This window comes from Saccostrea echinata, unplaced genomic scaffold, assembly GCF_033153115.1.
Source record: "Saccostrea echinata isolate AGI-Se365-2 ecotype Australia unplaced genomic scaffold, CSIRO_AGI_Sech_v1 ptg000002l, whole genome shotgun sequence".
Lineage (NCBI taxonomy): Eukaryota > Metazoa > Mollusca > Bivalvia > Ostreida > Ostreidae > Saccostrea > Saccostrea echinata.
In genome coordinates, this window is record NW_026889751.1 from 21477070 (window position 1) to 21578057 (window position 100988).

At 32.6% G+C, this 100988-nt stretch overlaps 5 protein-coding genes across 6 annotated transcripts; 1 reads left to right on the forward strand and 4 right to left on the reverse strand.

The window, feature by feature from the left end:
- Positions 1-6676: 6676 nt before the first annotated feature.
- On the forward strand, positions 6677-14911 carry LOC133201449 (uncharacterized). Its single transcript, XM_061337255.1, has 2 exons — positions 6677-6680; positions 13846-14911. The coding sequence occupies exon 2, from the start codon at positions 13853-13855 to the stop codon at positions 14741-14743; it is 891 nt and encodes a 296-aa protein (XP_061193239.1). The 5' UTR covers positions 6677-6680; positions 13846-13852; the 3' UTR covers positions 14744-14911.
- Positions 14912-15525: 614 nt separating this feature from the next.
- On the reverse strand, positions 15526-26991 carry LOC133201460 (ras-like protein family member 12). The gene is made up of 6 exons (XM_061337266.1): positions 26785-26991; positions 25276-25538; positions 17154-17210; positions 16818-16891; positions 16412-16599; positions 15526-16195 (listed from the first exon to the last, which is right to left on the reverse strand). The coding sequence occupies exons 2-6, from the start codon at positions 25355-25357 to the stop codon at positions 15877-15879; spliced, it is 720 nt and encodes a 239-aa protein (XP_061193250.1). The 5' UTR covers positions 25358-25538; positions 26785-26991; the 3' UTR covers positions 15526-15876.
- An 889-nt stretch (positions 26992-27880) lies between these two features.
- LOC133174477 (sodium/glucose cotransporter 4-like) lies at positions 27881-55603 on the reverse strand. Its single transcript, XM_061309603.1, has 15 exons — positions 55361-55603; positions 54839-54910; positions 54466-54570; positions 48544-48603; positions 44479-44583; positions 44027-44132; positions 43652-43732; positions 43217-43422; positions 42339-42474; positions 41781-41888; positions 38418-38568; positions 35151-35319; positions 34242-34457; positions 28333-28456; positions 27881-28203 (listed from the first exon to the last, which is right to left on the reverse strand). The coding sequence occupies exons 1-15, from the start codon at positions 55463-55465 to the stop codon at positions 27998-28000; spliced, it is 1950 nt and encodes a 649-aa protein (XP_061165587.1). The 5' UTR covers positions 55466-55603; the 3' UTR covers positions 27881-27997.
- Positions 55604-62185: 6582 nt separating this feature from the next.
- LOC133174550 (G kinase-anchoring protein 1-like) lies at positions 62186-70607 on the reverse strand. The gene is made up of 10 exons (XM_061309665.1): positions 70405-70607; positions 69693-69812; positions 68062-68139; positions 66902-67058; positions 64759-64892; positions 64163-64264; positions 63745-63808; positions 63020-63090; positions 62803-62880; positions 62186-62435 (listed from the first exon to the last, which is right to left on the reverse strand). Exons 1-10 carry the CDS (start codon positions 70549-70551, stop codon positions 62412-62414), a joined length of 975 nt encoding a protein of 324 aa, XP_061165649.1. The 5' UTR covers positions 70552-70607; the 3' UTR covers positions 62186-62411.
- Positions 70608-76607: 6000 nt separating this feature from the next.
- Positions 76608-80922, reverse strand: LOC133201470 (mitochondrial substrate carrier family protein ucpB-like). Of its 2 annotated transcripts, none has more exons than XM_061337276.1 (6): positions 80690-80922; positions 79887-80046; positions 79517-79656; positions 78981-79186; positions 78593-78758; positions 76608-77117 (listed from the first exon to the last, which is right to left on the reverse strand). In XM_061337276.1, exons 1-6 carry the CDS (start codon positions 80883-80885, stop codon positions 76933-76935), a joined length of 1053 nt encoding a protein of 350 aa, XP_061193260.1. In that variant the 5' UTR covers positions 80886-80922; the 3' UTR covers positions 76608-76932. The 2 variants fall into 2 exon arrangements, with proteins under 2 accessions (XP_061193260.1, XP_061193266.1); XM_061337282.1 differs by lacking the exon at positions 80690-80922 and adding an exon at positions 80359-80425.
- Positions 80923-100988: the final 20066 nt, after the last annotated feature.

A 100988-nucleotide genomic window follows, 5' to 3' on the forward strand; every position in this document is an offset into this window, starting at 1 on the left:
AATGAAAGAATGTCAGAAGATAAATTGAAATCTTATGTTAAAAACTGTCTCATTTTACAAAATTCTATTGTGAGAAAATGTGGCAAAATAGGAAATAACTTATATAGTGATGTAGCAAATTGTTTGTAGAAAAAAAAATCTTATGTTACGCTAATTATGGAGTAGACATTTGTATATCCAACACATGAGGAAAACAGTCCTCATGTGTGGTAGCTAGGGGTCCTCATTATGGACAGTGCTGGTGTTGAATAAGACCCCTTTAGCTACCCGGATTCAATACTTTTTTTTCCTATATATATATACATTGTATATCCTTTAAATCAATTTATACGTGTTTTAAAAAAAAAAAAGTTTGCTGAAAAAAACCCACACTGTTTTGATTAAAGAAAATGCTGTAAAAGTAGTAGAATGCTTATTAGACAGGTATGATGCATATTTTTTTTTCTCTCTCTCTCTGCAGAAGTACATGTATTATAATTCTGATATGTCATAAAAATACTAATTGTAATGTATAATATAATCTTTGCCCAATATGTTGTATGTTGCATATATTTTTAATAAAAGAAAAAAAAAAAAAAAAAACATTTTAACATTTTCAGTTTCTTCTCTGAAACCGCTCAACCAATTTCAACCAAATTTGGTATATAGTATCTATGGGTAAAGGGGAACAAAAATTGTGAATTTCATGGTCCCTGCCCCCTGGGGCCTGAGGGGTAGGGCTAAAACCACTAAAAGTAATGCAATCTTTAAAAATCTTCTTTACTCCTGGACATCAAGCAGTCAAACTGTTGGCATGATTGTAATAAGAATTGAGCCCTCTACCAAAATTGTGAAATTCATGGCCCCAGGGTCAGGGGTTCTGGTGCTAGGGTGGGGCTATATAGATCATACAGTGAAAGTGCATTATTTCTTTGAAAATCTTCTCTGCTCCTGGGTATTAGATAAACTAACTAAGTACATAGTTATGTTGAGCATAGCTGCTTCTTTCAAAATTGTGAATTTCATGGCCCCAGGGTCATTGGTTCTGGTGTTAGGGCGGGACTCTATTGATTATATTGTGAAAATGCATTATATTTTTGAAAATCTTCTCTGCTCATGGGAATTAACTAAATTAACTTGGTACATAGTTATGATGAGCATAGGTGCTTCTTTCAAAATTGTGAATTTCATGGCCCCTGGTTCAGGGGTTCTGGTATTAGGGCAGGGCTCTATTGATTATATAGTGAAAATGCATTAAATCTTTGAAAATCTTCTCCTCTGCTCCTGGGTATGAAATAAACTAAGTTCATGGCCCCTGGGTCAGGGGTTCTGATGAAGGGGGTGGGGGGCTCTATTGATTATATAGTGAAAATTAATAATTTCTTTCAAAATATTTTTTCTACTCCTGGTTATAAAGCAAAGAAACAAGTGTATAGTTATGATGAGCAAGAATGCTTTTACAAAATTTTTTGAAATTGTGGTCCCAGGAGTTCTGATGTTTCTCTAAAGGGGGGGGGGGGGTATTTGATTATAAGGTGGAAAATGTGTGAATTCTTTGAAAATCTTCAACTAATTGCATAGTTATGATGATGAGAGTACCTCTTCCAAATCTGTAAATTTTCATGACCCAAGGTCATGGGTTCTGGTGTTAGGGTAGGGCTGTGTTAAATAGTGAAAATGCATTATTTGTTCGAAACTCTCCTCTGCTCCTGGGCATATTGGAAGCAAAAAGAGTAAAAGTTTTATTGAGCAAGGGTATTTTTACCAGAATTTTGAACATCTGGACCATTAAGTCAAGTGTTCTGGTCCTGGCCAGGGCTCTATTAATTTATATTCTATTGAGTGAAGTTATTCCCCTCTGCCATTCACTTTTGATAATCAATCACTGTAGAAAATGTATTTGAAAGGTTAATAGAATAAGATAATTATGCAAGAACTTTTGTTGTATAATACAAAAAGTACTTTCAATAGTATTAATAATCAGGTGCATGGCCGTAGGAACCGGGGAGAGGGGGGGGCACGGGGGGCCGTGCCCCTCCCCCCTATAATTTTGCCGATATATAGATTACTATAGTAAAGATACATGTAGATACTATGTGCCTGTGCCCCCTCAATAAAAACGTTTGATGACTTTTTTTTTTTTTTTTTTTTTTTTTTTTTTTTTTTTTTTTGCTTGTCATGAAATTTTTGGTAGTTGATGACCTTTTGTTTTTGTTTTTTTTTTTTTGCTTGTCAGGAAATTTTTTTGGTAGTGGCCCCTCAAAATGTATGGCTGTGCCCCCCCCCCCCCCCCCCCCTCCCAAAACTGAAATTGCTTCCTACGGGCCTGAGGTAGACTTGGAAATTTATCTTCTTAAATGTTCTTCAAAAGGCAAGTGAGGCCAATGTGAGAGGTAATAATATTGACATTTTATTAAAAGTCTGCATGGTAATAGTGATAAATGGGGGACAGATAGAAAGATACTAGACCAATTATTTTGTTGATCATAATCATAGTATTTTTCTTGCTATTTGGCAACAAAGCTTCATTTATCAGTTTATGGATCCTCTAAATTGTTGTACTCAGGTGACCGATAAGGCCCTTGGGCCTCTTGTTAGTTCAAGTGATCTAGATTGGGTCCAACTTTGACCTGTTTACTTTTAATTGACAGGAAGCTGTACCTAAAACAAGCAGTGGAGCACAGATCAACAGCTTTTTAAAACTTGTATTTGTTAGTTATTAATGACAGCTTTACATCTATTTTTTTAAATTATATACTGCTATTGCTTTACTATGTATATAGATGTGGCATCTTAATCAAACTTGCAGTTTTGTTGTTGTTGTTGTTTTTATTGTTTACAGTTATTTCTTATTGTCGTGACTATCAAAACGTCTATATCAAGCTTGCCCTCATGTTGATTTTTCTTTATTTTTTATATTATTTTTCTCAGTAGTACTAGTGGTAGCTAAACCGAGTTTACACTTATGTTGTTAAAGTGTCTGTTTATAATTGTTTGTTATTGTTACAATATTTACAAAACTTGCTTTTATTATTTTCCATTTCTTGTTTTAATTTTTGTTGAAATTTTTTTTACTATTTGTTGAAATTGTGCTTATTATTGTTTACAATAATTGTTTTCTTTTTATCAGTGTTATTAGTTGCAACTTAACCAAACTTGCATCTCTGTACCTATTTTGTACTTTAATATAGGTCTTTGTTGTGGTTTTGAGTATTATAAGTGGCAGCTAAACAAAACGCACACTTAATAAACTTGTAATTGTGGTGTTTTTATTTTAACTTATCTGTTGTTGTTATGGATATTCTATCGTATGTCGAATCTAGACCAAACTTGCACTATTATTATTTATTTTTTGCATGTGGGTATTTGTTGTTCTTATGAGTATTATTAGTTACAACAAAAATTGCACTTACGAATATGTTGTTTTTTACTGTATATACGTATACGATATTGTTACCTGTATTAATAGTTGCACGAAACCAAAACTTACATTTACCAAACTTGTATTTATGTTGTTTGTACTGTATAGAAGAAGGGTTTGTTCATCAAACTTGCATTTGTATTGTTTTTGTTTACTGTATTTAGTTCTTGTTATTGAGAGCAGTGTTTATACATGTTGGAGTCAAATGATAAACAAACTTGGCATTGCACTTATGTTTTTATTTTTACTCTTTTAAGTTATTTGCTATTGTTATAGGTATTTATTGTTAAGTTGTATCTAATTCAAATTTACTTGCATTACCAAACTTGCATTTACACATGTAAATTGCTTATTTACTTTACAAAGTTATTCGTCACTGTTATGACTATTATAGTGGCAATTAAAACCAAACTTGGAATTACCAAACTTGTAATTATTTGTAATTATTATGACTATCATAAGTGGCAGCCAATCCAAGCTAGCATTAATTAACAAACTTGCTCTTCTATCGTTAATTTGTTTATTACTGAGTATATTAATTTTTTCTTGTTTTAAGAATATATATGTGGCATCCAAAGGTGGTAACTTATTACCAAACGTGCATAACCATACTTGCACTTTTATTTACAATATATATTTGCTTATTATTGTTTTAAGTATTATTAGTAGGAGCTCACTCAAACTTGCATTAAGCAACCTTTCCTGTATGTATTGTTTATATATATTTCATAGTTATTTGTTATTGTTCTGATAATTTGTTCATGTGGAACGTAAACCAAACTTGCATTTACTGAACTTGCACTTTATATATTTTATTTACGTTATATAGTTATTTGGTATTGTTATACGTATAATTAGTTGCACTTGAACCAGACTTCGACTTACAAAACTTGCAGTTATGTTGTTTTTGCTAACATTTTGAAATTGATATTAATATTTATACATATGGTGTCTACGCTGAACCTGCAATTTTCAAAACTTGCATGACACATATATTTTTATACTATACTAAGGTATTTTGCTATTGGTATTTATACTATGGTATCTAATCCAAACTTGCATTACCAAATTTGGACATATTGTGTATTAACTGTATATATTAATTATTTTTTGTCATAAAAGACTTGCGGCATTTAAAAACTTCCGCTTATATAGTTTATCTATTGTCTAAAGTTAGTGCTATGGCTATTATAAGAGGAAGCTAAACCAAACTTGCTTTTACCAAACTTGCTCTTAACTTGCTTATTTGCTGTGTATATATAGTTACTTATTATAGAATTTACACATGTGGCATCTTAAACAAACTTACATTTTCCAAACTTGCATTTACCAAACTTGCACCTATGTATTGTTTGTTTACAGTATATAGTTATTTGCTATAGTTATGAGACTTTATATGTATGGCATTTTAAACAATCTTGCAGTTACCAAACATACAGCTTTGTATTTATTTACTGTATATGGTTATTTTTTAAAGATATGAGACTTAATACATTTGATATTTTAAACAAACTTGCACCTTTGTATTGTTTATTTAGAATATACAGTTATTTGCTATCTTTCAGTTAAAACTGAAAAGCGGCATTCACTTTCTTTTCAGTTGCCAGTCAGTGACTGAAGGGCAGAAACATTTCACTGACCTTTTAGTCACCTTTCAGCCAAACTTCAGGCACATTTCAGCCATCATTCATCAGTTGCCTTAAAACATCTTAAACTTTACCAAACATGCAGCTAAATATTGTTTACTTACTGTAGATAGTTATTTGTTTTAGTTATGGTACTTAATACATGTGGTTTTCAAAACAAACTTACATTTACTAAACTTGCACCTTTGTGTTATTTACCGTACTAAGTTACTTGTTTTAGCTATGAGACTTAATACTTGTGACATCTTAAACAAACTTGCATTTACCAAACTGACACCTATTTAGTGTTTGTTTACAGTATATAGTTTTTTTATAGTAACGAGACTTTATTTATGTGGCATTTTAAACAAACTTGCATTTATCAAACTTGCAGCTTTGTATTGTTTATTTACTTTATATAGTTATTTGTTGAAGATATAAGACTTTATACGTGTGACATTTTAAACTTGCAGCTTTGTATTGTTTATTTACTGTATTGTTTATTTACCTTACATAATTATTTTTATAGTTAGGAGAATTGTTCATATGGAATCTGAAACAAACTTGCATATGCCAAACTTGCACCTATGTATTGTTTATTTATTGTATATAGTATTTTTTTTTATATAAATATGAAACTTTATATATTTGACATCTGAAACAAAGTTTCATTTACCAAACTTGCACCTAGTATAATCATTTATTTACTGTATATAGTTATCTATCATTGTTATGAGACTTTTTCCATGTGGAATCTTAAACTTGAATTTACCAAACTTGCACTTATTTATTGTTTGTTTACAGTGTATAGTTATTTTTTTTTTTTATAGTAACGAGACTTTATTTATGTGGCATTTTAAACAAACTTGCATTTATCAAACTTGCAGCTTTGTATTGTTTATTTACTTTATATGGTTATTTGTTGAAGATATAAGACTTTATACGTGTGACATTTTAAACAAACTTACACCTTTGTATTGTTTATTTACAGTATCTTATTATTTTTATCATAGGAAGAAATAAGACCTTTCAGTTAAAACTGAAAAGCGGCATTCACTGTCTTTTCAGTTGCCATTCAGTGACTGAAGGGCAGAAACATTTCACTGACCTTTTAGTCACCTCTCAGCCAAACTTCATGCACATTTCATTCAACATTTATCAGTTGCCTTAAAACATCTTAAAGAAACTTGCATTTACCAAACATGCAGCTAAATATTGTTTACTTACTGTGGATAGTTATTTGTTTTAGTTATGGTACTTAATACATGTGACATCTTAAACAAACTTGCATTTACCAAACTGACACCTATTTATTGTTTGTTTACAGTACATTATTTTTTGTTATAGCTATGAGTCTTTATACTTGTGGAATCTGAAACAAACTTGCATTTACCAAACTTGCATCCATGTAGAATTTATTTATTGTATATAGTTATTTATCATTGTTATGAGGCATTATCCATGTAACATCTTTAACAAACTTGCATTTACCAAATTTATGCATAGGTAATGTTTATAAGCAGTATATAGCTATTTGTAATTATTAGACTTATGCATGTAACATCCTAAATTAACATGCATTTACCAAACTTGCACCCTTGTATTGTTAATGTATTGTATATAGTTACTTGCTATCGTTATAACACTTTACATATGTGACATCTTAAACTTGCATTTGCCAAACTTGCGTCTATGTTGTTTTTATTTACAGTATATAGTTATTTGTGATTATTAAACTTTGTACATGTAACATCAGAAATTAACTTGCATTTACCAAAGTTGCACTTTCGTATTGTTTATGTATTGTATATAGGTATTTGATATCGTTATGAAACTTTATATATGTGGTATCTTTATGATAATTGATATATGAAGCATTTAAGCCAAACTTGCACGTATATAGCTTATTTACCTAATATAGTCAAGTTATTTGGTATTGATATGAGTATTATAAGTTACAGATAAAAGAAAGAATAATAATAAAGTCTATGATTATTGGTGTAATGTTGAGCATTTATACAAATGACCTCTAATCCAAACTTGTATGTACCAAGCTTGCGCTTTTATTGTTTATTTACTGTCCATAGAAATTTGATGTAGTGTTGCGTATTTTTACAAATGACATCTAAACAAAACTTAAATTTACCAAACTTGCACTCATTGTTTATTTACTGTCTATAGAAATTAAGTATTGTGTTAAGTATTTATACAAATAACATCTAATCCAAACTTGCATGTACCAAACTTGCCCTTTTATTGTTTATTTATTTTCTATATGGTTATATGTATTTGACATTGTGTTGAGTATTTATACAAATGACAAATATACATATAGTACAAGCTTGCACTTATTATAGCAATAAACTGCATATATAGTATTGCGTAATTGTTACAGTGTATGAGTATAATTATTTGCAGAAAAAGGCAAAATTGCACTTACCAAACTTTCACTTATGCCGTTTCTGTGTACTGCATATAGGCAATGAACCCACACTTTTAATTTTCCAAATAGATTTAAATTTAGTTTTGTTGCATTAAGGAAGCTCTAAACACTAATGAAGAATGCTTTTTGGACTTTGAGAAAATTGTTTCATATAATACTGAGTTTATCTAGTTCATTTTCAACATAGAGTACCTGTCATATTTCTCCGGGAAAAATCTCCAAAGACAAAAAAAGTATTAGTGAATAGAAATCACTGTTGTTTATTCACATTAGAGGAATACTTGAGAATAATGTTTTCAATTACTTTATCCTACTATAATATAATGTTAAAAAAATCAATCTATTTCAAATTCAGTCATTTACTCTTATTTCCGCTCTTTTCCATTTTACATCAAAGGGCAGATCACTCTAACTGCATAAAACTCTTCAGTGAGCAGTGTTTCCTCAAGTTATGAGTATGTTGAAATGTGGCATATAATTGTAATGTTACTTGTTGAAGCTTAACCAAACTTGCACTTTCAAAGTTATTTGGTATTAATTTATTAAAATGCATTTACCAAACTTGCATGCATGTTGTTTTTACTTACTGTATTTAGTTCTTTGTTTTTGTTATAGGTATACTTATTCATGTGGTAGCTAAACCAAACCTGCACAATGTTTTACAAACTTTCACTTATTGCTTGCTTTTTTCAATGTATTAAGTTATTTGTCTTAACCAAACTTGCATCATGTTTTCCAAACTTTCACTCACGTTGGCTTTTTTTTCATTGTATTAAGATATTTGTCTCTGTTACGAGTCCCATTATATCTGGCAACTAAAGCAAACTTGCATCATGTTTTTCCTTGAATGTAGTTTTATTTTTGTTATAATTATTAGTATTATTAATTGAGGCAAAACTTCAAAAAACACATTTGTTTTTTAAAGAACATTTTGTTATTTATTCTAGAAGTGATCCCAACTTGCGTCTTTTTGACAGTTATTTGATATTGTGTAGGGTATTTCTGCATGTGGCATGTATATGAAAAGGTGAGGATAACAAACAGTAATCGATCTCAAAAACCAAATTTGCAATTAGAAATTAAAAGTTACAACTATGTTTTTTCATTTATTGTGTAAAGTTTTTCTCGTTAATGTTACGCAACTGTACGTGTAACATCTAACTCAAAGTTACACTTACCAGACATGTACCTATATATATATATATATATATATATATATATATATATATATATATATATATATATATATATATATATTACAGAATATAGTTATTTGGGATTGTTATAAGTACTTGTGAATGTATTTATGCATAGGTGACTATACTGAACTTGTACTTTTTTAAAACTGTTTAGAAGTGTTTTGTATGGTATTCCGGTCTTATATTATGTTTTAAAACAATGATATTTAATGTTTATGCTTTACTAACTTGCATATTTCTTGTTATTTATTTTTTGGTTTTGACCATTTATTATCTAGCAAATGCTTTTTGAGTAAATAAGATTCTTCACATTTCATATGTTAAAGTAAGGTTTGTGAGAATGAGGATCCGCCATTCCTGACGTTTACCTTGCATTTGCCCTGACAAACAGGTTCAATAGCTATAGCAAAGATATAAGTAACAGTTTTGCCTTACTAAGCAATTAATATCTATAAATGTTTCCGTCCACTTTTGAAGATGACTGGCCCGTAGGAAGCAATTTAGTGGGGGGGGGGGGGCACAACCATACATTTTTCATTTGGGGAGGGGGGGGGGCACTATCAACAACCAAAATTCCTTGTCAAGCAAAAAAAAAAAAAAAAGGTCGTCAGACGTTATTATGAGAGCGAACAAGCATATAGTAGCTATGTTTTCTATACTATTCTAAATACCGGCAAAATTATTGGGGGGAGGGGGCACGCCCCTCCCCCCGTTCCTACCGCCATGATTGTGGGTTGGGTGGGGGTGTCGTAATATTTCATTACCTTGAATTTTACGACTTTATACAAAACATCATGATTGTTTTATCTTAACTTCTTCGCATCTCATCAGAAGGATGGAAATTATTGAAAAGTGAACATTTAGGTAAAGATATTTATTTATCTCAAATATCAGGAATACCAGTGGAATGAAAATGCATATGGATAACATTTGAAAGAATTTAATATTGCATGATATTGAAGATTCTTTAAATGGTTTCAAATTAAAATGATGTAAGTAAAGAAAACAAAATATTGACTGATTTGTGCTTGGAAACTGTGTAAAGATTACATGAATTAATTTCAAAAGCATAGGAGATCAGAAATGCCGAAAGACAGCTGAAAATATGATGGCTACTCATAAAACCAATTGAAATAATTTAAAATGAATTTCTGTATGGAGACTAAATTGTAGCGTGGACTTTAATGCATAATTATTTAACGGATAATATTAATCTCAGGACTTTTTTTCATAAACTTAATATAACAGTCCTATGGCAACGTTTTTCAAGGAAGGGGGTGCCCCCCCCCCAATTGATAAACCAAAGAAATAAACTGCCTAACTCGAAAATCCTCTGTCATGGTGTAGGGGGACCATTCTGTAACTCTTACTTTTCGGCACATTTTTTAAATGCTGAAATTTGCCTGTGTTCAACCGTACAGCAACTAAAAGTGTGGGGGGGAGGGGGGCAAACAGCTTCAAAGTGACAATTTACAGAGTAAAAATATATCAAAAAGTCTATTCTCAGAAGAAGAAAAAAAAGGCAGTCCTCCTCCCCTCCGCTGCGTACTACGGGCCTGTATAAAAAGTAGGGACATATATGGACGTGCATGATGAAATTTCCACAATGTTAGATGCATGCAGGTCAAAATGTATCAATCCAGTTAACCAAATATTGACAAAAGATTATCATTATAAAGTAAAGCTGCAGACAATTTCCCTTGTTGATGTGGAGTATGTCGAAAAAAAAAATATCGTAAATATATGTCTGAAGACCAAAGATTGATCAATTGATTTTATATTGTTTAACGTCCTATTGGAGAATTTTTCACTCAGACGTTTAGTTTTGTTATGATGTCAATGAATAAAGATAAAATTTGAAGTTAAAAAATCTGAACGTTAAGAATGATGCTAAAAGAACAAACTTTAATTATTTCCATGGAAGTTATCATGACGCCCGCGTGGCGCAGTGGTTAGAGCGTCTGCTATAGAGTCGTGGAGTAAGGAGTTGATCCTTACGTAGCGGGTTCGAATTTACTGTGGGACGTAGAGACCGGTCCTTTGGATGAGACCGTATTAACCGAGGTCCCGTGTCGCAGTAGGTGTTATCACGAAAAAGATCCCTCACTGCTCAATGACCCTAATTGCCGAGTACAGGTATAAATTTGCAGCCCTCCACCGTCTCCATATGAGTGAAAAATTCTCGTGAGGGACGTTAAACAACAAACAAACAAAACAATGGAAGTTGTCACACCCATTCAATATAACGATCCAAGAAAAAAGCCCGAAGATAATTGTGTCACCCCAATAAACTAATCCAATAGTTTAGAAACGCAGAAAAACTGTTACACGGATATGTCCGTATAGGGAATCGCAATGAATAAGCAGGTGCATGGAAAAAAAACTGAAGGAAATCAATATTTTGCTCCAGTAGTACTTCTTCTGCAAGCTGTTTTTGTTAAAATGCAGGTAACAAATTCCGATGTATATCAGCTTGCACAAAGTCTAGCTCACTAACTATGATCTTGATCTTAGTTTCGGACCATGGAACAAATTGATCCTTACACTTCCTGACGCTCGGAGCGTCAGTCAATGATTTTTTCTATCTAGGTTATTTTTCTGGGCGGGGGGGGGGGGGGGGGCATAGAAATAGGTAATAATTTTGTGAATTTATTAAACATTTAATTATAGGTGTTGCTGTGTTTTCATGTAGTTGATATAAGATTTTCCAGCGATATAAAAGCCTACTTTTGAATCTTTATTATTTAGGTGGAAATTCGGATTGGTGACAAATATGGACACTGTTTATTTGAGTTTTACTGATGTCATGTTTTATTGTATTTCATAAGTTGTGTATAAGAAACGACAGGACAGCTCAGCTTATTTGAGCTACGGCCACTGCTTTATCTATAGGGGATATAGTTTGTTTCAACTGAATAGAATTTGCGTATAAAAACCAAACTTGCACATATTTTTTCATATATGAAGCTATGATTAATGCCTATAAACTACATTTTATTCTTAAGTGACTATCATTAAACATAGTTTCTTTTACCAGAAGTAGATTTGGACTTTTAAAAACCACTTTTTTGGAATGTTTGGCTTGGTGCTGATATAAATATCGTTATTTAGAAACAGATTTTGAACGGCTTCTTTAATAAGTTCTGTGTACACCAAAACCCCATAAATGGAAGCTTGATCAGTAAGTGCTTTGTAGTTTGTATGCGGCGTCTGCCGAACATTTTGATCCGTTTACCGTCTGAGCATCTCACGATTTCTACCTTGCTTTGGATTGGGTCTAATTTTGTAATTTTGTCAATTATCCGAATTTTAAGATTATTTAGGCATAAATAATGATCACATGTGAAATTTCAATCTTTAGTCAAGACGCTTTCCAATTTTCATGGATTTCACTCAGTCCAGTACGTTGAAAATAGGTCGTTTTGTGGTCAAGATATCTTATTTTAGAGGAAATCTGCATTAATTTTCCAAACGCCATTAAAATCAAACAATTAGAAAGTAAAATACTGAAGCGATTTAAAGATACTTTAAAATATTATGTAATTTTTTTATGTATGCAAAACTTTGGGCAGGCTGTATTAATTCAAAGCAAACTGAAATGTGTTTGTGTGTGTGGGGGTGGGGGGTGGGGGGTCTTTTTCAACCTTGTAACTATGGTAAATGACACAATTGAGAGTTTTAACTGTAGGTTTTACAGATACATTTGTATGTTTACAAAAAATACAAACCAAACATGTTCAAATACATACTCTTTCTTGAAAGCAGCAGTTCGAATATGCAGCGTACTTTTTGAATTTGGAAAATGATGATTTGCAATTTCAAATGATTCGTTATTTCAAAGCAATAATTTGTAATTTTGAATTTATAATTTGTTATATTCTCCCTCACTATAAACAATTATATTCTAAGTATGAGAGTAATGAAAAGAACTCATATGTTAGGAATGGTACTCGCTATTATAACCTTTTATTTTGCATTGCCTTATATAATTATAATATTGATTCAGTCTATTATAAATAATTGTTTCATTAATCAATACATTCAGAAGCGTAAACATACATAAAATATCAAATACATAATGTTTATTTCATTTTTAAATATACGTGTATACCCGTAGGTTATAGCGAGACTCGATAATCGAACATGAATGAGTGAGGATATATTTAGTATGTGAAACGTGATAAGTATGGAATGCAACGAATTTAATTTTATGTAATTTGTAATTTCAAATCGATTATTTTTGCAATTTAAGACAATTATTTGTTATCTAAAATCAATAAGATAGATGGACGTATTTAGCGTATAATTGCAGGAATCATTTTGTGCAAACCATTCATACTAGCCAAGTCAATGTTTTGTTCTAGTCGAGTAATTTGATGAACCGTTTGTCCAATCCTACTTTCGATTTTGCTATTCCGAATTATCTCTCTGATTTCAGGTAAGTTGTGCCACTGCACTGTATGCCATGTTAGGTATATATTTTTTTTCGTAATAATTTGCAACATGGACTTGAAAGTACAATAAAGGCAACTCTTTTAATGACGCTGTTATTTTATATTTAGTTTTATTACTCTTAAAAACAGCTGATGAATTGTTCTTTGAACGTGCTTGCAACTGTGTAAATGACGGAGTACTAGTATTGAAGACAAGTCCTTCGCTTTATCAGGTGCACGTTTTATCGGCGAACACTGACAGTGTTAATTTATCGCTTAGATTTTAAAATTAATGATTAGGGAATGGAAATTTTATTAAGAGCATAATTTTTTATACTAAAAAAAAATCTCCAAAAGGAGTAAATGGGGGTTTTGACAATCTCTAATTCCTGCTTTCATTGATTTAATACATTTACTTTATATGCAAACCTTATTGACCCCACGAATTTTCTATTTAAATTCCGTTCGACAGAGTATTTATAATTCGTTTAATTCCAAGCCTAAATTATTCTAACCTTTTTAACTCATTCTAATAGTCGAATATACACCCGATAGATGAGACATTATATAATTTTTCAAAAGTTATTACTTCAGTAGATGGATTGCCTAGTTCAGCAGTTAGAGTAAACTAAATCTAGCAATCTTGCATGTAAGTAATTTAGCTCGCTTATTAGACATTGTGTACCACCATACCCCACGTCACCAGTGTGCAATTGCTTTTGCAGGTGAAAATTGAGGACAAGAGATGCATCATGCTTTTTCGGAGATTAAAAGTGCCACAATCCGCTTGTTTTTGTCGACTACAGCATTCATTTGTCAACAAAGAAACCCCAAAAGTTGTTAAAAATCGTCTCAGTAAACGTCTTGTTTTACGGACCGTTCAGCCATCTGAAAGGAAATCACGTGATCTTGTTCTGCTCTTTGAATGGTTATATCCTAACTCCAAAGCTGTTGACAAGTACTGCATGTTATACCATGAACTAGGGTTAAATGTCTTGACCATACATGGACAATTGCAACATTTTCTGTGGCCGTCACAGTCGGCCAAATTATCCCAGGAACTCTTAACTTTCCTTAAACACAAAAGGAATCCCGAGGAAGATAAATATATTGTCCATGCTTTCTCTGTTGGTGCTTACAATTTTACCACGTGTTCAATGCAAGCTACAAGTCAACGAAAAGATTTTGGATTTTTCCGGGATAACATTCGTGCTCAGATTTTTGACAGCATAGTAGCCGGAAGTTATGACCATATGTCTACCGGAATAGGTGAAGCATTCTCTCTCCCTCGTCCTTTAAGAAAACCATTACAGATTACTATGGACTCTTTCTATAAACTAACAAAGAAACACACAACAAACATTTACGATGATATGGTTAATCACTTTTGGCAATGTCCAGTGAAAGTTCCAACTTTGTTGATATACTCGGAAAATGACCCAATGTGTGATCCTTCCTACATGGAAAATAGGATGACAAAATGGCAGAAAGACTTTCCTGACTTTGACGTGACGTCAGTTTCGTGGAAGAAATCGGTGCATGCTGCTCACATTAAGATACACCCAGAGGATTATATGAGACATTGGAGGATTCTAATGAGTAAAGTAGGTCATGGGCTTTCGGAGGAAACGAAAACCTCATAATGTGCATGATCAACAGAATTGACTCAGGATATTTTCATTGATAGGAAATTATATTATTCATTAATTTGTTAAAGTTTACATACAGACTACTGCATCGAATACTTGAGAGTAATGTTCATATTGAATGTTTATTGATGTTAAATGTTTATTATATGTATTCAAACATTACATTTGTTCCATTTTTATAAATTTCATTGTTGGCAGAGTGTTATTAACAGTGAACAGTATGATATGAGAAGTAACTTTGATTTTATTCAAAAGACAAAGTTCTTTGTGAAATACTGCAATCCAAATGTTACAAGTTAATTAGTTTAAAAAAATATATCTACTTGTTTAGCATACATTGGAATATCGTCATTAAAAACTATTCATCTCATATCCAGAATCCAATCCTTTTACTAGTATTTTACGAAACAAAACACGCTAAATAATTATAATAGGTCCATCAACTTCATATAAGATCACAAGTTGTCAACGTTTGTTGCAAATTTTTTGTTTTAAATCATCAGACAAATGTGGGTTCAAAGCGTAACTACATCGTAAACTCAGTGGTTTATCGACAAAATATGTCACCTAGTCATATTAAACTGATTAACGGAATATTTTGCTAGGCATCGTTATATTCTACAAATATATTTAATATTTTTATTCTAACCATTCATTTTGATCAAATTGACAACTATACTGATATATATATATATATATATATATATATATATATATATATATATATATATATATATATATATATATATATATATATATATATATGTATGTATGTATGTATTCTGAAAACTTTTATTATTAAACAACTAGATTGTGACATATTACAAAGTATTTATAATGGTTTTTACATGTCAACAATAATAGTAAAATAATTATAATGAAAGTTGTGATGAAAATGAATTATGTGCCTTACAGCTAAACTTTGACCAAAATTATGCTGTCGACAAACACAGAAGCATTATACAAACTGAAGGTTTGACATTCAAGTATGTTTTGCGGCATAAAAATGTGAACACTTGTAATAATCATTAACTCCATTCTCGACACTGAAAATAAAAAATTTCACGTTTAAAACACACCTCAAATTGTCGTCACATTAAAAATTGTATGCAAATGACTGAGTTTTATTAATTAAAAATTTTAAAGCTTTTATTAAATAGCTTGAAACTAGAACTGTTTTTCTTGCTTCCGGGTTTATCGTCCTTCCGGTCCGCAGGAGACCTGGGAGATTTAGGACGGCCTCCTCTTTGGGCACACTGAAATTTTTCCTCTGTAATGAAGAGAGGTTGGAAGTGAATGTGCTTCTCGCCTCGTTCTCGCTGAATCTCGTGTACGAGACCATGGAATATGTCCTCTACATACTCGAATTCCTCTGCTGCTGTTGTCTCAAAGAACAAACATTCATACTCTGCAGCTAAACTAGCACCCTCTTCTTTACTAATTTGTCTGAAAGATTCATTGAATAATATTTGGAAAACAGCTGATAAATGTATGACGATGAAGAAATTGTTTTGCTATTACGCCACTTCCCGAGTACTTTTTCCTTCTACATGAAATAGTATTAATCATCTTATTTTAGGTTTAAAAAGAATCTTCAAAAATTAAGTTTCTTCGTAAAAGAATGAAGGACTCACAAATGAATAACTACGATTTTTTTTCTACCTGTATCTCTCTAAATCGATCTTATTTCCAACAATGGCAACTGGAAGTTCTTTGCTAGCTGTCTTAAGGAATTGTGTGATCGTTTCTAAGTATTTCCGAACTGTCTGGAAACTTTCTCGGTTTGTGATACTATACACTACCATGAAAGCGTCGGCCCAACGTAGATATCTTTGGGGATCGCTGTCCTCCTATATGAAAACATGAGATATGCAATCAAATTCTAAATATTATGGGAATATATTAGGCAAGTCTGTTTTTAATATACATGTATATTCTTTTGGCAAGTGTGCAATGTCATAGTACTAAGAAAAAAAAGACAAATTTATATATTAAGCAGTAACGGCATACGTTTTATCAGAATAAATGAACTTGAACAGATTTTGATTATGTACGTTATTTTGCATACCTTATCGCACGTGTCCATCACGTGTATTGACAGTTCCTGTCCCTCTATGTCTTCTTGTTTTGTGTATGTGTCCTCTGTTATTTCAGTATAAATAAATAAACAATATGGAGAAAGCAAATGAAAATTCATTTTAGCAATGTAGTCAGAGAGAAAAAAAACCCGCAGTACTTTTCTAGTAATCCACTAAGAGAGAAAAAGCCAGTAATTTTTCATAATATCTACATGAAGATGTATTTAAGGAACAGATGGGAAAAATATATAGAAATTTTCGTTTTATTAACAAATCCAGATAATTAAATTCTAAATTGAACAGAATTAGAAAAAAAAATAACTTACCTATACACGGATCATACTCCATGATAAATCTTCTTGTCATATATTTAACCGTCAGGGCTACAATTGCAAATTTATCAAGTGAATTGTTTATACATGATATTGGCTAATACATGTGTATATTACTTATTAATAGAGTACATTTTGTAAAAAAAAAAAAAAAAAAAAAAAAAATATAGAACCATGAGATACCCTGTACTGTAAGCCGAGACCAAAAGCTGAGGTTCATTTCGTGAGAAAGAATCAACATGTGCACTAGATGCAGCTGCATACCAAAAAAATCCAAAAAAATACTGGTAATATCAGATTTTAAAAACTTTAACAACGGGATACATTATTCAAGGTTAATGCTACAGAAGTCTCGCAGATAAAAGTTTTTTTTGCAAAATTTAGATGCACACAATGTATAGATCGAGATGAATATGTACCGATAACTCTTGACATTTATTAACCAGGTTGTTCTTCCTGTCAAAAGAATCTAATCATCTGATGTTGTGTAAATGGGGAAAATAAAAACACATCATCCAAAAATAAGCAATCTGTTTGAAAGCAGTGTCTTAGTTCAAATGATCGTATCATAATAAAATTACGAAGAACAACGTCAATGTAAAAACCAAGTTTGTACGTGTTTTACCAAATTAAACGACAGTTGTTGTAGAATAAATTCAAGAAGAGAAGTTCCTCTAGTCATTTTTTTAACAAGTTGTAAAGTGGTAAAACATCTCAAGAAAGATAAAAATACAGCCTAAAAATGTTGGAATTTATTTCAACAAAAGTTGTACTTCTATATATGTTAATCAATTTATTTTGTATTAATTGTTAATAACAGTATTAAGAATGGTAGTGAAAAAAAATTTCGAATTCTGTAATGGATTTAAGAGATTGATCCCTATTCCTTATCTTCAATATTTACAATTAACCTACTAACAAGTTGTCATAATTATAAAAAAAAAAAAACCTTAATGTACTTACTTACTATACTGTAGATCTATTTTCATTTTATGCAAGGATTTATAATATCATGAAATGGTGGAACTGCGTATAACATTCTGAATCAGTTTGCAATCAATTTTAAGCAAGGAAGTCAGTCATTACTAGTATAAAAATTGTAACACTTCGAGGTTTTTTTTTTAAATTTTATTTTTCTTTCATGTTGAAGTACATGTACTCTGCGGCTGTGTCCTTTTATATACGTAAAGCAGAAATCTGTTATACTTGCTTAATAGGTCCCGGAAGATGAGCATATAGAAATTTGTTTATGCATTACCGAAGGTTTTTTTTTTTAAATGTTGGGATGACCATAAAAACCTCATGACTGTTTAGAAAGTGAGCAACAATTTATATTTTTGAAACGCGTTTCTCCTCTAATGTTGTCTACATGTTATTAAAAGATTCGTATAGATGCCTAGATGTTGATTATAAGTTGAAATAGAAAATCTTACACGTCTTGATTTTGTCTAATTGAAAAAATTCCTATTTGATTTTTTACGCATTCTACTATCAACCAAACAGATGTAGAAAAATTAGTTTGATATTAATTATCTAAACCTTTATCTTAATTTTCATGCATTCCACAGGAATATGATGAAGTAAATTGCAATGAAATATTACTAAATTAGCTTTCCGTGGTTTTGCTGTTCTTCAAAAAATCGATTCGCTGACAAATATTACAAAAAATTACAATTCCGCATGGATTGATAAATGATAAACCAAGGGTGGTTTTTCTTGAGTGAAACTAAGCAGAGAATTAAATTATGTGATGTCTGTAACATTCACTGAATATCTAAACATCTACACTATACATAATATATTTTAATATATATGAGGAGGTTCAATGGAAGCCATTTATATTCGTTTAAATCAATTCTAATATTTGTTATAACGAGTTAAATTCGTTTCAACAAATTCTAAATTTGTTATACTAGAATTCAAAATGAATTTGATAGTTCCTAAATGGGCTTCTATAGAGGTGTGATTAGATTTTTTTTAATATTTATTGCGTACTCCATATCAAAGAGTATTCTGAAAGAAGTAGTATTACACTAAATTATTAAAACATTGTATACAAAGTACATGTATATAAGTACGTGAAGCATAACCAAAAACATACACCATACACTTTATAGTCATCGTTCTGAAAGGGGAGGCATAATTTATACGATTTGAATTTTGTTTTTTTAAAAAAAAAAAAAAAGAAACAGAAATTTCATATAACCTTTATTTATGTTCTCGATGCAACTACAATGTCGACAATTATATATATAAACATATTTATCTTAACTTTTACTGGGTGCTCTCGAGATAAACTTGAGATTTTCTGAATTTAAAAGAAGTTCATCTCAATCATCGTTGGGAAACTTTTAAAACTTTAAAGAAATCTATCCAAAATTACATCAACGATGCAGATTATTTCAAATTCTTTCCATCTTTTTAAAAACTGACTTTCTAGGAACATTAATTGGCAAAGAGATGTATCTATAATATGTTAATATATATGCATTCCAGAGAAATATGATAGTAAAAACTTATCACACGATACACAGTATATCAGTGAAATTCATCTCTGTGTTTATACCTTTTTTTTTTTTTTTTTTTTTTTTCAAAAATCCATTCAATGCAACATATTAAACACAAAACTATTCACTTTGATTCATAAATGATGAGCAAGAAGCGAATTTCAGTAACCGAATATTTTATATATTTTTTACAAGTTCTGATTTATAGTAGATAAAAAGAGCATTATAGATTTTTTTTTTATTACTTTTTAGTTTACATTGGAAACTCTTGGTATGTACGAGGATACACTCAAAAGACAACATCCGATAAATATTTACGGTAAATTCGAAACTGTTCTTCTAACATGTATAAGACATTTTTAGATTACCGTAATTATGTGAAACATTAACTAGAAAACATCTTTCAATAGAAACGGTCTCCAGAGGAACAAAGAAGTTTTTTTTTTGTTTTTTTTTTTTTGCCTTAGAGTAATGATTTCTTTCTCTTCAAAACGACATCAGGTCTGTACAGAATAGCTAAAGAGTGCGTAAAATACAAAGATCAAAGTTTTTGTAAACTTTACATGATCGTATACAAGTACATTTACAAATATAGTTCTAAACTCTGCTTTTTGTTATTATTTAAAAATTATTACTACTTCAAACGTTTTTCCAAAAAAAAAAAAAAAATGAATAACCACCGATAAATTGTAATAAAATAATCTTGTTGCAACTTTAAAAGGATTGTCTTGTATAATTGTAACATTACAACATAACTTTATGATAAACTTGATGATCAACTTCTCTAGCGTCAACTTCCCTTATTTATGTAGCAATATACCATAATCATCTTCATATGGAGTGTATGTCTCCCAGTTCATTCAATACGCAAGAACATGCTCTACGTACGAACAATTTCTAAAACGAGGTAAGCTATTGACAAATAAGGTGATGCAACAAGAATGTCAACAGTCTCGTTTAAAGTCAGCATGCTCTGCTCCAAATTTTTATTGTGTCAGTGGATTCTTGAGATTGGTTACTGTTCATTATCTTCTGTCACATTAAAGGGAATTTTTAATATTACTTTTTTAATTTATTTTTTCCTTAGATACAAAAAATAAAACACATAGAATTGCAAAAAAAAAAAAAAAAAGAAAAATTACGTGAAGCTTTATCTACATTAATTGCAAGAAGACATTTTACTAAAGGCACAATATGTTCATATGTATGTTGTTTTTGTTTGTTTGTTTGTTTGTTTTTTTGTTTGTTGTACATTCTGCAGGTTTGTTTAACGTTTTTAAACAGTGTTTTCTTGCTTATAAGTCAGTCTTTTTAATCAATATCGATAAAACTTCATGTATTTCCATTGCTGCAATTCAGTGAAAAGAGTTCTTTTAAGATAAAGAGGTAAAGCGATTTTCTCTGATTTTTTAAAGTTAATCTCCTAATATTTAAAAGTATATTACATGCACACTGTACTCTATATCATGCAATATTACATAATTATATATAATACATATCTACAATATTATATAAACAATACTGTGCTGTATTGTGATTGAATAGAATGAATACACGAGAAGCGGTACTCATTCGTTGGCTAAAACTTGCCAATAGTTGTTTTGCGCAAGATTATCTTCCACAGTTCTTTGTTCAAGTAGCATATTTCCTCTTATATTAAATCACAATCAAGTATCTACAATGTTATACATTATTTTGTGCCAAGGTTAAGCACTTACTTTATCTCTTTTTTAGGATCATAAACTAAACTACCTCAGAAATTACAATCAGTTTAAACAGAATTTATTTGTCAGTTATTTGATAACATCCGCAATTTCACTTTTAATTCAACTTTTATCAAATAAACTAAGCTAAAATTAATTTGATATACTGTTATACCTGAACGATATAGACATAAATTATTATTTTTAACAGCATAACCATCTCGCACCTTGATTTCTTCTGTTTTTGATATCTCCCACCAGTAGAAGCCCTGGTACAAGACGTTCTCCATCATTAACGCAATTAAGAGATGCAATATAACTAGGAAGAGAGATTTGTTATCAAGCCTTTCAGAGTTATTCAATCTGGTTGGGGATAACGCTCAGGGAATGTTGTATATTAATACCTCAGATCACAGGGATGTATCAACGGAATTATTACTTTAGGTTCATCAAACTCGCCCAGAATTATCTTTGAAGACCACAAAACAGACAATGATGGTGTAAGCAGGAAAAAGATTACATAAGCCATACGCTCACTGAAATACACATTTCAAGGAATACACCCCTTTTAATTGTTTGTTAAAAGAAGTAATTCATAAGATAAAGGTTTAATGTAAGACATGTTTCATATCCCTCATCTGCTGTTGTCTTACATCCTTCGGACGGCTTCAACTTTTTAAAATAGTTCTTTAGTTATGAGCAGATGGAATCTGATATTATCCTCCTTAAATCAGTTAGAGGCTTACTGTAAACTCCCTGAAAGAAATTCAGCCTGTGCTATAAACTGAAACTAGAAGTTTTCCCCCAAATATCAATGATTTATGGAGAGAACAAATAACTGCAAATAGCAGAAACCTGAAAGAGCCATACAAAACTCCAAAACGCCAGACAGAGAAAACGGAGCTCTAATCAAAGATGATATATATTTCAAGGAAAATTAGCAACAAATAACGTGTGTTCCTCTCTGCCATAATTACACTTTGTAAAAATAAAAACTTAGCCAATGTTATGGTAATTGATGAAGTGGTATCAATTGTTTATTGTTGTGGCTTAGAGCCTGGTTGTATCTTTTACACGATTATGCAATTATAGGGATGTGAAAGATTGTGAACAGCATGTGCATTTATTATTGATGCTTACAATAATTATGGCAGAAATAATAATTAGTATTTTGTTAATTAATCATTTATTTATCAACTGCTAAATTACATTACTTAGAGAGATTGCCAGTAAGATAAAAAAAATGACAGGTTTGTATCGTTGTCAGGTATGTATATTCCATCCATGAATTTTGGCTCTACACAGGTCATGCATTTTTATTACTGGATGAAAGCTCCCAAGCATCAATTTTAGAGAGAATGACTTGAGATTCCATAAAATGTCGATGGATATTTTTTTTCAGCAATATCATCATGTAGCGCGTGCAACAAAACGCAATTTGTTTTAGTTCTACTTAAAAAGATTTGTCTGTACAGCATCTATCTTCTTTTAAAATAGGGGGAAAAAAATGATGTATTCAATTATAAATAACCTAAGACTTGATTTGTTATGCATGAAGATTAACAGTTGCTTTTAAACATCATAAAATCTCCATTTTTCCCAGTACATTTTATCAATTTTAGGCAATTTTTATGGAAAATAGCTTCACTTATACAGAAAATCTTGCAACATTCAAAATAGCAACATATGTTTAAGGTATATATTTAACTTTATAAATAATCAAAAAATGTACACTGCTTGTGATTCACGGTAAAATGCGTTTTAATTGTTAAACATGTTATATTTTATGTTGTTCATTTCTTCTTCTTCTTCTTTTTTTTTTTTTTTGGTTAAACATGCGTTACACATAATTCCTTGCAAAGAATTGATCCATTTTAATCATTTTTTTTTCAATTTCGTAAAATGCAATTTCATATATTTATAATATTGAACATTTAAAGAATCTTCAATTAAACGTGTCTTTTATATTATTGCCAGAGAAAAATACCCACGATGCCATAAAACACAAACAGAAATATCTAGCAAATTGTTTTGGACATCTTAATATTTCACTTAATACATCTTAGATCGTTCATTTTAAAAGAAATGAAGAAAAGACTTTTGAATGAAAGAAATTAATTTCCTCAAAATAAATCTAATTCCTTCTATTTCTTTATAATTATAATGTATAAAAAATAAACTTGTATCAGTAGGATACATGAATTTTTCAAACATGTTTTAAAATGATTCCAAGAAGTCTTTACTATGTTTTGCAACGTCTTAAAAATTTCACAAATAATTAGCAAAAAATAATTTTAAGAAAATACGTCACTCTTCATGAAAGTGGAATTACTTTTAGTTACTCAACGTAATTATCAAAGTATTTGTTAAAATTCTTGAAATTCTAACTTCCAGATTTTTAAAATTTTATTTTAGCTAAATAAAGGCTATCAGGATTCAAAGAGTTCTTTATTAATGTATGTATACTAAGATAAATATTGTCCTGTTTGCGTTTAGAAAGAAACATTTTGAAATTATCAACTATGTTGTTTGAAAGTTTACTTGTATATTAGTTTGAATTTGGTCTATATATCAAACAACTATTCTTAATATTCTAAAATGAGTACTTAGAAAATGAAAAGAAAGACAGTTTGAATTCAGACCATTTTTACTCTAGACCATTTTGACTGTTTTAAACAATGAAAAACCAAGTGAAAATAAGAATTATTTGGATTCAGTTCTTTTTTTTCTAACCTTTTTCCCGAAGGATAGCCAGGAGGTAAAGACGGAGAAAATAAAACCCAGAAAATCATAAAAGATAAAATAATATAGACTCTGAAGACCACATACTGATACGGTAATTTAACTTCTAAAAAGCAATCAATGATGGTGATACATTGTAAGTATGTATGGGAAGACAGTAACCGAGGACCACACATTGTTGAGAGGGGTACCAGACATCATTGAAAAATACATATCCCTGTTATCTCAACAATGGCACCTATTACTGACTCCCAGGAAACCAAACTAATGCTAAACATAACCCCCCAACCGACCACAGCGACACCCATTACCTTACACAGGTGGTAAATTGGTACCAGCACTGAGCTAATTGCTCCTCCGCCAGTAAAACCATTCTTATCATTTCTACAGCTGCAATGTAGTGAAGTATATTACGGTGCATAACATCTCAATACAATTACAACTGTGTGCAGAACATACACATAATAAAAAATAGGTATCATATACAAAGAATTTAATCTAGAAATCAAATTTTTAGTTTCCTTTTTTCCTGGGGATGTGATGATATTTTTTACTTGGAAGACGTATCCAAGAAATAAGTTTTTTAACAGATATGATCCCAGAGCGCGATAGCAGACTGCTCGGTTTTTCATTGATGAGAAATTCACCAAAATAGCGCAAGAATCTCTTTGATAGCAGTAGAGGAAAAAACTATCAAACAGTTGCTAATGCAGATCACTTGTGCTTTTATGAGCCTTCTTCTGGTAACTCAATTATTTTCAACATAATTTTACGAAATCGTAAACAAATTCCAACATCTAGGGAAAATGCCACAACTATAACAATGATTGCCCTTTGTTTATTTCAGCTTACATGACTGTTCAAAATCAAGATGTCCCAAAAGTACAATATTATACTCCGGCCCGGGTTAAATGCCACAACTATGAAAATGATTGTCCTTTATTTTTTCAGCTTACCTGACTTTTCAAAACCAAGATCTCCAAAAAGTACAATATTATACTCCGGCCCGGGTTAAATGCCACAACTATAAAAATGATTGTCCTTTGTTTTTTCAGCTTACCTGACTTTTCAAAACCAAGATCTCCCAAAAGTACAATATTATACTCCGGCCCGGGTTAAATGCCACAACTATGAAAATGATTGTCCTTTATTTTTTCAGCTTACCTGACTTTCCAACCCCGAGATCTCCCAAAAGTACAATATTATACTCCGGGGCGGGCTTGCCCCCAACCCGTCTTCCACTCATCCCAAATTGATTTTCAACACCTTTTGAGAAGAACTTTATGCGTCCGATTCATCTTTACGGAATCGATCACTGGGTTCATAAAAAAATCTACTTGGAATCTCCAGACTCTAACACAAATGATAGTAAAGAGCACAGATGCTTGCAGTCATAATGTACCGTATGGTCAGCAGGTATTTGGCATCTGAAAGTAAAATGCATATAATGGGTTAACGTGCTGACTACGGTGTAGTACCGTGTTTATTGCGGTCAATTTGTACGCAAAATTAGATAGCATTCTGCATAAACACAATTTATACTTCCGTATGACATAACAAATGCTAGATAATAAGATTCTAGAAATATTAAGGAATATAACTTTTTCCAACATATCCAGTATCATTTTGTTTGAATGATAAATTCTCCATCTACTCTGCAAACCAATGCAAATGTGATCAATTAAAGGGGTCTTGTTTTCAAGAAATTAATTATGTTCTCCGCATTTTGCAATTTTCATAATTATAAAAGTTTTGAAGTTTCTTTGAATGAAAATCTCTTGTTGAGCGAGAGAAGGAATATTTTCATTTTTATTTCAACAACATACTGAAAAAGAGGTAGAAGTTCACACGGAAATTAAATGCACGTAGATAACCCATCGAGTTTCTACCCATGTTATAATACATCCATTATTCTTTTTCTTCGCTGAATTACAACTCTAGTTCATAAACCCATAAACAAAAGAGTTTTGTAATACAATTTTGGCCTTATGTGCTCAAAGCACGAAGAGGACTAAGTAAGTAAGTAAGTAATACAATTTGGAGAAACTTCTACAAAGTATGTATTATCATTATTGTTATTTTGAAATTTATAAATGAATACACATTTTCGAAGGACAATGAACATGAAGGACAGAAATCTCTAAGTCTGGTGGATGGATGCAGATAAAAAGCATAAGTAAGATTATCGAGGTGAATCGGAGTAATCGTATAGCACCTGTCTCCATTTGTTCAAAACTAAATACATTGAAAATTGCATTGCAATGAGATCACGATTTTTCAACAAAAATAAAAACTTCAGATATATTTTATAATCATAATATCATGAATTTTTGGCATCGAAATTAAAAAAAAAAAGTATTCACACAATTATCATTAAAATGATATGAATTCATAAGGCTTGTAAATTATCAACCAAAAAACAATCTGACTTTAATTTTTATCTAATTGTATGAAATTATTATATTTTCATTAATATCTCGCTTTTTTCAGCGGTCTTTCATTTTTTTAATAATGTCCGTAATTACGTGATATATCATATTACTAAAATAAAAAGTTCTTGTGAGAAAAGGCATTAACACAACAAGCACTCACATATCCTATACATAATGACAGAAGATTTAAGAGCACACCTGTCTGAAAATTGAGTACCTGCCTTAATGACAAACTACTCACCCTTTCTCCAGGCTCTGTTTACATCCCCACTACAACAGAACGGCCTCAAACTGCAAACCGTCACGTGCGATACTCCGCGAGATTCACGTCGCGCTCAACAAAAAAAAAAACCTATTCATAACACAAGTGCCTCTTCGTGAATTAGATTTGCTTTTTTCTAGGAGAATTGCAGTAATTAGCGTACTTTGCTTGATACATCGAGATTGTTTACATTGTGTTGAAATCGCAGACGTCTGCCCTGCCACTTTCCAGGAAGTATTGCTTTAAACTTCGCATTTGCTTTCTTTTTCTTCCTGGGATCTATCAAAAACACGTGTAAAATAGGTTTTCTCGGATTTCTGAATTTTATACAAATGGTCACATTATATGCCAGAAATTTTCTTGATTAAAATAGAACCAAAAGAAAATACGGCTTATTAACACTCTCGTTATACATATTTTAAGAAAGATAATTTTAAACATTATCATGACCTTTGCTGTGGCTGTCTATATTCTATGCATTTATTCTTAAATATATACATTTTAAAGAAAAATGGTGATATTGCTTCATTCATATGTATGTACAGTAAAACACCACGAGAACTAAAAATACATTGGTATTATATGACCAGTAGATATTTCATAATCTCAATTTTTTGTCACAAAACATAAATTTGTTGTAAGTGGGTATTCGCTTTACTTGTATTGAACATTAAAGCATTTTACTGTAACATTTATCATATAGTTTTTAAACTTTTTGACCAGGATAATAATGCCCATCATTTTGCATTTGGTGGATATTATTTCTTCCGACTTTCTATGCAATTTCTTTACCTTTGATTAAACCTTTATACGTGTGTTTCAATATCCTTGCAAAATTCTCAGGGGATCGAAAACGATAAACTCGTTGGAATTGGAGAATATCTATCTATTTATCTATCTATCTATCTATCTATCTATCTATTTATCTACTAGTATCTATCTATCTATCTATCTATCTATCTATCTATCTATCTATCTATCTATATATATATATATATATATATATATATATATATATATATATATATATATAAAACCATCTTTTGATCTGGATAAAATATTGAAGAAAGTCTAATGTTTTAAAGTATTTACTATAATCAGAATCACGAATCACGTACATAAATATGTTTATAAATACAATGTAAGAGTCACTAAAAGATTGCAATAATACTCTTCATTAAAATCCTCAACGTTAATGGAAGAATCCCCACAGAAAAATTCCTATCGTCATAAGGATGATAGCATTAATGTTCACAAACCACTTCCATTTTCCTTTTTCTGTAATGCTCGTTAAAAGTCGTTTATGTTCGGCTAATTCCGCCTCAGTGGCCGTCACTGGTTTGGGCGGCTCATATCCACAAATTATATATAACGCATGACGCCACTTCGTCATTTTAACTGATAAAAAAAGAACATACAAGAAAAATAAACTATTTCAACTTCATTCACGCTGCCAAAATTCAATCCTAAACTTGTCAACCATTATTTATCTCTGTTTTAATATTTTTGTCTTTATTTTAAACTTGCCTTCTTTCTTCGATGCCATATTCTCGTTTTGAAGTGACGTTGACAAGTTGTTGAACTCCAACTCCTCCTTAAACGGTTCTCTCTCTTGGAAGCTGTGACGTGACCACCAAGTCAAACGGATTAACTACAGAGAAAATACAAATCAAATACTGTAATCCACCTTTCCTTTTCGTGAGACGAATCTTCGCGAATTTAGCAAAGATGATTATATACCAAATGTTTGTTTTCCGTGAACAAGTGTATTTTTCGGGTATCGTGAAAGCAAAACAAACGACGGGCAGATCCACCTTGAGAATCACCAAAAACATTCGAATGAAAGAATCGCAAATGAAATTAAAAGGTAGTGTGTTTGTTTTTTGAATGTACATTTCATATCAGATCTATTATTTCAAATAATTAAAGGTTGCTTTAGAAAGTGATGTCTTCCATGACCTGTCCATGTAGGAAACCATTTACGCAAGGTTGGAAAGGCATGTAGAGCATTCTTTTGCAGCGGTGAATTGCACAAGAAATTGAAATGGGAAAATATTGAAGACAATAGGTAAGACTGAGGAAATGACAATCCGTCTAACAACAGTGAACACAAAGGCAATCGGTAAGCTTGCAAAAATACCTCTTAGCGAGGATGGTTGGTGGTAGAAGATGGTCTTCAAGTAAATTGGAAGAAGAAATTCTTGACCGTTTCTGAGCCAGAAGATGAACGGTAAGACAAAAAAAAACCCCACACTCCTGAAGGTTATAAAGATGAAAGGATGTAAGAACATAGAAATGTTGACTGGTTAAATCGAACAAAAGAAATTCAGAAAGACTAAAAAGCTCTTAAGCAGAAAAGGGAAGTTTTACCAGTATGATACACAAGAAGTTCGATAAACTCATTGATATTATTATCGGCAAGTTTCCTGCAGGGAGGACCCCATAAAGGTAAAAAAGAAGTGAACAATGGATAAAAACATAGAAATAGTATCTTTTCAGCAAAAACAAAAATGACTATTGTAAGATCAGAGAGAAAATCTTTTGGTTAATAGAAAAATACAAAAAACTGATGTTAATCAAGGAAACACATTTACGAAAGAAAATAATTACTTTGTAAGAAAAAATGTCCCCTAAAAAGAGTTGCTTCGAGGAAAAGTATGCATTTGTATCTTTTAAAATACATAATAAAAAGACCATCAGTGAGATTACAAGAAGAAAAAGTTGGAAGGTTCTTTGAGTAAGGATCCTTTTAATAATGATAGACAGGACGATTCCTACAATCATGAAAATGATTGTGTGACCACAGTAAACAATCAGGACATCGCGATGACGGGTGATAGTAATAGAGGGATGGCTTCTATCATTATGTAAGATAATCTTTCCGTGCAAAGAGTTGATCCTTTCAAACATTCAAAACGCAAGCAATGTCATTAAAAGAAAACGATTTTTAGAGTAACAGAGAAATAATCATTACAATGACAGAGATGGAGATTTTTCAAATCATATGGGAAAGATTTTCCTTCAAAACACACGGTGATATCATGATAAAAAAAATATTTATCTAGGCACACATATTACTCTTGCAACAAAATGATCGGATGATTCCTTCATTAAGAAACCTCAGGTTAATTACAGGAGAATATTTACGATCATGAAGACTATTTACTATGATGGAGATTTTTTAACAATAGAGACGTGGATCCTTATCTTACAATCGCCATCGGGATGAAAGTAGATAGCACTGTGAAGGGAAGGTAAAATGGATGGATTCGAACTATGTAATGCTTATGCTGATGCCTTTTGATGCTTACTTTTTATATAGATTGTTTGTATGTTAAATGTCTCTTGCGTACGAAAGCCCAGAAGGCTCATTCGAGATTCGAGTTTCGAAATACGAGATTCGAAATTCGAGTTTCGAGATTCAACATCCAAACTAACCAATCAAAAGGCGGTTTAAGATTCAATTACTCCCCTTTGCTATGTTTTGACCTTCAAAAAATCGTTGAATATATTCAAACCGAAGAGGTCATTTGATTATATTACAATGCAAGAAAGAGTGTTATATGTATCAGAACGAAATTAGAAAAAAATATTGGGTTTTGGTTTGTAAAATATGCTTAAATTTATATTGTAACTTCTTAAATATTATAATAGATTTATATCAAGAATATCTATATCGTATTATTTACTTTGTTTACATGTTTGATGTCATAATAATAAATATTGTTAATCGGATTCAAAGATCAAAGGTAGGGGGTGAATGAGAATTATTAGTGTGCAATTAAACAAGTGACTAGCGATTAATGATAAATTGTACTACGGGTTTCAAAGAGGATATAATTTGTAACAAGGTATTACAAAGTGACCAGTGACTAATACGGGTTTCAAGGTTAAGTGTGCAATAAAACAAGTGACTAGCGATCAATAATAATTAGTAATACGGGTTTCAACAGTGGATATAGTTTGTGACAAGGTGTAAGAAAGTGACTAGTCCGAAATATCTGACTTTTTCCTGGCTTTTTTACGATTTTGATATTTAAGGTGCCAGGAAAAAAAGCCAGGAAAACGTCAGGTACTTCGGACTAGAAAGTGACCAGTGACCAAGTTTGTGAAACCAAGAGACAGACCCATAAGTACATGTACGGATGGCTGAAATATACATGCTTAATAAAGATAATGATTTCTCTTTGTTCAGGCCCGTAGGAAATAAAAATAAATAAATAATCACTGTAAAGCCCCCCTCCCCCCCCCCCCAAAAAAAAAGGGGTTATCAAGGTTATTAGACGTTATTTTTGAAAGGACACAAGGATAAAGTTGCTATTTTTCTATAGTAAATTATATCGGTAAAAAATATAAGGGGAATGTGGAGGGGAGGGGGGGGGGGGAGACACATGCCCAGCGTCCTAAGGCTATGTTGTTTATTTTATTACAACGGTAGACAAATGTTCGGTTATCAACATTCAGCAAAATAATTATATATTCGATAATTATTGATAAGGAAACCGCTCGGGTCTCGCAAGATACATAACCAATCAATACACAAGTTTCAATACATGATGTAATGGCCATAGAGAAAAAAAGATATAAAAGTATGTAATAATGATAAAAAAAATTAATTATTTTAACAAAAAAATGCACCCTCTATACACCTTAAGGATTTTGAAAAAATCGTATAGCCTAAATGAGTACGTACATGTATTAAAATTACTTAGTTCATGTATGCCTTTTTAGTGTACACAGAAAATCTTAAAAGATATCGTAGTAGTGATAAACAAAAATCGCGTTCGCTTTCCCAATGGTGTATATTTCATAAAGGCAAAAAGGCTGTAGCCTACACATCATTTTCTTGATGCAAAAAAATATTTATTTATACATGTATTTGGTTGAAAAATGGGGGAAAGTTGGCATAAATCTTATTCATTTACCAGTTACTAGAATATATTTTCATTAAATGCAATAAAAGTATTTTTACAATCCACACTTTTATACCTATCCAATTTTTACAGTATACAAAACTTTTGATTTTTATAGCTGGTTAAATCTAAAATTGAAATGTTACCTTGAAATCGATATCAGACTATTAAAAATCAACAGGAGTCTACTAATATGTTTGGGTTAGTAGGGAGTCAATCATAAAACATTTTAAAAATTATATTTAGATTATTCAGTAAAGAAGTTTCCACACTTTCCATGCACTGTGTAAGGATTTTAAAATTTCTCAATTTTATTACAAGTGGTCGTGAAGATCATAAAAACACGTTTAAATGATTTATAATTATATTCACTTGAAAAATGACAATGATAGATGTCTCCAAGATCGCAGAAAGTGGGCCTCCGACCCCCCCCCCCCTTCTATTGAGAGAGGACGACTCCCTCCTTGCCTATCCGCAATTCGGCAATAATATGCGCTTTAGGTGAAATCTGTGACCTCACATTAGCTTACACATTAGCCGAAGGGAATATACGCCACAAGGAGAAATACATAAAAATTGAGTTTTCAATTAAGGCTTTGAATACTTGAATTAATTAAAAATCATATAAACAATACAGACTGGAATTTATTTTATTCCATATCAAATAGTAGATCAGTCTAACTGCACAAATTCACCCTTACATGTAATGAAATGTATCCTTAATTAAATTTCTGTGCGGTGTAAAGACAATCGTTAGCATTTCATATCAATAATAATTTTCTCCCTTATCAATATGCATATTAAATAATTTATCGACATGCATTCTAATTTCGCAGTTCAACGATAAGACCATATAATATTCTATATATGTATCTATTGTCTTGTTTAATGAGGAAAATAAAATCATATATATATATATATATATATATATATATATATATATATATATATATATATATATATATATATATATATATATATATATATATATATATATATATATATATATATATGTATGTATATATTACAAAACGTTACCAAAACTCATTTCTATTTTGTTTTAATACATATAACATTTTTTCTTGCATTATTAATTAAGCAAATAACCCATCTGTTATCAATATATTCGGTGATTTGTTGATAGTAAAAACTTAATAAAGGGGAGTAATCAAATATTGAATCCGCCTTTTGATTGGTTATTTTGGATCTTGAATCTCGAAACTCGAATTTCGAATCTCGAATTTCGAATCTCGTATTTTGAAACTCGAATCTCGAATGAGCCTTCTGGGCTTTCGTACTTGCGACTCATATGGACTTTAAAAAAATACAATGTATATCTTTGGGTAGAATGAAATTAAACGCCGTGGACAAAGTTTTAATGGATATTCACGTGTTCTTCTGGAATAGGATCGGTAAGGAGCAGGATTATTTACCTGTTTTAATTGATACTCACGTGTTTATCTGGAATAGGATCCACAAGGAGCGTGATTATTATCTTGTTTTAACTGATACTCACGTGTTTATCTGGTGTAGGATTGGTAAGGAGCGTGATTATTATCTTGTTTTAATTGATATCACGTGTTTATCTGGAATAGGGTCGGTAAGAAGCGTGATTATTATCCTGTTTTAATTTATACTCACGTGTTTATCTGGAATAGGATCAGTAAGGAGCGTGATTATTATCTTGTTTTAATTGATACTCACGTGTTTATCTGGAATAGGATCAGTAAGGAGCGTGATTATTATCCTGTTTTAATTGATACTCACGTGTTTATCTGGAATAGGATCAGTAAGGAGAGTGATTATTATCCTGTTTTAATTGATACTCACGTGTTTATCTGGAATAGGATCAGTAAGGAGAGTGATTATTATCCTGTTTTAATTGATACTCACGTGTTTATCTGGAATAGGATCAGTAAGGAGAGTGATTATTATCCTGTTTTAATTGATACTCACGTGTTTATCTGGAATAGGATCAGTAAGGAGAGTGATTATTATCCTGTTTTAATTGATACTCACGTGTTTATCTGGAATAGGATCAGTAAGGAGAGTGATTATTATCCTGTTTTAATTGATACTCACGTGTTTATCTGGAATAGGATCAGTAAGGAGAGTGATTATTATCCTGTTTTAATTGATACTCACGTGTTTATCTGGAATAGGATCAGTAAGGAGAGTGATTATTATCCTGTTTTAATTGATACTCACGTGTTTATCTGGAATAGGATCAGTAAGGAGAGTGATTATTATCCTGTTTTAATTGATACTCACGTGTTTATCTGGAAAAGGATCAGTAAGGAGAGTGATTATTATCCTGTTTTAATTGATACTCACGTGTTTATCTGGAATAGGATCAGTAAGGAGAGTGATTATTATCCTGTTTTAATTGATACTCACGTGTTTATCTGGAATAGGATCAGTAAGGAGAGTGATTATTATCCTGTTTTAATTGATACTCACGTGTTTATCTGGAATAGGATCAGTAAGGAGAGTGATTATTATCCTGTTTTAATTGATACTCACGTGTTTATCTGGAATAGGATCAGTAAGGAGCGTGATTATTATCGTGGCGAAGAGGCTGAGGAAGAAAAGGATGATTGTGAAGTGGAGAAAGTGCACTTTGGAGATGATGGCGGGTCTGAATTCCTCCTCTCCACATTTTGGACTGCCATAGCCAAAGTCCAGTCCCATTCTGATCACTCCCACCATCAAACCGATAAGTAATCCCCAGAATGCTCCCTGCACATACAAAAACAAAAAAAAAACTTTCAGTTATTGATACATGTAATTGCTCAATGATTGTTGTTTCGAGTCGGTCAGAAATTGTAGTACATGTAATACTATACTAGTATATTATATTTTTTTCTAAGATCAGAGGATTCATAATATGCACATGTCAAAATACAACTCATTATTTCACTACTGTCTTAATACTCTGATAAATCATATTTGCCTTGCTTAAATCAATTCGATTTGTGAACAATCATGTACCTCTCTCACATTAGAGATCATAACACTACGATGTGATTTAATAGTACAGTTAAACACTTATTCCAAACATAATTTATTCATAACGACGTGATATATTGTCAATAGGAAATTCAAACTCATGAAACATCCACTGGATAATAGATTAAAAATATTAGAAAATTATGTAATGTACTGGATGTCTGTTGTTGAATATTCGTCTTTTAATGCATTTTATGTATGTTAAATTTTTATGCGGGCAATGGAAAATTCTGAACTTAGTCTAGCTCATTCAACCCCATATTGATAGACATCTCTATCTTTCTGTAAATGGCTAACAAACTTCGGATCACAGTGAAGAATCCAATACGCAGATCTTTATGTAAGTGCCTAAATTTGATTTAAAAAATGATTAAAGTTTGAGACGTAGCGTTCGAATTTGTAGAATAAACTAAGACCACTCACGGGTTCATTGGTTCTCTTCCAAAATATCGCCAACAGAAAAAGTGACAAGATTGGCGGAGCTAGATAACCGGTGACAGCCTGGATGTAGTTAAAGAGTTGTCCACCTTGAGATGCTGATAAAATAGGGATCCATGCTACACTGATCACCACGAGGATTAAAATAAAGACTCTAAAAAATAAAGGTCATTCAGAAATCATGTCCACTGGACTTGTAAAATTCACGCGAGGAAAATAGATGTCCGTAAATTTAAGTTTCGCTGAATTTAAACCTTATCTGCAAACACATCCTATCGTTGGGTCGTATTTGGACTGACACAATATGTCATATTGTTTTTACGCTAATTTTTACTATGGATCAATCCGATTACCTGATCAAAACAGAGGGTTCATGGCAGATGTGACGGAGGATGCTTACTCCTCCTAGGGATATGACCCCACCTTTGTTGTTTCCACTGAGGGGTCCGTTTTCCCCCGTTTTGTATTGTTTGCAGGATTTATGATATTTTTCCTGATATTGATCACAATTCGTTATATTCACCATTTTATGTGTTTGATCATATATCCATGCATCATTCGGGGCAGAGTTTATAGATATTATTTACTTATTTGACCTAAATTTTGTATGTGGTAAAGCAAGAAATGTGAAAATAACAAACAATAATCAAGTCTAAAAATCCAATCAAATTAAGTGCAGAGTAAATACACATTCCTGGAAACACAAGGAATGGTATCAGGTGACATATAGCGTCCCCTGTCGATCGGTCACACCCACCGTGAGCTGTCTTGATCAAATAAACCAAGTATCCCGTAGACAGATCAAAATGGAAATAAGTCAAACAATTTGTTTTGAAACATCAGTCAACTTTTGACTTAGCGACAGGTTGTTTTCTTGTAAACTAATTAAAGTCATTGTAACGGCCAAAGAAGTTATGAAATGTTGAAGTATGATGAGTTTGTTGATATTCTTGTAACTTCAACTTATTTGTAAGTAGCCTGTCTTGACTTAAAAATTGATCGTACGATGAATATTCTCTTGTGCTTCCAATTAACAGGGATGCACAAACATCATTTATTTCGAGTTAATTGGATATGTCCATCAACATATGAATGAAAATGAGTATTGTTCATTGATAAAACGCCATAGATACATCTAAATGTCGAATTAAGGGCCATAGCAAATGTTTTCTTTTCATTAAGAAATTTTGAACAAATTCTGCTTCATAAGAATATAAAAAACAGGTCCTCAAATAAAGGAACACATTTTCATGTATAACCGTAGGAATTTCCAACAGATTGCTGGAAGAACCGGTCTCCAAAGACTACAGTGTATATATACATGTACATGAAGCAGGGATGGGATTATTGAAAAAAGTAATTGTAATTGAGTGTAATTAATTATATTTTTCAAAGTAATTGGAAGTATTTTGTAATTGACCAATTTTTCAATTATTTGTAATTGAATATAATTAATTACATTGAAAAAAAACCCCTGTAATTTCAATTACTTTTCAATTACATTTCAATTACTTTACATAATACATATTATGTGTATTTAATAGGAAAATATTTCCAACACAATCACATTTTTACAGTTATTTTGATTTATTCAAAGAAGCCCTTCTGTTTTTCAAAATCTTACACTTTTAATTTGATATATTGGCTTGTTTATAAAAATATTAGTTTAATTGTTTTATAATCATAATGCACATTAAACATTAATACTAATTTAATGTTTATCAAAAATTTTGTTCTACCACTCACTTGTTTAGGCATGAAAACATTTCAGATTTTTGATGCTTGATTATCAAAAAGAATGGAAGATAATTTAATGTGTCATTAATATCTGCCTTGTTGCCCTTTAACTCCCAGCTGTAAATTGCTATAAAAACAACCGTCCAAGTTCTATATAATTTTACACCATGCTTTGTTTAAATTCAAAGATAGTGATTCATTAAATACTATTAAGCATGCTCTACTATTTATATACTTCAGAAAAGAAATATATATTGAATCACTATTTTAACATTTATTATAAACAGATCTTTATATACATTTGGTGTCTGAAATGGTTATTACATATAACAAGTATTATTTATTGTATGAAAATTGCTTAAATTTGCAATGTGTTTAGCTTGCCTACCTGTAGCTGAAATAATTTAAAAAGTATTTTATGGTTTATTCATAAACTCTTGAAAACTCGTTTTTAATCAAATTTCATAATGGCAGTCAATTGATAAATGTACATGTAGGACTAGGTCTTGTGTTGATGAAACACACAAACATCAGAGGCACCTGACATTATTTTAAATATTCCCCCTACCTTAAATTTACAAGTATTTTGTTCTTCAAGATTTTTGAAAGTGAAACAAAAGTAATTGAAATGTATTTAATTACATCCTCCTAAGTAATTGAGAGTAATTAATTACATTAGTAAAAATCAATGTAATTGTAATTGCAAGTAATTGAGAAAATTTTCAATGTATTTGAAAGTATTTAATTACATTTCAAAGTAATTGACCCCAACCCTGACATGTAGATACTGTCAGTTACATGTAGGAACTCCAGCATCTTTTTAATATGAACATCAGAGTTTTAGAATCAGAATATTTTTACGAAAGACCGATTTAAAAGTTCCTTTTTGGTATTCAAAGATTCCTGATTAATCCTCACTGTATTTAGTAGATTTAAATATCCACCTTATACTTTTTATCCATTCTGACAAAGTGTCAAGGTCCTTCATATTAAACAATTGTCTGACCTATTCTTCAACACAATTCAGCATGTAAAAAAGCATCATTCACACAAATGGAACGAGAGAGAAAATTAAGGCTCTCATACCAGTATCTAGCTAGAACCCAATGAGATCGAGAGAAGTTTAAAAAATAGCAGGATGTGAACGCATCAAGGTTAGTAATTAAATACCCTCTTCACCCACGATTTATGTTTGAATTGGTTAATAAAGAAACTCAAGATAAGCATCATTTATTAATCATTTCAAAGATAGATTTATCAGTCTATTTTTTTTTTTCATTCACTTATGATTAATGCATAACCTTGAATAAAGTTGGTATACAATTTAAAGTAAAGTATGTTGCAAAAATCTCTCTACGCCTACACATTTTTCGATAAAAACAAAATTATATCTGCAATTGCATTTTCATATTATAACACGGCTATTAATATTAAGCGAACATAAAAGTTATTTTTTTATCTGCTGAAATTCTTCAAATACAAATGAATGACGTAATGTGGGCGTGCTTTATTTACCTGCCCACTACCAGCAGTTCTCCCTCAGTAGATCCTGGGCGCAGGCGCTTCCAGATATCCATGGTGAAGAGCGTGCTGGAACTGTTAAATACTGACGTCAGAGAACTCATTAGCGCTGCCATCATGGCTGCCAACATCAGACCTTTCAAACCTGAAAAATTTCATAAAAATGTTTGTCATTTGTTTTCGCTTTTTTTTTCAGAGCAACAAAACGGAATTGTAAGATGGTTTGATCAAAACATGTTTCTTGTGAAATGATCTGTGCCATGGATAGTTCAGTTGGTAGACCCCTGACTAGTAATGCAGGGCTTCTGGGCTCGATTCCCGGTCCAGCCATACATTTTCTTCTGTATAATCCATCTATTCATCAGGAGATATACTGCTCACTTCAATGTTTATATTCATACGACAATTTCTAAAGTACATTCATTATTTTTGTTAAATTTTACTATGCCTGATTATTTCTATAATTAATATTTTACTATGAAATTAAAAATATCAGGGTATACATTATTCAATTTTCTAAATCCTACAGGTATTCTTCAGTTCGATTCTCGTTTTATCTTACAAAATGCTGAATTAAATGCAATTTTCAAGCTCAAAGAGCGGCAAGATATCATTGTAGAATTAAATACTTCTTGTTGTTTAAAAATAAAACTACGATTTTAACTTTACACTAAGACGATATATCATTTTTTTTCTGAAAATGGCAATCATTTCAAAATTTACTGGTGTTTTGAGCTCTCTTACCAGATATTTACATCAATGTATTAGAGTTCAACTTAATAATTTTAACCTAAAAATTGGCATCAAAATGTGGTCAAAATAGAACTTTGTACAGATGTCATGAAATTGTATCACACTATTTTTTTTAAGAAAGCAAAAATAAAAAAACAAACAAACAAACCAAAAATTACATCAACAACTCCCACCCTTTGCATTTCATAATTTCATTTGTCTTCCACTAATGTTGACTAATGTAAATAGGATATGTAATTGAACTTGACTTCAACCAAAGCTAAATTATGTATGAAAATATAAGAACTGTTTATCTATAGAGAAAATAAGATAATTTCGGCCAAAAATCCCAAGTATATACAACATCGCTTAACTTCGTGCAAGTGTAACGACCTTTTACTTATTAGAGATGAATCAATGTTATAAAAACATTACGATATGCACCTAGACATATCTACAATAGTGTAATGTCTGTATTATTATCACTGACTTGTTTACATTGCTTTTAATAAGATGATCATAAGTAAAAGGCATGGTATTCCTACAATAAGCTAATGATTCGCCAATCTTCATGTAAATTACACGTATTTATACTGGCATTGTCATTTCCAATATAAACAAAGAGATGCACTAAGAAATGCACAGAAAATAAAATTGTACTATTATAATCAAATACTTAGCGTATAATTGTACATTCTGACTGTATGTCACCACATCTTGTTCAGAAAACAAGCGCTAGCATTTTTCTGAGAGTACTGCATATGCATTACCGAGTCCCCTACAGGTGTGGGCTGTAATTCTGTCAAAACAAGCTAATTCAGTAAACATATCTCCCCGACTTAAGGAAAAAAGGGTGAAAGAACTGAAAACATGTGCGGATGGAGAAATCGAAAGTAGATTGATTGTATGCTGTTTAACGTCCCATTCGAGAATTTTTCACTCATATAGAGACGTCACCATATTCCGGTGAAGGGCTTCAAATTTTGACCTCTACTCGGCACTCAGGGCTATTGAGCAGTGAGGGACCTTTATCGTGCCAACGCCTGCCGCCACACGGGGCCTCGGTTTTTAAGGTCTCATCCGAAGGACCCGCAACTTTCACTTCAAAGTGCCGAGCGCATGGCGAAGGAACAGTTGCTACCCATTTTTATCGACTTAGGTCAGTCGCGGCCGAGATTCGAATTCACTACCTCCCGATCACATCGAAAGTAGAAAAAAAGGTCAACCTTGATATTTCAGCCTTTAGCCTTTGGTCGATAGGGATCTAAGTTATCATCTAAAAACAATGTATGTATGTATGTATGTACATAAATCTAAGACACTGGTCTTTGACATCAAAATCAATAGGCGATTTTTGAAGTCATGTTGACTAAGGATATAAAATTTCAATGAAAACCTCAATGATAACTAAAGTTATCTCACCCAGAAACCATTTTACGCAAGATACAAATTTTTCACCTTGATCTTTTGACTTAATTAAGGACATTGGCAAGGTTCCTGGTTATTGTATAGAATTTTTCAAAAATTCTTGAGTAGGTTTAATTGTAATAAACAGGCTTTATTCTGGATTGTTTAACCTACCAAGCCAGTCTTCTTTTTTAGATTTTGTCAAATCAGTGTTTTTGCAATTCTCAATGCATTTCCTGTGTAAAATGTTGATAAAACGGAGCTACAAAATTTTTCACCATAATATTTCTCCAAAACCCACTTATTTCATTTAGTTTTTGTATTATATACATTATTGTCTCTTCATTTTCTGTGACTTCAAGATATTTTGGCTGAAAATGTATATATAGAAACAAGGCAAGGACATACCGGCACCAATCTTTATTTTTGAGTTACTTCCCTTCACAGCTATAATTACATATTATTCATAACGGTCAAGAGAGTCAGACTGGTTGATTGATTCTATTATGTAATTGACTGAATTGATTGAAACACATTGTCATAAAAATATTGGAAAGGATTTATTTCAAATTTTATTCGTAGTTACTAAATGCTGCTTCCTTCATACAACCTGAGAACTGATCTCAGTCGGTCTACCTTTCAGCATGTCACATCTTTGCCCTTCCCAGCATACAGAGCATAATTATGGTAAATGACGACCTGTTGGCTACTTTGTCCCCTGAATACAATTTACAACAAAGCCATTACTACTTTTCTTTCTTGCTGTATAGATGATTCTACCCGCTGAAGGAAGTGCACGTGCTTTTGTTTACCTCTGTAAACATACGCTTTATTGGTTTTCACCGCATAGAGAATTCTACACGGGAGATCACTCTCAATCACTATTTCATAAGTGAAAAAACCCATGTATTAAACCTTTTTTCTCCGGAAAACCTTGACTTGCCAATGTCCTTAAAAATCAAAAGGAGGTTACTTTAGTCATTAAGCTAATTTTTTCAATGAAAAAAAAAATCCAAAAACTAGGTGGTACAGATTGACTGACAAAGAGATAGACACACAGAGAAGAAATCTATAACGCCCTCGAGATTCACCGGTAGGGAACTATAGATTTTGGTGTCGGGTCTGCTTAAGTTGCTTTAAATATCCTTTTTTATTATTATTATTTTTATTTATTACACTCAGTTTTTTTTCTTTGACTATGGTAGTTCATCGTTTTACCTTCGGGCATAAGTTCCACCACAAGTTTAGGATACGCAATATTTGTACACCCAGCCTCATTATCACAAACAGCCTTACAAACTTCTGGATCTACACATGCCACCTGATCTACATTAAAAAAAAAAAAATTTTTTTTTTTCACTTCTTAGAGCATTTCAAATTACCTATAACCAGATCGCGTCAAAAGTTTAATGTGTAATTGAATGTTGATCATAAATGAATATTGTACGTGTACATAAATTGGCGTATTCAAAATTCAGCGTAGCCACTGGTTTTGGAGTTGTTGGCGAAATCATGAATTAGTGCTATGCACGTCCGTGACGTGTATTGTATTTATGAATGATTTCTTAGCGGAATTCATGAATTAGCGCATCGTTGTCTGCGCCAAAGCCGCTAAAATATGAAGCCCGCTTTTTTAAGTACACATACAGTATATAGCCTAGTTGGTGCATGATGCATTATATATCCAGTCACAATTAGGACTCAACTAAAATCTCTTTCGAGTATCGTCATTTTACTCAATCCATTGACTTATTTTTCACGCAATCCAGCAAGTACCTGTGTAGAGAATCCTGCTGATCATTCCGGGAAATATTGTGGTAAACAGGGGCAAAATCTTCAGGTACGCAGCCAGAATGGACCCGCCTTTCACGTGGTGCATGTTCTTTGCGGCCAAAGAACGCTGAACGAGTACCTGAAAAAGGCAAGTAAGGTTTAAATAAAAATAAGTATAAACACACGTATTTTTTCCAGCAGAAAGTTCGCGGTTATATTGTCATTGTTATGTAAATTGAGCATGCACAATGTTGGGACAATACTAAACTTTTCTACATGAATTAGACTTTGACACACTCTAAGGTTAAAGCCCAAGTGTATCAGATACCTTCCAATGCTTCATAGCCATCACAAAATAATTACCTAGAAATAAAATATTTACATCATACACCTGTGACCTTGACCGTGTCCCAGAGACCTTGGGACAGGATAATAAATTATCCTTGGTTCGAAAGCTACATTTGTCATAGATAAGATTTCTTTAATTTTTTTCCTTCATGAAATAATTAACTACTAATTAGTGGAAATATTTTTTTTTTACCTTTGGTTTCTTTGACCCTGGCCTTGTCAAAAGGACCTTGGGCCAGGAAGAATGCAAACCTTCCGATTACACAAGAAGTATTGACTTCTATTGTTTTTGAATTTCAGATACTGGACCAAAAAAAATTTGACCTTCAATTCTTTTGAGAAGGTCATTTAACTTCCTCTAGTCGTAAGATACCATCCTACCAATCATGAAATTTCCATAATCATTCCATAATCATTTCAAAGGTGATATCAATATTGTAGTGGTAGACAAAGAAATAGCAAGTCAATGCATCTCTTGATCTTCAAACTGGTTTGTGGGGTGGGGTGGGGGAGGGGGTAAATTCTTACAGTACCTGATCGGAGCAGAAGTACCAGCAGCTGAGGATGGTGATCCCCACTACGTTTCCTGGCCATGGAATGGAGCCAGTGACGGCGTCCCGGAAAAGATGAAAAGCATCAGACGGTGGTACCCCGCAGTCGGAGCCGTTGATGAGGGGTGAGGGTACTGATTGGGGATACATTGTGTATACTTTCTCTATCCCACCAATTTCAATAAAACCTGTCGACAAAACATTGTATTTGTGATTCCATGTAGAATTTGAAAGGAAAACATGTCTACTAGTATTTATACAGTTCTCAACTTCCGTATCTCGAACATCGAACGTCAAAGTGAGTTAATTTGAAATTTCAACATCATTTATTTTGTATTTCAATCTCAATATTAGAATCTTCGGATTTTCTCGACCCCATCGAGTGCGAGATAACGAGGTGTGACTGTATATACTTACTTAGTATCATCAAGACAATCGCACCAGCTACCATTATAACAGTTTGTAAAGTGTCTGTATAAATCACAGCCTTAAGTCCACCTGAAAGAAATTACAAGCTTGTAAATTACTAGTTAATTACCAAATATCAGCAAAAAATAAGCTAAGTTAAGGGAAAATACATGTATTACTGTAAAATTTTATTAATTTAAGATCCAAAAATGATTTAGTTGGGACTTAAATATCATTGTTTCACAAATAACGATAATATTTTAATTTCGTTACGGATTTAATTTTGTTAATGAATGATAAAACGAAATTTAAACCCCTAGAATATTTCTGCACAATAATTCTATTTAAGCTAGGTCCACAAGGAAAGTATCAGTTCTTTGGTACCTGATATGGTGTAGACGGCCGATATAGCCAGTAAAATGACCACCCCGATGTATCGGTCAAGGCCGATCGCCTGCTGAATGAAAATTGTCCCAGCATACATGTCAACCTGTCGATAAATATAACAACTGTATCAAAAATAGAAAATGCAGGGGGAGGTGTTAAAAATACGAGACAATAATTTTAATTTTAAATCTTGAACACATCTGTATTTATAGTTTTTTGTTTGTTTTAAGTTTTGTTTATGTTTTGTTTTGTTTTGTTTTTCTTTCTTTTTTTTTGGGGGGGGGGGGGGTTATACTCAGAATTTACAAAATGTCACTCAGCATCACGGCTTTTTTTTATCCCTCATATTATATTCATTCTTTTATTATCTACTTCATTGATAATCAGAATTTAAAAAAAAATCAGTTTGGATGTTTGGATAAATATATCTAGTAAGTAATATGACTTACAGAAATTTTGGTGAAGATGTAGATAAGAAGCGCCAGTACAGACATGTAGATCTGTAAACGTTGTCCACCAAATCTCTTCTTCAGGTACTCTGGTAAAGTATACACCTGTAAACAGTGATGTTGATCAAATTACAAGATAACCATTTATGGTTGTAGCTTTTCATTATTATAAGATATCTAGAGTAAAAATTGTAGCTTGAAATTTATCTAAAAATTATAATTGGTTGAATTGAGAAAAAGAACGCATGTTTATGAATAGATCATCGTGTCATTTTCACAAAACAAGTTTATGTGTTTATTCCGCTGCGATGTTTTAATTTTATGTTTTATTACGTTTTATTGATTTTATTTATTTTTTGTGCAGCAATGAAATTGAAAGATGGCGAATTTAAAGGCTAATTTATGTATTTTAAAAACAAGAGGCCCACGGGCCTTATAGGTCACCTGAGTATCATGCAACAACTTTGCCACAATGAAATTGGGTTCATGTTTTAAACCAGAGGCCATGAAATTCACAGTTTCGAAAGAGACACACTTGCTCATCATAACTTTAAATTTAGTAAGGTTACTTAATACCCAGAAAGAGAGCAGAGGATTATCAATGAATTAATGCATTTCACTATGTAATCATTAGAGCCCTGTCCTAACACCAGAACCCCTGACCCAGGGGCACAGGCACTTGTTTCGGTAATAAATTTTTAACCCACAGTATAATAATAACACAAGGTATCTAACTCCGAACTCCGAATTACACGGAGTACCCCCTTCCCCCAGAATAGCACTCATGAACACTTTCAGAGGAAATACATTGACAAACTGTTTATACCTATGTTTTCTACGATAATTTATCTACACAACCATATATGGCATGTTTGTCTTTATTTTCTTTAGTCTCCGTAAACAGCGTCAAAACTCTGCTCGCCGTGTGGAAAAGTCGAATTCAACCATGAAATGGTATGTGCTAATCCCGCACAGAGAACAAAATAAAAAAATGAGTGGGTTTAAAAATTCAATTCCAGTGTTTAATTATTGCATGAGTAAATAGAACTTGTTTATGTCTGATTTTCCCTGAAAACATTACGATGTTTATCCGATGTAATTTTAGAAACAGATTTTTAGCCATTCAAAATCTCTGTGCGGGATTAGCACATACCATTTCATGGTTGAACTCGACTTTTCCACTCGACGAGCAGAGTTTTGACGCTGTTTACGGAGACTAAAGAAAATAAAGACAAGCATGCCATATATGGTTGTGTAGATAAATTATCGTAGAAAACATAGGTATAAACAGTTTGTCAATGTATTTCCTCTGAAAGTGTAAATGAGTGCGATTCTGGGGGAGGGGGGTACTCCGTGTAATTCGGAGTTAGATACCTTGTGTTATTATTACACTATGGGTTAAAAATTTATTACCGAAACAAGTGCCTGTGCCCAGGGGCCATAAAATTCACAATTTTGGAAGAGGCATCCTTACATATCATAACTATACTCTTAGTTCATCGGCTTAATACCCAGGAGAAAAGGAGAAGATTTTCAAACAATTATTGCATTTTTACTATGTCATCATACGAGCCCCACCCTAACACAAGAACCCCTGACCCAGGGGCCATGAAATTCACAATTTTGGAAGAGGCACCCTTACTCATCATAACTATGCATTCACTTTGTTTGCTAAATACCCAGGATCAAAGGAGAAGATTTTTAAAGAAATAATGCATTTTCACCATATATTCAACAGAGCCCCGCCCTAACACCAGAACCCTGACCCAGGGGCCATAAAATTCACAATTTTAGAAAAGGCACCCTTACATATCATAACTACTGTAAATTCCTTATTTTACGCGAGTACTTAATATCGCGAAGTGGCCCAAGGGCGTCAAACCGCGAGAACAATAATTCGCGAATGGGTGATTTTTCTAGAGAATTTACATACATTAAAGCACCATAAAAATAAAAGCAAGTAATTTTATTTCGCGAGTGGAGCTTCTCGCGTAATTACGCGATAATTTATTCCTCGCGTATATTTAGGAAACTACAGTATACTCTTAGTTCATCGGCTTAATACCCAGGCGAAAAGGAGAAGATTTTCAAAGAATTGTTGCGTTTTTACTATGTCATCATTATAGCCCCACTCTAACACAAGAACCCCTGACCAAGGGGCCATGAAATTCGCAATATATGAAGAGGCACCCTTACTTATCATAACTATGCATTCATTTTGTTCGCCCTGGATAAGAGAAAATTTTTAAAGAAATAATGAATTTTCACTATATATTTAACAGAGCCCTGCCCTAACACCAGAACCCCTGACCCTGGGGCCATGAAATTCACAATTTTGGAAGAGCCACTTTTCATCATCATAAGTATGCATTCTGTTTGTTTGCATAATATCCAGGAGCAGAGAAGAAGCTTTTTAAAGAAATAATGCATTATCACTATATATTCAACAGAGCCCTGCCCTAGCACTAGAATTCCTGACCCTGGGGCCATGAATTTCACAATTTAGGTAGAGGGCTCAATGCATATTACATTCATGCCAACAGTTTGCCTGCTTGATGTCCAGGAGTAAAGAAGAAAATTTTTAAAGACTGCATTAATTTTGATGGTTTTAGTCCCACCCCTCAGGCCCCAGGGGGTAGGGGTCATGAATTTCACAATTTTTACTCCTCCTCACACATATATGCTATGCCAAATTTGGTTGAAATTGGTTCAGTGGTTCCAGAAAAGAAACTGAAAATGTTCAGATGTTAACACACGAAGGACGACGCACGCCGACGGACGAAAACAGATAGCAATAGGTTACCTGAGTAAACTCAGATGACCTAAAAAAAAAAAAAGGCCCATGGGCCACAACATTAACATGATTCACCTTGGTCCTGCTGTTCTAATGACGATTAAAAAAAAATAAAATATGATTTGAATAAACTTGAATCTCTGCTACCCGAGGATGCTTACATATTTTAGAATTCCTAATCATGGCTCTGTTGTTCTTGAAAAAAAAGTGTATTGAAACGTTCCTACCAGGTATATATTCCTATGAATACGTTGATCCCCTATTGATTCGTGGTTTCTTCCAACCTCGGGCCATGATTTGAACAAACCTGAATTTGCACTACTACTGCATTTATATTATATTATTTCCAAGTACATGTATCACGGCCCTGCTGTTCTTGAGAAGTAGATTTATAAATATGTTTTTCTTATAAATTCACATCAATATAAAAGTTAGTTTCCTTAATGTGGCACTATCTTATCCCTGGAAGCAATGATTTGAAAAGCTTGAAAATGCACTTCCTGAGGATAATTGTTTATTAATATCATTAAGAATGGCCCCTCTGTTCTTGAATTTTTTTTTTCATTCTCTATTTTCTCATGTAAACCTTCGATCCCCAATTTCGGCTCCGACACCCCCCCCCCCTCCCTTGGAGGCCATGATTTGTACATACTTGAATCTGTATTACCTAGAATATCACTTATCATGACCTATTTGAGAAGAATTTAAAAGATTTTTAAAATATATTCCCAAGTTCAATTTTGATCCCCTATTGTTGCCCCACCCTATCCCATGATTTTAGCAAACTTAAAGCTATACTATGCCAAGCAGCTTTTACATAAGTTTCATTTTTTTCTGGCCCCGTTGTTCTTGAAAAGATTATTTTTTAATTAATCCCACCATTTTTTTTAGTATTTCTTTTATATAATTATCTCCCCTCTAGTAAGGGCGTGGCCCTTTATTTCAGCAAACTTGAATTTCCTTCAGTCAAGGATGCTCTGTGGACAGTTTGTTTGAAGACATCAAAAATGTGAAATATTTACATACGGGTAGCTAAACGGACGGACTTCCGACGACAGGAGATCAGAAAAGCTCACTTGAGCTTATAACTAAGGTGAGCAAAAAATAATTATCAGATGGTGAAACTGAAATTCGTGCATTCCTGAAACAACGAACGGAGTACGTATTTTATACATAATATTTTTTTACCACTCGCTGGACAAAACGGTCAAATTTCTATTCTGGGATTGATGAAAGTTTTTTGATTGAATACAAGTATTCGTAAAACTTACCCCACTAGCGATATAAACAGGGACAAAAAGCCATCCCAGCATCAAAAGGCAGAATAATCCCTGTAAAAAAAGGTAAAGGAAAATGATCTACCATCAACAAAGAAAATATACCCTAACAATTATCTTATGTTGAACTTTTGATTCAAAGTGTTTCAAAATTTGAATTTCTGACATTCAACATGTAATTAACGAATCAAAAGTTGTCGGAGATTCTAAACAATGTAACCTTGCTTTATGAGGAAAATAGAATACAGGGAGTTGGGTAAATAAAATATTGTTGAAAATTCTAAGACTTTAGTACGATAATGTTACTTAAAGAGACCTACAGGGAACAAGGGATGATGGATATACTAGTAGACAACTATAGGACAGCCAAGAACAAGGAATGAGGATATACTAGTAGACAACTATAGGACAGAAAAGAACAAGGAATGAGGATATACTAGTAGACAACTATAGGACAGAAAAGAACAAGGAATGATGGATATACTAGTAGACAACTATAGGACAGACAAGAACAAGGAATGGGGATATAATAGTAGACAACTATAGGACAGACAAGAACAAGGAATGATGGATATACTAGTAGACAACTATAGGACAGCCAAGAACAAGGAATGATGGATATACTAGTAGACAACTATAGGACAGACAAGAACAAGGAATGATGGATATACTAGTAGACAACTATAGGACAGCCAAGAACAAGGAATGATGGATATACTAGTAGACAACTATAGGACAGACAAGAACAAGGAATGATGGATATACTAGTAGACAACTATAGGACAGACAAGAACAAGGAATGATGGATATACTAGTAGACAACTATAGGACAGACAAGAACAAGGAATGATGGATATACTAGTAGACAACTATAGGACAGACAAGAACAAGGAATGGGGATATAATAGTAGACAACTATAGGACAGACAAGAACAAGGAATGATGGATATACTAGTAGACAACTATAGGACAGACAAGAACAAGGAATAAGAGATATACTAGTAGACAACTATAGGACAGACAAGAGCAAGGAATGATGGATATACTAGTAGACAACTATAGGACAGACAAGAACAAGGAATAAGAGATATACTAGTAGACAACTATAGGACAGAAAAGAACAAGGAATGGGGATATAATAGTAGACAACTATAGGACAGACAAGAACAAGGAATGATGGATATACTAGTAGACAACTATAGGACAGACAAGAACAAGGAATGATGGATATAATAGTAGACAGCTATAGGACAGAAAAGAACAAGGAATGGGGATATAATAGTAGACAACTATAGGACAGACAGGAACAAGGAATGATGGATATACTAGTAGACAACTAAAGGACAGCCAAGAACAAGGAATGATGGATATAATAGAAGACAACAATAGGACAGAAAAGAACAAGGAATGGGGATATAATAGTAGACAACTATAGGACAGACAGGAACAAGGAATGATGGATATACTAGTAGACAACTATAGGACAGCCAAGAACAAGGAATGATGGATATAATAGTAGACAACTATAGGACAGACAAGAACAAGGAATGGGGATATAATAGTAGACAAGTATAGGACAGACAAGAACAAGGAATGATGGATATAATAGTAGACAACTATAGGACAGACAAGAACAAGGAATGATGGATATAATAGTAGACAACTATAGGACAGACAAGAACAAGGAATGATGGATATACTAGTAGACAACTATAGGAAAGACAAGAACAAGGAATGGGGATATAATAGTAGACAACTATAGGACAGACAAGAACAAGGAATGATGGATATAATAGTAGACAACTATAGGACAGACAGGAACAAGGAATGATGGATATACTAGTACACAACTATAGGACAGACAGGAACAAAGAATGAGGATATACTAGTAGACAACTATAGGACAGCCAAGAACAAGGAATGATGGATATACTAGTAGACAACTATAGGACAGACAAGAGCAAGGAATGATGGATATACTAGTAGACAACTATAGGACAGACAAGAACAAGGAATGGGGATATAAAAGTAGACAACTATAGGACAGACAGGAACAAGGAATGATGGATATACTAGTAGACAACTATAGGACAGACAAGAACAAGGAATGGGGATATACTAGTAGACAACTATAGGACAGACAAGAACAAGGAATGGGGATATAATAGTAGACAACTATAGGACAGACAGGAACAAGGAATGATGGATATACTAGTAGACAACTATAGGACAGACAAGAACAAGGAATGGGGATATACTAGTAGACAACTATAGGACAGACAAGAACAAGGAATGATGGATATACTAGTAGACAACTATAGGACAGACAAGAACAAGGAATGATGGATATACTAGTAGACAACTATAGGACAGACAAGAACAAGGAATGATGGATATACTAGTAGACAACTATAGGACAGACAAGAACAAGGAATGATGGATATACTAGTAGACAACTATAGGACAGACAGGAACAAGGAATGATGGATATACTAGTAGACAACTATAGGACAGCCAAGAACAAGGAATGATGGATATACTAGTAGACAACTATAGGACAGACAAGAACAAGGAATAAGAGATATACTAGTAGACAACTATAGGACAGACAAGAACAAGGAATAAGAGATATACTAGTAGACAACTATAGGACAGAAAAGAACAAGGAATGGGGATATAATAGTAGACAACTATAGGACAGACAAGAACAAGGAATGGGGATATAATAGTAGACAACTATAGGACAGACAAGAACAAGGAATGGGGATATAATAGTTGACAACAATAGGACAGACAAGAACAAGGAATGGGGATATAATAGTAGACAACTATAGGACAGACAAGAACAAGGAATAAGAGATATACTAGTAGACAACTATAGGACAGACAAGAACAAGGAATGATGGATATACTAGTAGACAAGTATAGGACAGACAAGAACAAGGAATGATGGATATACTAGTAGACAACTATAGGACAGACAAGAACAAGGAATAAGAGATATACTAGTAGACAACTATACGACAGACAAGAACAAGGAATGATGGATATACTAGTAGACAACTATAGGACAGACAAGAACAAGGAATGGGGATATAATTAGTAGACAACTATAGGACAGCCAAGAACAAGGAATGGGGATATAATAGTAGACAACTATAGGACAGACAAGAACAAGGAATGGGGATATAATAGTAGACAACTATAGGACAGACAAGAACAAGGAATGATGGATATACTAGTAGACAACTATAGGACAGACAAGAACAAGGAATGATGGATATACTAGTAGACAACTATAGGACAGACAAGAACAAGGAATGATGGATATACTAGTAGACAACTATAGGACAGCCAAGAACAAGAAATAGGGGATATACTAGTAGACAACTATAGGACAGACAGGAACAAGGAATGAGGGATATACTAGTAGACAACTATAGGGCAGCTAAGAACAAGGAATGGGGGATATACTAGTACACAACTATAGGACAGACAGGAACAAAGAATGAGGATATACTAGTAGACAACTATAGGACAGCCAAGAACAAGGAATGAGGGATATACTAGTAGACAACTATAGGACAGATAGGAACAAGGAATGAGGATATACTAGTAGACAACTATAGGACAGACAAGAACAAGTAATGGGGGATATAATAGTAGACAACTATAGGACAGACAAGAACAAGGAATAAGAGATATACTAATAGACAACTATAGGACAGACAGGAACAAGGAATGAGGATATACTAGTAGACGACCATAGGACAGCCAAGAACAAGGAATGAGGGATATACTAGTAGACAACTATAGGACAGCCAAGAACAAGGAATGCGAATATAATAGTAGACAACTATAGGACAGACAAGAACAAGGAATTAGGATATACTAGTAGACAACTACTCTATAGGATAGCCAAGAACAAGGAATGAGGGATTTTCTAGTAGACAACTATAGAACAGATAAGAATATTGAGAGGAACATTACAAGAGAAACTTTAGTGAATAGGTATAAGTAATTTTACGTATAAGAAGGTTAATTTATAGTGTATGTACGTATAATGCCTTTGTTCTGATCGTTGTTAAGACTTTTTTTTAATTTGCGGCATTTCTTGATCCGCTCAGGTTTGGATGTTTTCTGAAACACCCTCAACGTAGGGGATATTGCTCGTTTACTATGGTTAAATTTTCAAATTAATTTGCATATTAGCAACAAAAATTGAAAACGTCTCGTGCGTCCCCCGAAGCACGGAGAAGATAAGTAATTAAGTAAGCAGATATTGATGACAAAGCAAACTGAATTTTCTTGTTGTTGTGCACCTTCAGTCTAGGAAGTAAAATATACACGAATGTTGGTAAACACCCTCTACTCTTAACTCTTTTTATCTACCTATATTGCAGTTAACTTATGTCAACAAATCCTACTTTTTATAGATAGCCTGTTTTTAACGTCATGGACATTGTTACCGTATTTTGTTTTGAAATCTCTCACTCTGTAATTTTCGGATGTATTATAATATTTTTTACCAATTTAGCAATTAAAAATGTTTAGCAAATCGATCCATGATAAATCAATTTGATGCCGTAAGACTATTATGTATTAAGTATAAAGACATGTACTTTAAATTTTAAAGTGACAGTACGGCGCATCTCATCAAAAAACTGACTAGATAAAATTTTCCGACAAGATTTGGAATTTTTTTACTACTCATAAATGTATAAGCTTTCAGAAAATTACAACTTTTACAATTAAATAATTTGGATTATTTCATTAAAATTAATAGTTATTTATGGGACGTAAATATATACATCGCAACGTGTTCGGGGTTCCACATTCCATGCTATGCACGCATGCGTAGTTTTCATAAACAAAACAGCATGGTTAGAGAGGGAATCCCGGTAGGCTCGGGTAGGCCTGCTACATTGACAAAGTCGACTAAAAATAAAAAGAAACTGAAAATAGAACTTGAAAAAGCAACTTTCCTGACTAAACTTTAGTTTGGGGATTAATATAATCGCTGGATAAGGAAGAAACGGGAACTCGGCGACACTCACGCAGGGCTCTCGAAGGTTCTATTCGACAGGTTTGTTGATACTTGTTATCATTTCTCATTTTTCCGTCGCTTTCAAAGAAAAACAATAGTGTAAACTCAACATAAAAAATACATCTTTGACTTATAAAAATTGTTGCCATTTGAAATGCTAACTTTTCTTAACTGTGCAGAAAAATATTTTGTTTGACATTTGCCGCGATAACGTATGCATGGTATGATTAGTTGGTTTTTCCTTCCTCGCCTGAATGCAGACTAAAATCTTTACGATTATTATTTTAGATTGTTTTATCAGAAAGTTATGATAATTTGTGTTTTTTTAAAATTGCTTTCACCTAATATTCATTACAACTGTAAACTCTACAGTGTAGGCACGTGCCGTTTTAGAATTCACGTGGTACAAATAAACAGATCTAAGATTGCTCCAGTTCGTATGACCCTTAATTTTCCGGCAGATTCTAATTACGTTAATTTTGTTTGAGTAGAGAATATTTCTGTTTCTCAAACTGCTTACATCAACTTTATACCTTATTTCTTAATGACATATTGGGTAAATTTGGATGAAAAAGCACACATTTTGCAGCCGAACTGTCGCTTTAAGCATTGTTCGAACTATTTTTTTTTTCCTTTTATAGTTCACCATTTCATCTGTATAATATCCCAAAATTGGGTTCATCATTTAATGGATATGTTTATTTCGATTATATCTATTGTTTGATCGTCGTGCATTAATTATGTAATTTCATATTAATTACAAGTAAGTGTATACACATGTATGATCAAAAACAAAAAAATCTCAAATATCAGCAAACACATTTCCTCTTTTTTTAAATACTTGATTTGTAATTTGATAGGATACTTACATTAAGTTCATAGCTGGCTACAGCAATCCCTGACGCAGCACCTGTACCGGCCAGACCCACAAAACTCCCGCTTCCAATATTACTGGAAAACAGGGAGGCCCCTATCTTAAAGAAGAAAACTTAAAGATGATAAATTAACTTTCACAAATTAGCACCAGTTACATGTACGTGGGTGGATTGATGTTAAACACTTGACATACAAGCATGGATTAGAATGCTGATCGATATTCTTTTTAAATTTTTTTTTTGGCATTTTGGCATTTTCCTAGAATCTTTCATGAGCCAGAATTAAGTCATTCATAATTATTTGTTAAAATGAACAAATTTTAGTTTTGTTTTTACCCTTTTATTATAACTGATATAAAATTCTTACAGCAAACCATAGCATTTCTCTTCCCGCCAAAAAGTAGCCGCTAATACTACCTCTGTTTGTCCTCCATGTCGCCTAAAAAACAACACCAGACTGGTCAGGGGGTATAATGCCTTATTTAATATATTGTATGCAATTACCTATATGACAGATTCCAACCTAAGTGTTTAAAAACAGATTGAATTGAAAAAAAATGAAATGAAAATTCAGAATTTTGTATCATAAAAGTATTAAAAGAAAAACAGAATGAGTGAAGAAGTTAATAAATTTGAATAAAATAAGTAAAATAAAAATGATGAATTTTAAATCTTTGTAATAATATATGATACATGTATATAAGCTTAAGATAAACTTGAACATACATCATTTGAACACATATTGCATCTTAATACATTAAAAACCCTTAATTCAGAAATTGAGAATAATATGGATATGTACATGATGTAATTGTTTGAAAAATACAAGAAATCAAATATGCAAGTGAATCATTGATACTTTACGAGAGAGAGAGAGAGAAAGACTTACCCAGATTCCCGTTGCCAGACAGAAGCCCAGATAAATCACAATGACCGCGATGTCCACTGCCCCCACCCCCTTGGGACTGAAAGCCGCGGTCCCATTCACAGCCATGATTCACGGTATATATGCAAAAATGTCTATAAATGAGTATAAACAGTTGTAATCAGGTCACTATGTACACCCGTCTTGTAAACTGATAATACATAGTAAAGAATTGCCTTTGACACATCTAAGGACTTGTACATTTACCTGAGAAACTTAAAGGAATATATCAGCATTATTTATTCTACCAGATTTAAACGTGTCTAGCCATATTTTTAAATAACCTCGAATTGGGTCGATTGTTCGGATGGGGACTTTCCCAAAACTAAAGGGATTTCTGTTTCTGTAGAAAACGACACTAATTTCATGCTGAAAGAAAGGTCAATTGAGAAGAATTTTTATGTCATGGCATGCTTTTGCACTGGATTATTACATGGCATTACCAGTACAACTAATGCATCAGGATTTAACAAAAAAAGCGATTTTTTTTTCTACAGTCTTTTATGGAACGACACGACTGCCTTTACCGGGGCAATTCTCAAAATATTCCAGAAACGTTCACAACGAATGCGTTGAGATATATTGCTAGATGTATTCAATTAAAGCTTGTTCGCTGTGATCAGTCTTAAATTACCTGCACATTAAATGAAGAAAGATACTAAAGCATGTCCCTGCAAACCATTTATCATTTCAGATGAAGAGTTTAAAAATTTGTATTCCAAATATTGGATCTTAATGTATAAATAATTACATGTATGTGAGATAAGTATGTAGCAGGCCCGTAGGAAGCAAATTCATTTTGTGTGTGTGTGGAGGGGGGGGGGGGCACAACCAAACATTTTCAGTTTAGAGGGTGGCACTACCAAAATTTCAAGAATTCCTTGACAAGTCCCCCCCCCCAAAAAAAAACGGCAAAAGTATTGCCCGTGTGTACCCCCCCCCCCCCCCGCTTCATACGGCCATGTGTAGATTACAAATTAACAGAGGTTAACATTTATTTCCCCTTTTCAATCACAATAGTCAATCCTTTTAGTAAATTTTGATAGAAGTATTGGCGATTTTGGGAAAACTTTGATAAAAATTCTTTATAAATTGAATCCCCCGTATCTCCCTGCATTTATTTTGCACTTTGAAATGAAGACTGCATGGATTTGAATTCAGTTATTTGCATCCCTATATATTCGTTACAAACAGACTTTCTAAATCTTTCTTGTATACTTCTTTGTAAAACTTAAGACCCCTTTTGCTATCCTATCTTTGCCTTTGGCCAAATATTGATTAATTAGTGCTTTAGGACGTGTCGACAGTATTTCAACTATTTTTTTTTTTTTTTTTTTTTGCGAAAATATTGTTTGAAAGATTAATTTAGCGATATCGAAAATATGAAACATTTACGACGACGGACGAAAACAGATTGTAATAAGTTACCTAAGAGACTTCGGTGATGTTGTAACCTGGATACATGTATGTATGAAAAGTTACAACTAAATGTTTAAAAGTCTATTTGATTACGTTAGCTATAACTCTATGTGTAGAAAAGGTTGTTAGAATTCAATCCTAAAATCAGAAGTTTGAAAAATTAAAATTTCAATTATTCTTTTAGTTCCCAAAAAGAGAAGGAAACATTTTACAAGTACACAAAGGTTATCTCTGCAATTTGTAAACATTACACGTCTTTTCAAAAAAAAGTTCTTTAAGAAATTAAAGGACGCACAAAGCTACCCTTAATTTACGACTATGATGTCTTGAAAAATAAATGATTTTACGGTTATTCCGGTAAGGCAAAGGTATTCTGTATAAGGATTGATTAAAAAAAAAAAATTCTTATCTTCTTTTTCAGATTACCTTTTGCATTGAGTACAGGTTTTTGATTTATAGCGTTAAACTGATCCAACCAAATCTTTCTGCAAGTATACCTGGTGCAGGACGTTTGACGGCAGCAAAAGACAGCCGTAAAAGGATTTAAGAATATCTTCTACGAGGTTTTATTGTCCTTTTAAAAACATTTTCAAGGTAGGAGCAACGTCTTTGCATAATCACAGGGAAACCAAAGCAGCCCAACCACACACAAAAGGTTTGGAGAGCAAATTCCATGTACGAAGATCACAAAGGAGCTTCAAAACCCATACAGGCACTAAGAATCGGGGGCACCAGGGGAGGGGGTCTTTACAATAAAAAAAAAGAAAATAGTATATACCATACAATATAAAATATAAATAATTTCTAGTTGTTCCCCTCAGAATTACATGTAATGTCTGGTGACCTTTTCATATTTTGCTTGTCAAAAATCCACACACACCCCCCCCCCCAATCCTAACTAAAATTGCTTCCAACGGTCGGGCCTGTCCTATGTAAGGCAAAAATAGTAACCTATAGAAAAATTTTTTACAAAAAGAGTGAAGATTAACATTACATAAAACAGTATCAAGCTATATAGAGCAATATCATAGAAATATACTGAATGACAAGAGGCCCATGGGCCACATCGCTCACCTGAGCAAATTGGCTAGGCAAAAGCACAAATCAGTTCAGTATTGAAAAGATTCTTGGGGGGAGCTTGAATTTTAAACTACCTGATGATGCTTCCATGTCAATATAACAAATGGCTTTGTTGTACTTGAGAAGATTTTTAAAAAAAATTCCCATCTATTCCTTTGTAAAAATTTTATCCCCCATTGTAGCTCCTCCCTATCAAAGGGGTCATCATTTGAACAAACTTGAATCTACACTACCTGAGGATAATTCCATATCAATATGACTAAAAATAGCTTTTCTGTTCTCAAGAAGAAATATTTTTTCTAAATATTCTTATGTAAAACTTTTGATCCCCCATTGGGCCCCACCCTACCCCTCGGGGTCATGATTTGATCAAACTTGAATCTACACTACCTGAGGATGCTTCCATATAAATATGACTCATCATGGCTTTGCTGTTCCTGAGAAGAAGATTTTGAAAGGTTTTTCCTATATATTTCTATGTAAAACTTTGATCCTCCACTGTGGCCCCACCCTACCCCCAGGGGTCATGATTTGAACAAACTTGAATCTACACTACCTGAGGATGCTTCCATATAAATATGACTCATCATGGCTTTGCTGTTCCTGAGAAGAAGATTTTTAAAGATTTTTCCTATATATTTCAATGTAAAACTTTGATCCTCCATTGTGGCCCCGCCCTACCCCCGGGGGTCTGATTTGAACAAACTTGAATCTACACTACCTGAGGATGCTTCCATATAAATATGACTCATCATGGCTTTGCTGTTCTTGAGAAGAAGATTTTGAAAGGTTTTTCCTATATATTTCTATGTAAAACTTTGATCCTCCATTGTGGCCCCACCCGACCCCCAGGGGCCATGATTTGAACACACTTGAATCTACACTACCTGAGGATGCTTCCATATAAATATAACTTATCATGGCTTTGTTGTTCTTGAGAAGAAGATTTTTAAAGGTTTTTCCTATATATTTCTATGTAAAACTTTGATCCTCCATTGTGGCCCCGCCCTAACCCTGGGGGTCATGATTTGAACAAACTTGAATCTACACTACCTGAGGATGCTTCCGCATAAGTTTCATCTTTCCTGGCCCTGTGGTTCTTGAGAAGAAGATTTTTAAAAGATGCTACTAATTTTTCACTAATTCTTTATTATCTCCCCTTGAAAGAGGGCATGGCCCCTCATTTGAACGAATTTGAATCTCCTTCACCCAAGGATGCTTTGTGGCAAGTTTGGTTGAAATTGGCCCAGTGGTTCTGGAGAAGAAGTCGAAAATGTGAAAAGTTTACAGACAGACAGACAGATGGACGGACAGACGGACTACAGACAAAATGTGATCAGAAAAGCTCACTTGAGCTTTCAGCTCAGGTGAGCTAAAAACTAGAACTGTCCAAAAGGGACCAATACCCCCCGCTGGGTTTTTTAGAGAAGGTACCAAATCACTAATGTTTTCTAGATGTGAGAGGTGTTCACAATTTGCTTAAACATTTAGAGTGAAAATTCAATTACTCATTATATTTTTTTTAATGAATGAAACTAAGGTGCAGCCTCATAAAACATCAATACTAATAATTACAGTGTTTTTTATTACCTTGAAAAAATAGTTTGCAACTATCTGTCATCCTTTTGAGACATGACACTCTGCAAATTGATTGTTGAAAAAAAAATTATCATAATTAATTATACAAAATCAAATTGATTTAAATACCTTTATATCAAACTCATTTTAAAAATAAAATGCTGGTTCCAGTAACTATGTATTTTGACAGACATAAATTACAATTAAGAGACTTAGACAACAGAGATCTTTATTTCTTTCTGCCCAATTCCCAGGAGATATAGATAAGACCTGCTTGATCAGAGATGCCCTAACAGCTTCCCACACTGAACTCATCAATTAATCTTTAACTGGATGCATGTCCACTCATTACTCCCAAGGGACAAATGGATTTACACTATCTGCTGTGTAATGTAAAAACTGTTTTTAATACTTTGTGATTTTCTTTTTCTAGTTCTAATGAGTTGTTTTAAGCTGTAGTTCACATTTTTGTACAGATGTTCTAAATTCTATGTCTCAAACCTTAGACATGAGCCCGAAATGACTAAGTCAATAAAAATGAAAAAAAAAACAACTGTAAAATGCAGAAAAATTATCAAATAATGTTGAAAACACCAGGTGCACATCTTCATATAGTAAATAATAAGTGTACAAATTTTCATACAAATCTATGCAATAGTCTCTGGGAACAGATCCGGACAAAACCACATAATACAAGAGGCCCATGGGCCGCAGCGCTCACCTGAGTAACTTTGGCCTTGCTGTTTTTCACCTGATTCCCCCCCCCCCCCCCCGTAGTACTTATTGTGGCCCCGCCTTATCCCCAGGGGTCATGATTTGAACAATTGGAATCTACACTACCCCAGGATGCTTCCAGATAAGTTTCAGCTTTTCTGGCCCAGTGGTTCTTGAGAAGAAGATTTTTAAAGATTTTTCCTATATATTTCAATGTAAAACTTGGATTCCCTATTGTGGCCCCGCCCTACCCCCGGGGGTCATGATTTGAACAATTTAGAATCTACACTACCCCAGCATGCTTCCACATAAGTTTCAGCTTTTCAGGTCCAGTGGTTCTTGAGAAGAAGATTTTTAAAGATTTTTCCTATATATTTCAATGTAAAACTTGGATTCCCTATTGTGGCCCCGCCCTACCCCCGGGGGTCATGATTTGAACAATTTAGAATCTACACTATCCCAGCATGCTTCCAGATAAGTTTCAGCTTTTCTGGCCCAGTGGTTCTTGAGAAGAAGATTTTTAAAGATTTTTCCTATATATTTCAATGTAAAACTTGGATTCCCTATTGTGGCCCCGCCCTACCCCCGGGGGTCATGATTTGAACAATTTAGAATCTACACTACCCCAGCATGCTTCCATATAAGTTTCAGCTTTTCAGGTCCAGTGGTTCTTGAGAAGAAGATTTTTAAAGATTTTTCCTATATATTTCAATGTAAAACTTGGATTCCCTATTGTGGCCCCGCCCTACCCCCGGGGGTCATGATTTGAACAATTTAGAATCTACACTATCCCAGCATGCTTCCAGATAAGTTTCAGCTTTTCTGGCCCAGTGGTTCTTGAGAAGAAGATTTTTTAATGACCCCACCCACTTTTTGTATTTTCTTAATTATCTCCCCTTTGAAGGGGACTTGGCCCTTAATTTTAACAATTTAAACTCCCCTTCACCCAAGGTTGCTTTGTACCAAGTTTGGTTAAAATTGGCCCAGTGGTTCTTGAGAAGAAGTCGAAAATGTGAAAAGTTTACAGACGGACGGACAGACGGACGGACGACGGACAACGGGTGATCAGAAAAGCTCACTTGAGCTTTCAGCTCAGGTGAGCTAAAAAATGAAGAAAAACACCTGTAAAATGCAAAAAAATTATCCAATCATGATGAAAATACCAGGTGCACACCTTCATATGGCGAATAATAAGTGTACAGACAAATCCTTGCAACAGTTTCCAAGAAATGGTCCAGACAAAATCTCGTCTACAGACAGACGGACAGACAGACAGACGGACAAGCTGATTCCAATATACCCCCCCCCCCACTAAACTTCGTTTGCTGGGGGTATAAAAAGCCTCACAAGACAAACTTCAACACACATTTAGAAGTATTGTCGCAAAAGGTATGAAAAGCATGATCAAGTACATTATATCTAAATGATATGGAGAGTATGTTTACATTATACATTTAAAGGTGTGAGGAAAAAATAATTTATACAATTTTATAAAATTACAAGCATGAAGAGAAAGATCATATCATATATCTATGGCTATGGGGAGAAAGACCATATTATATATTTACGGTGAGTTATATGAAAAAAAATCATTTATTTACAGTTATGAAGAGCAAGGTCATATTAAATATATATATTCATTAAATCTGGAGAAAAAGGTCATATTTTAAATTCACAGGCAATGTATAAAAACAATCTAAATCACACTTACCTCAGAAATTAGAATAAAAGACAAGAAATTCTGTTTGCATATTATCATATATTTCACACAGAAATTTGTACCTAGGACAGGTGCTGCAGGTTTTACTTGATGATTGACAGCCAAATCATCATATAGCCCAAAATGAGTCACTGCAAATTTATGTCTCCCAAATTTATACATGGACCTAATCACTGCATTAGATTACTTAGTGAAATGTTACAGGTGACCTAAACAGAATACATGTTTTAAATTTACCAACCTTAGCCACCAATAGAAAAAAAACACAACTCAAAATATTCAACATCATAAGAAAATTGATTTTAATGAAAAATATAAAAGTAACATAACATTGTCCATGATACATCTCACAACACAGTTCTCCATTACAATGACTTTGTCTGATATCCTTCGACACAAAATGATTAAAAAATGACCCTTCACCATGCCATGTGTTCTTCATGACCTTGTGACACAACATTCAGTCAAATGACACAGTCCCCAGTAGCATATACCCTGTCTCACTTATTTTGTGGCATGTTTTCCTCCCTACAAAGATAAAATTCAAAATTATTTATATTTTGTGTACTATAATATACTGGTCATTGGTTGGTTTACACGTTTTCATGTATCACTTGTATTTGACATCAAAAATCCCAGATTTAAGGTTTTACTTGGATGATAGCAATAATAAATAACTTTGGTATTGCAACCAATAGCTAATGTCACCCAAAACTGATCTTCCTCCATTTCCATGGCAACAGTAGCCATTTTGACTGTTGCATGCACAATTACGCTTGGTTATTATTATTATTGAGAGGTTTCATTAAAATTGTCTACGCAATATGTGTGAAAAAAATTAGGCGGCACAATGACTTTGTTAGGGGTGACATAAAAATTGTGAAAAAAGGAATACCTTGATCTTATCAAGTTCTGACTTTAGACTGTGAACTTTTGACCTTTCTTTTTCTAGTTCTGCTGTCAGTTCTGCTACCTAAAAGTGAACAAACATGATGACATTCTTCAAAGAATTTATACATGTATAAGAATTACATTTTTTTGTATTTGCTCACAAGAAATACAAACAGCTCAATAATGGTTTTTAACTATGCCTCTATAACTACTGGTAGTACCTGATCAGTGAGTTCGTCCTTGACCTGAGTGAGTTGGTCAACCTGCATCAGAACCTCAGCTTTGTCTTTCACTGCAAATTATTTATCTTAAAATAATCATGCTTCTCAGTTATAACTACAAAGTCTCGTTTGCAATTATCCTAAACATTCAGTTAAACAACTTTTTTTTTTTTTTTTTTTTTTTTTTTTTTTTTTTTTTTTTATAATTTTATGTTATTTTGAGTTACTTGTATGTTGGGTAACTTTTGCCTCATGTTATTTTGTCCTGTCACACTTGCAAACATCCCCCTCCCCCCCCCCCCCCTTTTCTAAATTCGCCCAGACAAAGCTGAATAAAAGAAAGATAACCCTGTCTGCATTTGAACCACTTTGAATTTGTTCACTGATGATGAAGGCAAAAGAGATGAAAATAAAACAGGATGCTAATTTCTCTGTTTACAGTTCATGTACATGTTCTTATGCTACTTCAAGGTGACAGCATTTGCAGACATTAACATTACTTAAACTTTTCTGATTTACTAGAGATAAATTGGGATACTCTGAAATTTCGTGGTGGGTTGTTTCATTGTTTTCATGGTATAAAGAGACCCATGAATTCACATCCTCAATGAAATGTTAAAATTACAAAGTACAGTATCATATATGTCTACCAACCAAGAAACTGAATCTCCTTGAATCAGTGATTTAACAGTACTCTGATATTGAAGTGTGAGTTGTCGACTTACTTTCTCCCTGAGCCAGTATCACACACAGCTGCTTGTTTCTCTTTTTCACTTGCTTATATTCTTCCTACAAAAATGAACATTTTACATAAAAATAGAATAAATACTAATATTATTTTCTTACAACTATGCCCATATTGTTAGAAAACTTTTCTTCTTGGGAATAAGTGGCAAGTTTATTCATTTATTTATGGGGTTTTTTCATTTGAATTTGTTGCTTATAGAAAAAGTGTATAATGTTGCATGACTTTGTTGCATATGACAAAAATATTTACCTTTTTATGATATGAAGTAATGAATGTGAAGGCAGACAGCTAGCATTAATAAATGATTAAAGTAATTAGTTCTTGGCCTACAAATGCCCTTAATTTTGAATATGCAAAAATAAATAAGCCGACAGTAACCTATACATGGACTTTACCTCTAATTTCTTCATAGATGTTCGTAGAAATTCTATTTCTCTATCTTTTTTCTCTATTTCTTTCTGATGCTTTGCTGAGACTACACTTTCTACTGCAAAGTGCTACAATAAAATATACCGTAGAAATGCTTTTTTCCCACATGATATTTATTTACGGTACGTATGTGGTTACACATTTTCCGTGGAAAGTACAATTAAGGCATACAGCGTCAATCTAAGAAATTTTCTACCCACAGATTGAACAGAAATTGTGATTTCATGCACAGAAGTATGACCCCATGGAGAAAATTATGTTTACAGTAATCAAAACATTGTCTGAAAACATTTTTAAAAAACCCACTCATTTGAGTTCCAGAATTGTTTTATAATAAGACAAAGCAAATTTCTGCCTGTTTCTACAGACATTTACAACAACAAAATATACTGAAGAAACCTCACAGGATAATTCTGTCATTAAAGTTAACTAAAATGACTGAAAGTTTACTAATCAGGGACTGAATGACAGAGCTCTGCCATTCCGCCACCTTTCTAGACCTTTCACTTGACGGAATGGTGCGGTTTTATGCTGTGCCTCGAGTCAAAGCAGTGACCTTCACCTTTTGGTACTCCTCCTGAATTTTTTCTTTCTGTATAATCTTTTGAACACTGTCGTCTAGGTGAGAGAAGAACTTAGGATCCGTCTCTGCTCCGTTTGTCTGAGGCATGGACGGACTGGGCACCTCCTCCAACTCTGTCAAAAAACAAGGGATCTGTTATGTCTTACAAAGAATGCTGAAAAAAAGTATTTGTCTCTCTATAAGCAAATAAACTTTTTAATAATTTTAGAAAATTAATATTCGAGTGACAAATGTCTTCAATTATTGTGTTTTAAATTTTATAGAAGTTTATTTATGTGTAAACACTTAAATTACCACAGTATATATTTAAATAAAAATGAAAATTATCTATGCAAAAAATTTCAACTTAGTGTCAAAGAATACTAAGCTGATGCCAAATTTCACCACTTTACTGAATTTAACGAGGCCGAGTCTAATTCGAGTGTGCATGACTTTGCACAGCTTTTTAGTTTTGTGCATTCATAGGTGCAACATAACACTTATCCTAAGTATTGTAATTCTGATACAAAATTAATATTATATTACATCATCTATAACGTTTATGGGTCTTAAAATGTGATTTTAAGACAATAATTAGGAATAAACACTGAAATGGCTCTCATGATGTCATTGTTTTTCATTCTCTAAGCAATGCATGACGCTGAAGAATGATGCATGACTCGTTAGAGTTTTTAAGATGTCCATGGACATTTTATAAAAACCTGTTGACAGAACATCAAAAGAAACATACCAACAATCTAAACATTGTTGTTTTTTTTTTTTACCAAATTAAATTTATCTGTGCCGTTATATACAAAATGTATGCTGCAATATGGCAAATTTAGAGGTATTGGGCATTGGAAAAAAATAAACTTTGTAATAATTCCTAGACCAAACCAGATGGTAAACTTTTTTTGAAATTTCACGATTTGGTGCCTTTTTACAATAACTTTCGTGTATTTGACTGAAAAGGAAATCCCTAGGGCATAAATACCAAAAATATGGGAAAAATGTGGTAATTTGGCGCTTTTCCAACAAAGTTCCATAGGGTCCAATAGTAAAATTTGACAACTTTTGAGATGGCCCCCTAAGAAATCGGGATGGTAAACATTTGATTTTTTTATCTTAAAATAATTAATGCAATAGTAAAAATTCATTCAAGAAAATTTATCAAAATATCTAGGGTAGAAATAATTAGACTCGGCCTTTTTAAAATCAATTTGAGATCATATTTGAAAAATATAGCAGTTTCTCTTTTTTCTGTAATATTTGTTATATATTTTATAATGAACTTCCAAAGATAAGAATTTCTTTAATCCATTGCAGTTACTACTGCTGGTAATACGTTCTATTTCCATTAGTGAACTCTTCAAAATTAGAGGCGCGTTTGGGCGTCTGACTGGGACAGCATGGCGTGGCGGATAATATAAAAACATAACAATCTCAATTCAATTTTAAATGTTAAATGTATTTGTCATTCCAATTAAAGAATAGAAGAACTAAAAGACATATGTAAGAGAGCGAGAACCCTAAATTTATCATCTATTAATAAAAAATACGACATTTCCAAGGCATGTGTATTGTATTTAGATGTTCCATACGGTAAATAGATACATACGATCAACAATAGATATAAATTGATATCGTTGTCATTCCTACTCTTGATGTATATAAAGTCCACAACAATAAAATATTTCATTTGCATTTTCTTAGGAACTGTTCATTGACATTCATCATATTGTTTACATGTTTATGTTATGTTTGTCCCAGAAATCCCGCGAGATTTGTACATTTTCCAACTTTTACACAAAAGAGCCCACTACGAAGTATAACTCTTCCATAGTGGTAATAGAAAGTATTGTAGGGATGTTTATGACTGAAAATTCAGGGATTCCATTCATATGAATTGGACAAAAATATATGGGCATTAAAATATGTAATAAAAAGATTATTGATTGAATATCAGGAAATATGCCAGCCATTGGTTTTTGTGCCGATGTGGACCTTGAAAGCTTGGCCTGCTTTACGTTACAAAGACCTTGGGCTGAAATATTTCACAAAAATTCAGTAAATAACCTACATGTACTGAATTCAGTAATTACTTGCTACGACTGTATCCATTTTTCTGTGAAAGATTATGTACCTTCTGAGAAGACTTTGGGTTTCTCTGAGTTCATTTGATTGAATTGATCCAGACTCATAGTGGCTGGCTTGTCTTTGTGTTTTCTCTTCTTTTTATCCTCTTTACCTTGTAAGTGGGAGGATTCTGGGATCCCCGCTTCCTGTGACACCTTCACATCCTGTTGCATTACAAAATTATGAGACAATTTATTTTCCACTTTTCATGTCATTGAATAATAAATATATCATTTGATAAAATGCATCATTCATATGATCAGACTCTACAAAGGAAAGACAACTCCTACTACCAATTGATCCTTTACCAAGCAGAGCAGACCTAACCCTTAGCTAACAAAGATGCGTCTACATATATCTGGACTAAAAGGGTACCATTTTAAGATGATTTTTTTGCATTTTAAACAAGCTTTTGTTGTAAATTCATATTTACATTTTGACAAACAATTCTTTTTGAGAACCAGTATTTCAGAATCCACATCACAAGCTGGCATTTGATTTTCCACATCGAAGATTATTCAGAAATTAATTTTTCCAATGAGCAAGTTTTGTCATGAAATTCAAATGAGACATACTATGGTGACACAAGCAACTTGCCATATGTATTTATTAAAAAAATCACTGCATGCTCAGAATTTTTTTAAAAAGATATATCATTGCCTCACTTTTCAAATAAATACAATTTAGTAAAGAGCACCAAGAAATAAATCATTACACCATTGTTAATGCTGTACACTATATTGAATAAATACAATCAAACAAAATATTTACATTTTCCAATGTCTTTCTCTGAGATATAACTACAAATAAGGTAATGGCTTTATAACCCCATAAAGCCATTTGCTCAGCTCGTGACAGAACTGCATGCTTTTTTGCTGTGTGTTGCTTAGTAATACACCTGATGGGGATGCTGAGATTTCTCATTATTGAACTTTTTTTAATTATTGAATCAAAGATCTGGTAAAAATGTAAATATAAGGAATAACTGTCTGGTTTTATGATGACAATCAATTTGCTTGCGTGATAACTTTACGCATAAACACCTTTGGCGTTTATGCAAATTATCACACAAGCAAATTGATTGATCACATCATAAAACCAAAAAACAGTTATTCCTTAAATATATACGATTAAAAAAAACATGAACGTTTACTTTGATAGAATTACCTGTTTAGATTTTTCATACTCTATTTTACTTTGTAACAAAGCTTCTTGTAAGTCTTTTTCGTAGGCATCTGAAGTCAACTGAAAATAAAGAATTAAAGGATGATTCACCACAGAAAGCAAAATGCAATCATTCATTTTATATTACATTTAAACAATCAACAAAATTGTATCGAGTCAACTGGACATACAATTTATAATCTTTATTTAAATCCAAATTGTCAGGTATGACTGTCTTCAAGAAATTTCTGTTGTTTTTCAATAATGAAACTCTAGATCTAGCTAATGAAATAAGCTTTAAGATTTTGTTGTTGTTTCATGAATGTAGTTCTGATTTTTACTTCAATCTCTTGAAAGTACAGATGAATAGATGTGCAAGTAAAGGACTCTCTATGTTAAATGGCATTGAGGCCAAAATAAAATTATTGTTTGTTTGGAATTGCCTCCCACCTCATTGAAATGACCCCTCCTGGAAAAATTTTATTGACCAAAAATATGAAGATTTCTTTTTTATTCAATCAATTCTTGGCCTGCTACCACATGTGCCACCCAATCATTTAATAAGTGTAGAATCTAAGCAAAACTTGGTTCCTGGTTGATGGGAGATACCCTTTACAAATAGGCAGAAAATAATGTGTTCATCGCTTATTGAGATTTTTATCATCAATTTTTAATTTAATTTTAATTTTGAAAAAAAAAAATTCCCCTCCCTCTCTCCTGGGTCTGAATCCTCGTCCTCCCAGGCAGCAATTCCAAACAAACAATTTTTTAAGGATGGCCTGAACTGTCCAGTATAATATACTTTATAATGCGTTGTCTTTGTTACAGTTACATGTACATGTAAATACAATAAAACTTGTCTAATCCGGACACTATTGATTCCAATTAAAATGGCCAGATTATACAACGTTCCAGATTAGACAACATTTCAAACAAATGAACTTACTGAAATGGACATAAAGTTAGAACATATTAAGCAGGAATTTGAATTACACAATTTCTGGTTTAGACAAGTTTCACTGCATACCTGTTCAGATTTCCCCGAAATGTATTTATTCTGCATTAAACAACTACAGAAGTTAAACGTATAGAAGTAAATAAATTGTGAAACTGCGAAAACATAACATTTCTCCCTCCTTAAATTGTCTTTGCCCACAAAGACACAACCCAAGTTCTTTTTACCCCTGGCATGATTTTCACCTGCATGTCCAGGGGTGGTCGATGGCACCAAATTAGGTAACAGGAAAGGATGAAATCTTATAGCTGGACCAGAAATTGAGTCTGGGACCCCTATATCACAAGTCAGGTGCTCTTACCACTGAGCTACCCAGACAGATGTCAACAGCCCAAACCATTATACCTATATCTGTACTGTAGATTCCTTATTTTTCGCAAATACTTATTAACGCTAAAGGGCTCTTCAATGTCAAATCGTGAAAATAATCATGATAATAATTTGTTAATGGATGGTTGATCAAGAGATTTTTCAAAGATTTCAGCACATTAAAAATAAAAGTGAGTAATTTTATTTTGCGTGTGGTGCTTCTCGCGAAATTACATGATAATTAATTCCACACGTATATTCAGGAATCTACAGTAACGTTTATTTTTCTTTACAGTATACCTATTCTTACCTGTTTATCTGTTTCCTGCCATTTTTCCCAGTCTTCTTCTGAAGGTTGGGCAGCTAATTTTTTCTTGTTTGACTTGTGTTGACCAGACGAAGTGGGTCGACCAAAGGCCAAATTTCTTAACTACCATTATATCAATAAAAAAAAAATCATTGATTTCAGAATTATAAGATCTGAATTCTACATAATAGAGCAATACAGGCATGAAAAATGTTGATTAAAAATCAAAATGCATTTCCATGGTTGGAAATTACAGCCTGCCTGACCACCTGAGGCTAGCAACGACGAAACTTCAGATGAGAGCTTGGTGGTCAGGCTAATTCTAATAGCCAGTTTCTATTTTAAATTTATAGACATCTCTATTGGTTTTCGCTTTGAAACAGCATATAGTTATTGAGAATTAGATAAAGAATAGAAATTATAAAAAATAAAAATTTCCAGGAGCCTGCATTACAAATTAAAATAATTTTCTATTGTAAGTGCATCCATAAATAATGAACATTTAAATCAGGACTGGCAGATTTTTAAAAGGGCTGGTAACTTTTATAGGAGCCAGTCCTGTAGATGGCTGATATTTTCAGGGAATTTTCAACCCTGGCTTCTCTAGAAATATTTTAAATAAGCTTAAGATTGCTCACGTGATTTTGAAATGTCAATTTAATTTACTACTTCCATTAACATTTTACAGATTTACGCCATCAGGTTTTTTTTCTACCTCTTCATCCTGACCGCCTTTCTTCTTCTTGTTTTTCTTCTTGTTGGTCTGTGCATTGCTCGATTTTTGTGTTGTCTTTGTATCATTATCATTATCATCTCCCTCCACTTTTAAGAGAGCAAATCTGGATGCCACAACTTTTGCCATTTTCAGTTGAGTTGTTTTTTATAAAAATGTTTTGGAAAATCACGTTGTTTGCAATTTTTGTTTTTGGAACATTGAATCTCGATCCCGAGTTTTATTCAGTTTTAAATAGTTCTGTATATTTTGTGTGAAAAAAGTTTTCTTATCATAATTTTTAAAATAGCTTTTAACCTATATGATTAATAAGACTAAATTGAAGAATTCAACTTTTAATGTCAGAAGAAAAAATTCTTTATTAGTTTTGTAATGTATACCCGTAAAAATGAAATAAATCAACAGTACTCAGGATGAGCTACATTTTTGACAGGCCCGTAGAACGCGGGAAGCCTCGCCCCCCAATTTTTTCTGAGTATAGTATTTTGCCATAGTAAATTTTCCTTAAGATGGAACCCCCATCTTTTTTTTATTGGTTCTGGGTCGACCACTGGCAAATTCCCGGATAAGGACAGTTAATTAATGATTTTTTTTTAAGCCCCCCCCCCTTCTTTTTTTGAACCGTTGCAACTGACCCGTTTAATTTGAAAACTGTTCTCTTATGCTTCAGCAATTAGAGTTTTTAAATAAGTTTTCCATTTCAAATGAAATAAAAGAAATTTGTTAGCATTCATTTTTCCTGTCATTAAATAGAAAATTACAATTTTACACCACGAAAACTGCAGTTCTCATTGCTGCAACGAATGGATGCATTATTTATACATAGGAACATGAGAAGACAGTACATGAAGTTTACAATGCGTTGCAGTGCAGTTATATTTTAAATAAAAAGCAAAATTAGTTTGCAATTGAAGAGACTTCACTGGACAGTCAAAATTTTTCAGATGTTTCGCAAATACCCAAATCAGTCTTCGATAAAAAAAAAAAAAATCAGCAAAAGTAACTGTTCTTTGATGAGAACTCAGTTCTAAGTACTGTTATCAGAATATAATCTGTTTATCCTTCCTGGTGCTTATCTGCATCACTCTCAAAATGTCCACTCATCAGTCAAACACGAGAATTCTATCTTTTTCAATCTTTCATATACCCAAACTAGCCGTTTGATTAAAAAAAAAATATTCAGCAATGAAGAAATTTGTCGAAAAATCCTTCGACATTATAACTGCATTGATAATTTAGATTCATAAGAAAGAGAATAATCATATAAGAAAATGTGAATGAAAATATTCCATCCAGTCTGTTTTTCAAAACTTTTTAAAAAGGAAACTGTATTAGAAAATATGTTAATTTACACCTTATTTTCAATATCATAATGTTAAACAAAATTGGACTTAATTTCATTGATTGACATTGCATTGTAGTGCAGTGCAATAAAATGCTATTAAATTCTTATTAAGGTAAACAGTATAAATTCTCTTGCCAAAACAAAAAAAAAAATCCACTCATTAGTCAAAAAGGAGTGTTCATTTCTTCTGGATGTTTCGCGCATACACAAACTAGTTATTCGATTAAAAACAAAACAAAACAGCAACACGTAACTTTACGAAAGTCCTTCGACTTAATTACTGATTGTTAATTTTTGATTTATATCAAAGAGAACAAATATTTAGGAATATGAGAATAAAAGAAATGCTCTCTAGTCTGTTTTTGAAACTCTTTTTCAAAACATAAAATGAAAAAAAGTGTGTGTATTCAATCATTTTTTTAAATTCAATTAATAAAAAAATGACTAAGTCTATCTTGATTCGACACTTTGACAGGCATCACAATGTGTCGCATTGTATTGCAGCAGAGTGCAGCATGCTGCAATTCTACTTGTATTTAAACAAGTACAATTATTTTACTTGTCAATGTATTAGAAATATTCCCCCACCATCCACCCTCCAAAGACAGCTTTTATATACAATTTTTCCTTGTGATTGAATGTTTCTTTGGAAATTTGCATAATGTAAGTTTTGTTACAAAGTTCGATAACTCAAATTATGTCCCTTTGAACAACGTAGACAAAACGATCTTTGCTTTCTGCTTTATATTATGTAAATGTTTAAGCAATGCTAACGAATAACAGGCTTGTATACTATATATAAGACGTTAGAGAGACATTCACAAATGACCATGTGTTAAAGTCAGAGTAAATAACGGTAATGTCGCGTGTAAAGGACTCAGTGTGAGCTTATCTCACTAAACAAGTACTTCTAAGCAGTATTGAAAAGCGTGTTAGTCCTTCGGCGCTTTGTTAGAGTCTCAAAATATTCACACATTAGTCAAACACGAAAGTTTATATTTTTCCCCCCACTCTTTTGCCTAATAATAAAAATTGACCATGTATGTTTTAGTAAGACAGTGCATCAAGCATTACAATGCAATGAATTGTAAAACAGTTATATTTTTAATTAAAAGCAAAATTAATTAGCTGAAATAAAAGAACTTCACTCGACATTCAAATTTTTCTTGGGATGTTTCTCATATATCCAAATCAGTCTTTCAATAAAACAAATCAGCAAAAGTAACTGTTCTTTGATGAGAACTCAGCTCTAACTACTGTTATCAGAATAAATTCCGTTTATCCTTCCTGGTGCTTATCTGCATCACTCTCAAATTTTACACTCATCAGTCAAAGACGAGATTTCTCTCTTTTTCAATCTTTCATATACCAAAACTATCCGTTTGATAAAAATTATTCAGCAGTGAAGAAATTTGTCGAAAAATCCTTCGACATCATTACTGCATTGATAATTTAGATTCATAAGAAAGAGAACAATCATATAAGAAAATGTGAATGAAAATATTCCATCCAGTCTGTTTTTCAAAACTTTTTAAAAAGAAAACTGTATTAGAAAATATGTTAATTTACACCTTATTTTCAATAACATCATGTAAAACAAAATGGACTTCATTTTATTGATTGACATTGCATTGTAGTGCAGTGCAATAAAATGCAGCTAAATTCTTATTGAGGTAAACAGTATAAATTCTCTTCAAAAAAAAAATAAATAAAAATAAAAAAAAAAAATCATCAGTCAAAAAGGAGTGCACATTTCTTTTGGATGTTTTACACATACACAAACTAGTTACTCGATAAAAAACAAAACAAAACAGCAACACGTAACTTTGCGAAAGTCCTTCAACTTAATTACTAATTGTTGATTTTTGATTCATATCAAAGAGAACAAATATTTAGGAATATGAGAATAAAAGAAATGCTCTCTAAACCGTTTTTGAAAACTTTTTTTTTGGTTCAAAACATAAAATGAAAAAAAAGTCTGTGTTTTCAATCACATTTTAAATTCAATAAACAAAATGACTAAGTTTATCTTGATTGGACAATTTGACAGGCATCACAATGTGTCGCATTGTATTGCAGCAGAGTGCAGCATGCTGCAATTCTACTTGTATTTAAACAAGTACAATTATTTTACTTGTCAATGTATTAGAAATATTCCCCCACCATCCACCCTCCAAAGACAGCTTTTATATACAATTTTTCCTTGTGATTGAATGTTTCTTTGGAAATTTGCATAATGTAAATTTTGTTACAAAGTTCGATAACTCAAATTATGTCCCTTTGAAAAAGCAATGCTAATGAGTAACAGGCTTGTATACTATATATAAAACGTTAGAGAGACATTCACAACTGACCAACTGTTAAAGTCAGAGTAAATAACGGTATATGTCGCGTGTAAAGGATCTAGTGTGAGCTTATCTCACTAAACAAGTACTGCTAAGCAGTATTGAAAAGCGTGTTTGATTGTTCTACAAAGTCATTCGGTGCTTTGTTTGAGTCTCAAAATATTCACTCATCAGTAAAACACGAAAGTTTATATTTTTTTCGCTGTTTTGCCCAATAATAAAAATTGACCAAGCATGTTTCAATAAGACAGTACATCAAGCATTACAATGCAATGCATTGTAGGGCAGTTATATTTTTATTTAAAAGCAAAATTAATTAGCTTGCAATCAAAGAACTTCATTCGACACTCAAATTTACTCGGGATGTTTCGCATAAAGTATATCCAAATCACTCTTTCAAAAAGAAAAATCAGCAAAAGTAACTGTTCTTTGATGAGAACTCAGCTCTAAGTACTATTATCAGAATATAATCTGTTTATCCTTCCTGGTGCTTATCTGCATCACTCTCAAAATGTCCACTCATCAGTCAAACACGAGAATTCTATCTTTTTCAATCTTTCATATACCCAAACTAGCCGTTTGATTAAAAAAAAATATTCAGCAATGAAGAAATTTGTCGAAAAATCATTCGACATTGTAACTGCATTAATAATTTAGATTCATAAGGAAGAGAATAATCATATCAGAAAATGTGAATGAAAATATTCCATCCAGTCTGTTTTTCAAAACTTTTTAAAAAGAAAACCGTATTAGAAAATATGTTAATTTACACCTTATTTTCAATATCATAATGTAAAACAAAATTGGACTTAATTTCATTGATTGACATTGCATTGTAGTGCAGTGCAGTGCAATAAAATGCCGTTACATTCTTATTATCTGTATTCTGCATTCTGTATGATCAGTTTAAACAGTCATGGTACAGTGAAATGTTTAATTCACCCAAAGGTCTTAATTACAGAATATATAAAACTTCATTTTGTTTAGAAAAGTATTTAGTATCATTGCCTTGTAAGCACTGGAAATTATTATGTAGGTTTAGAACTTGTAATAATAAATTGCCGATTGAAGTTGGGAGATGGCAAAATGTACCAAGAGTGAATAGAATTTGTAAGTTATGTTCAAAAAATGAAATTGGTGATGAATATCATTACTTATTCAATTGTAATGATCCATTTATTCTGAAATCAAGATTATCACTAATATCAAAGTATTACTATTTATATCCAAATGTGTACAAGTTTGATCAACTTTTTAATACAAAAAATACAGTTAAATTGATAAAACTGTGTAAATTTATAAAAATTATCTGTGAGAGAGTTGGCTCTCCTGGTTAGGTCATTGTTAGTTTTTTGACTTTGTACTTTTTCTGTTTCACGCATGCACATATGTTTAACTATATTTGTAATCTGTCTCTACACTGTACTTAATGTCAGTTTATGAGAATAAATTCATTGTCATTGTCATATTAAGGTAAACAGTATAAATTCTCTTGCAAACAAAAAAAAATCCACTCATTAGTCAAAAAGGAGTGCATATTTCCTCTGGTTGTTTCGCGCATACACAAACTAGTTATTCGATTAAAAAACAGAACAAAACAGCAACACGTAACTTTACGAAAGTAAAATTTCATATCCAGAATTATATTACCGAGATGGTATTACTGAGATGCAGGAGACGTGAACCAAGTGCAGCGTTTCTTGTTTTCTGTGTTGTGTTTTCTGTTGTCATGTTTTGTTTGCAATTTTGATTTTTTTTCCCCTAAATTTCCTTTATTACTTTGAAGAACTCTTCGATTCAAATACTAAACAAAATGGTATGTGGGACCTATCAATAATATAAATTTTAGATTTTCTCACAAACTCAAAAATCAAAGATCCATAAAAATAATACTGGGCCGGTTGAGGGCAAACGAATTATTCAAGTCATGATTAATTGAGTGACTAGTTTTACAATTTCCCACGAGTTGAAAATCGTTGAATTGAAATATAGTTTCTTTTAGATTTCATACTAAATTTGAGTAATTCTTGAGTCGAAAACCATATTTCCATTAAAAATCAGTTGTCTCTCACATAAACATTTAGCCAAAATATTGTTATCGTGATTAGAGAATTTGTAAATAGCCGAAATATTACCTTAGTGATTTTAGCATTGATAAAATAGGGAAAATCCTACTCTGAGAAAGAAAGAGGGGGGAATGGCTCTCGAGAAGAAGTCCGACTCCAGAGTACAGTTCTGGAGGGGAAATATGTCTAGGCGGGGAAATCCTACTCTACAACACCAGAGCATTTCGGAAAAGTTGTAAAATTTTATAATCAATAAAAAAGGACGTATTTTCCTTCAATTGCAAAATATTTCCCGGCAAAGATTGAGATTAGATTCCTAAATGAACATTGATGTTGGATTAATTTATCATAACACTGACATAATTTCATTTTATTGAAGATATACACACCCGTAAGGCGTAATGGGGTTAAGAAAAATAAAAACTTGAATAAAACAGAAAATCATTTTTATGTTCTTATAGGTACTCATATATATAAGTGTAAAAAAAAATCGAAATTCGTAAAAACATTCCTGTAATTGATATCAACTTGTAATGAGCTACCAACACACACACCTGACGTATATCTTATTTTCAAACATTTAGTATGGTCTCATATATTCGTGTTTCGCACAGAAACATTAATTTCCGTCTTTTAAATGTTATTTCCGATTCCATCCTGGCATCTCTCTCTTTCTGGGACTTGTCTGGCAGGACAGAGTCCAGATGCTATGGAGCTGAATGTAAAAAGGAAAACAGATATCACGATACAGCCGTCATATAGGGTCCATTCCGACAAGATGGCGGAGCTCCTCGAATATGAAGAAGGTGATAATAGTGTGAGGTCCAATACGCATCCAGTTAGGAATGAAACCTTTATATAATCCTAGAGGACCTTCCGATCGTAGAATCTTAAAGAAGCAGTCAAATGCGTTCTTGTAAACCTTCTCATGGTGTGCCACTGATATAAAATAAAAATCATAAATTAGTTTTACCATTCTGGAACTCAGCGCTTCTTGAGGAGAGAAGTATGTTTTAGGATATTTTCGTCGTCTCAAGCCACAGTCAGGAGTCTGCATACATCTCTCTCTCTCTCTCTCTCTCTCTCTCTCTTACCCAGCCAGAATGAGAGAGAATTATAATACCGTGGGTATGATTTTGGAATAAAACGTTAATTTTTTTTTTTATTTTTCATATGGAAAATATTGTAAATGTGTACTAGAAGATTAATTTATGAATGAAAACAAATAAGAATATCCTTGGACCCGGGGTGTATATTCTGAGGGGGATGGTCCTGTGTCTGAAGCTCAGGGATAAGTACACTTCCTTCCTCTTTTTAGAGGTAAGAAGCTAAATCAACCATATAGGTAACTGACGATGGAGATGTATTCAAAATAGGGCTGCACAATAATATCGATATTCCGGTATATTGCGATTCGTTAAAAAAAAGTTATGGGCAATGTTAAAGTTTTTGCGGACAGACAGACGGACGGACAGGGCAAAAACTATATGCCCCCGAATCTTCAATTACGGGGGCATAAAAATGTTTTAAAGAATTTGCTCCAAATTTATAGAATCATTTCCTTCGACATTTACCTTAGACTATAGTATGTTATTCTAAAATCTAGGAGCATTGTCCACAAACACTCATGCATAATAAAATGGCTATACTTAAATAATCTTGACCTTTGACAAGGAGAGCCAAAATTTAGAAATCTTTTTTGTTCTCCACCCAGAGGTATAGATTTAATGCACAATAATGATATGAAGTCTGTAGGCAGTCTTCGACAAATACCGGGAGTCCGAAGCCCGGGACCTGGTAAAATTGGAAGAGGGCATGTGGAAATTGCATACTTACAAGCCCAAAGGGCATGTGAATTCTGAGGCCTAAGCCTCCGTATTATCAAATTAAGTAATACCAATAACATTAAATGTACTTAAAAGTCTGATTTTTCATCTGAAGTGGAGCACCAAATAAAATTTTCAGGGAACTCTTTTGCAAAAGAGACACAAAAAGTGTACAGGTTGAAAACAATATTAATGGCAAGACAATAGATCGATAGAAATGGATTTCGGATCATTTCCTTGGCATAAAAAGGCAAATAAGAATAAAATTACTTGATAAAAGTCTGGGCATGTGAATATTTGTTCGGGCTAGCGTAATAAGTGGTTAAACCTGCCCGAAGGGCATGTACTGAAGAAAAGATTTGGCGAAGACTGTGTAGGTTACAAAATCTTCAGGTTATTGTATCACATTTGGCTTATTTTAAAATAACCATGACCTTGCCCTTTGACAAAATTGTAGTTGTCTCCCTTGCCTCTTATAATTCTCTGCCTTTTGAGAAATTATGAAAGAACGGAATATACACATGTTCACATCACATTAAAATGTAATAATAATCATGGCAATTATTTTAATCTTAAATTCTGTCCTACCGTTTGTCTGTTGGTTCATGATTCGTGTTTTAATGACGTCGACAGGTGACGTAGTCAAGGCCGTCATGAACCCCGCTATCATGGATGATATTACATGAAGATATGGTCCTTCAGTCATAAGTCCTGCGTTCAAAATGGTGTGTTTTGCGTGGTCATAACTTGGAATCTGTTTGATAAAAATAAAAAAACAACAACACTTGTAGTCAAAGAAAGACAGTATCAGATGTTTTAGCATTAAAATATATAGGCAGGAAAATCCATGATTACGGTTCAGTGAAAGAATAAATATACCTCCCTCCTCTTTCCCGTTTTGTTCATCAAACTTTTTTGTGATGAGTTCATGAGTAAATCCATCCAAACACCTATCAAGTTCATTAGATATACTCACCTGCGTGGCTGTCAAAATGGCTGCTCTTTTTACAGTAGGTCCAACTCCTATGTAAAGTCCACGTAGACCTTGTGTAACAATGATCTCTCTAAACGCTGCCAAAGTACTTGTGTACCGGGGAATTTCACCTTCAAATAATTTACCCTGGGCTTGCATTCTCACTTTGATAAGATCTGTTGGTGTTGCTATGGCGCTCCCTATGGTACCTGCAAAAAAGGCTTCTGTCGTTATTGGCCTATGATAAGTTTTAGTGAAAAGAGAGCCTCGGAGAGGGGGAAAAGGGGGTCTATAATTTTTTTTCTGCCGGTATACTAGAGAGACAGATACCAAAAATTATAACCTTATCGGATAAATGAAATCTTGAGTGAAATTAAGTTTTGTTTTTTTGTTTTGTTTTTGTTTTGTTTTTTTTTTTTTACATTTGACCGCTGCTAGTCAACCAGTTTTTAAAGCTGTTATGTTACCATCCACTTTTCGTGATCTGTGTATATAATTTTCCCCGATTTATTTTTGAGTCTCTATATGCAATAACTGACCTGATATGGCGCCTGCGCAGATTTTTTTCCATAACGGTGTGTGGGCGGGGTCTGTGGCGCCGAAGTAAACTTTCAGCGGTTCATAAGCACCAAACCGGATTGTACTGTAAGAACCTTCTCGTATCAACGACGGAAAAAGTCTACAAAAAGAATAGATTTGAAAAAAATAAATTTACATAAGTGATTGGTGTATGTTACATGTAATTACCATAGAAATGGAATTGTATACCTGACCAAATGGAAAAACACTAGCGAAATATGTTTTGCTTTTGAACAATTACACGTGTAATACATTTACCTTTATACCTTGAAAACTATAATTAACAACCACAATGTAGGGTTTCCGAACTCTGTATGGATTTTTTTTTACCCTTTATAAAGGCCTCCCACTCCTTCGTCCTTTACGATCCGCGCCCCTCCCTTGATAAATCCGTCATAGTATCTATTCCTGATGGCCTCTAGTCCTTTATGTACTGACAACTCGTTCTCCAACTGCATTCGAATCTTTATTACATCTATGGGGTTTGTCACTTAAATCATATAAACACATGTAAAATTAATTTTCTAACCTAAAACGTACGTTGTCCTGTTTCATTTAGTACTTAATTGGAATGAATTAAAAGGGAAATTCCGCCTCCCCCTTTTTAACTTATACCCAAATATTGAAAAATTAATAAAGTATCGTCTATAATTAATATATGATTCATCCTAAACAGTCAAGTTTTTACATCCTTTCTTGTAAAATGATAACATGTACGTTAGATTACATTAGAAGTTTAAACACACCCTCAACCCCCCCCCCCATCCCACCCCTTTACGAAATTGGCATACTTTATATTTACTTGTTGAGTTGGTAATCCCCCCCCCCCTCCCCTCTCGCCACTGTGAAAAATTCTTGATCCGCCCTTCAACGTTTCTGAAGATATTATTGATCTATATGCTGCTTGTACTTACACTCTAGAAACGAAAGTGGGCCCTACGTACATGTACCCTACACTAAGCTCTCCGCGCACTGGTCTGATCAAGATCGATGACTAGGCTAAAATGACCTAGGACATCTATTAATATATATTCATCCGAGGCCCGAGGCTTGTCCTTAGATCAATGAACTTTAATCTTCATAGAAATAAAAAGTGCCTGTATAATCACACATCCCCCTAAACATCAACTCACCAGTAGCTCCACACATGTTGGAGACTCCGGCCAGGAGAAATCGCCATGCTTGTTCGTTCTCCAGCCCCATAGTAGTACCGACCCCCAAACAACACACACTGACACCGCTGAAAATCTTCACGCATTGATGCCTTCCTTTGTCATGGTTTAAAGCGTTTAAAAAGCCAGTGTATGTGTATATAAAATCCAATAACATCTACACATGTACTTACTTATCTTCATGCTTATGCATATTTTACCTAAGGATGTTGTTGTATATTACGATAACCCACGTGATCAATAGGTTTCTATGGTAATCAAACTCACAGGGATTATGATATAACAGGGGTATATAGCCGGGAAGTATGCGTCAGTTTATATATATCTTTAACTTTTGATATCAAAACAGATTATGACCCGAAGTGGGAAAAATCCTTTTCAAACAACAAAATTTCACGATCATAACGTATAACCATCATTCGCAACGATGACACAAACATATACTGAGATCTTACAGTTTATTATGACTAGCAGCCTTTTGTTTGAATTCTATTTTTTATTTCAGGAACCTACATACTGATGACCCTGGTTAATTTAAAGTATAACTACGGTGGTGTATTAAGGACACGCAAATATTTTTGTTTTCTTATGTTGGAAAATCCTTCAACAACTTTATTATATTATAACACAAAGGAGATGGGTGAACAAGGCGCGCAGAATGCCTAAAGCTTCAGATATATATAAAAATCATAATCAATTTGTGAATTTAGTATTTAGAGTAAAGTTCTCATTAGTGAAATTAATGAAATTATGATAAAAAAAACTTTTCTGAGGAAAATTTTATCAGCAAAAAATTATTCTGTTTTCAAAAAAATAATGTGGTATTCGTGGGGTTCGAACCCTAGCAATATAAATCCTGAGTATCATTTTCCTTTGAAATTGAAACGCTTTTTTTTTTAAAATCTTTTTGAAATTGACACGCTAACCAGTGTGACTACGCTACACAACTCTTGAAGAATTGTGTAAAATGAAAGTATACTTTATGTAAATTCTCCACAATTTGCAATAATCTCCCTAAAATTGAAGTTATTTGCCTATGAAATATACTAAAGAGGGCAAAAAGGATCATTTTCTCATACTAAAACACAATTTTTCGATATGAGTGGGTCTTCGCTACATATTTTTCAAAGTTTATCCTCAAAGTTTGCCTAAAAATATACATTTTTTGGTCAACAAAAACATGGAGCAAAAATCCACTATACTTTAAAAGTACACTTTTATGATACAACATTCGCATCTTTCCGAGAAATATTTAGAGTCCATTTAGTAAAGGGTCATATCACAAACATGATTTAAGGTATGTCACTCGCCCATCTTCTTTTTCATAATCGTTATCAAGGCAGGTATTAAAGGAACTTTAATTATTCGAATACCTTCAAAAGCCGTTCATGCATCAAAAAGTTTTTCACGAGCACAGTCTAATTTTACTCTGCGTATGTTTGTTTATACACGTACAATTTGATTCATTATTAATTGTATAAATAAATCATACATGAAAATTTATTCCAAAATCATAGATATTTTCATTGCTCGTAATAATATTTGTGGTTGAAGAACAGTTTTCGTTTTCATTATACGACATTATATATATATATATATATATATATATATATATATATATATATATATATATATATATATATATATATATATATATATATATATATATATATATATATATATATATATATATATATATATATATATATATATATATTAGAAAAAATACTTAAGGAACTACTAATGGAAATCAGCTCTTTCTTCAATTAAAATACATATTAAGACCATGGAGCATTAACTTTCACGTAACGGAATGTAGTTTGAAATTAATGTATATCAGAATTTCCTATCCAATGTTTTTAAGGACACGCACAAGATAGATATATGAAATATATTGATATATTCTTCCAGGTGACAGCCATTTGATTGGGGGGGGGGGGGGGCAAATTTTGTTGAGTCCGATTATTTATGTTCATGCTTTCACGTGACGGAATATATTTATTTCTAGGAAGACAAGAGATTTTTCTTCACTGAAAAAAAATTCTGATTTATTTCCAGGATCTTTTAGCCTCTCCCCTCAAATAGGAATCAAATGGGCGTCCCCTTTTGATTTCTTTAAAAACACTGGACAGAAAATTCTGATGTAATTAAAAAAAGAAAACTATTCCGAAATTAAAATTATTTGTTTTCTGGATCATTGTAACATTGTAGCTGAGGAAGATTGAAAATCAATTTCACACTAGAATTTCAATGCAATGTTTTTTCAGACGTCCGTGTCGAATGTACCTGCCCATTTCAATGTCTATCATTAAATGTTTTGACTGGAAATATGCAGCTTACTTCATTTCCATCTGTTACAATCTTGCCAGTTAATGTTCTGATTCTATTAATTAAATGCGTGTCTACGAAAAACCATGCAGAATGCTATGAAAGCAAGTTTTTCAAAATTTCTTGAAACTTTGCATACAAAGTGAGATCAAGGTCACTTACTTACTGCGTAAGTTTGGTGACGTCATTTGATTTGTTACCATGGATACAGGGAGAATTAGTTTATCGTCGGCCTATTTCTATACCCAATATGGAAAAATGACACCTTTTGTACATATTCTATTTGTGTACAAAAAATTTCCATAATATCTTCAAAATTAATGGATTTAAGGAATTAAAACCTTTGAAAAAAATATTTACAGAATTTATTCCACATACCTTTTTGAATGTGAAGAGCTACGAGTGCAAAAAGGTCACGATAATTGTAATAAAGATATTTGAATAGTCTGCAGAAAAACAGCTATAAAATTCCAAGAAACGCTTCCATTGATTTAATATTTTTAAAAAGTGATTGTTTTTAAATATTTTATTTAGTATTAATGGGATTTTGGTTGCAAATTCAAATTAATGGAGTTTTCACTCTTGTAAGTGCAGAACTGCAAGTGCAAAAAGGTCACAATAATTCTAAGGGATATTCTGTAGAAAAAACAGGCATAGAATTTCAAGAGACACTTCAGTGATTATATTTTTTATCAAGAAGTATTTGTTTTAAGATATTTTAGTAAAAATAACAGGCAATTTGGTGGCACATTTGAATTAGTTGATTTTTTCACCCTAGCAAAATTAAACTATACCCGGTATATGGGTAGAAAGGCATACTGGACTACTGGAGCGATTACATTTTGAACATTAAATCATTTCAGGCACATGACCTTCAATCTTCATGACTGAAATTAGCTTATATTTATCCTGAATGTCACAAAGATGCATGATTTGAATATTTGTTTAACCAGAAGTTTTTTTTGAGACTGTAGCTCTACTGGTTTGTACTTCTAATAAAGGACAACATAAGTAGCAGTTGGACTTGAAACTTTGCAACAGCAACAAATAGAATTATGATCCTTGATTTGGTCTCTTTTCATGGAACTGTGACTAAAACTAAAGGAGGAGTAGATTTTAAAAGAATTTTACAGAAATTTCTATATTAGTAACCATGGCAACACTGTTCATCAAAATCAAAATCCGATAAAAAAAATTATGTATCTCAGTGTAGTCTACTTGTGTGCCAAGTAACATTGAAATCAGACCAAAACTGTAGGAGGAGTAGCTTTTGTTGACAGACAGACAGACGACCAACACCTTACTATCGCATAAGCTCTTCTGGTCTCTAACCAGTAGAGCTAAAAATCATGAGTTTTTGACAAGGCTTAATGTATTATAGCAATGAACTGGCTGTACATGTAGCTATGGGGCTCATTTTACAGGATCCCTTAGCATGAAAATGCACATTGCAAAAACTGCAAATACATAAAATTGCAAGTTTAACAGAGAGAGTGTTCAAAAGTGTGAACACATCAGTAAATAAAATCCACTTTTTCACAGTGTTGTCCAAATTTCATACAGTTCTTCACTGCAAAAGTTGTTTTTAAACATGCAACACATTTTATACAAATGCTGATTTTGTTTGCCCTAAAATTATACAAATGAATGAACATAACAAAGTTTATGTCTTTTTTAATACCATAAAGTCATAAAAACACAACCAGTATTTAAATGAAGTATTTGACAATGCTCAATTAAGTTCCTTCAACTGCATTTGAAAAATACCAAATGTATCATGTACATGTTACTTTTACAAGAAAATTTAAAGACAGCAACATTATAAAAATTTTTATTAATAAGATGATCTCTAATTTTAAATTGTCAAAAAAACAAAAACAAAAAATAAAAACATGTTTGAAGCTACTACACTGAAAGAAAGCAAAATATATGAAACATTAATTAGTGTCTAGGAAAATCAAGGAGTCCCAAAACTGTCATGAAAAAAACAAGAGGCCCAGGGGCCACATCGCTCACCTGAGCACTCAGGCTAGGAAAAAGCAGAAATCAGTTCAGTCTTGAAAAGTTTTGATATAAAAGTGGTTTGAGGGGGGGGGGGGGGGGGGGGGGGTGTTGATTTGAACTTGAATCTATACTTCAAAGGGATGCTTTTGAATTAATTTGACAAATAATAGCTATGTTGTTCTTAAGAAGACAATTTTTATTGATATATCATTTGTATATAAAAATGACCAATCATGGCTTTTTTGTTCTTGAAAAGAAGATTTTTAAAGATTTTTCCAATATATTCCTATGAAAAACTTTGATTGCCCATTGTGGCCCCACCCTACCCCTGGGGGTCATGATTTGAACAAACTTGAATTGACGCTACCTGATGATGCTTTCATATAAATATGACCAATCATGGCTTTGTTGTTCTTGAGAAGAAGATTTTTAAAGAGTTTTCCTATATATTCCTATGTAAAAGTTTGATCGCCCATTGTGGCCCCACCTTACCCCCGGGGGTCATGATTTGAACAAACTTGAATCTACACTACCTGAGGATGCTTCCTTATAAGTTTCATATTTTCAAGCACTGTGGTTCTTGAGAAGAAGATTTTTAAATGATGCCATCAATTTTTCACAAATTCATGATTATCTCCCCTTGGAAGATGTTGTGGCCCTTCATTTGAAGAAACTTGAATTCCCTTTACCCAAGGATACTTTGTGGCAAGTTTGGTTGAAATTGGCCCAGTGGTTCTTGTAAAGAAGATGAAAATGTGAAAAGTCTACAACGACGACGATAGACAACAGACAAATTTCGATCAGAAAAGTTCACTTGAGCCTTCAGCTCAGGTGAGCTAAAAAACCGTTTGATCCTTTTCCTTTGGAATGCTGTCGACAGCTTGAAGCATCAACTCTGTACCTTGGCATGGTGCAACAGGCCCTATTGTTAAATGTGCTGACGTATGTAAAATATTCCTGTACAGTATTGCAAATAGTCCAGTTTCTGAGATACTTGACACTTTAAGGGAGGGTAATCTCCATTTGACAGGATATGTTTTGCATGATTGAACAATTTATGCTGAGATCTTTCATCTTTTGACCAATTTAGATGCACTGATGATATGAATTCAAAATCTGTAAAAGCAATGACAAATTGATGTTTGAATTACAGTTTATAATTGATACTGCAATAATCATAATAATCAAAGAAGACATTTTAGTACAGTAAATTTTCATTTATATCCAAAAGCAAAAGAGCATGTATTTTGATGTTCTAAATGACATTGGGAATTAGGGAATAATTTCAATTTTACAACAAAGGGACCTTGGCAATGCTAGCCTGAATCACCTTTATTTCCTATTTTGTAAGAGATCCAAATGCCTTAAATGGCTACTTCAGTTTAATGCAAACCTGCAAATGATCCAAATATAAAACAAGCTAATTCAGAAAATTGTGGCCCCCACTTATGGAAAAAGATGAGGATGGAAGAACTGGACAAAAAAAAAACATGCAGATGTTCCCAAATTAAAGTGTTATAGTACATACATGTATAGACAGAATGACAAACGGACAGACCAAAATTAATATCCCCACTTACAGTACAACAAAAAAGGGACAACAAAATAAACTGTTTACATAAAAACACACATACTTGCCTGTACAAGTTATTTATAAATAATTGAAAAACATTTATGGGGGGGGGGGGGGGTTGTTGTTACCTACAGGTATTAGGTCATATGTTTTCTGGTCCATGACTTCTTCCATTTTCCTCCACTCTTTGCTCTGTAAAATAATTGAAATAGCCATGAAGTATATATACCCTTATACATTACAATTAATGCTTAAATGCTAATGCTGAAACATTATGAATGAATCATAATTAAATAATTTGAAAGCTCAAATCTTGAACTATATGGACTGGACTTTTCAGTATATCAGTAAAATATTCAGGCATCTTCACCATTTGGACCTAACTTCACATAAATTGTTTTTTGTTATTTTACTTATCAATAATGTGAATGAGCAGTTACATGTATAGTATCATGATTACAGTAACTTGTATGTATACATTATAGAATGTTAACCACATGTACAAACTCTGGTTCATGTCATTGAACTGCATGATAACAATGTCCACTTAGTTATATTTTTCAGTGTGGACAGGATACATATTTGTTAATTTTATTTTTTGAGATATTAAACATTGACATTATCTTTATCATTATGTAGTACCTTAAAAATATTATATTACAGTAAGTGATCACCTGTTTGGTTTGATTCATTTGTTGCCTTGTCAATAGGAACACATTTCTGCTAAAGAATAAACATTAATTTTAATATTAACTATATACAATACTTAATAATCCTCATAGTTACATGAATACTTATAACCAGTTATGTACACATAAAATGAAACAGAAATCACACTTGAGATTTTATTTTTAGAACTAATTCAAAATAATATGCAATTGAAATTTTATTTCCAAACAGGATTGGATCATTTACATGTGAAATCTATCAATATGATGAAACTATTGAGTGTAAAAGCCATTCATCAACATTTACTGTAGAATCCTTAATTTATGTGAGTACTAAATATAATTGAATGAGAACAAGAATTAACAAGTGGACTGCTGCTCAAGAGTTTTCACTTTTTGCATGTATTTCAGCTATAAAATAATAAAAGCAGGTAATTTTGCTTCGTAAGTGAAACTTGATGTATAAGCTACTGAGTGAATTTTAGAAATAATTTGATAAAACTTTTACATATAATTATAAACACACAGTATATGTATATGTACCTTTAAGCTCTTCCTTCAGCTTTACTTCCATACTGATTTTTTAGTGTGTGTTTCTATACATCTTTTGCATATACCTGTAACAATTAGGAATCAAATAAGTTGATAAATATAAATCATTATAGATTGGACATGTAAGTTGTATAAACTTGATATCAATAGGTTTTCACAAACTATAAAGACAAAGTCAGTAAATATTTCCAATTATGATATAACTTTGTGATATTATATTTACATGTATAGGGTTGTCCTTTAGCTGCAATAATGTAGCCCTCTCCATTTTTTTTTTTGGGGGGGGAGAGGTGAAAATATCAGATTAAAAAAAATCGGAGAGGGCTACATTATTGCAGCTAGGTTGTCCTTAAGACCTGTGGGGCTGGGGAATTTCTTCACCTATAATGACATAATTCCCCAATTACTCTGGTATTGCCCTCTCAACCCTCGTTAAGGGGAGGAACCCCCAACATGCTTTTTTTTTTAAAAATCTGTTTCATTTCTTATGGACAACCCAAATATCATGTACATGTACAGTGTCTCTCTGAAAACTTTAAGGTCAGAAATTAAGTTAATTTCAATGGTTTAACAAAATTCCTTAAGTTTTTAATTCCTTGAGGGACACACAAAAACTGCATAATGTTCTTACCGGTTCCAACAGGCAAAACCTCATTCAGCTTGACCCTCTCGGTTAACGGGTTTGCATAATTGCGTCTCCCCTATCAGGTATGGGTGACAACATGTTCTTTTTTTTTCATTTTCCAGTGTAGACCAAGTATATTTCTGTGTTTGACACATACATGTACATGTACACTGATGTAGGTATGTTTACAGAAATTAGACGGTCCAAGTCCCATAACAGCTGCATGGTTCAAGATGGTTAACGATAAGAAGTGTTTCAGGGACAGAAATGTCTTCTGTGCTGCATTTAAAATACCTTGTATATTCAGCTGAATCTATTTTACAATCTTTCAACAAAGCTAGAGATCTTTCATCATAATATTGTCCTCAAATCAACACTTCATCTTTTCGTCTGCCATTAAGACACCATACTTTTAATTCCTTTAAATAAGGAGAGTTCCACTAAGGGAGATAATTTTTCTAATAGTTTCAGCCAACTTCAATCTATTTTTAAATTAGCATAATGTCATTTGCAACCAAATTCCTTTTAACTATATATTGATTTTGAAGGATTTTTGCAATTAAACTGATATTTATAATGTTTTAAGCGTTTCTTGGGTTTTTACAGCATTCTAAAGATACTGGTATTTTAAACACATTGATTTAATCTAATTTTAGACCCCACTTTTACAGAATCAGTGTTGATAAATGAAATTAAATAAAATATTTCTAGTTAGAGCACTTCCTTTAAATGTATTTAATATGTAACATTTGAATAAAAGTGCATTTTTTCCTGCAATTTTTTTCTCTTACTCTATGGGTGTTTTTCACAAATATTTTCATAAAATGTGCTAAAAATAGAATATAGGGCTATAATAGGGATCCCCAAAGGTACCTGACAGTTTTGATACTGGGATTTATTAGAGGACACATGATGCTAATCAGAAACAATAAAATCAGTCAAAATGATCGCAATGCATTTCATAATAAAATTTCGATTTTGCATGGTTTTCTCATAGACACGCATTTAAAACCTATCATACAGCTCGAATAGAAAAAAAAACAACAAAATTTTATTGTATAAATTCTTAAGTAAATAAAATTCATAGTCTTCAAAAATCTTCCAACATGTTCTTTTGTTCCTTATTTAAAATTACATCATTGACTCGCTCATACTACCAGCTCATACATGTAGATCAAAGGACCCTTCTAAGAGCGACCAATGGTCATTGATTTTTAAAATATTAAACTATAGATTTTGAAGTTTTTACGCTACAAAAAATTTCCAATGCTTTGATATTGTAATATAGTGTTGATTCATCCTATATACCGGTATCAAACACTTGTCTCATTTGTTTAAGCCTATTCTCTCATACAAAACAAAATATATGTCTGATCTCTTAAATAGGTTTGGTTGAAATTCTGTCATGTATGGATTTGTATTATTATCTACTGAGTATATAAAAGATGGACCAAAAGAAATATAAGGGTTTCTAAAGTTGGAAGTTATATGTAAGGTCATAGGGAAGGTCAATGTAAAATATAATCGACACAGATTAATTTTTCACCAATCCATTTCAGTGTATTAATTTTACATTTTAAAATAAAGTCGGTAATAATTTAAAATAAAGGAGAAAAAAAAACTAAGGTAAGGGCTAGAAAAGCTCAAATTAAAGTTGGAAAAAGCAACTTTTAAGTTGGAATTACCAACTTTAAAGTTGGAAAAGCCAAGATTAAAGTTGGAATTTCCAACTTTAAAGTTTGAATTACCAACTTTAAAGTTTGAATTACCAACTTTAAAGTTTGAATTACCAACTTTAAAAAAATATATATTACGTGGCACTAATTCGCTTCCGTACATGAAAGATTACACACTGGATAAATAAAACGTCCCTCTGCCACAAATTTTAAAAACAATCATATCAAAATACCGGTATTTAAATAAAGTGGTAAACATAATGCTAATAATCTTCGTTGACTCGGTTGACTAGCAATCACCTTATATATAAAAAAAAACAACAGCATTTTAATTATTACATTAAAGATTCCTTCGGGACAAATAACATCTATACATCATGTAAAGTTGTCATGTTCTAGGTGTTATTTGATTAAACATTTCTTTAAAAACAAGAGATGTTCATGAAACACTTATGCCCCCCTTCCCCCACAAAAATTGGAATTTTTCTAAGTCCAAAGGGCACAACTCTGTCAAAAATTGCTCGATCGTATCCAAAACAGATACCTGACCTAGATATTCTTATGATAAATCTGTATATAAAATTTCATTTCAGAATGTGCAACCTCTGCGAAGAAAATGAATGGAAACTGCAAATAATTGGAATTTTTCTAAGTCCGAGGGGCATAATTCTGACAAAAATTGCTCGACCGTACCCAAAACAGAACTTGGCCTAGATATTCTTAGGATAAACCTGTATACCAAATTTCATTTGAGTATGAGCAACCTCTGCGAAGAAAATGAACGGAAACTGTTGATGGACCGACAGACAGACAGACCGACCGACCGACCGACAGCAGCAAAGCAATTATATGCCCTCCCTTCTTCGAAGGGGGGCATAAAAATATAAGCGTTCATGCATTGTTGACATTTTAAAACCAAGGGATTTTTCGAAAAGAGTGCTGAGGATGTTTTCAGCATTTGACATTGTAAACCCGTCGGTGGAGTATTAGCAACTATATACACTGTCAGATTCTTTTAAATTTTGACAGTACTAATATTATCATTTTATTATATCATAATATTATATAATATAATAATAATATATTATCATATATAGATTAAAATCTCATTACGGCAAACCTGATTTTTTTCCATGTCAAATTAAAAAAAAATCTTGCACTCTATACCTGTGTATCCGATGTGTTTTATTAAATTGCCATATCCACCACAGAAATTTGAAAGAAAAAATCCCGAAATTTTTTGAAATATTTGAGAAAGTTTGAAAGTCCAGCTTTTAAATTTTTTTAATCATGCTGTGTCGCAACAATTAAAGCGGAAAGAGCTAGGTAGCTATATACTCCTGTACAAATACATTTATTTTCCCCCCTTTCCTTTAGAACCGTGTTGGAATTTGCCAGGAAGTGACCAATATATGTCTAAGTTGCTAAGCGTCATGTATATCCTTTAATCTTTAAAACTTACGGGACTACAGACAACAGCGAGAAAAACACCTTTCTCCAGACGGGTTTAATGGCTTGTTTAGGTTTTCAAAAACTGCAAACTTCATAGTTCTGACGATGGTGATGGATTCTTAAACAATAAGATCATGACCCGCTTATTCATCCAATCAGGATTCGCTTGATATTCCATTAAGCGATTCACTTAATCGTGAAAAAAAATTTCTATGTTCACAGTCACAAAGTTCAAGAAAAAAATGTGGATTATATGTTTCAAATCAGATCATATTAGATTGATTGAGCCCAGTTGTAAGAGAAACACTAAAAATCGCTATGTATTGTTGTGACTGGATACCCAGAGCTATCTTACAATTAATAATAAGAAAGAGATTTTTTTCTTTCTTTTTTTTTTTTTTAAAAAAGGGTATTTCATTGAATTTAATTTACATGCATGACAAAAAAGAATGCATGAACCAAAACGTATTTTTAAAAATCAAATAAATAATTTAAAAAACTATAATGCGCACACATCTGCATGTGTAAATGAATTTTTTATTTGAACACAGAACTTAGATATTTCTGTCAAAAAAGATAAAAGAATCTGTAATTTTTACTCCCCCACTCAGTCAAACAAAGTTCAGCCCGGCATGCAGATATCAAAAGGAATGGCTAAAACATGCCCAGACGCGACATATATTCATACATATTATTCCACTAAGTTCACTTGTCCATGTCTGTCAGTTTTGTCTGGAAAATTAATTCTAATCATATCTTGTACAATTTCTTCGTCGAATATCGAGTCATCGGATCTATCTTCATTTTGACCGGAACTTAACCCCTCAAAACTATTCACGTGACTAATTCTCCTCTCAGGCGAAGTTACTGAATCCGAAGATTTCGGAGCAATTTGTTTAATTGATACACAGAGGGGTGACACAGAATCTACAGATGGTCCAGATTCACTCTCAGTTTCCGAATTACTTTGGATCACCCTCCGTCTTCTCCTCTGCCTAATGGTCAAAGTGATGACGACAACGATTAAAGAGCAGACGAGAGCTGATGCAGCTAAAATAAGGACGATATTCCACTTCCTGTGCACTTCTTGCTTGGACAGAACTTGTGAATAAAAATTAAAACCATGCAGTAATATAAAGTAGCATGAATGAATCATCTAAAGGTATAAATACTTTGTAGAATATCAATTTAATTCTTTATAATGTAAACATAAAATAGCAATTTTCCGTGTGTTACACGATTTAAATTACGTGTTTTAATCCGTTCAGAATTGCTTCTGTTTTGCGCTGTCACCAAAAGGCCTGTTGTGCTGCTGTTTTGCGCTGTAACGAAAGGACTTCTTGTACTGTAGTCTGAAATGCAAACATGCACACACGAAACGTAGTTTCAGTATTCAATTTATTGCATTTTCCCAGTCTTTTTAATATTAATTTGAATTTTAAATTATAGCTTTGAAATAACATGCATAGCGACTTGTTGCTAAACAGTTAAAGATACCTTTATGTAACTTTATCAGTATCTACCTGAAGGATGAAGGATGGATCGACATTCTTTAAAGTTATTGTTCCCATCTTCTGGAGAGGGCAGACTTCTAATGTAGAAATCCAACTGCTCATTTCGAACACTTTTGTAGTTACACATCACATTGAACACTCCTCTCTGCAAAAATTACTTCACGCATTCATGTCTGGCGACTTCATAGTATAACTCATTTACAAATTTTCTGTATACATTATATTTAAATAATTTAAGGTAGAACCTATGTCGGAAAAGTCTTTGTCACAAGATTTTCAAACTTTTCAAAATGATATATTAGCACTCGCTTATCAATCAGTTAAAAATATATGGTATGTTTCCTTGTTATTAAATGTAGTGCAGCCTGTGCAACTTGGAATGATAATTTTATACTGCGACTACATATTTTCATCCATTTTTAGGGGGACTGCATGGTCATAAAGAGAATATAGAAAATCACAAAAATACTTCTTCAAACATGGTCGTTTATATACTTTATTAACTGGAGCGTATTAAGCAATATTATTCAAGAATAAATTCAGTTTTATTCAATTGACATAAACGATTAAGTCCACATTTCAACGAATATAAGCAAATGTGTTCAATATTTTTTGAGTCAATTTACCACCTAAATTTGTAAATATTTTTCAAAAGTCTTTGTCAGAATGTTTTCAATCTTTAATATGATGAAGCTTATACCCAAATAATTACAAAAAAAGATTAAAATACATACCTTTCGCCGCAAACGAATGAGAGACACTATTTATCAATACTTCTTTTGTTGACCTTTTTGCACTTATATAGGATTTAATAGCGATTCTCTGTAACCACTTAAACTTCTTTGCCACGCATGATCACCGATTTTGATGAAACTTTGCCCATTATTACAACTTGACACCAGAAACATATATTAAATAAAATTTCGTTGTTATGTGTCTTGGTTGCCATGGTAACAGCCAGAAAAGTCGAAAAAATTGAGATTTTCAGCTACTTTGAATCTTTATTAAGCCTTAATAAAGACTAAGAAAAACAAACAAACCATTCTCTCAAAAACATGACACCTTGTTGCCACTTATGCTATAAAGAAACTATTTAGAATTTATCTATTAGTAACTGGTAACCATGGGTACATTTGGAATACATTTTAGATGCTGAAAAATGATGAAAAACGCTCAATATTCACCAATGATAGGTGTTACATGATCAAACTCAATCAACAACCTAAGAAAAACAATAAAAAATATTTGACCTGATGTAATTAGGTATTGGCAATATTCTTTTAAAAATAACTTTCATGGTTGCCATGGTAACACAGCGTAACCATGCAAAATCTGTTGCTATGATAGGGTTAATGCTACTATCTTGAAGAAAAACAATAAAATTCATGACTAACACATATGCATCCTTGGAACCTTGCAACACCGACAACCTAAGAAAAATTGGGATTAAATGTTACTTTGCATTGTAACCATGGAAACAACGTATCAGTCGTTTAAAGTGATATTTTTTGCTTCTTTAGGAATTTACTTACCTTTTAATAAAGAAACATATTATTTGACTCACCTTGAATACTACTTAACTGGTAGAACTAAAGTTGAATATCATATATTGATAAAGTTTTTTGAAAAATACAACACTGTTGCTATGGTTACCAAGAAGGGAAAATATTCACTTTTGTTAATTTTATATCAATATTAAACCCTATGTGCCAGCTTTTTGCATCCAGTTAGAGATTGGGTGGTAGTCAAAATTCAAAGTCAGGCTAGTTGTTCATATATATCAATCATAAAAGTTTTGGGAATCTACTTACAAGAGTGCGTATCCAAGGAAACAGAATATTTTTCAGATTTTTATGCATATTTTTTTCGGCTAATTTCCATAGCAACGCTCTATTTAAAGAATTGAGTTTGAATTTTTTGAAATGTGAAAATTAGGGTCACACCAATGCCTTTAAAAATTGATCATCAGTTATATAGAAATATGCTTTTTAAAAAAGATAGGATAAGATTAAAACACTAAGAGAGTAAATTTAAAATCCTTTCGAGGTAAATAAACCATAGCAACCGTTGCCAACCTATAAGAAATATCATATTTCGTCCTTGGTATATGTTACAAGGATCTCTTGTCTATTATTTGCTTGCATTTCAACCTATAATTGTTTTTATTCTTAAGTATATGACTTTATAAAATTAAATGAACAAAATTATTACTTTGAATACTTTGTTTCCATAGTAACGTATGTAATAGTTGATTTACCAAACATGTTTATCATGCATTTAAGACATCAGGCCTTCAACTTTCAGAAACAGTCATTGCCACTTGTTTGCTTTGCTGCAAACGTTAACTGGGGGACTCTGAACATATTGAAAAATGCCATTTTTCAAACGTTAGGACATGTTGCTATGGTAACCATGACATCTAGCAACCAATTTTTGCCTGATTTGAGTTCATGGTATCAAAGACTTTTATCATAGAGAGTTTGGAGAAATTCTGAGACTATGCGTGCCACAGCTCCTATATAAAAGTTCAAGTCATTACAGAGAATGGCTCTTAATTATTAAATGGCCGTTTTGGGGTTACATTCAGATTTACAATGTGAATATTTATCAAAAAATGTAATTTTTTTTATTTAAAAAAATAATATTTTAGGGAAACATTATTATTATGCACGAACCATTATGAATAATTAATAATGATTATGAAAGGGAATGCACGTCATTTCATGATAGACATTACAAAATTTAAATTAATTATGACGTCATAATGGATCTAGCACCAAAAAAGACGGTCTAAACTCATTTACTTGATACGAAGTCATACTACATAGGTTCTAAGTTAAGTCGAGGCTGAACTTTACAATCTGCAAGCCAAGGATGATCCGCTCCTTTCCCGATTTCACGAAGAACGGGGCGGATCGTCTACCCTGGCTAGCGACTTGCCCTAATTTTGTTAAACAAGGTCTCATTCTTGAAGAGCCTGGTGTTCTCTCTCAGATCGACGTGGTACATAACTTTGGGGTAGATGGAATCAGAGCTCATCACAGAGAGTAAAAACCCTTGCAGAAAAACAACTGAACCTGTAATGTTAACGTATTTTATATATTTTTATTAATGCAGTTAGGACAGTTATCAGTTTTCCTTTCAAGACGTTTGCTCATATTTTCCAAACAATAAATTTTTCTCCGGCAGATAATAATTAATCCAGTGCGATATACATACATGTACATGTATGACCTGAATTTTCATTCTAGTCTTTGGTAAGACGATCAATGAATTGCTTGAAGCTTCAAAATATTTTTTGAATTATATTCTGGCAATATACACTTACAGTCAATATACATTTACACGTATTTCTATAGAATACTGACAAACACCAAATAAAGATACTTTACTGTACATTAATTTACAATTTATTTACATTAATCTACGTGTTTTACTCCCAAATACCTACGTAAAACGTGTACTAGCCGAGGTACGGTGGTGCATATATATAAAATGAAGCAAGACATTTATTTCAATTATTCGATTATATTCGAATACGCTTATTGAATATTTGAATTTGAATTGGTGATAATTTTGACATCTCTAATTTTATATTATCAAAATACTGATTTTACACTGAAAGTGACTCTTTCATATATATATGCGCCATAAAATCAGCGACAAACTTAAGAAAATAAAACTATAATGGCAAGAGACCAAAAGTTTAAGGAAGTATACACCTCAAACTTACCATCAGCTGGACCTGACCACGTCACGTTCAGCAGAACTGCAGAATCATTTCGATGTTGTACTACTGTGATATTATGACATATGGGGGATGAGGGTATGGACCTCTGTGTTAAATGTGTTACATCTGTCAAAGTAAAATTACTTCAGGAAATGTAGACCTGTTACTGAATTAAAGTTGTATGCAGTATTAAAACTTAAGAAATGATTGGCAATACGAAAGAGATGATTTACTATCATAAGGTTCCACCATATTAAATCTGCAGGTCACATTTCTCTACAAATTAAAACAAATAAAACGTGTGTTTATGCAAGACGAATGATTTAATACATGTATAATAAAACTTTGTCTGCTTAATAAGGACTGCATGTTCAGAAAACTGCACACAAGATGTAGATAATCATTAAAATTCTTTGCTGTAATTTTTTGCTATCTACACATGACCTCAGATCAGGCCCATGACACATCCCTATGTCATAACATGACTTTTGACACAAAAAAAACAACTTCTTCTTAAGCAAGGAGATGGGTGAACAAGGCGCGCAGAATGCCTATAGCTTCAGATATGTAAAAATCATAATCGATAAATTTTCAATAAATTTTGAAAAATAAGCATGTTGAAAATTCTAAGGATCTCTCTTTCTCTCTCCCTCTCTTTTGCCTAACATTAATAATCCTTAGTCTGGAAAGGGCAAACAAACATTTTTTTTAGAATATGACCTTTTTTCCAATTTTTCTATATAATGACAAAATATTAACTTGGTCTAGGTTCTTGACTCATCCCCTGATGATAAGCTTCTTTCTGCGATTAATATTCTTATATAATATTGCATATTTATGTACAAGAAAATTTAACACCTTTGAAATCAATCAAATTTCGATTCATTAAAAATTAAAGAAACACTACTTATCCAGAGTTGGGCAATCTTATGTTAATTTAAACAAGCTAATTCAGGGAATTTAGGTCCCCCGCTGAAGTAAAAACTAAGCTTAAAGCGACAGTACGGCTGCAAAATATGTGCTTTTTCATCCAAATTTCCCCAATATGTCATTAAGAAATAAGGTATAAAGTTGATGTAAGCAGTTTGAGAAACAGAAATATTCTCTACTCAAACAAAATTAACGTAATTAGAATCTGCCGGAAAATCAAGGGTCGTACGAACTGGAGCAATCTTAGATCTGTTTATTTGTACCACGTGAATTCTAAAACGGCACGTGCCTATACACTGTAGAGTTTACATTTATAATGAATATTAGGTGAAAGCAATTTTCAAAAACACAAATTATCATAACTATCTGATAAAATAATCTAAAATAATAATCGTAAAGATTTTAGTCTGCATTCAGGCGAATTTAACAGAATTTAAAAGTACAAATGTTTACGTTTTGTGTATCGGGGTCCGAGAAAGGAGAAACCAACTAATCATACGTTATCGCGGCAAATGTCAAACAAAATATGTTTCTGCACAGTTAAAAAAATTAGCATTTCAAATGGCAACAATGTTTATAAGTCAAAGATGTATTTTTTATGTTGAGATGACACTATTTTTTTTTTCTTTGAAAGCGACGAAAAAATGAGAAATGATAACAAGTATCAACAAACCTGTCGAATAGAACCTTCGAGAGCCCTGCGTGAGTGTCGCCGAGTTCCCGTTTCTTCCTTATCCAGCGATTATATTAATCCCCAAACTAAATTTTAGTCAGGAAAGTTGCTTTTTCAAGTTCTATTTTCAGTTTCTTTTTCTTTTTGGTCGACTTTGTCAATGTAGCAGGCCTACCGGGATTCCTCTCTAACCATGCTGTTTTGTTTATGAAAACTACGCATGCGTGCATAGCATGGAATGTGGAACCCCGAACACATTGCGATGTATATATTTACGTCCTATAAATAACTATTAATTTTAATGAAATAATCCAAATTATTTAATTGACCTTCACTTAACCTTTCTCCATTTAGCCTAAAAATCATCAATAATGTTTTTTTTAATTAATAAGATTCATCACCTTACCTCTTATTGTACATGTAATTGCCAAAAAGACCCAAGCTTACTATATGAAAAACATTTTATGCAAGCTATGAATTTTTTACCTTGGCCTTTGACCTTTTGACCTCAAATTTAATTGGGGTCTTCTTGAAGTTAAGTTATGATATAAAATTATTATGATTATGGAAGCCATTTTCATGAAAAAAAAAATCTTACATTAACCTTGGTACCTTTGAACTCAAAATCAATGGGGTCCTTATTAAGTTATTGGGAGTTATATGAAAGGTCACTTAAAAAGCTGAAGGACTTTCTGAGATTTATCGAGAAACTAAGGGGGTACACAAACAGATTGTCAGACAGACGTACAGACAGACCAAATTAATGTTCCACGCTTTTACATGAGAAGAGAAGTGTTCAGAGATGTAATCTACGTGTATTTTTACATGCAATACTAGTATATATGAACAAAAAGCCAAATCCTTATGGCCTGAACTATGGATCAAGGGGACATGAATTTTATAATATTGGTAAAAGGTTGAGTACTCATTGTATCGTGTTACATTTTGCCTGCTAGATTTTCATGAGTAAAGATGGAGATTTTCTTAGACAATTTATATTCAAGATATGACCAACTTAGCCCCCCTGGAGGCTCAACCCTAAAGGGTCCATGGATTTCATAAATTTTTAGAGGGCTATGTGAAAATCATGCCTGACGTTTTGATGTCCTGGGGTAAAGAAGATTTTTGACGATTGCATTAATTTTGATGGTTTTGATCACACCCTTCAGGCTCCAGCGATCGAGGCAGAGACCACGCAATTCGCAAATTTTGTTCCCTTCAACAATAAATGCTATATACATGTACAATATTGGTTGAAAATTTACCACCGACGGCCGATGCACAACGACGGTCGAAAACAGATAGCAATAGGTCACCTGAGTGACTTAGGTGACCTAAAAATTGCAATTTCTTCGAAAAAAAAAAACCTTTTTTTTCTGATTTGAAAAGAATGTCCGATTCTCACTTTTTTTAAAAAGGTTAATAAAAAATAGCGTTCTTACCATAGTGGAACATGCTCTGTTTGCAGAGCAAGAGAGATCGGAACCACTCGTCCGAAATAAAAAATAACAATAAAGCATCCACCGGAGAAAGAATACCATGATATTCTTAGTTATCCCATACCACGATAAAACATACGCATAGTAACAAAATATCCAACGAAGAGAAATGCATATACCATGATACTCCTACATGTATGAAATCAACTTAGTTATCCGATAGTACGATAAAACAATAGCGAAAACAATAAACATAGAATTAAATGGTGACCTCGTATTGTAAACAGTCAAAATGAAATACCTACACAAGGAGGAGATTAGAAACAGATGATGACTGTAATTTTTATCATATATCAATATTTATCTTTCTACATGTGATTCAATGTTATATATATTTCACTTTTTTTTTAAAATAATGTAAACCTTTATTTTTATTATTAATCCCCTGCCAGTGAATCCGGGAGGACTTAAGGTTTCATCTCCGTCTGTCAGTCTGTCTGTCCCTAAGTCTATCAGTCAGTCCTTTTTGGTTTTCTTAACTTTTTTCTACATTTTTGCAGATCTTGAGCTGATGGCTACCTTAACGAGTTACAGTCCATTCCGCTTAGATATTTTTGACGGAATTACGGCCTTTGAACTTAAAGGGGGACCAGAATACACAGACTTAGTAGGAGATTAGTATTGCTGATGAAAATACGTTTCCATAGATAAATACTTTCAATAGTAATTAATAGTGATCAAGTGAATTTTTGTTTGATAGATAGACAATGTTGGAAGTAGTGTGCGGAGAGGGGGGGGGGGGGGTAAGCATTGGGGTCAATAAGAGAGTAAGGTAGATAACTCTGGAAAGAGAATGGGTGATGAATTATACAAAGTTTAATTAATTTATTTTGACCTTTGCAAACTTTGATACCGGATTTGACCTGTGGTAGATTATGAGGATATCCTTTATTCACAGTAAAACTAAAAGGCAAGGCTTCTAAATGAATAAACATATTCGTTGGACAGTTGTTTTATAAAAAAAAAATCTACAGTAGAATTAAACTGTTCTAAAATGTTACGGTAAAATAAAGTGACTAAGAATCATCTCCTTTAT

What these genes read in the sequence shown, in the direction of transcription:
- LOC133201449 (XM_061337255.1), top strand. Translation starts at nt 13,853, where the DNA reads ATGCTTTTTCGGAGATTAAAAGTGCCACAATCCGCTTGTTTTTGTCGA.
- LOC133201460 (XM_061337266.1), bottom strand. Translation starts at nt 25,357, where the DNA reads ATGAGTGGAAGACGGGTTGGGGGCAAGCCCGCCCCGGAGTATAATATT. An exon ending in GGAGTATGATCCGTGTATAG is followed by an intron (nt 16,892 to 17,153) that starts GTAAGTTATTTT and finishes CTGAAATAACAG; the next exon opens with AGGACACATACACAAAACAA. An exon ending in TGATGGACACGTGCGATAAG is followed by an intron (nt 16,600 to 16,817) that starts GTATGCAAAATA and finishes GTTTTCATATAG; the next exon opens with GAGGACAGCGATCCCCAAAG.
- LOC133174477 (XM_061309603.1), bottom strand. Translation starts at nt 55,465, where the DNA reads ATGGCTGTGAATGGGACCGCGGCTTTCAGTCCCAAGGGGGTGGGGGCA. An exon ending in GGTACTTCTGCTCCGATCAG is followed by an intron (nt 42,475 to 43,216) that starts GTACTGTAAGAA and finishes TGCCTTTTTCAG; the next exon opens with GTACTCGTTCAGCGTTCTTT. An exon ending in ATCCTATTCCAGATAAACAC is followed by an intron (nt 28,457 to 34,241) that starts GTGAGTATCAAT and finishes TTTTCTCTGTAG; the next exon opens with TTAATCCGTTTGACTTGGTG.
- LOC133174550 (XM_061309665.1), bottom strand. Translation starts at nt 70,551, where the DNA reads ATGGCAAAAGTTGTGGCATCCAGATTTGCTCTCTTAAAAGTGGAGGGA. An exon ending in AAGGCGGTCAGGATGAAGAG is followed by an intron (nt 69,813 to 70,404) that starts GTAGAAAAAAAA and finishes ATATAATGGTAG; the next exon opens with TTAAGAAATTTGGCCTTTGG. An exon ending in AGGACGAACTCACTGATCAG is followed by an intron (nt 62,881 to 63,019) that starts GTACTACCAGTA and finishes GTTCACTTTTAG; the next exon opens with GTAGCAGAACTGACAGCAGA.
- LOC133201470 (XM_061337276.1), bottom strand. Translation starts at nt 80,885, where the DNA reads ATGTTATTGGATTTTATATACACATACACTGGCTTTTTAAACGCTTTA. An exon ending in GTGGGAGGCCTTTATAAAGG is followed by an intron (nt 79,657 to 79,886) that starts GTAAAAAAAAAT and finishes TTCTTTTTGTAG; the next exon opens with ACTTTTTCCGTCGTTGATAC. An exon ending in CTGCGCAGGCGCCATATCAG is followed by an intron (nt 79,187 to 79,516) that starts GTCAGTTATTGC and finishes CCTTTTTTGCAG; the next exon opens with GTACCATAGGGAGCGCCATA.